This window comes from Solanum dulcamara, chromosome 7 (assembly GCF_947179165.1).
Source record: "Solanum dulcamara chromosome 7, daSolDulc1.2, whole genome shotgun sequence".
Lineage (NCBI taxonomy): Eukaryota > Viridiplantae > Streptophyta > Magnoliopsida > Solanales > Solanaceae > Solanum > Solanum dulcamara.
Window position 1 is genome coordinate 31388891 of NC_077243.1, and position 144179 is coordinate 31533069.

Here is a 144179-nt window from a genome sequence, read left to right on the forward strand (position 1 = left end):
TAACATCATCGGTGGCTCTTAGAGATCGACAAATACAAGTGTATAGACCCACTCTGGCCCCCGGCCTACGAGGTGGGACCTATGCGACTCCCTCATCCAGTTCAATGGTGCACTAGCCAGAGGGGCCCATAGGGGAGATTGGAAGTTCGTATATACTACATGGGCCTCTACCAGGTCTTACATAGACAAATAGAATCTTCATAGTGGTACCGGAGAGTGAACAGCCAAGTTGATATAGAAAGAGTGTCGCTAAGTTGATGTAGAAACCAGTAACTTCAACTGTGAGCACCCTGAAAAGGGATTGTTCACCCAACCAGTAAACTCCCAGGGGAATGGCCCATCTAGAAGAATAAAATCAGAGGCATCAATAGGCCAAGAAAGGGAATCGACTCGCCAAATAGACAAGTAAAACTGAGCGCATCCCAGAATGCTCTAATGCCTTAAGTAGAAAAAGGAGCATGTCCCCGATGCCTCATAAGTTTCCAAAACTAGTGACCAAGTATCTAGGTGGTACGACTCCCATTAAAACAAATTTAAAAGTGGAAAGAGTGTGAGAAATCTTTTTCAAAACAGTAGTTAAAAACCTATGAAATACTGAGATCATACCACAAAACAAGTGAATATGCTCAAACATTGCAACGATGCCATCACCAACATCCAAACAAGATACACACAGCCATAAGGAAATACCAGTTCCTAGCACACAACAAGTCGAGGGACTAACCTGGTATCCAATCACTCTTTGTAGACAGTCTCGGGCCCAACAATAGATAATAGATAAGATGGAATCATAAGACTACCGCTAAATAAAAGCAAAACAATCGAGGCATGGCTTCAAATCATAAAGGGGGAGAAATATCTATAGGTACAACACCTTACCCCAAAATAAGCCACCTTAGCTCCCAACCAGCACAGCTAAGCCAAATCTACAGCTATGATGAGCCCCAGAGGTCTCAGGTACTAGCATAAAAGGGGTATCCTATCCAAAATAAGCCTTACCGAAAGCTACTCCTAGCTAAGAGGGAAACAACCACATGACAAGGTGCCTAAGTCTCAACCTAGCCTAAGGCCATCAATATCGAACCTAAACAGGATAATAAATGATAATTCACCACCACAACCAAAGCTTATAACCCAATCTAAAGATTTTACGGGACTATTCTAGCCTATTCTAGCCTAAGGATCACCTAATCCACATGTAAAGTATACTACACAATACCTAATCCACCACAATGAAGCTCTCGTCCTACATATCACCTCCAATTGCAACCATGCTAAAAAATTGTTCATCACATCATCAATATGATCTTTATTGAACTAAAATTCCTAAATTTGGCGGTGGACCAATTTCGAGGTCTAAAATGAAAAAAGTGGGAGCCGTATACAAAATTCCGAAATTGACCCCAAAAATAGGTTCTAAATATCACCTCAAGCTCACAAATGAACATTATAACATAATTCGAGGTTGGGAAACTATGCAAAATGATCATGCAACAAAAATTCTTAAAAATCTGAACTAAAGAAGAAAATAGCAGTTTTTTGAACATCTAATTCCAAAAATATGAGACCCTTCCAACCTAAGCAAATGACACTACGATGATCCTTGCGAAAAGTCCCATAATCTAGCCTCAAAAATCACTCAAATCAAATTTAAATTGATCAAGTTAGAACCTTCATAATTTCAATAAAATACAACTCCAAAAATCACTAGAGTTGTAGCTAAAAATGAACTCTTACCTCACATAAAGCTTCTTCTCGCATTTCCTATATTACCACTAGATTCCCCACGGAATTCTCTTGAAATTAGACCTTGGAATCGCCTGATTTGACCTTAGGATGAAGAAGTTATCAAGGTTTAAACTTTGAGGAATAAGCTGAAATTCATCCTTAGTCATCACTAAAAGACCAAGTCAATGTCCATCGCGAATGCGGCTACAGTGCTCCGCGAACGCAGAGGCCAAGAAACTTGACCATCACAAATGCAGCCAGAGGGCCGAGATCATTAAGGCAAAGCTCTCACACCTCTGCGAACTAAGACCTCCACGAACGCGGTCAAGGGACGGCGATCGCGGAGAACAAAACTCCTTGCACCAGATATCAGCTAAAAAGCTGATATTTCTCTAGTTCAAATATTCTGATGGAGAGCTCAAAATTCGTTCAGAATCCCATGCGCGTAAATGAGATATGCTACCCCACCAAATTCAATATTCTGGACTCAATATCGTAGTAAAAATTTCCATACGAGATCGTTACAATTGAAAGTGGGTCCCACACCCAAGGGCTATTTTGAGCAAATTTCATAACGGGCTTCGGGATTTGACCGATAATATCGGGAAGTAAACAAAGGGTCATTCTAGACCAAACTTTACATTCCAAAACTAACTGTAATGTTAGAATTTTCATCCGAGTGCGTCTTCCAAGAATGTTGACCAAAGTCAACTATAGGCTAAATTTCAAAGGCAAAAGCACTAAATTGTACTACACTCATACCGATCACCTCGGTACTCATGCCAATTATGCTACTAGCCTAATATGGTCATTCTAGAGCTGATGGAGCTGTTAGAATTCTGTTCTGAGGTCATTTTCCTAAAGTTATGACCGAAGTCAGTTTTTCAAGTTATAAAAGCTCTAGAACAGGGAAATGGGCATAAAACCCAAATGAACGATCAGGTGACTGAACTGTCAGTGCCAGCAAGTCATAAATGACTTGGGGTCACTGCAGGAAAGCTCTAAATGCTGAAAAGATCAGAGAATGAAGAAAATGACCAAGAGGGTCATTACACTTATAGTGTTAGAAGCCCTAAATTGCTCTTGACTTGGGAACCTGACTTGATTTCTCTTGGGATTAGCCTGAGGAAGAAGAAAGCTCTTGAGAGAACACTTTAGAGAGAAGATTTTGGTTTTTTTGAGTGTTAGAGTGAGAATGAGAGGGTTAGGAGGGATTAGGGTAGTTAAGAGGATAGAATAAACCCCTCAAAATAATCAAAATTAATTAATGAGACCATAGGGAAAAGACCAAAACACCCCTAATTTAACTAAATTCGGACTCTTGCATAGAATGGTCTTCACAGACTGTGTAGCCCTTCAGGGTTAGTGAAGAATCTCGTGAACCTAAAGGGAAAAAGACTTTGAGGGGGTTCACCTGCCACTAGCCTCATCATGGCCCATGAAAATCCCCACAGGTCATCGAGAGCTCCGTGGAGATGACCTTGAAGTGCTATGAAGGTTGGGATTTCCACGGTCCGTGGTGCTGTCTATGATCCATGAACCCATCCGTAGCCCCTTCTTATTTCCTTTCCCTAAACCCTCTCCCCCACCACAAGGCCACTCCAAGTCCCCTGGTGCCCAATAAGGCCTGTGGTCGGCTCTGTGAAGAACCAACTGATGCTAAAAGCTGAGATTTTTTGAGAAACTTCTTTTGAACTTTATTTTTCAACTTTTCAACTCCTGTAGTCTTACTTAATCAACCTCTGAGCACGGATATATAGATAACCTTAATAGGGTAAGAATTTCTAGTACCCTTCCACTCAATCCTCAAAACACGCGGCATCGCTAAGGTAACAGTCTTAGCACAATAATCAAGAATCGCACAATAGGGAGAAAGCCAAACCATACCCAAGATAACATCAAAATCTACCATTCTTGGGATAATCATGTCTACCAAAGTGTCATACCCAGCCAAGGAAATAAGATAGGATCAATACACTCGATCCACCACTAAGGGCTTACCATTGGGTGTAGAAACATGTACAGGCACAAACATATGCTCGGATTTCAAATCAAATCCAAATACAAAATAGGTAGAAACATAGAATAATATAATGTAGACCCTGGATTAAAAAACAAAGACGTAGGTCGATGAAAGACTGGGATGATACCTGTAATAACTGTGTTAGAAGCCTCATTTCGAGTCTCCTTGAAAAAGTATAGCACTGAGCTCCTCTACTACCTCTGCCTGCACAATACCTTTACATCCCTATGGGGTTATAGCACCACTAGTCTGGGCTCTACCTCGACCTTTGATCGGCGACACTGGTCCTACTGGAGTTGATAAACTAGGTTGGGCTCGTTCTCAACCCTGATATATGCACTGTCATAAAAGATGATCTGGGTATCCACAAGTATAACAAACTCTCCCATGCAAAAACCTCTATGATGACCTTGAGGAACCTTTATAACTGTTATAACCCGTATTTTGCACATTAGGGCATTTCGGGATAACGGTAATAAGTCAAGGGCAAGGCTATGGTTGATCTTGTTGGATACAAAATTCTTATGACTAAATTTGAATTTCAACTTGGAAATATTAGAAAAAGTAAGGGGCAAAAATTGGAATTTCTCATAGAGAATGTTATATTCCATATTTTATACGGTTGGATGTTTTAAGGTAGCCGTGGTAAAGTTAAGGGAATGAACATCTTCCAAAATTTATTTAATATACAAGTTGGATATGAATATTATTTATGATCATTAATAGTGTGGAAATATTGGAAAAGGCAAAGGGCAAAAAGGAAAATTCGCAAAGCGGCCTATGGTAATATTGTGGAAGGCTAGGGGTAAAATGGGAATTTCACAAAGTCTTCAAGAAGACTCATGTGGTCCCCACATGCCACATGGCAGCCCATGATTGGAGAAAAGGGGTGTGTTGGACCAATGAAACCTTGACATGTGTCACCACTTAGATCTTGACATTTGTCACCACTTAGGGCTTGACACGTGTCACCACTTAGGGGATGACATGTGTCACCCCTAAAGTTGTATATATATATGAGTCTTATGACTCATTAATTTCCACACTCATCTAGAGAATTCAATACAAGAAAAACGAAATGACAAGAGAAAGAAAGAAGAGAAGAGAAGAGAAACTTAAGGTAGAAAGAAGGAAAGAGCTACGGTTTTGGGAGGAGAAAAAGGTAAGTTCTCCAATTCCGTTCCAAGAATTAATTATATGAGTTATACCATGATGTTATGAAGATATTAGTAATGAAATTTTGTGGTTTGAAGCAGCCCAAAACGTTACCAAACAGCCAATAAGTTTCAGCTGCGCTAAAGGAAATTCCGAGGCAAGTTTTGGCGCGTTTTGGTGAATTTCGGGAAAGGTAAAGTTTTCTGTTTTGAACCGGACTTTATGATGATGTTATGAAGTATATTACATGTCTTAAAATATGCTGGAAGTGGGAAAAAATGTATAAGGATGTTTGACGTTGGAAACAAACTAAATGGAAGTCGTAGTAGTTAAATCGAAGTCGCGTAGTTTGTTGTTGTTGTGGTGCTGCAGTTTGGTGGTGGTTTAATTGAGTGTTGCAGGGCTGTAAAGTACTCAAAAATGGATGTGGGTGCTGCTGGTTTCAGCCACACAACCCTCCGTTTGGTATGACTACATATTTTACGAAATAAAGATTAAAAACTCTATTTTGGTACCGTAGTTTGGAATGAGTTGTATAGAGCTTGTATTGTGTAAAGTTGAAGTGATTTACTTGTATACATGCTGCTGGTTGTTGTTGTTGGTATTTTTGTTGACATGGTGGCCGAGTGGAAAACTCGGGGATGTTCAAGTTACAGGGGAGATGCTGCCCGATTTTCGGTAGATTCGGAGCTAGTAATAAACTAGTCGAGAGACATAGATAAGGAAATGATTCCTATGGTTACTTGGGTGTAGAGTTGGAAATTGGAAAGTGAAAGTTTATTAACCTTAGTATTAATTTCATGTTAAATAGATTCAAGAGACGACGAGGCGAGCATAGTTAAGAGTAATCCGTAAGAGGTATGTAAAGCGAACCTTTCTTTCTTTTGGCATGTTTTTGACATAAGTATGTAAAGCATATTCTTTCGATTTTCATGTTTTGATATAAGTATGTAAAGCTAATCTTTGTTTTGGTATGGTATTTATGAAACAAAAATATGACCTTTATATAATTTCAAAGAGGTTCCTATTCCTAGAGCCATTAGGATGGCCAATTCCTTGATTTCCAAAAGGTATTTTATTATGCTTCGATACGTCTATATGATTCCAGAAGATTTATTCTGATATAATCCAAGGTAACTTTCGAAAGGTACTTGACATGAGTCTCGTCTCGATTTTTAAATGATAGCTCATTCTGATTATTCCATTGAGTCTTAAATATGATTTAAATTGCATATAGTTTCTCACTACTCCACTCGTGGATGCCTCACTGCTTCCTTCACTGAGCCTGGGCCAGGATATGTTTTCGTGCGTATTTCTCTGCATTGTTCGCCGTGTCCCGACGTGAGGGGGCAGGTATGACATGTACATGGGGTGGTAAATGTTATGCCACAGAGTTATGTTGTGCTATGTACATATATGTTTGTGATATTATATGATATGATATGATTTGATATGGCCATCTGATATGATATGATTTATTACGGAGATATTCTCTACTCTGGTGTTATGCTGTGCCGTGGCGTCGATGATGGGAGGGCGACCACACTTTGTTCACCGAGTCCCATAATGGGGCCGGATATGGCATATGTTTTTCTGCATACATTATCTGAGGTTTTGATCAGCATTTTATATCTCCGGACATTTTGCTCAGTTTTGTACATTCTATTACGATAATGACTTTACTTATTACAACCCATTATATGTGGTTTGATAAGCATATGATATTTCTGGATATTTTGCTCATTTTTGCACTTTTTTCTCTGGAAATAACTTTACTTATTACAGTTCATGCTCTACATACTCGGTACATTTTCCTTACTGACCCTCTTTCTTCGGGGGCTGCGTTACATGCCCGCAGGTACAGACGATTGGTTTGCTGATCCGCTCGCTTAGGAAATCCACCATGTTGGTCGACAGTGCTCCTTTGTCTGCAGCCCTATTTTGGTACTGACACTTTCTGTTGTATATATATATATATGTTGTTCAGGGTACGGCGGGGCCCTGTCCCGTCATATGACTAGGATATCATTTTGTAGAGGTCTGTAGACATGAGATGTGGGTTTTGTATATATGTTTTGGGTTTTTTTTTGTGTTTCGTAATGGCCTATCAGCCCTCGTGCATTATATCTGTTTAGATATCCCTTCTGATCATTACCTATATTTATTCGATTAATGTACTAAGTGGGGCTAAGGGTACGTATGGGTGCCCAACTCGGACACCAGTCATGGCCTACGGAGTTGGGTCGTGACAGAAGTAGTATCAGAGCGGTCCTTCCTCGGAATATCTACAGACCGTGTCTACTAGAGTCTTGTTTATCGGTGTGTTGCGCACCACATCTATAAACAGGAGGCTACAGGGCATTTAGGATGTTACCTTTCTTTCATATTTAAGATCGTGCGATAGAGCCCATCCATAGGACATGAAATTCCTTTTTCTAACATTTGATTTCAGCTAAGGAACGATATCGATAGAGGAATGCGATGGATGATATTGGGAGCTACATAGTATACGGGTAAGTAAAGGTATGAAAGCGATATGTTGAGTAAGGTGTTGAGCTTGAAATGTAAAGTTGAAAATTGAAAGGAAAGTAGATAGGAAAGTGCAATAAATGCAGTTTGAGGTAGACACATGAGGTAAGTACATTATTTTCATACGGTTATTGATATTAAAAGCTCTGTGTGACTGTGATATAAGGTAATATAAAAAAATGTATATGTTGGCCCTGTGAGGCATTGCTGCTATCTTCTGCGTGCAGGTTTTGAGATAGTACAAAATACAGAGGAAACTATTCCCAATTATTTTTTTTGAGAATGGAACAAAAGCAAGGAAGAGACTGAGACATACGTTTAGAAGATGTCTTGGAAGTTGATACCGATAGGGTAAAATTTATAACATTGGACTAAAACTGAAAGAGGTTCCCTCTATGTTGTCGGTAAAAGGAGTACCATTTTTACTTGGAGAGTCATAATTCGAAAGAGAATTTCGGTTGGAAGGAAAAGTGTCCAGCAATTGAGTTTCATTCTTACTGGAAAGTACAAAACCCTCAGCTGTTATTTGAGGAATAGAAAATAAATTGTTCACGACTCAAGACCATGTGATTCAAGTACTAGGAAGTACTCTGATGTTTAGTTGATATTAGTTCCTCTCTGGTGGAGGTTGGGAAAATGTTGTATGGGGACATCTTATCAGTTCCTAGTCGACTAATTGGAGGTGTAACCTGTGAATGGAAAAACATAAATTTGTAGGCGATTCAAGGTCACGTGTTTCATGTGGTGGAAAATGCTGGGGTGATTCATTAGGGCCTGTGATATGGAGGGATGATTTAGACAAAGGTTGAATACGTTTGCCTCACCAACTAGAATTAACCTGTAGCAAGAATTGTGAGGAAGGTGAAGAAGTGTTATACGAGTAGGGTATATTGTGAATATACGAGAATCGTTATGGAAATAAGTAAAGCTTAGTAAGGAAGAAACTACAAGATATGGTCATGAGTAAGATTAGGAGTTAGTATTGGGTACACGATAAGGATGAAAGCATGAGGCAGAAAAGGGTATTATGTATATGTACCTCTATATTGGAAAATAGTGGGATACCTAGAGAAGAAAGAACAGAAATTACAAAACAACCGAGGCATTATGAAATTATTAAAGGAACAAGTAGTATCCATTGGGAAAAACTGTGATAACAAAATGTGAAACATGTGTCATCAGAGTATAAGTGCCTCAAATGGAGAATCGGACATGGCCATAAGCACTAGTGACGTACTGATTGGGATGAATTGAATGTAGCTTCGACTAAACTACTACATTAGTTATATGACTCGAGTACCAGTACTTGGACTAGATTGTGTACTATTCATCGAGAATACTAAGCAACCCATGGTTGTACTAAGGTTTCTTATAGAGGCAACCTAAAGTATAGATGTTCTAATAGAAGGTGTAGACATGGTGCGGTATGTTAAATATGTTAAAACAGAATCATTTGTGCATGAATAGTTGAAAATGAACAGAGGATGACATTGGTACACCCTAAAGGGGGAAGTGGACAAGAGAAATACAAGTGTAAGAGAAAATCAACTGATGCTATCATATGTATATGGAAACGCTTACACTCCAAACGAGATCCTATAATAGATGGATGGATCTCGAGGCTAATAATAAATAGATATAAGTTGCGGTATCTGAGACCGTGTGAAGAATCATTGGTAGAGACCTTGATGGATGGTGCGATCACTACCCTCGGGAATCTGGTAGTCCAGGACAAAAGATAGTCACGCACGAGAGCAAAAAGTAAAGATTGAGGATCAAAAAGGGTAAAACAGTAATTGTAAAAGATGGATGTGTTACGAAAGTGTCTCAGAATCTGTAAGATCTCGACTCGCTCCTAATAATGTAATAAAAGTAAAACGAGGAAATGGACGCGATTATATCAACATTAACGTACCCAATTCCATCAAAGTTATGAGGTTAAGCGTGCTCAGGTGGGAGCAATTTTAGGATGGGTGACCCCCTGAGAAGTATGCAAGAATTCTATATATTCAGACGTAAGACACAAATGAGAGGCTAGAGTAACTTAAGGGAAAACTAGAGTTTATGGAATGGCTATAAATCGTAAGAGGCCGCGTAAGACGATGTAGACTAGGCTGGTGAAGAGACAGAAAGTACATCACAGCTCTAGAACAACGATATGCTTGAACAGCATTTAGAGCTATTTTGTAGTCTAGTTGATAGTGAATATATATATATATATATATATATATATATGAATGTGTAGGATGTCCCACGTACGATTATATCGGTGGACATGTGAGTTCCAACAACTGGTGTCACGGTAAGAAAGGTATTAATAACGCTAGGGTACCAAAGATCGAGCGGCAATAAGAATAAAAGGTACAATTATTGCAACGTACTCTACTATTATTTGACTGTAGGTTAAATTGGAGATTTTAGTAGAGCGATATTTGGGAAATAAAGAGGGTAAGTAGATAGAAAACAAAGAGATCAAACTATTAGAAGGAGGTGAAAAGTAAGGAAACCTCAGTAAGTGAAACTCCCGAGAGAAATCACCGGCAAGGCGTGAGACCATATTATATTAGGCCAAAGAGGGATCACAATATTCTCAAGTACCAAAAAAGGAAACCCATAACGGGGAATGAGGACTCGTGTAAGACCTAGTAGTTCGAGTATATTTTCAATTCGCAGGAGAACCAGTGATGGAATGGGCAGTTAATACAGCATCACCAAGAGGGAAGTTTATTTCCTACCTTAAGGAGAGAAAAATGATCAGAAAAGGTTGTGTTTATCACCTGGTTCGCATACAGTATTTGGAAGTGGAAGAGCCAACCCTTCAGTCAGTTCCCGTAGTTAATGAATTCTCATATATATACCCAGACGAGCTTCCAGGCCTTCCTCCCGAACGGGAGATAGACTTTACCGTAGATGTGCTGCTAGATACCCATATGATATATATTCCTCCATACAGAATGGCATCTGCAGAATTAAAAAAGCTGAAGGAGCAGTTAAAAGACTTACTGGAAAAAGGCTTCATCAGACCGAGTACTTCACCTTGGGGAGCCCTGGTATTATTTTTGTAAAAGAAAGATGGGTCGCTGCAGATGTGTATTGATTACAGGCAACTGAATAAGGTAACCATTAAGAATAAACACCCCTTCCCAGGATTGATGATTTATTTGATCAGTTGGAGGGTGCTAAGTGGTTTTCAGAAATAGACTTGCGATCGGGTTATCATCAGGTGCGGTTAAGAGAATCAGATAAACCAAAGACAACATTCTGGACCCAATATGGCCATTACGAGTTCAGAGTGATGTCTTTTGGCCTGACAAATGCTCCAGCGGTATTCATGGACCTGATAAATCGGGTATTTAGACCATTCTTGGATATGTTCATGATTATATTTATTGATGATATTCTGATTTATTCTCGGTCAGAAGCAGAGCATGCAAATCATATGAGAGCGGTACTTGTAGTACTCTGACACCAGAAACTGTATGCTAAATTTTCCAAATGTGAATTTTGGTTGACTTCTATGGCACTTCTGGATATATTGTTGGGGCTGATGGTATTCGGGTAGATACACTAAAGATCGAGGACGTAAAGAACTGGCCTAGGCCGACGACACCTACAGAGGTACGCAGCTTCTTGGGATTAACAAGTTATTATAGGATATCTGTAAAGAAATTTGCTTCAATTTCAGCACTACTGTTAAGATTAACTCAGAAGGGAGTCAAATTCCAGTGGACTCGTGCCTGTCAACGAACCTTTAAGTTATTGAAAGAGAATTTGACTACAACTCCAGTTCTAACTCTTCCAGAGGTACTATATGGGTATGTTATTTATTGTGATGCTTCGGGTGTGGGAATAGGTTGTGTCTTGATGCAGCACGGCCAAGTTATAGCGTATGCAAAAACCTCTATGATGACCTTGAGGAAGCTTTATAACTGTTATAACCCGTATTTTGCACATTAGGGCATTTCAGGATAACGGTAATAAGTCAAGGCCAAGGCTATGGTTGATCTTGTTGGATACAAAATTCTTATGACTAAATTGGAATTTCAACTTGGAAATATTAGAAAAAGTAAGGGGCAAAAATTGGAATTTCTCATAGAGAATGTTATATTCCATATTTTATACGGTTGGATGTTTTAAGGTAGCCGTGGTAAAGTTAAGGGAATGAACATCTTCCAAAATTTATTTAATATACAAGTTGGATATGAATATTATTTATGATCATTAATAGTGTGGAAATATTGGAAAAGGCAAAGGGCAAAAAGGAAAATTCGCAAAGCGGCCTATGGTAATATTGTGGAAGGCTAGGGGTAAAATGGGAATTTCACAAAGTCTTCAAGAAGACTCATGTGGTCCCCACATGCCACATGGCAGCCCATGATTGGAGAAAAGGGGTGTGTTGGACCAATGAAACCTTGACATGTGTCACCACTTAGATCTTGACATTTGTCACCACTTAGGGCTTGACACGTGTCACCACTTAGGGGATGACATGTGTCACCCCTAAAGTTGTATATATATATATGAGTCTTATGACTCATTAATTTCCACACTCATCTAGAGAATTCAATACAAGAAAAACGAAATGACGAGAAAGAAAGAAGAGAAGAGAAGAGAAACTTAAGGTAGAAAGAAGGAAAGAGCTACGGTTTTGGGAGGAGAAAAAGGTAAGTTCTCCAATTCCGTTCCAAGAATTAATTATATGAGTTATACCATGATGTTATGAAGATATTAGTAATGAAATTTTGTGGTTTGAAGCAGCCCAAAACGTTACCAAACAGCCAATAAGTTTCAGCTGCGCTAAAGGAAATTCCGAGGCAAGTTTTGGCGCGTTTTGGTGAATTTCGGGAAAGGTAAAGTTTTCTGTTTTGAACCGGACTTTATGATGATGTTATGAAGTATATTACATGTCTTAAAATATGCTGGAAGTGGAAAAAAATGTATAAGGATGTTTGACGTTGGAAACAAACTAAATGGAAGTCGTAGTAGTTAAATCGAAGTCGCGTAGTTTGTTGTTGTTGTGGTGCTGCAGTTTGGTGGTGGTTTAATTGCGTGTTGCAGGGCTGTAAAGTACTCAAAAATGGATGTGGGTGCTGCTGGTTGCAGCCACACAACCCTCCGTTTGGTATGACTACATATTTTACGAAATAAAGGTTAAAAACTCTATTTTGGTACCGTAGTTTGGAATGAGTTGTATAGAGCTTGTATTGTGTAAAGTTGAAGTGATTTACTTGTATACATGCTGCTGGCTGCTGTTGTTGGTATGGTTTTTGACATGGTGTCTGAGTGGAAAACTCGAGGATGTTCAAGTTACAGGGGAGATGCTGCCCGATTTTCGGTAGATTCGGAGCTAGTAATAAACTAGTCGAGAGACATAGATAAGGAAATGATTCCTATGGTTACTTGGGTGTAGAGTTGGAAATTGGAAAGTGAAAGTTTATTAACCTTAGTATTAATTTCATGTTAAATAGATTCAAGAGACGACGAGGCGAGCATAGTTAAGAGGAATCCGTAAGAGGTATGTAAAGCGAACCTTTCTTTCTTTTGGCATATTTTTGACATAAGTATGTAAAGCATATTCTTTCGATTTTCATGTTTTGATATAAGTATGTAAAGCTAATCTTTGTTTTGGTATGGTATTTATGAAACAAAAATATGACTTTTATATAATTTCAAAGAGGTTCCTATTCCTAGAGCCATTAGGATGGCCAATTCCTTGATTTCCAAAAGGTATTTTATTATGCTTCGATACGTCTATATGATTCCAGAAGATTTATTCTGATATAATCCAGGGTAACTTTCGAAAGGTACTTGACATGAGTCTCGTCTCGATTTTTAAATGATAGCTCATTCTGATTATTCCATTGAGTCTTAAATATGATTTAAATTGCATATAGTTTCTCACTACTCCACTCGTGGATGCCTCAATGCTTCCTTCACTGAGCCTGGGCCAGGATATGTTTTCGTGCGTATTTCTCTGCATTGTTCGCCGTGTCCCGACGTGAGGGGGCAGGTATGACATGTACATGGGGTGGTAAATGTTATGCCACGGAGTTATGCTGTGCCATGTACATATATATTTGTGATATGATATGATATGATATGATTTGATATGGCCATCTGATATGATATGATTTATTACGGCGATATTCCCTACTCTGGTGTTATGCTGTGCCGTGGCGCCGATGATGGGAGGGCGACCACACTTTGTTCACCGAGTCCCATAATGGGGCCGGATATGGCATATGTTTTTCTGCATACATTATCTGAGGTTTTGATCAGCATTTGATATCTCCGGACATTTTGCTCAGTTTTGTACATTCTATTACGGTAATGACTTTACTTATTACAACCCATTATATGTGGTTTGATAAGCATTTGATATTTCTGGATATTTTGCTCATTTTTGCACTTTCTGCTCTGGAAATAACTTTACTTATTACAGTTTATGCTCTACATATTTGGTACATTTTCCGTACTGACCCCCTTTCTTCGGGGGCTGCGTTACATGCCCGCAGGTACAGACGATTGGTTTGCTGATCCACTCGCTTAGGACATCCACCATATTGGTCGACAGTGCTCCTTTGTCCGGAGCCCTATTTTGGTACTGACACTTTCTGTTGTATATATATATATATGTTGTTCAGGGTACGGCGGGGCCCTGTCCCTTCATATGACTAGGATATCATTCTGTAGAGGTCTGTAGACATGAGATGTGGGTTTTGTATATATGTTTTGGGTTTTTGTTGTGTTTCGTGATGGCCTATCGGCCCTCGTGCATTATATCTGTTTAGAGATCCCTTCTGATCATTACCTATGTTTATTCGATTAATGTACTAAGTGGGGCTAAGGGTACGTATGGGTGCCCAATTCGAGCACCAGTCATGGCCTACGGAGTTGGGTCGTGACAATAACCACTTTGGCTCGCCAGCCTCTGTTGTGACCCATAGTAACTCTGACCCTCACTATAGAACCCAGAGGGTGTCTAACTACCCTCAAATGCTGGCATAAATGTGTGAACTTATCTTCTACACTACAATGAACCACCTCTTCTATAGAACCCTCTATCTCCATATAAGGTACTAGAATATTGGCCAGATGCATGGGTCTTATGGGGTCCCCCAAACTCTTCTCTATTAACTCCACCTCCTTGGCGGCACCCATAATGAACTAGAAGGAAGCCCCATCGCGGGCAGATTTGACACAGTCATATGGTTAGAACATATCAACACTCTCACAAATCTATGGACCCTCTCAATCTCTGTGAGAAGAACGGCTAAAGAATGCTTGGATAACTGATAGAAATGAGTCTCATACTCTACAACTGTAAGGCCCTCCTACCCTAAACTCTTTAACAACAACCGTCTCTCCTTTCTCACACTCTAGGGAACAAAACGATTATAGAAAGCACTAGAAAACTCATCCCATGTGACTTGCTGAGAACCAACCGATCAAGAACTCAAGTACAATCTCCACCATTCCCTAGACGGCCCACACGATTGGAGCATACATAACGAATTCTATGGTCTTTGCAAGTCCAATTATCTCTAGAAACTCACACCACTTAGTCAGGAACTCATGAGCATCCTCGGTCTTCCACTACTAAAACAAGGGCAAAAAAATGACGAACAGCGTTGCTACAAAAATAGGACGGATTATACGACGTTGTCCGTCATTTTTATATTTTTTTAATTTTTTTTAATTAAAAGTGACGGACAGAGACGCTTAGTCCGTTGCTTATTTTGGCAGATTGTTATACCAAAAATAAATTTTATTTATATACAATTATTTTATATATTTTTATAAAAAATAATTCTCAATACCCCACGTTGTGGGATTTCATTGGGTTGTTGTTGTTGTTGTTGTTGTTGTATTTTTATAAAAAATAATTATTTTTAAAATATATATTACGACTCCATCCATCATAAAATAATAATTTTAATTTATTAATTTTTTTAAAAAAAGAGCAACGGACTATGTCGCTTACTCCGTCGCTCCTAGTCAACAAATTTAAAATAGTGATGGACTGCGTGCTTAGTCCATCACTTTTTTTGTCCATGTTTGGTCAAATATTTTTAAATAAATGAAGGACTGAACGACACAGTCCTTCGCTAGTTTTAAAATATCTGAATATAGTAGCGGTATTTCTCTCATTTCCCCAATTCTTTTTCTCTCTCATCAATCTCCCACCCCCGACGCCTGCCAAGTTGCTCATGCCAATGCAACCTCGCCGTCAAGCTCCCCACCCCGGCGCCTTCTTTCCACTCCGGAAGACTCTTTCTTCCTCTCTCATTGTTAAGGTTAGTTAGGGTTTTAATTTTTTTTGTAATTTATGAATTTTTTTATTTGTTAGTTAGTTTATTTTATTTAGTTTATTTAACTTATGCTATTAAAATGGTTAATTTGTATATTTGATTGTGAATTGGTGAATGAAGTTATAGTTTGATTTTAGGGCTTTACTTTGAATTGAGTTTTTTTTAATTAGATTATTAATTGAGTATTTTAGTTTGTTGTAGTTTATTTATATATATTGGATTGTAAAATTAGTGAATGTAGTTATAGTTTTGATTTTAGGGCTTATATTAGATTTGGGGTTGTTGAATTAGATTATAAATTGGATAGTAATTTATGATTTGTTAGTTAGTTAATTAGTTAATTCCATTTAGTTTATTGCAGTTTATTTGTATATTGGATTGTAAAATTAGTGAATGTAGTTATAGTTTTGATTTTAGGCATTAAGTTAGATTTGGGATTTTTGAATTGGATTGTAAATTGGATAGTAATTATTGATTTGTTAGTTAGTTAATTAGTTTTTTCCATTTAGTTTGTTTGTATATTGGATTGTAACTTAGGAAGTTTTGAAGTTTGAAACTTAGAGAAACATATTGGAACTTAGAGGCTTGAATTTTAGTACTATAGAACTTATAATTAGAATAATTTAGATACTTGAATTTTAGGATACTTAATTTTAGAACTTGAATTTCGAAACTTGAACTTAGAACAAAACTTTGAAATTGAATTTTTTGTTAAAGAAATATTGTCGAATTGTATTCCTTTTGAACCAATTAAGATAATTAGAGTTGGATATTCAAAGTCATGAAGTTGAACTTTAGGACTTTTGAAGTTAAACTTAAATACTAATTTTGAACTTTAATTTAGGTTTGTATAATTTTTGAACTCTTTAGACTTTAGAACTAATTAGAATAACTTAGATATTTGAATATAGAAAGTTTTGAAGTTTAAAACTTAGAAAAATATTGGAACAGGAGTTTAGAAAAATGAAATATGCATTCAGAAAATAATAGTATTGAAAATGACCATCGACCTCCCATCACTGACAAGGCATCAAATTTGGGAGAGAGTTTCTCAATTGCCTAAAGTTATAGAAGCTTCACCTTCTGGGCTTCTCGGATATGGTGTTGAACATAATTGGATCAAACTGAGCATATTTTGGGAGTTGCCAGATTGGAAAGATAATCTCCTACGACATAATCTTATTGTGATGCACATTGAAAAAATTATTTTGAAATTTTTTTTAACACAGTGATGGATGTTAAGGGTAAAATAAAAGGCAATGCAAAAGCTAGAATGGAAATAAAGGAATATTGTAGAAAAAACGAGTTGCGGCAGCAAGAATTACAAAATGGTAAAATAGTTAAGCCCTAAGCCAGTCATTCACATTGGATGAGAAACATCAAATTTGTGAGTGGGTTAAAAATTTGAGGATACTGGAGGGCTATGCTTCGAATTTAGGAAAGCGGAAAGATATGAATGGAGGAAAGTTGATAGGTATGAAAAGTCATGATTGTCATGTATTCATGGAAACTTTAATTCTAAGGGACCCGTCTTTCTTTTGCACGAATAGGACAGGAGCGCCCCAAGGTGAGACACTTGTCCTAATAAATCCCTTATTTAAGAGGTCTTTCAGCTGCTCTTTCAACTCAGCGTGAGCCATCCTATAAGGAGGAATAGAGATAAGTTGTGTATCAGAAAGGACATCAATACAAAATTCTATCTCTCTATCATGTGGGATTTTGGGTAGATCCTCAGAAAAGACTTCAGGAAACTCACTCACAATGGGAACTGACTTAAGAGATGGAGCCTGATCATTAAAATTATTGACTCAGACTATATGATATATGCATCCATTAGAGATTAACTTTCTGGACTTAAGGTAGGAAATAAATTTACCCCTAGGCACTATAGAACTCCCCTTCCACTCTAAGATAGGCTTATTTGGAAATTGAAACTTGACAATTTGGCTCCTACAATCAACTGAGGCATAACAAGCATAAAGTCAGTCCATGCCAAGAATCACATCAAAATCAATCATGTCTAACTCAACTAAGTCATTCATGGTATCCTTGTGATAGATTGTCATAGTACAATCTCTATAGACCCTCTCAGCTAAGATAAACTCACTAACAGAAATAGACATGCTAAAAGGCTCAAGAAGACAATGAGGAAGGATCTCAAATTTACTAGCCAAGTAAGGAGTCACAAAAGATAATATAGCACCTAGATCAAGTAATGCATACACATCAAAATAAAGGACTCAGAGCATACCAGTAATAACATCGTGTGCATTCTCTAGGTCTTGGCGACTACCCATAGCATACAGACGGTTTGTTCCCATGCCTACACTTGAAGTTGCACCTCTCTGATTACCTCTATTCTGTGGAGCTGCAGAAGAAAACTGAGCTTTACTACTTCTATCTCCTTGTCTCTTTGAAGGACACTCATTCTGGAAGTGACCTGTCTTTCCACATCCATAACAAGCATTGGTGCCCATACAACACTCTCCCAAATGGAGCTTTCTATATCTAGAATATGGTGGCTTTCCTCTAGAACCTTGAGCCACACTTAATTGGGATTGAGAACCCTAAGCTCGAAAGTTCTAGTGACTCAGCAACCTCTGATTAGGTGTAAAAGCACTTGTTAAAGAAGGTGCATAATTAGAAGACCCCTTTTGAAATAAGGACTTGTTACCCTTCCTTTGCTTTTGCTCATTCTTATGCCCAACAGACTTAGCCTTCTTTCTTAAGTGTTCTTCTCAGTCCTTTTTCTTGTCATCCTCAACCTGCTGAGCATACACCATCAATCTAGAAAAATCCATGTCAGAAATCATTAGCATTTCCTTACATTCTCTCTTTACATGTTTGCTTAGGCCAGAGACAAACTTCCTTATCTTGGACCTCATATGAGGAATCATTTATGTGGCATATTTGGACAATTGAATAAACTTCAAACTATACTCCTTTATAATCATGCTCTCTTGCTTGAGGTTCACAAATTCCTCAACTTTTGCTTTTCGTAGCTATTGGGGAAAGAAGTGGTCAAGGAAAGCTCTTTCAAACTCATCCCAAATTGCAGGTCCAACATCCTCGCCATGACTCTGCTCCCACTACTCATACCACATGCTCTCTATATCCTTAAGCTGGTAGGAAACCAACTCAACACCCTCAACCTCGGTAGTATGCATCACTTTCAAGATCTTCCACATCTTATCAATAAAATTTTAAGGATCCTCCTCAACCTTAGACCCTGTGAAGATTGGCGGGTTCATCCTTAGAAAATCTATAATCCTTGTGGTGGAAGATGAATCTTGAGATCTAGATCTAGGAGTTGATGAACTATGGTTAACCATCTGTGCAGCTACTAGTTGAATGAGCATAGAAATAGCTCCTCTGAATTCTACCTCCGAAGTAGGAGTGGTATGAATAGTAGGTATTTGGGGTACCTTAGTAGACCTTACAAGTCGGCCCCTAATTCTCGGTAGAGTCATCTTTGACTATGGAGCCTCAGTTCTGGCAGCGTTTCTTTGACTGGTTGTACATTTAGGAGACATGGTCTGCAACGTATAAATGCACGAATTAGAAAGGAAGTTTTATAGAGAGAAACTCTATTGCACGAACTAAGATTATGAAAGAAGTGAAATAATTCCTAATTTCCAATAGCCTCCTGATTATAAGTGTGGTGCACAACACACTCATACACAAGACTTTATTAGACACGACTTCATAGACACCCTAGGACTCTTGAATTATGTGCTCTAATACCAAGTTTGTCATGCTCCGAGAGGGTACCCTAGGTGTGGCCGTCACTCAAAAATCATCTTTGGCCTCCAAGAGAACCACGTAGTCTCATCACTCATTCATTCATCAGCGGAAGAATTAAGTGAAAATAAGAATACTTATGTGGGCTCGCCATCATCAATATCAAATGAAAGAAATAATCCATATAAGAAGTAGTTTAAAGGGAGAACTACTCTAATTACATCATCAAACTCTATCTATGAAGCCTCTAACACTATCAGACGGTGCCAATGACATGTCCATGGCTACCTCAAAAGAAATATAATACTCAATAATAATAAAAGGATAAAGAGTTCCTTCGAATACAAGAAGGACTCACCAAATAGCTGAAAAGTAATGATATTCAATGATACGCCTATTGAGGATCTCTAACACCTATATATGCATCATAAAATGATGCAGGTCGAATGACGTCAGTATATGGAATGTACGAGTATGTAAAATAGCAAGAAAGTAAGGACAGATATCAACAAACTCCTTTCAAGAAGACTCGGCTCAGAACTCAACATTATCTCAACATTAATATGTAATGAAAGTTTAAAAATAATAATAATAATAAGCAATGCTTACTCAGTTGGGAGTTTTTAAAATCGACAACCATCACTTATGAGCTAGTGATAATATAATAAAGTGATGTTGTTGCCACATCTATCCAATACCTTGTCAGGGTAAAGGACATCACCATCTTGGATTCAATCATCAAAGTCCTCTTTTTGGAACTTAAGAAGTATAGACTCCATCCTACGTTGGCTACGTAGTTCTGGAGTTTGATTCAATTAAATTCCTACCCAACTCGGTGCTCAATACTACTCCCAAAATATGTGCTCATATTAACATCATCATCTAGTCTTATTGAAAAAATATCAAAGTCATCTTATTACCTCTTCATCAATCATTACACTTCAAAACATTATTTACATCCCATCAAAACATCTTGCTTAACACATCATTTACTCAAATTCATTTAAACTCAATTCTTTTATTTTTTTAAAACTCAATAAAATACATATATAGTATTAATTCAAATCACTCTTTTGTCAATAAATATTAAAAGTCAATATTTTTATTCAAAATACGTGTAAAAATATTCATGAACATCAAATCAATTAGGATTCATGGAAAAGTAGCCATGAAAAATAATTCCAATAATATGAGAGATAAAAATAATAATAATCTCAATGCATAAATATATCTAACTCAATAGAAGATGAATTAATTCATTTAGAATTCAAGATTTGGGTAAAATTCAACTATATCTCAAATATGATGAATTTAAATATTGGGTGCATGGACAAACTCAATCCAATGCTATGAATAGTCTTACATACCTAGAATTTAAAGCTTTACTATGAATTGAAGAATTCAATGACCACTCTTAAACCCCTAGCCTTTTCTCCTCGCCGGAGCATTTTGTGTACTACCCAGAGTATAAGAATCACCGAAACAGTAGTTCTACATTACTAAAAACTAAAACTATAGTTGAGAATAAGTAAAGAAGTGTATAGAGAGAAGAGTTGCTTGAGAAAGTTTGATGAATAAAATGAGGAAATAAGGTGGATATTTATAGATCTGGAGGAGGGACCTGACAATAAATAAAAATAATTATAAAGGATGATCTTAAAAATTCAATGGAGGATTGTGGTCTCATTGATAATGTCAAATGGAGGACTATTGATGTCATGGGTGATGTCAAATGGATCTAGATCTTTCCATGGTTGGTGAGATAAACCTTGTTTTAATGGAATATACTTTTTTGGAGTTGCGTTTGAACAAGATAACTTCCTAATTAGGATTTGATGTATTCATATGAATTGTAGATCTAGAAGTATAATTTCATATCATTAAAGAATCAACTGATTTAAAGCATCCTACCGTGAGATATGATTTTTCTTCTACAAATACTCCATTTTTTCACAACACTATATCTTGCAAAAAATAATTTATTTGACTTATGTATCCTATGAATCTTAAGATATGGTCTTATGAAAGTTGTAGGTAATGCCATTGGGGATATTTAAAAATTTAAATCACCTAATTTGGACTATCCTATGAAACGTTATGCTCAAAATAGAGAAGCACTATCATTTTCATCGAGAATTAAAACACCACATACAACGTTTTAGGGGATGTTACAATTGAAGTTAAGTACACTAGACAATACAGAAGTTATGATCCTTTTACCATTGTACAAAATACAAACTAAGTCTATTACGCTCCATATCTGTTATGAAGAGACAAGGTTGATTGGTGGATTATAATAAAGACAAAGCCTGTGGAAAGAATTGAAATTGAAAATATGTTAGATGTGGCATACCAAAATGATGTCGCACTTGCTCAACAACAAGTTGATGTTGAATTAAAAATCACACATATTAGAAGAAGTATCTTATGATGAGATAATGACAAATATCAAGGAAGAAATAAATGAGGATGAAGAATGCGATGAAATATTCGAGGAGGAAGAATGGGATGATGAAAATGAAATAACTGAGGAGGGAAAATGGGAGAATATTGATGAAAATAAAACAAGCGAGAAGGTAAAGTGGTAAAATAATAGCTTGTAGCTAGTATGTAAGTTAATTTATTTTGCTAATACTTATAATTTTATATAATAATTTTATACATTGTAATATAATTTGAATACAGATATCTAATGATGGTGATATACCTAGGGATCATCTTAGGATGACCCATCCTAGTTCGAGTAGGAAAAAGAAGTCTCAGAGACTTATAAAGGTTGATGATATATCAGGCTCTGTTTCATCTATGTCAAAGCATATAGAGCAACGCAGCATGGATACAAACATATATACTATTTCATTTGAGACAGCAAATCCCTTAGATTATCACCCTCATTATCAAAAACCAGTGGATGCTTCTTCTACGTCGCACTCCTTGACTCCATGCTGCTACACCGTCCTACCTACGAAGGCTTATCGTTGAGTACGGCTGTTATCAGTCAATAAGATATCCTCTGTGATGCTATCTCCTTATCCACCTCCCTCAGATTTGGCATCTCCTCACCTATCTCCCATGGGACTTAAGGACACGAGTACTGAGTCAGATGCTATGGCTGCTACTCCTCCATTGACTCAGCATTATTTGTCTCCTAGTGTATCACATTCACCTCTACCTCCTACGGATGCTACACTCGATGAGCCACTTCAGCTAGCACTTGGGCAGAAGGACAGGCTCCGGAAAGTCATGATTGAGACTAATGGATCATCGTAAGTTTCTTTATTTTATTTATTTTTTTACTGTTAATTTATAATATTTGAACTAACATGTTTGTCTTACGGGTGGCATCCTTCTAAACGAGCTACCAGGGATCTACAGGAGAGTGTTCGAGGCTCTATACAGAGACCTATCACTCTTGGAGCTTGATTCCAAATAGAATATGGCAGGCCATGTTTAATGAATTTAAGGTATATATATGTTTTCTTAGACATGTTTTAGTTAATTAGATTATCTATTTTTTACACTTTATTAATTATCTAACATTACTAATTCTTTTTTCAGACTTTGTGTACTTGGCATCCAAAGAATAATATGGTCATTACGACCACATTTGAAAGAAAAGCGAGCTCTAGACTGTCTAGCTGGCTTAAGGTGGCCCAGAATTCCATGACACCTCCTAGTTGGATGTTACCACATGTCTTTTAGGCTATGTCCGAGCAAGTAAAAAAAGCTAAAAGCAGTTTAAAGGGTGGCTAGTTGAATACTGGAGGTGCAAAGAGTGTTGGGACGATTACAAGAAAGATGGTAAATTTTCTAAATTTGAAATTTTAATTCATATAAATATAGTTCCTTAAATATTATTTGACTAATATTATCTAAAATTGTATTCTTATTTATAGGAAAAAGAATTAGGGCGTCCTTCCCTTCATTGTGAGGTATTCAAGAAGACTCATGTCAAGAAGAAGATCAATGAGTCAGATCCAAACGAGTGTTCGAAGGAAAGAGCCTTACAAAGTTATGTAAGTTATTTAAAATAAATAGTGCATATATATGAATTAAAATTTTATGATGATAACTTTTATTTTTATGATAGAAAAGTCCAAAATTCTGACTTCCTTTTTTTCTTTATTTATTGATTTTTCTCACTTCTTTTATATTTAAATGCAGGTTATGTACCAGTGGTGCATTACTGAGATGGGAGATTCCGGTGCAGCTCACACCAGAAGAGTCTACTAGAATTTGGACTAAATAAGTGGGAGGAAGGACGCATAAGGGCAGAATCTATGGGATGGGCTCTCAGAACTACGTTCGATGACTCAAATCAAGTCTACACGATATTGGATCATCACGCCAAGTTGAGTCACTTAACAGTATTCAGATAACTAAGATGTTGAGGAAAATTCCAGACCTTACACATGCATTGGAAGCGTTTGAGGAAAGAAGACTTGCTAAACAAAAAATAACGGATCAAACCATCAAGCAAATCAAAGAACAAGTGTTCAACCTCGCTCGTAGGCCATCTCGTTCTTTAAGAGCGTCCACTTTTGGCTTTGATTCATCAGAGGATGAAGATTACATAGCCCTGACTCCTCCTTAGCTACATTACTCCCATCAATTTTGGAATGGTTTTGTTAAGTTTGAATATTTGACTAACTTTGGAAGACTTTTACAAGTGTTTAGTCTAATAATTTTACATCTTTGAATGTTTTTTTAAGTTGTGAAAGATATATTGAATTGGTTGTGCTGTTTAAGGTTATTATTGATTGTGTTGTTTGGGCTGTTATTGATTTGAATTGATTGAGCAGGTTAGGCAGTAGAAATTGCAGGGTTTTGCTGTCAAACAAATGCAGAAAAAGCGACAGATAGGGCCCTATTGTCCATCATTTTTTCTATATTTTAAAAAAACAAAATTCTAGAAATTGTGACGGACAGGGTCGCCTAACCCATCGCTTTGTTCTTCATAATTAAGAACAATGAAGAACAAAGCGACAGACATAGCAACATTATCCGTCGCTTTTCTGAAAAATTTAATTTTCAAAATTGCGACAGATTGCATCGTTATGTTCATCATCCCGAAGAACAAGGCGACGCAGTCCATCAAAATTTTGAAAATTAAAATTTTAAAAAATATATACAAAAGCAACAGACTGAGTCTCTAAGAAGTGATGCAGTCCGTCGCTTCTTGAAAAGCGTCGAGGCGAAAAGCGACAAAAATGATTATGTCATTTTTCTATTGATTTTGACTAAAAAGCGACGCAGTCCGTTGGTTTTGTCTGTCGCTTTTTGACTATTTTTTAGTAGTATTACCACCCTAAAACTGAGGTGGATCAATCTTCTAAAACCTCTCATACCTATGCTGCTCATCATCAGTCAACATAATCATAAGATCACCCTGAGCTCGCTCCCTCTGTACTCCAACCTAATCAACTATAAGACTTGTTGGTGGCTATCCCACTAGACACTGAACAATTGGAACCTGATGTTACTCTGGGTTCTAAGCCTCTACTTTAGCCTAAGAACCCTCAGGTGTACCAATCGCACCCACACTCTATGTAAAACCCTCGAGTGCACCCAGTACTTTCATCAAAGTGGCCTGAAGCAATAATGCAGCAACAAGTTTTGGATGGACCTGGTTTTCTATAGCATCAACATGTGGCATAGGAGAAGCCTGTCAAGCATGGCCTCTAACTGGTGTTGCTTCTCTAGAACGGCCTCCACTTGATGTCTTTCCATGGCAACAACCTCTAGCTCGGACCCTACCTCAGTCCCAACATAGCCTTGATAACTGTCTCCCCTCCTCTACCAGTAATTGTAACTCTCATCCTAGCCATCTGTCAAAAAGGACACGCGACAACTCAGCACTAATGCAAGTAACCACGTATGATACAAATTGAAAGAACAAATTGGGAATTTGCTAATAGTCTTCATAGCCTCTCAAAAATAACTACAGGCATCTCTACACCAATCCTCGAGACTCTACTTAGACTTGGTTTTGATACTATTTTGTCATAACCCGAATATGGGTGTGATGGTACTCATCTTAACTCACCGAGATGAGTCAACTTAAAATACAACGAGAAGTAAATGTTAAAGTAATACAATATTACATGATATAATTAAAGCAAAATGGGTAAATATACTCATGATACCCAAGATTGGTTGTCATGTGTACAAACCACTAATGAAATACAGAATATAAAAAAGTAATACAGCCTCAAATGTCTTTGTCTCACAAACAGGACTAAAAGATAGAATGAGTAAGAGGTGTCTGCTGCATGGATGCAACAGCTACCTTAACACTCAAGATAGTAGCCTCGGATATGGTAGGACCACAACAAAATCACGCAAGTCCGGGCTCAAAACCTACACAAGTGTAGAAGCAAGGAGTGAGTACCTAATAACACAGTATTTAGCAAGCGGAATACTATGACTAAGAGAAGGTAAATAGAACACAAGTACTCTTTCATCCCAACCGAACCTCCTCAACTACAACCTGCATAGAAATCATCCCAACCTAACAATTCATATATCATGTAGCACAAAGCTCACGAATAACTCATCAATAATGTCACAAGTTGAATCATATTAATGTCAAGTATATCACTCACAAGAATAACAAGGGGTAAACACAAGTTCACAATCTATGAATAATATGCAATGCAATGAAATAAGATGATGCATATTTATCCTATCGATACATATCTGGTGAATCTCAGTCCGAAAATAATGAGGGATATTTTTTCATATAACCTCCGATAGAGCGTGTGGCCCATCCCCTCATATAGAATCTGCCATGAAACGTGTGATCCGACCCCTCTTTCTCATAAAGTCTGCCATGGAGTGTGTGGCCCATTTCCTATTTCTCATTATTTCCAATCGCATCACAGTGTATCAAAACAAATGAAAAATTGGCAATGTTCACACAATTACAAGAATATGATGATTTCAATAACAACACGCAGTCTATATCAAGATAATTATGTCGCATATCCGTAATGTACCAAAGTCATCATCACATCAATCACACTAATATAAATCATCAAATTGCCATTTTATTGTCCCTCTTCTTCGTTATTAAGATCAATCAAAGTGAAAAGGTGACCCGAACCAATCCCTATGTCACGCCCAGAGAGGGTACTCTAGACGTGATCGGCACTCAAAGACCATTGCTGGTCCCCAAGTGAACCACTTGGTCCAATCACACATCTGTTCATATCAATCAATCAGCGGAAAGTTTAAAATAAAGAAATAATTTAGTGGGCAATCCAAATCAATGATTCTAACTCAAGAAAGAAAGGTCATGGGACAACAAATCAACTCCAATCTTTGTCATTTAAATTAGTTTGACAAGAGTAATTCAAGGAAAGAAAATACTCAATCGATTCATCAATGTCTAGTCTATGAAGCCTCTATCACTACTATCTAATTGGTGCCAATGACATGTTCATAGCTATCTCAAATTAAAATAGAAAGGGCTAACTCGACTCAACAATACATAAGCGGTGTCCTCCGAATATAGAGAAGGACTCACCAATACGTTGAGTGTGTATAGATCCTCAATGGTGCTTCTCTTGACAATCTCTTAAACCTGTCTCTGCATCATGAAATGATACAGGTCTAAATGGACATCAGTATATGGAATGTACGAGTATGTAATATGGCAGAATGCTCAAGAAAGAATAACGTTGGTTCAAATATCTCAAAACCAGAAAGATAAGAGAGACTCAATCAAAGTGTCATAAGTCTAAAGTAAGAATACATTTTAGACAAAGACCAATCATATACCATATAATCCAATCCAATCATGTACAATACATTTCAATTAAATTATTTACAATTCGATCCCATCCAATCTTATCGCGTATCCAATCCAATCCAATCCAATCATATGCAATCAATTCAACAATCAATTCAAAGGACTCAACTAAATAAATATGCAATTAGAACTTAGTAATGTTATACAATCCAACTCAATCATCAAACAATCTCAATCAAACCAATCATATCATGCACAATCCACTCAATTTAAGAGTTTCTCTAACCGACAACTATCACCACATGAGCGAGTGATAGTACAACAAACCAACGTTGTTGCCGCATCTATTCATACTTTGTCAGGGTATGAACGAATCAACCAATCATGGATCCAATCCAACCAAGTCCTATCATGTCAGGAAAATAATTTGGGAAACATCCGACTTTAACAGTTCAATCCTCTCCTACGTTAGGTGACGTAGTTTATTAGTTTGAGTATAGACTATACTCTTACCCAATTCGGTACTCGATACTCCTCCCAAGACTCAATATGCTCATATTTATCAAGTGAGTAAAATACTCAAAATACTCATTTACTCTCATTGGACTCTTTCAAATCAACTCATTTAGTCTCATTGGACTCTTTTCAAAACTCAATCAAATATGGCCTCATTGGACCTTCTTTTAAATCAACTCATCTCAATCATCAAAATCTTATTTTAAAGATTTAACACCATCTCAACTCAATAAATGCAGAATATATTAGATGTCTTTAAAACGTAATTTCAACTCCTCAACTCAAACTCAAAATAGATATTTTTATGTAAAAATACTCAACTCGTTTATACTCAAAATACTAATGTTCAAAATAATTAGAAGACTTCTCAAACTCAACTCATGCTTAAACTCCTTTTAAATCGAAGATGAAAATAATCATTCTTTAAACCCAAAATAATGTATAAATAGTTTATACAAAGATACTCACAAATCGTTTGCTTAAACTCCTTCTCAAACCATAATTTATGTTCATATGACTCCAATCAAATCAAATTATGCAAGTTACATATCATGTAGTCACATTAGACTCTAATCAATTTCATCTCAAGCATCAGCATCAACATACCTCTTTATCAATTATTTTACATATGTTAAATAACCATCATTCACATCATCATCAAACATCATCATTCACATCACTATCAAACATCATCATTCACATCACTATCAAACATCATCATTCACATCATTATCGAACATCATCATTCACATCATCATCAAACATCATCATTCACATCATCATCAAACATCTACTTCACAATCCTTACTTTTTCTTATGTTCAATTTATAGAAACAAGAGAATATTCTCGCTCTACCAATGTTTCATTTCTTTTTATTCCATTCACATTCAAAACTATCCCAATTCTCATATAACTCAAAATCAATTTCATCAAACTCAGGTAAAAGAATACCTCATTTCACTATGAAAATAATATTATTTTTATTATACATAAAAACCATCAATCTCATCCTCAAGATAGATTATGACCAAAAAAGAAATCTCATCTTGGGTTCATGTGAATGAATACATGAATCCATACTCTCAACAAAGTTAACTCAAGAACCTCATTAACACATTTTAGAAATATTCTATAGTTTAGGAAATTTCAAGAAAAATCTTCATAAAAGGTTCAAATCTTTCACAACTTCTATCCAACACATCTATGGGCATATGGAAGAACTCAATCCATATTTTAGGTTAGCCTTACATACCTGGAAATGAAAAACATCCCACCAAAAACCAAAGACATGACTTGAAGATCTTGAATCCTTGAGCTTTTGGGAGAATTTCTTGTTGGAGATGTTTGGAAGAGAAGAGGGGATGAAGATTAGGGGTTTTTTTTGGGAGGTGAGGGAACTAAAAAATGATCCCAAAACGTTCCAAGTTGGGTATATATAATTAGGGGAAAAGTCCAAGTTGCCCCTCTTCAAAAATCTGGAAAACTGGGCAAAAATCTTATTGGCGCGTCGCACCACTGCAGCGACAAGTCAAAATAGGCTTAAAATCCTGCACATCTAATAATGGCGCATCGCGCCAAGGACCAAACTACTGAGGCTGTTTTCTGGCGCTATAGTGGCGTCGGGCGCCACTGGAGCGCCAAGCCTAAATTTCCTGCAGTGGTCACCCAGGCCTGAAATTCCTGCAATACTAGTCTGTAGTAAAATGGTCATAACTTTTGACTCTGAACTCTAGAAATTGAAATCTTGATGGCGTTAGAAAAAAGACTCAAAGACATTTAATTTGGTAGGTCGTGCGCCACCTAATTCATTATATTCTAGGAGATATGGTCATTTGAAGTTGACCCTTATACTAACTCCTCTGAAAACTTAATCGATTGGAATTCTTTGGACTCGACTTGGTGTTAGAGATCCCTTATAACCCCTAAATACATCTAAAATACTTCAAATACTTAGAAATTGATCCTAACTCATATATAAAATTACAAATTCTTCAGTTCGGGTCTACACACACGTGAAAAAAGTCTGAGTCTTTGCGAAATATTTTCTGGGGTGTTACACCCTATTACTCCTTAATACACATAACAAGAAGCACATGATTATACAAGCTTTAATGAAGGTTTAGAAGTTCACTTGCCTCAATTCAATTACAATCTACTCCAAAACTTGGGCCTCCCCTTTTCAAAACCCCAATTCCAAAAACGATAGGGTGATAGGGTGTATAAATCTCCTTTCACTCATCTCTTTAACCAGTTCTTTAGCTTCCTCCAATTTACTCCGAGTGATTAATCTGGTTGCCAGTATTCCAAAATTTTCCGCATCTAATTTCGCGTCTCTCCTTACATAGCTCCTAACAAACTCTACTGCCTGTTCATAATAGTTGTACTTCAGAAATGCTCCGATAATGTGAACGTGTGTGCAATACAATGGCCAAACTCTATCATCTACCATCCTCCTAACCACTGCCAACGCCGCATCTAATTTTCCTGCTCTACATGCACCTAACAGTGCCAAGGTAATTCAGGTAATATAGCCCATATAGGAACTAGAGAAGTTTCTTCTTCAGGCTTGAAGGTGGGGGTCCATAGCTGGAGTCTCATAAGTTGGCCATTTATGTACATTTTTCCTTTGGACCATACAGTAGAGTGATCATACTCATTGTCCAAGTCTATGTACAGATGCCTAGAGTTAAAATGGGTAAGTTTCACTCCTCCTTTAAGCTCTGTTTGCAAGATGAATTCCTTTCTAATGGTTTCCATCTTAGGCATAGTATTTGTGAATTTTCCTATTAGGGTATACTTACAATCACTGGCCAATTTCACAAGGAAATCTTCTTCTGTAAATACTATAGCTGGATAGCCTTGCTTTGTGGTAATTTTGGGGGGTGTAATATCAATAATGGCTGTTTTCATAGCTTCTTGGGCTTCACGGGTTCAAGCATTGGAAACAGCCTCTGACAAAAATGCAAGGTAAGGCTGTGTATAATAGACTCTTGTGGTCGGGCCCTTCTCCGGACCCTGCGCATAGTAGGAGCTTTAGTGTACCGGGCTGCCCTTTTTTTCATAGCTTCTTGGGCTCTCAACTTAGTAGCCAGAGTTTGGTGGATGACAGGATTAGGAGGGGTTGGAGTACTAGTATTGGAGTGCTTGGTTTGTTTGACAGGTAAATTAGTATTGGGAAGCACCATCTGATTAGTAGAAGTAGGAGTATTAAAACTAGGAGCTCTAGGTTGGTTTGGATATTTGGGACCTGAATTGTTTCCATTATTCAGAGAAGCAGGTTTGTTATTGGATTTGATGGTATCAAAATTGTTTGACACTTTCATAGGATTGCTATTAGGAACATAAGGTCTTTGGATAGGTTGTTTGTTTTTTTCAACATTTCCAATTATTATGTTCCCCTGCTCCTTGTGCTTATCAACAAGATCAACATCGACACTATGAGTAGAAGTCTGAGTTTTCTCTTTATTCTTAGACACAACAAGATGCATATCAGTAGGTTTAACAGTAGCTGCATTAGCTAAAATTTCCTTTTTGTAAATTATTATCAATTAAGCTAACTTTATGACGTTCAACAGTATCAATATGCATTTGAACAACATTGTGATTATGATCAGCACCTTCTACTATATATTGGTTGAAATGGTTAAAAGACTTACCTGGAGGAGCCACTGTAGTGGCACTGTTCCATTGATTATCACTGAAGTTCCCCTTCGAATTTCCTTTTGGGGCATGATCATACTCTTCAATGCCTTCCAATATTAGCATTCTATTTCTTTTTTGTGATTTTGATCATGATCCAATACAACAACCACATTTTCAGGTTGTTTAGTGAGTTGCAAGTCTTGACGACTTTTTGAATTTGAGCTTGTTGATGGTGATTCGAGGCACTCTATATAGCTTGGAGGCTTCATAACACCTTGATGAGTCTTTTGGGATTAGTCTCTTGCCAATTGGTTCGCCGGAACTCCGACACCACCAAAGTCGTCTTGACGACTTTTTGAATTTGAACTTGTTTGTGGAGATTCGAGACATGTTTTATAGTTAGATAGCTTCTCCACACTGCTACGTACCTTTTGGTATTGGTCTTGGATGAATTGGCTCGCCGGAGCTCCGGCGACTCCATTGTTGTCAGAGCTCAAGGAGAAATTCGAAGAGTGTGGCAGTGATTTGAGGTGGCGCACATGGCTGGGAAGATTGGCAACAACTTGAGGAACATTTTTGCATTCATCTTGTGTGATTTGGCTCGCCGGAGCTCCGGCGCCGACGACAATTTGTTCGCCGGCATTGATTTCGCCAGAGATTGTTGTTCCTAGAGGGGCGTCTTATCCTTGCAAACAAAGCCCAGGTGGTGCGAGGGCTCGAATATCGCCGGAAGTGGCTGGAAATTGAAGGCGCAGTGGTGGCGCACTAGCGGCGATGCTGGGCAATTGCGCCTCTTCGTTGCTGTCAATTTGTTGATTGTTTTTGTTCCAATTTTGAATTGTAGGTTGTATATGTGATGAAGAATCATCACCAGTATTGCCTATAACATTTAGCAAACCACGATTTCTCAAAGATATAATTTTTTCAGCTTGCAGCAGCTCTTCAGTCGAACAGTTAACAGTGATCACTTGAGTATTTTGCAAATTTGAATAGCTGTAGGTGGAATCTGAGGGTGAGGTAACTTTTTTTGTGTTCGTATCGATGAAATCTGCATTCCATCTTTCGAATGAAAATTTTCAAGGTCCAGAGGTGGGTCCCACCCCATTTCTATTTTTGTGACTAAATTGCCCTTGTGGGGAGCCTTTTGCTAGAGAGATATTGTAGAGAGAAGATGAAATCATAAAATGAGAAGTTTTGGAGTTTTGTAAAGGGAAGAGTCTCCCTTATTTATTGCCTTCCTAGAGCAATCATTAGTTAGGAGTTTTCTAAAGGTAAGAGTCTCTCTTATTTATACATAAATTCCCTATGTATAAATTCATAGTTAGAAGTTTTGTAAAGGGGAGAGTCTCCCTTGTTTATTGCCTTGCTAGAGCAATCAACTTACCCCGAGAGGTAAGGATTAGAGTAGATAGCTTCTTTTTTCTTTTCATTGTTGATTGTGTAGGTACCAGCAGATTTGGAAAATGGGACCCAACAACTGCAAGCCAGGTAAGGTTTGCTTCTTGGCACAGCAGCTGCAAAATGAACCAATGGATAACTTGGAGCTTGCCTTGGAGCTGCGAGAATGCTGTAGAGATGCAGCACAAGAATCAGCAATGGGATTTCTCCTTTTGTTTGTTTATCTGGTGCAGGTATCATGAAGCTTTGAGCTTAGTATTAGAGTTTCAACAGCTGAGATTGGAATTCTTGGACCAACAACCTACCATAGACCTGCAGCATCTCAGCAACATCACTTGCATATGCTACATTACAGCAGCAGCAGTGAATGTAACTGAGCCACAACAGCAACAAATCAACAAATGCATCATGACACATCAAAAGGACTCCAGACTGGGAAGGATTATAGAAAATACAATAGTTGCAAAGCTTAAGAAGTTTCAGCTCAAACGGATAATTGGAGACGTTAGTCGAGCGACCTTGAAAAAATTAGCCGACTTAAGTCTCCAAATGGAGCACTTCACAACTTGGAGCTTCCAGCTTGTCAAACAGGCCTCCAAATGCTGCAGGAATACAATAAATACATTATGTGCAAAGCCCAAGAAGTTTCACCTCAAATGGATAAATGGAGACGTTAGTCGAGCGACCTTGAAAAAGTTAGCCGACTTAAGCCTAATGAGGAAGCAATTTGCAATTTGGAGATTCCAACTTGTGGAAAAGGCCTCCAAATGTTGCAAAACTACAGCAAATACAGTAGTTGCAAAGCCCAAGAAGTTTCAGCTCAAACGGATAATTGAAGACGTTAGTCGAGTGACCTTGAAAAAATTGGCCGACTTAAGTCTCAGAAGTGCAGAAATTTCAGAAATTCAGGAGCCTTGTTTGGATGTTTGTTTTGTTGTTTCTTGTTGCTTTAATTGTGCAGGTGTCAGTCAGCTACAAAGACATATACAACATCTATGGAAAGCCATCAGGAATAACATCCCTCATCTGAACAATCCAACAAAATACTCATCTTGGCCAAGGTGCAGCTGCAGAGATACAACTTTGGAGTTTAATCATAATGTTTGTGGGGGTGTGGGAGTATTTATGCAGCAATCTGCAACATCAAACATCCTAACTACAACAACTATAGAAACAACAACAGGCCACAGCTGCAATAATTGAGCCTCTGGTGGAGATTCCAGCAGTACCCCAGGACTACAACACCTCCTAAAGCACTACTACTCCAACACACATGCATGGCAACAAACCTTGATGTTTCAATGAGTGTACTTTGTCATGCAGCTGTAGGTTTCCACTCTTGGGACAAACTCAATATACAGCTTTCAACAACAACATCCTCCAACAACAACTCCACCATCATGCAGCACACAAGGACCAACTACAAGTGTAGTATTACAGCAGCTTGCAGAATTATTTGTTTGTGTGTTTTTTGTTGCTTGTTTGTCTGTGCGGGTACTCTAAGGAGCTGATGAATGGCCCTTATAGGCGTGTAACTTGCAACAACAACTTAACCATCAGCTATGAAAGCAACAAGGGGCTGCCTTTCAGCAACCCAATTTTGTTTCTTTGGTTACTTGTTTATGCAGGTTCACGGAGCTTCAAACGAAGGGAGAAAGCAGCCAGAAATGCAGGGCACTTAGGAGCTCCCCTACTGGCTGTGTTGCTTACAACCACAGAAGCACTGGAACCCTCCAATGTGCAAGGATGCAACATCAACAAGAAGCCAAACCAGCCACACAATAGATACAGAGTTCCAAGAAAAGGGAAACAACAGCTAGACATGCAGGAGCCCGACCAACTCTCATCAACACATCATCAATGTGCAGGGACTACAAAGTGCATAGTTGCACTTGTATGTGCAGCCAACAACTACCATGTTACTACACCTGCAGCAGCCCTCCTGGTTTGTGCGCAGGCATATAAGAACCTTCCAATGTGCAAGGCACCATCTGTTGGATTTCCAAGCAGCAATTCAGCCACAGCTGCAACACATACAAACTGCAACATACAGCAACTCATCCCCACATCATCCTCAACAACAACTCCAAAGCTGTTGAATGTTACAGCTCCTTACACTCTTTCCATTTTTCATCCTCCTTAGCTGCTATAATCATGATCTTGATGTTGATGCATCTTTCCATTTGGACTTACTTGTTATGACAAGACTAAAAAGGGCAAAGATGAAAAGAACTTTCTCATCCCATGTGAGATAGAAGTTTCGTATACTTATTCTGCTTCAATTTAGCTATGTGATTAGTAGTGTAGTTGAATAGGACTAGTGTAGGTTACTTTCTTGTTTTCCCATGGAAGTGAAGAGTCTCCCTCATTTATGCTACTTAGTCGACTTGTACCGGGAGGAGTCCCCCCTTAAATTTATCGCTTTCCATCTAGTAATGGGGATGAGGTTGCCGACCTTAGTAGGTTAGCCGACTTATGAACCAACATAGGATCGGAGGTAAGGTTTATGTCCCCCCCCCCTTGTATTTTCTGCTTTTTATTATTTATGTTAAGGCTTGGGGGTGATGCTCAACCCCTAACTGTGCACGAGAGGTGGGAGCCTCGTGTAGGGTCGGTTCCCATAAAACAAAATAGGGTGATTCTGGAAATTTTTATATGAAAACGATCTTAAGGTATTTGGAATCTATTAGTGAAAACCACTTCAAAATGGGGTTAAAATCAACTCATAATCACCATTTTAAGAAAAATTGAAGTTCTTGAAAAAACACTAAAATTTAGAGTCCAAAATCATGAAGTGAAGGCCAAATCGAGATATAATTAATGGGTAATGAAGGTTTAAGGTTAAAATCACTTATCCAATCGAAGTCTCTCAAAAATTCACCTTCAAATTGTCCCTTCCGAGCTCCCAGTGTCCAAAATGATGGAAAGTGGGACATTTCCCAACTTAGGCAATTACTTACTGTTTTAGGTAACTTAATTGTGGACCTTGTTTGTGAACATGGAGGTCCTCCCTGACATACCCTTCGCAAACGCATCAAGCCTCACGTGAAGGCGAATGAAAACACACCTGACCCTCCGCGAATGCGATAGAACCTCCAAAAATGTGGGGTCTGTACAAATTACTCTTCATGAACGCAGTCACCATCTCCGCAAACGCAAAGGTTTGGACACCAGAAACAACAAAACACATCAACACAGAAGTTTTCGAATGGACCTTTGGGGATTCCGAAGGAATCCAATGCACCCAAACCAAACATGCTACACACTAAATTCGATGTTCTGGATTCAATAAAATCGTCGAAATTCAAATTCGAGATCTCCTTGACTCGAAATCTGTTTGGTCGCAACTAAATTAGTTTAAGACTCAAAAAAATCAAAATGCCCTCGAAACTCCTGAAAAATGCACTAAAATTATTTCTAGGCCTAAAATCACCTCCTAAAGCCAACAGAATCATCAAAAATCCAATTCGAAATCCGAACTCCGAATGTTGACCTAAGTCAAACCTTAGTCGAAAATAACTTAAACTTTCAATTTAAAACCTCAAATCCATGATACAACTCCAAATTCAGAAATTGATGAATCTCCTAAATCAAATTCTACATTCTAGAGCTGATGGAACTAATGGAATTCCATTCTGAGACTCGTACCTCTGGTTGGTATCAAAAACCACTTTTGAAAAACTTAAGCCTTTTGAAAATTCAAAAATTCCAAAACATCTTTAACTTTTCAAAGAATATCTAAAACTGACTCCAAACACTGATCAATTATAACTCGGGGCAATTATCAGGTACGGTAAAACAATCATTTTGCGAAAAATTTCAAAAATGACCTTAGAGTCATTACAATTTTTTATTTGTTACCCATAGAGCAAGTGGGGATCAAAATTTGAAGATCACGTCACCAATATAATTTTCTATTAAAAATTGTCAATATTTCTATTTCTGCCGAGGTGTACAGTAAATGGGCTTCGGCCCACGAACATGAAATGCGGCTTCCAGTCTTTCTTAAATGGTCCAAAATAACGCAGTCAAAATCGAACGGCATTGGGTTGTACGATCATCAATAATTCTCCATTGAACAAAAACCCTAGAAATGCTAGCACTTCGCAAGCTCTCGACCCTAAAATCATCAAGATTTCTCTCTTCTTTCGCTATCCAAAACCCTATTTCAAGCTCCTCAACGGTCCCAGACGTTCCCAGTTGCACTTACTACGACGAGCGCATCAACAAAGCTGGTCGTGAAGGAGATTTCGCCACTGTCCACCACCTTCTTAACAAGCGGGCGCGCGATGGCTTTTTCAACACTAACAATACGTTCAAGTTCATTTCCACCAATAATGTGTCCATACTCGATGATCTATTGGAAACTATAGCTCGGTTAGATTGTGGTTTCCCGAGAAAGAGCTCCTACGACTGTCTCATCGCACGTCTCTCGAAGATGCACTGCATTTCGGAGGCCATGTGCGTTGCCGAAGCCATGTTGAGCAAAGAACACGAAGCGAACAATGTCACGTTTCATCCCATAATTAATGCTCTCACGAAGAAGGAGGAATTCGAAGAAGCTTGGCGCGTGGTGGCGGTGATGAAATCCTGCCGAATTTCTCCCGATTTGACGACGTATAATTTTCTGCTGACAGGTTATTGTTTTGCCGGAAATGTGGCATCGGCTGCTGGTGTCTTAGCAAAGATAGAGGAGGAAGAGCTGGGGGTGGATACCAGGACTTACGACGCCCTGGTTTTAGGTGCATGTAGAGCAGGCAAATTGGATGCGGCGTTGGCAGTGGTTAGGAGGATGGTAGATGATGGAGTTTCGCCATTGTATTGCACACACGCCCACATTATCGGAGCGTTTCTGAAGTACAACTATTATGAACAGGCAGTAGAGTTTGTTAGGAGCTATGCAGGGAGAGACGCGAAATTGGATGCGGAAAATTTCGGAATACTGGCAACCAGATCGATCACTCGGAGTAAATTGGAGGAAGCTAAAGAACTGGTTAAAGAGATGAGTGAAAGGAGATTGGCAATGGGTCCGAGATTGAAAGATTTCTATGAATTGTATGTTAGATCTGACGGATTGAGATAATTATTAAGTATGAATGCAGCATTTTTGAAATGTAAGGACTTGGTGTTGTTGGATGTTAGTTAAAAAGAAAATTCATCGAGTATTCTTTAATCGTGAAAATTCATCGCCTTTCATCTAGAATTAATTACTGGATTGATTTGTCCAAGTTTAAGATCTTTCTGGAATGGACAATTATTAAAGAACAATGTGGCTACAAACACATTCAGAAAAAAAATGATCCAGGAAGAGCATAGGTATTATACCATTATTTTGTTTTTACTTGTCAATAGTTTATTCAAGTACTTCTTGCACTAGATCCTTCATGTTTTCTTCAAGGACCAACATTTTAAAAAATAAATGCTATCTCAAGGGAATGCCAAAAGCATACAATGGCAGAAAAGGTTTTGCTCTGACTAACTTTGAAGTGAGAAGATCTGAGAACTTGAGGCAGCAACAAATAATAGAGTTGGAAAAGGGAAATATCTACTCAAAGGATGTTGTCGAAGGTCTATCAGAGCTTGAAAGATCGAAACTTATGTCTGCAAGCCCTGGACTTGTAGGTAAGCCAACTTACTCGCTCAAGGTGTTTACACCTAACCTATGATGCATGACATGTATTTGACCATATACAGTTATAACTTAAACTACAGTTAATGAATGCATATGTTTACGTCATTAAATCACTCGCCCATGGTGGCTTTAATTGGTTAGGTGTAAACACCATGTAAGGGTAAAAATTTACCCATCTTTGAATTCATGTCCTCACAAGTTAGTTATATCCATTTTATGTTGCAGCAATGATATTGAACCAACTTGTCTTTTATCTTTCAATGAGAACATGATTAATTTATTATATGTGAAGATAAAGCAACACTGTCCTTCAACATCATCGGAAGTGTGACAAGGTTAAGAACAACAACAACATACAAGTGTGATCACACAATTGGGGTCTAGGGAGGGTGGAGTGTGCACTGGTCTTACCCAAGTGTGATCCCACAAGTGAGACAAGGTTTCCCTATAAAATTATCTCCGATTGGTGTTTCTTATTACTGTATAAGCCTTTTCAAGTTTGCAGTTGTTAAATGCTAGATATTGGTTTTTGGCCGCATATAGTTCCTTATGGCTTTGCTAAAAGTTTGTCATACATCCCAGTCTATTTTGCTCCACATTTTTCCATTTGGCGTTAGGGTTTGAATTGTGGAACCATTAGTTAACATTAGTAAATCCCCGTGATGTATGAGATTATCAACTACTGGGGCTTAAAGTTAGGGAAGCATAAATGGCTGCAATGCTATGGCTCTATCACTCTATAATTTCCATTTATTTGCCAAATTTTTGCACACTGACTTCTACTGGTTGTTTATATTTACTTTCAAATGGTCAGAAACAGTAAATCAGACAATTTGGCTGACTTAACTCTACGGTTTTTTATTCTTTGTTGATAATTCATTGTGATATCTGATTTCGACTGTGTTGAGTTGACCGAGCATTAGTTTGGGCTTTTTACCCCATGAGTGCGCTTACAGTGTGGGTAATGAAAGCTGAGCAAATTAACAATTAAGGCTGGAACCTCAACAGTCTTAATGTCTTCGTTATGTTAGTTGCTTCCACAGATGTTTACTTGGTCAACAAAATTGTTCATACTTGTAAGTCTTAGTTTTGGCGTGGTACTTGTTGCCCTCGGAAGCGAAACTGAAGATCTGCCATAAAAGCTGATTCTAGGAATACGTGATTTTGATCGATCAATTTTATCTTAACTAGCTTCTTGGTAAATACTGGATACACATGATCTAAGAGGTATTACTCTATAAGTTGCCTTTGGGCTTTCATGTGAACAGAAATGGTTACATTTGTCCTCAAAATTCTGCTTCTACCATTCAGTTCAAATTTGTTGAGAGTCGGAGTTCCTGTCTAACAACCTACTTTACTTCTGTCTTACCTCTGTTGGGAAGGGCACTTCTAGTTATTAGTATATGCTGGACCAGTAGTTCTTTGCTACGAGAAATGCTTTTACTGAATTTGGACTTTGTTAGAGCCACACTGGTATAAGCTAAGTGGAGGCTTGATTGGGTTGTGGCTTTATTATCCGTTCCCTTTATTGGGTATCCAATTGCGTATACCGGAAATTACTGTGGATTTCTTAACTTCCTGATATAAATTGGACTTGTACAAATCTTCCAAAGACATCTGGTATGGTGGGTTATAGAGTAAGAAAGAAATGCTTGTGTTTTTTAGGACAAGAAGGATAATGTCATTAATTTCAAGCCCAAGTGTATATTTTTGCTTAGATTTTGGTGCAACAAAGCTATGACAGTTGGTTAGAGCCGAATGTTATTGTTAACATTTTTTGCTCTTTACACACATTTGAAGTTTTTTTTTTGGATGTAATTCTGCTCCAGCATTCCCTTAACATTGGTAGCTTTCTCACATCAATAATATCTCTTTATTACTTATTAGGAAAATACCAATAAACGATTCCTTGTATGGTTTGGGAACAGTATTCAGAAAACTAGTATATCTGATTGGTTGTTGAGTATGACAACTGATACAAGGCATGCGTTTTTATCAGAACTTGTAGGGAGTGAGATCAGTGAGTGTGCAATGTCTAACTGCTTTATTTGTTACTAAAATAAATATAAATCATTTAAAAGGAAACAAAATATTGTTCATGTCCGTATGAGTGTCCCATTAATTCATTAGGGTCATCCTGGTAAAACATAGTTTATACTTTCATTCAAAGAAGCCACAGAATCAGAGCTTGTGGCTCCAACTTTGAGGTAGTGACTTTAGTCAGAATAACTAATTGCTGGAGTTAGTAATACAGAATTGTGTCACCTTTAGTACCTCATCATTTTGTGCCTATCAATACGTATGAGATTGTGTGTTCTACTTGTGCATGGATTTTCGTATGTAAAACATTGAGCAATTTTAACTTGAAAAAGCACAATGATAGTTTGTACCATTTTTTGGGCATAGGATTCTCCTTTCTTCCCTGTCTCTTGCTTGCACATGGGACATAGTATGAAGTATTTCTCTATGTGCCCTTTTTAAACTTCCACTTGTTTTTGGATTGATGGTAAGATCTTCAACTTTTCCTGTTTACGAAATGATTGGCAGTTGGATAAGTAAGCAATTCTCAATGGTGTTAATGTTGCTATATGCTTCAATTTTAAGTATTTTCTAAATAGCTGTAGTTATTGGCAGCAGTTGCATCCTGAAGGACAATCAATGAAGTTCACTTAGTTGCTTGTAAATTGTTGCGTGATAACTTGTCATTTTGTAAGGTACTAAAAAAGATATTTTGAGGGTGTAGGAAAATTCACCTTGAGGCTCATCTCTGATGGATGATTAATGCCTGTACTTGTACTTCTCCTCTTTGCTCCATCAAACAGGTCATTGCATGCTGGCAAGGAATTGACAACATGGTTTTCATCTTTTAGGCTAAAAACTGATGCTGTAATTAGCCTCTTTCCTGTTGTATTGTTGCTGCGGCTGAAGCACCGAAGCTTGGCAGGATTCTATCACATGGTGGGCACATTACTGGATAAAATAGCAACTAACAAGCTGGGACGGTGTCAGGCACCATAAAAGAACTCTGTTTCCTTTGTACCAGCAGCTAACTAGTACTCTACTTCTCAGTAGCTGCTGGATACTCGTGGATTTTGGAGCCTCAGTTAGCGAATATCTAAGAAAGACTTTATTAATTTTTCCATTATTGCAGTATGTTAAGTGCTCCTAGATTATCATCATAATGTAGTTTGTATACGGAATCTGTATATTTCAAGACTAGATATCAAATTTGTTGATTGTCAGTGATCGCACTGAATTAATTAGTTCCAGGTAGAGTGTTTCTGGATCCATAATATCAGTAGTACTCTAGCTCAAAATATATCCTTGTGATTTTGTCGGAGTTTAGTTTACTCTTCTTTCTTCTTTTTGGTAAATGAAAATGGGCTCAAAGAACCTGTGATTTTCCAAGTTTTTCGTTGGGCGTTTCAAACTTCGAGCTTATAAAAGATGATAGTGTGATTATAGAAGCAAACGACTCATAAATTAGTCTTTCATTTACTAGGCAAATCCTTCATTAACAATGTACAAAAAGGAAGAAATTTACCTTTAATGAGCCGCTCTTCCTCTTATATATATATATATATATATATATATATATATATATATATATATATATATATATATATACTAGGAAATGCGTAAACGTACATGAAAAAGAGAAGTGATCATGGAAATGGGAATTGGCCAAATTCATTGGTGGATCCACTTTGGTCCATGGCAAAGGAATTCTGGCTGAAGCTATCCAAGAATCCACCAGACACCACCGAAGTGTCCACAAAAACAGAAGGCGTATTGATATTATCATTGAGAGGATCATAATCCAAGAATGAACAATTAGAAGCTGTGCTGCTTGGCTTGGCTTCATAGTAAGCAAGATGTGCTCTAGTAACCATCAGATCATGTTGAAGCTCCACCATCTTCCGTTGCAAAGACGCTATGGCTCCAATGCAACCGTAAACCGGGTCCCTGAGCCTTACCTCAGCCTCGTAGACCAGCGAGTTGACAGTGTCTTCTCGCTGGTCCTGTGGCACTTCATTCAGGATCTTGATCACGTTGCTTGCTCCAAACACCTTGTGGACGTTGGCAAACTTCTTAGGCTCGTCCGATCGGAAATATGGTGCAAACTGGCAATTGGGAGTGCACCTTCTCTTCAAGAACTTACAAGCTGCACAAGAAGAGCTTGAACGAGGCTCATTACTTTTCATGGCTAGCTCTCTTCTTTTTTTTTTCGAAAACTTCAGTTTCACATGACTTTGGATCATCTTTTATAGGGTTCCTCACTTATGTAATATAGTAAAACTTTAAACAATTCACTAGTTAGCCACCAAGGCCCATTAGCTCAGTTGGTTAGAGCGTCGTGCTAATAACGCGAAGGTCGCAGGTTCGAGACCTGCATGGGCCAACGTTTTTTATTAACTGAGGAAAATTTATGAGCAAGGTAATTTCCATTATATTCTTTTCTTTTCTCTGTTAAAAGGAAAAAAAAAGTGATAGCAGCTGGAATACTGACCCCCTTTTACTGACAAATTAAAAGGGTAGTGGAAGAGAAATAGTGAAAGATGGGGTATATGTGTCTCGAAGAAATAACATGGGACATGATAGTTCAAGCAAAAAGCAACCAAAAAAAAAACAAATTCTACTGTATTCCTTTGATATGTTGATAGGAGTGTCTGGGTGAGAGATGGGACATGATGATTTATCTCCAAAGAAAGATGAGATTTACAACAATTGATTATGAAAGAAAATAGATTTCACAAAAATAGGAAACCCTATACATAGAGAAGATGGAAACCTAATATACATATAACTACACAATAACACAAAGATTCAAAAAACTGAATTGCATTATGTATCTTGATTGAGTTTGAAAGGAATGAAAAAGAACATGTCTCCCAATTCGCAGGATCTTTATTATTATCCTTACAAATCATAATCTTTAAATATCTTATCAAGTAATTCATTACTTTGGTTAAAACAAAACTTCTTGTATACTATACATAAGACGTACATTATAAAATTGTAGAAGAAGAAGCATATCACTTCTTTTTATCTTATCTCGATGACCTTATTTTAATTAAGATAACTAATACCGCACATGTCGTATTCAGACTTTAAGGGTCTGTTCGGAAGTAAGGAATTATTTTTTTTAAGGATAATGTGAATTTTCTACTGATTTTCTTCTGATCAATATGTAAATTAAAAAACATTATTTTAAAAGTATTTGTATATACTTTAAACATATACTATGAGAGGTGAGGATGAGGGGTGAGACTTGGGAGTGTGGGATGGGGGAAGGGTGGGGTGAAGATGTGGTGTGCATGCATGTGTTGGATGGTGGGGAATACAATCAATGTGGAATGTCATCACTTGTAGAATTTGTATTCTCTATTTCTATTAGAGAAGTCATTTTTCTCATTTTTAAGAACTCTATTTTCTTGGAGAAAATATTTTCCAAAATTTTAACGTCCAACCAAACATGAAAAAAGTTGAAAAACGGAACACAACCCTACATAGCATGAATATTTTTTGAGTTTTTTTAAAAATTATTTTCTTAAAAAAAAAATTAAAAATAAATAAATAAATAAATATATATATATATTGAAAATCTTACACCTTTTCTTGAGTTATACCAAACCACATCAAATATTATGAAAGATCTATTTTTTTATACAAAACCAAATCAAATTAACAATAAATTTATTTTTGATGTGCTTTGCTTTATTTGAGCCGACTTTCTATCGGAAACAGTCTCTTTATCTTTATAGGATAGCTGGAAAGAAATAAAACTACATACATATCACTCTCCTCAAATTCCATTCGTAGAATTACATAGAATATGTGTTGAGTTTTAAAGGTGTAAATGGAAAATGAAAGGTTGTGACCTTTTCGAAAGGTTGTGACTTTCTTAAAGAGTTGCGACTTTTGTAAAAGGTTGTGACTTTTTAGAAGGGTTGTGTCGGTTCTGATAAGCCACAATAAGTACATGTTCACACTACCCTTTTTTTGTCTATAAATAGAGGATTTTTCTCTCATTTTTAAACATCAAATTTCTCCTTCTTCTGCATATATATTTTCTTTCAAACAAAGTTGAGTCTTTGTGTGATTTTGTTGCTGACTTTTGAGTTCGTTGAAATTATTGAAGTTTGAGGTATGCTACTTCTTTAATAGTTTATCCGTTTTATCTTGGTAGGAAATAATCCTTAACCTCGGGTACAGTGAGGGGATTAAATTCCTTAAGGACACACAGTAAATTCTCTGGACTCGGATACTATTTTTTATTTTCATATTTAGTGTTTCTGGTTTGCTAACCTTAATATAAGAGGGATAACAATTTTAAGGAATTTAATATTTTTTTCCTGTATCTGAGATTTTTTGATTGGGGCACGACATGTCTTAGAAGTCATTGTCATGGTATTTATATGATTCTGCTATGTCTAAGTAAGTACATTATTAAGAAATCTTAGACTTGATACTACAAAGTGGTATTTTTTTTTTACCATAACCTTGGTCAAATTAAAGATGATTAAGTTAAATAATGTGTTATTGTCTTAATAGTTTTCACAAACTACTTTCAAAGGTTTATTATCTGTTGTGATAAAATTGGGTAGAAAAATACTTTTGTGTGTATTACATCTAATATTGGATGCATCTTTCAAGGATCTTAATCCAAGAATATAGATAGCAAGACATTTTTTTTTCAGAAAAGAAGAAGAAAAGAAAAGTTTAATATTCGATTTGAAGATTATAAAAAAAAACTTCATCGAATATTAATTTGTTCCATAAAAGAAAATATTATTTGGTCTGACTACGTGAAAGCTATTTACCATTTATAGATTTAAAGTCAGTCCAACAAACTTGGTAATGAGGGAAAGTTTTTTTGAAAAGAAAATCATATCCTTATGATTTTCTAATTCTGTTTTGGAGACTAAAACTTGTGTAGTTTTATACTATATGTGGAATTCGATTGTGTCTGATGTTTGGAAATTAATATCTTTTGATTTTCTACTCCTTTGGTTTGAAGAATATAAAAACTTCACCGAATAAATCAGACTGTACATTTGGTTTGAAGAATATAAAAACTTCACCAATTTATTAAACACTATGTTTGAATGAATATTCTGACTTGAAGAGTATAAAAACTTCATCAAGAATACAAAGGGTAAACGATTTGAAGAATGTAAAAACTTTATCGTTAACTAGAAACAATGTTGTATTTTTGGTTTTTGGAGATTAAAACCTCTTGATTTTCTGCTCTGTCTGAATTTGAAATTGATTTGAAGTCATAAAAACTTCATCAGCATTCAAAGTTCATTCAGTTGACGATTTGAAGAACATAAAAACTTCATTGTTAAGTAGAAAGTCGTACAAAGATGCAGTCTTTAGTGTTAATATTTTTAATACTAAGTGGTCTGTCTAATTGTGACAGAAGAAAAAAAACATACTAGTGACATAAAATTAATGATTCTGTGCCTGCAATGGATGTCTTTATGAATTAACTTTGACAATATGTAAAGATTGTCAGAGGAAATGGAAGCCCTACAATTTTTTTTGTAGAATATTATCTTTAAAAGATGTTTATGCTGTCAATATGTATTCTGATAGTATACATTTGAAAGCATGAGAAAACAAATATGTGAAAAATTATTTTCAAATACTTGGAAAAAAATTTTGAGATCATATTTAAAATATGGGGGTTCTTTGGTTGTGATAAAGACAAAATTAGCCTTGGTGACTAATTTAAATGTGAAAGCACAAGATATGAAATTGAATGACATTCTTGTATTATGTTAGACCCACAAAATTCTTGGAGTATATTTTGGTCGTTGAGTTTCTCTTTTACTAGTATATGATATGATATGAATAATATGAAACTATCAAATTAAATATATATGTATATACACACACATACATACTTGTTCAAAAGATTTGTGATCTCTTATGAAAAAGTGTCACTTAAAATGTTGTGATCTTTCATGAAAATACATGTCTATTAAAATACAATTATTTGTATAGACATGAATATTGTTTTTAAAAAAAATCGTGTGTCATGTTTTCTATTATAAAGAAGCACTCGGTTCATATGCTCTTATTGGACCCGATGAGACTATGTTCATGGGTAATTCTGCAACAATCAAAATTGAAGGTTATGGAAAGGTCCTCTTGAAAAGGACAACTATCAAGGTATTGACTTTAAACAATTGTTGTATTTGACAAAGTTGTAATAAATAAGAACAAAATATTTGTAGAAAAAGATTAATCTCACGGAGGATCTTTTCAAACTCAATATTTCTGGTAATTCTTACTTGCTTGAATCAAATTGTTTATGGCATGAACGTTTGAGAAATGTCAATTACAAAATCTTGTGAGAACTAATCAACTTAGAAGTTTTACCTAATTTTGAGTGCAATAAATCAAAATGTCAAGTTTGTGTTGAATCTAAGTATACTAAGCATCCTTGTAAATCTATTGAAAGAAATGGTCCCTTAGAATTGATTCACACAGACATTTGTGATATTAAGTCAACACCAACTCGTGATGGCAAAAAGTATTTTATTACTTTTATTGACGATTGCATTAGATATTGTTTTGTCTATTTGTTAAATAGTAAGGATGAAACAATAGAAGCATTTAGACAATACAAAATTGAAGTTGAAAATCATTTGAATAAAAAGATAAAAATGATAAGAAGTGATAGAGGTGGAGAGTATGAATCTCCTTTTGCAGAAAATGTTTGGAAAATGGAATCATCCACAAACTACTTCTCCTTATTCACCTCAATCAAATGGAATTACAGAAAGGAAGAATCGAACTTTAAAAAAAATGATGAATGCCTTACTTATAAGTTCAAGTTTACCACAAAACTTGTGGGAGGAGGCCATCCTTACAGCAATTCGAATACTCAATAGAGTTTTCCACAGCAAAACACAGTCTATTTCATATGAGAAATGAAAAGGAAGAAAATCAAACTTGAAATATTTCAAAGTGTGGGGGTATTTAGCCAAAGTCTAAGTTCCTAAACCTAAAAGGATTACAATAGGACCTAAGACTATGGGTTGTGTTTTCATTGGATATGCTACAAATAGTAAAGCATGTCGATTTTTTGTTCACAAGTCCGAACATCAGGATATTCATGAGAATACGGTAATAGAATCAGATAATGCTAATTTGTTTGAACATATCTATCCGTATAAAATTAGATTTGAAGTATCTAGTGAACGGTCTAAACGACCTCGAGAAGAACCAAAGGAGAATGTACCTAATAAAGAGAATCCAAGGCGAAGTAAACGTCAAAGGACATCTACTTCATTTGGATCTGATTTTGTAACATTTCTTTTTGAAAATGAGCCTCAAACATTAAAAGAAGTTATGTCCGCTACAGACTCATCTTTTTGGAAAGAGGCTGTCAATAGTGAGATTGATTCAATCTTGAGAAACCATACTTGGGAATTGGTTAATCTTCCTCCATGAAACAAACCTTTGGGTTCAAAATGAATTTTCAAAAGAAAAATGAAAGCTGATGGAACTATTGAAAAATATAAGGCAAGACTTGTCGTCAAAGGATTTAGACAGAAAGAAGGCCTTGATTATTTTGATACATACTCACCTGTAACTAGGATTATATCCATTCGGATGTTAATTGCACTAGCTGTAGTATATGGCCTTGAAATTCATCAATTGGATGTAAAAATAGTTTTTTTAAACGGAGAATTAAAGGAAGAACTTTACATGGAACAACTCAAGGGCTTTGTGGTTCCTGGTAAATAAAATATAGTTTTCAAACCTGTTAAGACACTTTATGGACTAAAACAAGCACCCAAACAATGTCACGCAAAATTTGACCAAACAATGTTGACAAATGAATTTAACATTAATGAGTGTGATAAATGTTTTTACATTAAAGACACTCCAAACAAAGTTGTCATTGTTTGTTTATATGTGGATGATATTTTGATAATGAGTAACGATATTGCAAACATAAATACTACTAAGCGTATGCTTTCTAGTAAATTTGATATGAAAGATCTAGGAGTTGTCGATTTGATACTGGGAATTAAAATTCACAAAACTCCTCAAGATTTAGCATTGTCTCAAACTCATTATATCCAAAAGATACTTGAAAAATACAAGTACTTAAACTTCAAAAGTGCAAAAACACCAATTGATGTGAACCTTGATCTTGCTAAAAATAAAGGTGAAAGTCAAGCTCAGTTGGATTATGCAAGAGTGTTGGGAAGTTTGATGTACATTATGAACTGTACACGATCAGGCATAGCTTGTTCTATAAGTAAATTGAGTCGATACACGAGTAATCCCAACCAAAATCATTGGATGGAAATGAAATGAGTTTTGGGGTATTTAGAACATACTCAAAACTTTGTTTTACATTACAATAAGTATCCAGCAGTTGTTGAAGGATATAGTGATGCAAATTGAATTACTGGGTCAACTGAAACTAAGTCTACAAGTGGATACGTTTTCACGATTGGTGGAGGAGCGGTATCTTGGAAAAATAAATATGTATAGCTCGCTCTACAATGGAGTCTGAGTTTATAGCCTTAGACAAGGCCGGTGAAGATGCAGAATGGCTCCGGAATTTCTTAGAAGATATTCTATTTTGATCCAAACCAATGGCTCCTATATGCATACATTGTGATGGTCAAGCTGCAATAGAAAGAGCTGGGAGCGTTATGTATAACGGTAAGTCTCGTCATATACGACGAAGATATAATATCATTAGGCAACTACTCTCTAGTGGAATTATCACAATTGACTATGTAAAGTCAAAAGATAATGTCTCGGATCCACTTATAAAAGGCCTAACTAGAAAGGGAGTTGAGCAATCATCAAAGAGAATGGGACTATGGCCGAGGACAAATCATCGTGGCGGTAACTCTACCTAGAAGACTGGAGATCCCAAGATCTAGGTTCAAGTACATCAAACAAAGTCATTGATGACGGTTCAACATTGTCAAAATAATTTTTATAATCCATTATCATGATGCGACAATGTTCAGTAACAAGGATAAGGCATTAGGACCTTTTAATGATATCTAAGTTTGATACAGGGCATATCAAATGGTATTTCTATGGGATAACACATTTAGATATCACCTATGTAAGAGTGAAGTGTAAGTCGCTTCAAGGAGAATCTAGTAAGGCCAGTTCTCTACGCACTTATGAACCAAGAAGTGTTCATGGCTGAAACGAACAAAACAATAAGAACCAAAAACAGTTAAAGGGTTGATTGTATGACTTATGTTGTCTAGGTATACACCAAAGCTCGATGGTTCAAAGATATCAGATCTACCGATTGACGAGTATATCCGATATATGTTCACTATGGAAAGTTCAAAGGGAAACCTACTTATCCAGATGCAATTAATTCTTACTTACAAATCACACAGTTTTTTATGCATATGTTTTAACAATAGTCATTTCCCCATTCATGTGGGAGATTATTGGGTTTTAAAGGTGTAAATGGAAAATGAAAGGTTGTGACCTTTTTGAAAGGTTGTGACTTTCCGAAAGGTTGTGACTTTCCGAAAGGTTGTGACTTTTCCAAAAAGTTAATGACTTTTTTAAAGAGTTGCGACTTTTGTAAAAGGTTGTGACTTTTTAGAAGGGTTATGTCGGTTCCGATAAGCCACAATAAGCACTTGTTCACACTAGCCTTTTTTATCTATAAATAGATGATTTTTCTCTCATTTTTAAACATCAAATTTCTCCTTCTTCTGCATAAATATTTTCTTTCAAACAAAGTTGAGTCTTTGTGTGATTTTGTTGTTGGCTTTTGAGTTCGTTGAAATTATTGAAGTTTGAGGTACCGTACTTCTTTAATAGTTTATCCATTTTATCTTGGGAGGAAATAATCCTTAACCTTGGGTACAGTGGGGGGATTAAATTTTTTAAGGACACACAGTGAATTCTGTGGACTCGGATACTATTTTTTATTTTCATATTTATTATTTCTGATTTGCTAACCTTAATACAGGAGAAGATAATAATATGTTATTGTTATCAATTCGATTTGACAATATTTGATCACGCCCCTACACTCACATGTATGTATTATATCATATCGATCGAGTTAAATCAAACATGGTCGGCGTGAAAATGCTTATACAATCATGATGATAAACTATTTAAGTCTGTCATTATCATATCATATCGATCACCAGTATTTACTAAGAAATGATTCTCATGATGTCAATCATATTTCTTTTCTACCACCTAAGTTGTTTTACAACATTTGAGCATGATATCATTTTAGTCAGTAAGTCAAACCACACATTTGAAGATTCTTGTATCATTACTTTGTTTGGCAGCTTTTAAGAATTGAATTAGTGAGAGTTTACTTTCCTAATCTAGTTACAAAAGAATGGATTCGTTTGCGGTTGAATTTTGATCAACTCTGGATGAGGCGGAGGCAATGGCTGATTTAGAATTTTATTTAAGATCGTGAGTACTTTCTTAATTATAGGTCACAAAAGATAACAACAGCAACATACTTAGTGAAATCTCATTAAGTAGGGTTTGAAGATGGTAGAATGTACACGGACCTTATCACTAGCTCGAGAAGGTAGAAAGATTGTTTCTAAAAGACTCTCGGCTCAAGTGCCTCAAATCCAAGTAAAATAGACGATAAAACAAGTAAAAAGAAAGACAGAGAGACTAGGTCACAAAATATAAGTGCACAAATTCAACACTTATCATAAAAAGACAAATTATATTTAAACATGATAATAAAAAATATTACAATAAAAATTATCTTGGATAAGGAAGAAAGGAAAAGTTTCTTTTTATAAAATTTTGTTTAGGAAAAGTTAGCGAAAGGGCAGCGAGTGAAGGAGAAAAAGTAAAAAAAGAGAGTTGATTTTAAAATAAAAATAGTGTTCTGAGAGGGAATGGAACTCTGGCATAGAAACAAAACCAACCAAACTACCCTTAAGCACCCACATACAGTCACCACACAAACTAAATCATTTATTAACTAGGTGCTCGCTTTTAACTTTATACAATTCTCCTTAATTTATATATAAAAACTGATAGGAGGTTAAATGAGTACTCGAGCATCCAGAAGTTTCTATACGGGTGTTTTTTTTTTCGTCCTTGCCTTTTCTTCGATTGATTCGCCTGGAAGGAGTTCAACCGCTCGAACTCTCCCCTGAATAGGAAGGAAATAATTCTTATTAAACTAAATTGTCTTTGGACAACTCAGGGCCGGCTCTATACAGGCTTGGAAAGAAGGGGGAAAAAACCATGTATCTTAGATCCCCAAATTCTTTAGCAATAATAGACTATAGGTATTTTTTTAAAAAAATTGAGTATTATTTTTGGAAAATATAAATTTTTCATATTAAAAGAAAAAAAATATTAAAATAAGTGTCACATCTAGAATAGTGCCAAATAAATTAAATGAATTGACTTCATAAAAAAAAAAAAAATTAGAGCCGATTGTGACTTTAAGCCATAAATATGCGTGCAGTAACTTTTGTGTATATATCCACATTTTATCAAATGGTTAGTACAATTTTTTTGGGGGAAAAGTTATATTATTAGTATTTCAATCATGGAATTATTTCCAAAAGAAATTAGGTAAGTGGAAAATTAACTTTAAGATAGCTTCTAGAGATTTGATCGACATTTATTCGCCATTAAAGCTAAGAGCTGGTTTCTTGTGTCTTCAAGTTATCTTTGGTATCATAAGATCCACCAATTCCTTTATTTCAATGTGTTGTATCTAGGGCTGTACAGGGCAATTTGATAAACCGCACCAAATCGACAAATCGAACCAAATCGAAAAAAAACCCGACTAGTGGTTTGGTTTGACTTGGTTTGGTGTTTGGAAAAAAACCCGACCATTATAGTGTTGGTTTGGTTTTAACTAAAAAAAATCAAACCTAACCCAAACCGACCCGATTATAGATATACTACTTTTAAATTATGTTATACATAAAAATATTTATTAAAATGTAATCTATAAATATTTTTAAAAAAAAATCATAATTTTTGTTTTCTTTCTTACATTTAGATTTGGACTTGAGAAGGTCATCTAAATAATATACAAAAAAAACCATCTTATAAAGTTACATTATAAAGTTAAAACTTCAAACAATGTTCTGCCTCCATCTTATATGTTGATATTTTGTACTAGAACTCTTTTTAAGAAGTACTGTTCTGTGCTTTTTATTAGATATTATGAAAAATCCGAAAAACCCGAAAAACCCGAGAAAAATTGATATCGAAAAACCCGACTTTTATTGGTTTGGTTTGGTTTATAGATTTAATAACCCGACACAAATGATTTGGTTTGGTTTGTAAAAAATCCGAACCAACCCGGTCTATGTACACACCTAGTTGTATCCTTTACAGGGGTGGAGTACCCTCTATTCAAAATATGATTTCCTGCCCAAAGGGATTGAAAACATTGAATTCGCCAATTTTTGAATTTTTCTTTGATTTTTGACACATGTCATGTTGGATTTGAAGAAAGAGAAATGAAAGTCTAATTCCGCTAAATTAAACCCCATGTCGTCACTCTATTATCTCCAACTATTGATTTTGATATTAGTTGTTGAGCTAAATCAATTCAAAAATATTGTAATATGTGAAATTCTCAATTACACACTTAAACTATATAGGGATTCTAGCTATAAATGGCCTTCCTGGACTTGTTTTTTTTTTTAATTTTATCCCTTTAATAATGATCTAATGAATGCATGTTATAAGAGCGACTATCAATAGACTTAAAACTCATATATTCCTTATATATTTGTCACGTAAGGGTCCAATCAAAAGCTAGTTAAGTTCATCTTGGTTAAAAATAATTTAGTCATTGAATAAAATTACAAGTGCAAATAATCCTCAGATCTCTTCAAACTTGAATGAAATTACAAGTGCAAATAAATATATGGTATTTTTGTACATAAATATGGTTAATATTGTTGATTCACAAAAAGAGAAAGGATATTTTTAGTTGAATAAATGTGAAAGAATGAAAGGGTTGAGTGATAGAAGAGTCCAGCAGATTTTGGGTTTGAGAGCATAAATGAAATAATGGACATAAGACTCCTCTTTTCTGATTTTATATAGGACCTTTGAACAATTTAAGGGTGTAACTCATAATTTATGTGTTTTTATGTCTTATTTCTAATATTAATTAATTGTTAAATATGTATTTACTTTTTTTTAATTAAAAAATCGTTATTTAAAAATTATTTTGGACACAAATGATAAATGTCAACATTTTATTTGACATTTTACACGTCATTTCGCGAGTGTAAAACACACAAACGTTATATTTTGCTGATTGTGAAAAAAGTGTCAAAAGAATACAGCGGAGCCTGACATAAGATGTCTAAAATGAACAAAGCTTAGCTAAGGTGTCTAACTTTAGGAGGTCACCGATGAATTCTGCGAAACTGAAAATCTTCCTCTAAACCTATTTGATCACCTTAGAAATTGTGGCGCTCATTAATTGTCGCAAATCATAAACAACATAGTAAAACTACAAAAAGGTTCAAACTGAAAAAATAGGTCTAAGAGAACAAAATGATCATGTGAATCGTTATAAATGCCAAAACATAAGGAAAAAAAAACTCACTTATTTTTGAGAAAAAAATTTCACACATCTTTTAGAGGGAAGTGGGGTTCCCTCCTAAACATCTTTAATATTTAGAGGTACAAAAAATTAATGGAGAAGCAAATTTTGATAGGGTCAACTACAGTCTATAGTTCTGTTTTACCAATGTAAATTAGGTAAGACAACTGAAGTCCATCTACCTAAACTAATTATATTGTTGGGAAATTATTGAAATAAATCACATAAATACACAGGAATTTTCTGCTTGATGCGTGTAAAAACAATATCCTTAAGGATATTTCATCGATAAAGGTGCATTTTCCAAATTCAACAAACTTTTTTTTTTGTCTAAACTAGTAGAAGAAATAAAAAATATTAATTAATTCAAAGTAGGAAACTCAACAAATCAGAATAGCGAAGAACATCACACAGTGAAAAAAAGGAGGTTCTCCTAAATAATGAGATACTCTTTCTTTTGAAATACTATTTATATACAACTTCTTTTTGAACATATTAAAGTAAATTTTTACCTCAATGTTAGATAATATGATTTAGTTCAAAGGGATTAGTTATTGAGGGAATCTATAAATTATTTTATACAAGTATTAGCTAAGCATGTATATTAATTATTCATGTATTAGTTATTCCATCTTCTATCATGCATAAAAGTATAAACAGATTCTCTCATAACATATACATGTATTAGTTATGCGGGTTATCAAACATGGTATTACTTCACGGAATTTAGATGCATGTAGGTTACCAAACATAATATTACTTATGCACGATTTAATACTATAACTCACCTCCTTAACTAGCTATACCAAACGACCCTAATAAGTATGAGTGCGTAAGTATTTTCCTGATTTCTTGCCCCACTCCTATCCTAATATTTCTGTTCATCTGCAAGTTTTCGTAAAAGGGAAATCAGTTCTATCCCACTTCAATAAGGCAACATACACGTCGTAATCGTCTATCAATTTGCACGCGTTGAACTAACTAAACTTTAAAAAGTGCCCTATTTTGATTGACTCGATAAAGACACATTTGGCATTCAAATTTCCTTTTTTGCATTTCTTTTCAAATAAGGCCACACGCACATTGTTATACATACATAAACGATGCAATTATATGAAACAATTGTATTCTTGGGGTTTTATTTGGGTTTTAGTCTTTAATTTAAAGAGTTTTTGTTATTGCTGGAGTGACCATACTTATTCATACTTAATTAGAAATTTTGAATTTGAGTATTAGAAATAAACTTACCACGGATAGAAATGTATTTTACCTCCAAAGAGGTATTCTTCAGCACGAATCCGAATCAGTCGATCTCAAAATAGATACCAAATATTCGGCTGGAAACAATTTTTTTCAAGGTCGGTGAGATGAAATTATGAAACTTCATTGTAAATCTTAAACATTTGAATGATGATTTCATAAAGAACCTAAATTAATTAGATATACTAGATTCTTAGTTGGTCCAATTATAAGTGCAATCACCCAAGCGTTATAAGCTGCAAGTGCATATGTCATGACATGAGAGACGAAGTCTCGTTTTACTTCATCTATTTTAATTTATTTTTTGTTCATTTAAAAAAGAATATCTTTTTTTATATTAAATTAAAATCAAAGAAAAAAATGAAATGGAGGGAGTACAATTTTTACATGATTAATAATCCAATAATAACAGAAAATGAAATGATTGATATGTAAACCTAAAAGAAAGAAATTTAAAAGAAATAGTCACTTCAACAAGAGTGAAAGGAGAAAAATGGGAAAATAGTCACTTCAAAGATAATGGTTACTCCAAAATAAAAAACCCACTTGGGAAGAAAGTGTCAAAATAATGATTGTCGTTTTCCCAACCAAACCATGAGGATAGGCCCACAATGTGTCATCTCAAACTCCTCACTAACTTTTCTCTTACCTTGTAAATTAATTCTGATTCACATATACAAAAAGATACTCAAACGTGTGTTCAAAACACGTTTGGATATCAAATCAAAGCTAAATATCAAAGTACTACTTTGAGTTGATATTTAGCATTGCCTTTTGAATGAAGGGTTGTGTCAAGCTCTGTAGCTCGATTAGTTTCTAGTTTACTATTTCTGCTTCTTTTTTCTTACAGTTCCTACATTATCTTTGTTGTACTTCATTTAGAAATAATCGTTAACACCAAAATTTACAAACCAGGCCCTGCCAAAAGAAAATATGGACCTGTACAAGTTGGGCTCACCTGCCTAGTTTGGACTGTGGCTTAATGACTTGCCATGCCACTAATAAAGTATGGACTGAGTTCGGTATACTTTAAGCACATTGAGCTACTTAGTGGCTAGACGAGCCCAACATAGTCCATAGAAAAGGCTGTCATGGTAAGACTAAGATGGAAGAAGAATTATGAGAAATTTTCATAAATAGATATAGTTTGGACCATAATTATGAGACGTACTTATAGTTTGTCAATTACAATTCATAACAATAGTTTTAGAGAGGAGAGAGGCGAGCGAGATCGAGAGAGACGAGGGGAGAGAGGCGAGCGAGAGTTTGGGGAGAGAGGAGAGATATTAAATACATGTTGTATCTCGGGTACAACCTGTATCTCAGATAAAATCTGATACCATCTCCATATTGAGAATTCAACTTGTATCTCATTTGCCTCTCTACTGTCTCTCCCAATCTCGCACACAAAAACACATACATATATTTATGTATCTCCACAAACCCACTCGACTGCCATTTCAATCCTCTTTCCAATCTCATTTTCACACACACACAGAGATATATATACACACATGTATCTCCTCAAAGCTGCTCGTCTGCATTTCAACCCGCTTTCCATTCCCATTTTCACAAGTACATAAATATACAAATATACATATGTATCTCCTTAAACTTGCCCACTCATTTGCCATTTCAATCCTCTTTCCAATCTCATTTTCACAAATACATAGATATACACATATGTATCTCTTCGAAATTGTTCACTTGTATGCAAATCACAATATTACTGTCCGAAAATTTGCCACCACAATTGTAACACCTCAAAAATTCCTAGCTCAGATCAGATCAGAAGAATTTTAGAAAAATTATAAGTCTGTAGATTTTTGAGATTTACTAGCACCATCTACAGGTCGTAAACGGAACCATGGACCGTAGATGGTATCCATAGATGAGACTTCAGAAACAGAAAAATTGGATTGAGATTTACGAGTCAAATTTACAGGGGGTGAACACTTTTACGAGTCGCAGACTTGAGTTGTAAATCAACTTCATAAACTTGGAATTTTTACTTGAACAGGACGAACAAGAACCACGGGTCATAGATGATTTTATGGATTGCAGAAAGGTTTCGTAGACCAAATTCCTAAAACCTTAGAAACTCAAACCTCGACCTAATTTTTACGACCCCATTTACGAGTCGTAGTTAGAACTATGGTCCATAAAAGGGTCTTGTAGATCGAAACTTCAGAAACCCGGATTTCACTCTATTTTCTACGGATAGGGACCTACCGTAGACGGAAACACAAACCGTAGATGATCCTCATAAATGACCTTCGACAGTTTTTTTTAAGGGTCATTTGGCTTTTTCCACTCTTTTAATCCATATACAATATCATTTTAGCCGTTTCTAAGTGGAATTAAGGAAAATTAAGTGACCCAAACCTCCCCATTTACGAATAACCCTCCCAAATCAATTTCTCCTCTCAAGAAGAACTAGGGTTCCAAAGCTTCTAGTCTCCATTCAAGAATTCAAGCTAGAATTTCCATTCCAGGTATATAGGATTTTATCAATGGGTATCTTTCCACCCATTGAGTTCCAAAGAAACCTCAGTCTTCAATTTATGATTTCTACAAAACCTAGGGTTTTATATAATTTTCATGAGTTTTCAATGTAATTCAGTTCTTCTTCATGATTAGACCTTAATTGCATGTTTTACTTATAATTTCATGTTTTAAATGGTATTTTTATGAACCCTCAGTATATAAGTATTTTCATGACTTAGAGTTATGTAATTTCATATGCATGTTTTAGATTATTAGGTTTCATGATTTTTGATACTTTCAGATAAAATGTCTTTCAGTTATTATCAGTGTTTAACAATATAATCATGATTCATAATCTACTCAGTTATTATCAGTTATCGGTATTTTAGTATTATCAGATTATTACTGTATCAGTTAATTACATATTTCCATTGGGAGTTTTACTAAGCACCGAGCGGAGTTTAGGATAAAAGCTCACGGTCAGGATCCGCTAGGTCATTTAGTAGTAATTCCTAAGTCCCAAAACTACATGCCACCATAGGATTTGAGGGATCTCCCGTCATTTGAGGTCGACTCCTTAGTCTTTACAGACATTATCTTAGTAGATCCACATTAGCTCAGATCAACCTTTATACCTTGGCAAAGTATATTGAACCCTTTTATGGGGAGTATACATCAAACTCCATGTAGTAGATCACATCGTTATATGTCAATTTCAGTATCTCCCACAATTTAGTTTCAGTTTTCAGTTATTGCATGACCAAGTGTTCAGTTATTTCAGTACAGCTTTATCAGATTTCATGTTATTTACTTGGTCATTGCAACAGTCATGTTTCACAGTTCAGCATGTTCAGTTATCATGTTATTTATGCATATCCTACATACCAGTACATCAAATTATTGGTCGCTTACATCAAATTATTGGTCGCATACTTTCCGCCTATATTGTTTGATAATATAGGCTTAGACATTCAACGTTTAGGCAATGATTAGTACGACTCCTGATCAACACAATAGTACTATGGTGAGTCCTCATCTTTCGAGGATGACCTCTATCTTTCATTCATATTGTTATTTCATTTTTCAAACAGTTGAAGTTAGTTAGGGGCTTGTCCTAGCAACTCATATTAGTAGAGGCTTTTAGACAATCATATGTTAGTTTTAACTCATATTAAAGATTCAAATTTTGTCTATCTTATATTCAGTATAATAGACTATTTTAGTTTAGCTTCCGCATTCAATTATCTTCAATCATTTTTTCATGTATATCTTAGTTTCATGTCAGACGATAAAGTTAGCTTGGGATCACTTGTAGTTTTATGCACCATGTTGCAGCTAGAGGATAACATCGGATTGTGACAAACTTGATATCAGAGCATCAGATTTAAGTATCTTAGGATGTTTGAAAGCCGATTTAAGTAGAGTCGTATTCATGAGTATGAAATGAAGCACACCACATCTATGAATATGAGGCTATGAAATGTTTTAGAAAATAGTTTACTTCTTTTATACTCTCAGTCATGTGATAGAGTGCAACCCTATATAATCTTCTTCTAACTCGTGTTGTACACGTTTACAACATCATGACTCCTAGAACATCCTTTGTCAGAAGGAACATGAATGAAGACGAGCCAACACCACCAACTCTAGTAGACTCGTTGAATGAGTAGATGTTTCATGTTGAGTTCAGGGTTACTTTCAAAGTGCTAGCCTATGTTATGACTGCTCAAAACAACCCAGAGGTTGTGGCCCCAGTTAACTTGAATGAAAATACAACAATGGCGAGAGTCCGAGACTTCACTCGGATGAATCCTCCAGAGTTTCATAGTTTGAAGGTGGATGAAGATCCATAAGAGTTCATTGAGGGCATCCAAAAGATTATTGAGATTATGGGTGTCACTCTAGTTGAGAGTGCAAATTTAGCCTATTATCAGTTGAAAGGAGTAGCTCAGGTTTGATATAAGCAGGAAAGATGATAGGGCTGAGGATGCAGGCCCAATTGATTGAGACAAGTTTAAGGCTGCTATTTTAGACAGGTTCTTTCCGCTAGAGTTGAAGGAAACTAAGGTCCAGGAGCTCATTAATTTGAAGCAAGGAAACATGACAGTGAAGGAGTATTCTTTACATTTCACCCAACTTTCTTAATAGCTCCGACTATGGTGGCCGACTCTAGAGCCCGCATGAGTAAACTTGTCTCCAGTGTTTCTAAGACAGTGGTGAAAGAGTGACAAACAACGATGTTGATTAAGGATATGGACATCTCTTGATGACTCATGCTCAGCAAATTGAGGAGAGTGCTAGAGAGAATAAGAGGGATCAGATAGATAATGTAGACTACTCTCAGGAGAAATTAGGATGTGGAAGTCGGTTTCTATTTCATCAAAAGTATTCAGGCCCATCCCATCTTCTTCTAGTGCTTTAGTGCACAAGTTCAGACAAGAAAACAAGAATACGACAACAACCTCTATGTCTTATGGTAGTGTCACTAGGAGTAGCACTTTTTTGATCTTTCAAAAGTGTGGCAAGAACCACCTGAGAGAGTGTATAGTCGGTAATGGTAAGTGTTTTAGATCTGGTAAGACAGGTCACAGATTGAGGGACTGCCCATCAGCCATAGGTAAGGACAAGGATGTTCGTTAGTAGAATCAGCCTAACACTTCAGCAACTCCAGCAGATCGTCCGACTCAATAGGATACCTCATCCAATACTAGTGGCGGACAACGCCAGAATAAGTTCTATGCTCTTCAGACTCGATAGGATCAGGAGAATTCTCCTAGTGTAGTCACTATTATGTTATGAATCTTTTAGTTTGATGTTTATGCATTGTTACATCCAGGAGCTACACTTTCCTTCGTGAGTCTTTAAGTTGCAGTGAATTTCGATAATGAAACCAAAAAACAAAGTAGTAATATTAGTCCACTTCAACAAAAGGTAATTGAGATAATGCAAGGAAATATAGAACCTAAACATTGTAACTAATATATTTGTAATTCAGACGTCGCTGAAATAACTTAAAACTTGAAACTATACAACGTACTAACAAATTAAAAAGATAGAATAGTTGACCACATATATGACCCACTGAACATTAAATTGCTTCAATTTTCCATAAGTAGCTTGTGACCAATCTTGAAGGAAGCATAAGCATCAATGCAAGCATATTCAACTTGTGCCTCACTAAGAACACTTGCCTCTCAATTACTCATGCCAACATGTTTTGGTTTAGGCATATGAAGACTACATATATCATAAGCAAGATCCTTCAATCCTCGACGAAAATATATCTACCAGGCCACTTATTCTCAGCAACATCATGAATATCAGCATGGCTGAAACAAACAAAACCATACTCATTTTTCAGTTTAAGGATGTTTTCACCAACCTCAACTCCCACAAATGTAATATTAGAATTAGCCAAGAATTCCTCTAGGGTTTGTGGGATTTGGTCCAAATAAAACGATTAGACTATCAGACACGTGTTGTCAATGCATAGTGGTAGGGTGGCTGATTTGTTATTAGTGTATGGACTAAAGTCAGGTTTCCATTCATTGAACTGGGCCATTCATTGGCAATAGCAGCTTTGCTGGTCACAGTTGTTTCAATTGTTTGTCCACCAAATTTAATGTGGTACTTTGAAGTTTGAAGTAGTGCCAGAACTAGTGCTTCCAAATGATGAATACATGTTTGTCATGATATTGTTTCTAAAATAAAATTAGAATTGATGCATTTTCGTAGATCGCTTGTATGACTATTTATAGCAGCGAAAATTAATCAGAAGACGTTTAATTGATCTCTTTGGGAGAACTCAATAGTTTTTCTTGTTTATTAAGAGAATTAATGAATTGTCTATTAATTACAAAATTGTCACAAGTAAGCCACGTTTTTAGAATGTAACTAAAATATGCTTAATGGAATTTTTTTTCTGTTTTATCAAAATTCTCAAACAGCAGACATTAAATCTATTAACGTCTAAATTTTGATATAAAACGAAAGTTTTTTTTCCAATTTATAAAACGGAAGAAATTCTTCCACTAGTGGAAGAAAAACTTCCACTTCATAAGAAAAATAATATTTTATCAAAACTTTTCACTTTCTTCACATTTCACACTTAACCAAATATTTTTATGTTTTTATTATTTATTAATACCTTAAGTTTATATTAAATTAACTTTTAATTTAATTTTTATATTCATTCTACGGGGCCTTTATTCACCGCGAACCCTAGCCCCACGATGACCATGGAGGATGCCGTTCCTACATTTACTGGGGATTCCAATGTGACACAAGTTTATTTCAATTTTTAATTTGTTTTGAAATATTTTTATGTTTTTATTAAAGGAACTCTCAGCGCTCTCTCTCTCTCTCTCTTCAATTTTTCTGCGCCTGCTGCCAAAACCAACGACACCACGAGGTGCGGAACACTCAGGCGAGCAAACCCCAGTTAGCTCCTCTGAGATCTACTCAGCCACGCGCCGCCAGAAGCCGCAGATCTGCGACGCCACGCGCTGCACGCGCCGGCGCGTGTGGCAGTTTTCGGCCATTTTTCCGCTCCATTTTTTCTCCCAGGGTGGTCGCCTCTGCATCCCGAGGCTGACCATATATTTGTATCCAGTTTTCCGGCGAGTGAACAGTGCTCCGGCGGTGAACAGTGCTTTTCCGGCAGTTTCAACAGTGAACAAGTTTTACTAACTTGGAGTTGGTACCTCCAATAGCCCATTTCCGATATTTTAGCCTATAAATATTTATTGCAGTGCCAAATTAAGTATCTGTCTCACTGTTATTAAACATTTGCTAACTTGTGCTATACTATTGATCGTCCGTTTATTTGAGAGTAATCTTTCAGTAGTGTATTTCTGATTTTCTGGCTTTAGTGAGCGATGGTAGACTAGGGTCATTGTAATGATCTTGAGGGTGATTTTCAAAAATTTGTACAAAACGTGTGAACAGTAACACGCGTGAACAGTAACTTTTTGGGCAGAAAATGCCCCTTTCTTCCCATTTCAATAGTTTTTATCATTTGTTTGAGTTCTTGAACTCCTTGAGGTGATTTGAGAAGAGATTTTCGAGGCAAAGTGTTGGGTAAGTGATTTTTGACCTAAAACCTTCCTTTTTCATTAAGTTTTTGACGATTTTAACTCTTAAATTTTAGTTTCAAACCCCAAAAATCCTTGTTTCTTCCCTAATCCGAATTTAAGGAAAATTGTGATTTTCAACTCGTTTTGAGCTCTATTTTTATGGGTTTTTCAACCATGAGTTCCTTATTACCAATAGAATGGGATTGTTCAATAAATTTCCAGATTTGACCCTTTTCGAAAATAGTTAATTTTTGGACTATTTTACCCCCAGTTCCGAAACCTATCAATATGGGTGTCATTGGACTCCTTGTGACGTGTATGTTTCATTGTTGATAGTGGGTTGTCATTCCGGGCGCTGAATTCGAGAGTTGCTTGTCCGGTGGAGGTATTCGAGTGCGGTTTCGGCAATTGAGGTAGGTTTGGCTATCTTTCTTTGAGATTGAGATGGGTAATTAGTCATTCATATGTTATAGACTTTGGGATGGGGTTGTAGTATGAGTTGAGAATGTTATATATATTGTGATGTCTGTGTGGAGGCTTATTTATTAATGTGTTGCCGTGACGGGGTTTATTTGTATTACATAGCCCGTGTGGGGGCCTTATTTGTTATCTTATTTGCTTTGAGAGCATGTGAATTATGATTTGCCTAAGAGAGAGGCTTGAGTATATTATTTGACTTGTGATGCCGCCTGAGAGATTGAGTTGGGGTTTTGAGCATACTTGAGTATTGAAATATTGTTGAGAAAGGGGTGAATATTTAAATGAAAGTGTGTTCTTCCCGTTACTATTTATTGAGGGTGAATATCATGTGTAGGTTAAGTTTTGAGAACTTTGAACCTTATACCACATGTGAGTTGATTATTACTTCCATGCATATGTGTTTTGATGCATTCATCCTCATTCATCATATCATGAAACATGGGAAGTTGAGAAATATGGAAATTCCTTTTGAGAAAGAAAATGAAACACCTTTAAACCTTTGTATCTTGAGTCCTTGACCGAGGCAGTTTTCCGGCAGGGTAGTGGATGCATTGTGATCCCAACCTTTGTATCTTGAGTCCCTGACCGAGGCAGTTTTCCGGCAGGGTAGTGGATGCATTGTGATCCCAACCTTTGTATCTTGAGTCCCTGATCGAGGCAGTTTTCCGGCAGGGTAGTGGATGCATTGTGATCCCAACCTTTGTATCTTGAGTCCCTGACCGAGGCAGTTTTCCGGCAGGGTAGTGGATGCATTGTGATCCTAACCTTTGTATCTTGAGTCCCTGACCGAGGCAGTTTTCCGGCAGGGTAGTGGATGCATTGTGAACCCTTGACCACGAGGAGGTGGCAAGGATAATGAGATATTGTGATTGAGTTATATGGTCTGCAAGACCCCCATGTGCCTTGCTTGGTAGCACAGCTCAGCAGGTGTATACGACAGTCTGTGCGACAGTCTTGATTCCACCGTACCACCACATCATTGCATCATCATATTGCATTGCATTGCATTGATATTTGTGCTGCTTGAATTATCTGGTTAATTGTGATTATGAGCTGTTATTATGGGTTTACTTTACTCGCGTCAATATATATATAAATTGGCAGCACCGATGCCGGAGTGGGACTTTTCTGTATGCAGGTGAATGCGTTCCTTAGTTTACTTCATAGGTTTGATTAATTCCTTATACTCAGTCAACTAAAACCTACTGAGTACATGTGAATTGTACTCACCCCTACTTCTGTGTCCCTTTTTGATGCAGATACTAGTCGGGGTACCCCACGTGGCAGTTAATATTCTAGCGGATTGTGTATTCTCAGATTAGTGGTGAGGTCTCAGAATTCGGATCGTCACTAGTCTATCTTTATTTTTCAGTCTTTTGTATCATTCAGAGACTTATGTTGTATCTTCAGATTCGAACCTTGTATTAGATGCTCTTTATACTTATGACACCAGGTTTTGGGATAATTTCTTCATTGTTTTTTTTTCTTCTTTTTATTTAAATCGTGGCATCACTTTCCCCTTTGGGAGTCTTGTATGAGTTTTATTTTTAGGGTTACACATCAGATTGGGTTTTGAGATGTGTGCCATCATGACCTCAGTTTTTGGGTCGTGACAGTCATGTTCTCGGTTGGGATCGAGGGTCAGGGTTGGGAGGACTAAGGGGGCTGAGGGAGCTTCTAGATTGAGAGTAGGGTCTTGAAATATTAGGACCTTATCGGGAAAGTCCATAGAGTTAGTTAAGATTCTTAAGAAGAGGAAGATTAATATAGCTTGCGTCCAAGAGACTAAATGGGTAGGACCTAAAGCTAAGGAGGTGGATGGGTACAAACTTTGGTTTTCGGGCAAGTCGAGGTTTAAGAATGGAGTAGGGATCTTAGTAGATAGCAAGCTTAGAGATCAGGTGGTAGAGGTTAAGAGGACCAATGATAGGATAATGACGATTAAGTTAGTCGTTGAAGGGCTCACCTTGAACATTATTAGTGCCTATGCGCCGCAAGTGGAGTTGGACAAGGAGACAAAAAGGCGCTTTTGGGAGGACTTGGACGAAGTGGTGGTCAGTATACCGCCTACTGAGAAGCTATTCATAGGAGGAGATTTCAATGGGCACATTGGGTCTGTTTCGACGGGCTATGACGAGGTGCATGGAGGATTTGGCTTCGGGTGCAGGAATAGTGGAGGAGCCTCACTCCTGGATTTCACAAAAGCTTTTGGTTTAAGGGTGGCCAACTCGAGTTTTCCAAAGAAGGAGGAGCACTTGGTAACCTTTCGTAGCTCGAGGGCGGCGAAGCAAATAGACTTCTGGCTCCTTAGAAAAGATGATAAAAGCCTCTGTAAGGACTGCAAGGTCATACCAAGTGAGAATCTTACGACCCAACATAAACTATTAGTCATGGACTTGGAGATAAGAAGGAAGAAGAAGAAGAGGGTCGTGGATGACCAACCGAGGATTAGGTGGGGTTGTTTGACTCCGTCTAGTGCCCTAGAGATGGGGGAGAAGCTGATGGCTATGGGGACGTGGGATAGTAGGGGAGAGGCGAGCAGTATTTGGGATAGGACGGCCAACTGCATTAGGGAAACAGCTAGAGAGGTGTTGGGGGTCTCACGAGGCCGCCATGGTGGGCACCGAGGGGATTGGTGGTGGAATGGAGAAGTCCAGGGAAAGGTAGAAGCAAAGAAGCAGGCATATGTAAAGTTGCTAGATAGCAAGGATGATGAAGAGAAGCGAACGAACAGGAAGAAGTATAAGATGGCGAATAAGGAGGCGAAGATGGCAGTTTCGGCGGCTAAAACGACAGCCTTTGAACGCCTTTATGCAGAACTAGAGGAAAAAGGCGGGGATAAGAAGCTATTTAAGCTTGCCAAGGCGAGAGAGAGGAAGGCACGCGACTTGGATCAAGTGAAATACATCAAGGACGAGGATGGTCAAGTACTGGTACAGGAATCCCGCATTAGACAGAGATGGCAGTCATACTTTCACGAACTCTTGAACGAAGGAGGGGACAGAGACTTTGTGTTGGGAGACTTGGAGCACTTGAAGCACTTGGATAGGCGTCGCGACTTTGGGTATTGTAGGAGAATAAAGGTTGAGGAGGTTAAGGGAGCTGTTTGTAGGATAAGCAGGGGAAAAGCGACCGGACCTGACGAGATCCCTGGGGAATTTTGGAAGAATGCAGGTAGGGTAGGATTGGAGTGGCTGACTGCGCTGTTTAATGTCATTTTCAGGACATCGAAGATGCCGGAAGAATGGAGGTGGAGTACAATCATTCCCGTGTACAAGAACAAGGGAGACATTCAAAGCTGCACCAACTATAGAGGTATCAAGCTGCTAAGTCACACTATGAAAGTGTGGGAAAGGGTGATAAAAATGAGGGTGAGTAGTGTGTCTATTTCAGAGAACCAGTTTGGATTCATGCCGGAGCGCTCGACTACAGAAGCCATTCATATTTTAAGGAGATTGGTGGAGCAGTATAGGGAGCGAAAAAGGGACTTACACATGATATTCATTGACCTAGAAAAGGCCTATAACAAAGTTCCAAGAGAGGTCCTATGGAGATGCTTGGAGGCGAAATGTATACCTGTGGCGTATATTAGAGCGATTAAAGACATGTATGATGGAGCTAAGACCAGGGTAAGGACGGTAGGAGGGGACTCGGAGCACTTTCCTGTTACGATGGGGTTGCACCAGGGATCGACTCTTAGCCCGTTTCTATTCGCCCTGGTGATGGATCAATTGACAAGACAAATACAAGGTGAGGTGCCTTGGTGTATGTTGTTCGCGGATGACATAGTCCTGATTGACGAGACTCACAACGGAGTTAACGACAAGCTGGAGGGCTGAAGACAGACGTTGGAGTCTAAAGGATTTAAATTGAGTAGGACCAAGACAGAATACTTGGAGTGCAGTTTCAGTGGCCTGCCGCGTGAGGCTGACGGGGAAGTGAGGCTTGGTACCCAAGCCATTCAAAAGAAAAGAAGCTTCAAGTACCTTGGGTCTATTATACAAGAAGATGGGGATATCGACGATGATGTTTCACACCGTATCGGTGCAGGGTGGATGAAATGGAGGCTCGCCTCCGAAGTGTTGTGTGACAAGAAAGTGCCACCAAAACTCAAAAGCAAGTTCTACAAAGTGGTGGTTAGACCGACTCTATTGTACGGGCTGGAGTGTTGGCCAATCAAGAAACTTGATGTTCAAAAGATGAAAGTCGCGGAAATGCGAATGTTACGGTGGATGTGTGGGCACACTAGGATGGATAGAATTAGGAATGAAGATATACGAGACAAGGTGAGAGTGGCATCGGTGGAGGACAAGATGCGAGAAGCAAGACTGAGATGGTTTGGGCATGTGAAGAGGAGAGACACAGATGCTCCAGTGCGGAGGTGCGAGTGGTTGGCTATGGACGGTTTCAGGAGAGGCAAAGGGAGGCCGAAGAAGTATTGGGAAGAGGTGATTAGACATGATATGGCACAGTTGCAGCTCACCGAGGACATGACCTTAGATAGGAGGCTATGGAGGACTCAGACTAAGATAGTGGGCTAGGTGGCCTATCTTTTCTCTATAGTAGTCGTAGTCGCGCTCATTTGTTTATTAACATATGATTTTTACATGGGATTACTGCTTATATTAGTTGGCCCAGTCTACTTTGGATATCCTATTTTATCTATATTAGTTAATGCTCCTTTACCCCCGATCTTTCCTACCCTGACTTTATCGCTCTCATTATTCATATTTTTATATTGTTTGCTATATGTCTGGCTCTACTGACCTATGTCTTGTTTTTCTTATTTCTCCTCCCTTGTTCTTCTCTCCTAAGTCGAGGGTCTTTCGGAAACAGCCGCCCTACCTTTTAAGGTGGGGATTAGGTCTGCGTACACTCTACCCTCCCCAGACCCCACATGGTGGGACTATACTGGGTTTGTTGTTGTTGTATTATTTGCCTTAAGTTTATATCAAATTAACTTTTAATTTTATTTTTAAATTCATACTATGGGGCCTTCATCCACCGCGGACCTGAGTCTCACGATAACCATGGAGGATGTCATTCTGACATTTGTTGTTAACGTCTAAAAATATTTTGTAAAGTATGAAATGAGAAGAAGAAAGTGAAAAGTTTTTGGTAAAGTAAAGTTCCACTTTATAAAGTGGAAGAAAAACTTGCACTTTATAAAGTGGAAGAATTTCTTCCGTTTTATAAAAGTGGAAGAGAAACTTCCGTTTTATATCAAAATTTAGACATTAAATGACATTAACAGATTTAAGGTCTGCTGTTTGAAAATTTTGATAAAACGGAAAAATAAAGTTCCGCTAAGCCTATTTTAGTTACATTCTAAAAACGTAACTTGTGTCAATTTTATCTCTTTGTGGCTCAAATAGGTTCCGGACTCCTACAAATCCCACACCCACGTCGTGTCGACAAGGATGCGACATCGAAAGCAACTTATACCATAATTATATGCAACAAATAGTTAGTTACCTTGTCAATAGTCTGAGTAATGAGAACATTGCTGGATGAGCAACAAGTTTAATTTTAACAGGGCAATCATCATTACCAGCAGCTTCAGCTTTATGCACAGCTTCCTGCACCAGACATGAAAAAGATCATAAGAAAGGCTAACATTATAAATAATATGTAACCTCTAGGGAAAAAAAATCCCCGTTTTGATAGGTAATGGTATCATTGTAGTGAACTACACCAGCATTAAGAAAATGCATCTATAAAGAATATGTTATCCAAGTCCAAACAAGATGCAATTTTTACTCTCTAATTCAAGTTCCTGAGTTCTCCACGTCAATTTCTCCCATCCCTGTATCTTCCTCCTCTTCACTATCTTCATCACCAGTGATCTCCTCATTTTCACAACCGAGCTTAGCCATCTTTTCGTCAAGCAATTTGTCCTCCCGCTCACTCACCTGAATAGATGCGCCACATTAGAATCACCACAGAAGATATAAGATAACAGAGATAAAAAACAGAAAGCAAGAAAAGAAAAGAAAGCTAGCCAGAGATGCATACATTTCTTTTAATCTTGTTCCTTATTGAAGTGTTCAATTCCAGTCAATCCAATTTTCCAAAACTCTTTTAGGAACATGTACAGGGTCTAACTCGCACAAGTTTCCGTTCTAATTGATAAGCTGAATAAATGTTGTTCTCCCAAATTATTTAATACTCCCTCCAGCCTCCGTCTCAATTTGTTTGACCTACTTTGATTTTTAGTTCGTTTAAAAAAGAATGATTCTTTCATTTTTTTAGCAACTTTTTATCAACTTTCCACATGTCATGTTAGAGATCACAAAATTAAAAAGCATTTTGGTACATTTGACGGATCTTTAATTTTAGACCACAAGATTCAAAAGTCCTATTTACATTCTTAAACTCCGTGTCAAGCCAAAACAGATCACTCAATTTGAAATGGAGGGAGTCGTATTTTATTTGAAAACCTAAAACAAGTCCATTACAATTCAAAACTATCAAGATTGGAAGTCCCTTTTATTAATGGTTAAACTCTTGACCATGCACATCCATACCATTGCAATCAAAACCAAATTAGAGATTTTAGAACTAACTTATATGACAGTGGTCTCAATTAGTAAGCAGCAGACTCCAGATACTAGCATCTAGCAGCACCTTGCAAAGAGAGACAAATCGAAGAAGCACTTTATTCAGTTGAACATACATATTTTCAACCACATATATGTATCAAGGACCATGCTATTCTAGCAGTTCGGAAGTGCTCTAAAAGTAAAAAACGCTAATCAAGTATGACATTTGTGAAATAGAACCCCCCGACTTTTGCCTCAACCATTACATAATTATTAAGAGATTTACCAACATGTATTATGGTTAATCTGGTCTCAAATTTCACAATTCTTAATCTCATATCCCCATTGAACTATGGCATCGATCAAATTAAGGTCTCTCAATAAAACAAGAAGCACATTCCACAATTATGATGAAAATAAAAAAGCTCATAATAAAAATAAAAAAAGGTCGCTTACTGCTCTTGGAGCCTCTTTGACAGTAAGTTTTTCTTTGTGACGCTCTATTTCCTTATTGCAAGCTGCAATTGCTTTAGTAAGGTTTGTTATGTCTTGCTCCAGTCAAAAGAAATAAAATAGAATCTGTAATCTAACAAGTTGGATTTTCTTTGAAATTAGAAAACTTAGAGACCAGCAATAATAATAAGAATGGCATAATGTGATAGGTGATAACAGCTGGGAGTGATCTAGCATGTAAAATTTAGTTGCTTACACTTGTGATCAATTAAGAAACTAGCGTAGATTGTTTGCATTATTCTTTACTCTTACGATTTTAAAGAAGATTCATTCTCCTCAAACTAGAGTTTTTCTAAGGAACTATGCTCAACGATTGTCAACTAAAGTATTTTTCCATTTTCTTTTTTACTTTCCAGCAGTGAAGCAATATATAAGATTGATCCTAGAAGTATCTTTAACATTGACTACAGTTAATGCATGAGAGAAGCAAAACATATTGAAGACGTGACAGCACACTTGAGAGAGAAAAGAAAATGGCAATCAAAAGAATGATCCTATCAAGTTGATATTCATTTACCACATAACTTGAAAATAAGCACAGTAAAACCAAAGAGAGTCGACAGAAATTTGGGAAGCATCATGTGGTGGATGGGAGAAACAAATGACAGAGCAGAGGTGGTCTTAGGAGGATCGTAGTAAGAAAAAGGGATCCAGCTAGAGCATCCCAGAAAACAACAGTAATGAGTCCAAACAGAGATAAGACTTTATAGGTAAGTGGAAGCATTACTCATGAAATAAGAACTCAATCTGAAAGGATCTATTCACGTTGGTCGATCGATCCCTCCTTTCTTGCCCAGTCTCCGGACTCCTTGGAATAGATTTCACGGGAAGGAGGGCAAGGAACGAACACAGTGGTTTAACTGTTGGGATCCCAATCGGCCTGCATCAACGGAAAATGGAACTATCGAATCACGGGTTACTTGCTTTATTGAGATGGGAGGAATTGCAACATCGGCATTTCCCTAAAACAATCCACTAGTAGGGTAGCGGTAGAAGAGATCCAGTATGGTGGGATGGACAGTTCTCGAATTCCGGCCAGCATTTCTGTCAATCAGAGGAAGACTCACGCATGCTGGGAGGGTACGGCTTCAAGGGATGGACTGAAATGAAGTAGAGAGCTAAGAGTAAAAAGAGTCTCCTAAGCAAAATCAAAGTGAAAGAAGATAATAACACATAACAAGCAGTCTATATGAACAAATAATGTACTTTTAAGTCAGCACTAACATATACTACATGTGCTTAACAAAAATGTCCCCGGAATAATAAATAAGCTCAAGCACAAATCAAACTGATATTTTTAAAAGGTGAAACTAAAACATTTTACTCAAGTAAAACAGGATACCATAACTATATGCAATAAACAGTTACTTACCCTGTCAGGAGTCTGAATATTGAGAACATGTGCTGGAGGAGGAACAAGTTTAATTTTAACAGAGCAATCATCATTACCAGCAGCTTTAGCTTTATGCATAGCTTTCTTCACCAGATGTAAATATAATCATCAATAAAAGGTTAACACTACAAACAATATGTAACCTCTTGAAAAAAATTCCCCTTTTTGATAGGTAATGGTATCAGTTTATTGAACTACACCAGTGTTAAGAAAATGCAACCTCTACAAGTGATAACAACTGGTTAAAGAAATAGATAATAACATGAAAACATTTCATCTCTATATCTACTCGAATCTTCAGCGGCTGTGGAGTCGATCTTCTCCTAATATTTTTGACTAATGCATCTTTAACTTGGTTTAACTATGAAAATTGAAATTTGATTACTATTACTTTATGTAGTTATTTAAAGATAAGTATAGCATTGGATGAAAATAATAAACCTCTCTGAATAGAGTGGTAGTGCTTGCATTTCGTATTGTCAAAACAAAGAGTGTTACCTCTTTGTCCGATTATGTGTTTTTCTTCAACCTCTTGTGTATGGTCCCCACGAAATCACATGTACCCATTATTTAGTATCACATGCATCGTTTTTATATGTATACAACCCAACGTCTTTGTATTATTCCCCTTTCAAAATTGGAGCATAAATTGTCATTGATGGAGAAATTGGTGGAAGTATCAGATCAAGAAATAGGAATAGAGTTTGCACTAGGCTGCAAATGCCGAGCCACAGTGAACCTCAGATCACTTACTGCAGCCTATCCAATAGCATTCAAAGTCCAAACTTCGTCTCCTCACAAGTTCCTTGTCAATCCACCCAGTGGCCTAATATCACCATTATCTTCAACCTCTTTCCAAGTGATTCTCAAGCCCCAAGCCCAAATCCCTTCCACATTCCCTCGCTCCCCTTCTGATCGCTTCCTCGTCAGAACCGCAATAGCATCCGAGCTCAAACTCAACTCGTCGATCCAATCCGAAATCATTAACTCCTGGTTCAAGTCAATTGGGCATCGTTCAACTCATGACATAAAACTCAAGGTGGTTTTCGTGGGTCACTTTCTTCTTCGTCATGCCGTTAGTAACGGAGATTGTGATTCCGTTAGGAATATTATCAAACGGCAGCGATCCATTTTCACTGAGTTTTCAACCCGGGAAGCAGAATCACTCTTCCGAGTAGCAAAGCAGCTGCCTAGTAACAGCAACGACATGGTGAATATTTTGATTGAGGGTGGACTGAAGGTGGACGCATGTACTGAACCAAACGACGTTAAATGGGTGTCAAAGGGGTGGACTGCGTTACATATCGCCGTCGCTAATGATCGGAGGGAAGAGATTGAGAGATTGGTGAGAGTGAAGGGAGGTTGCAGGTGGTTGGATAGCAGAGACAAGGAAGGAAGAACGCCGTTACATTTAGCGGCGAGTAAGGGGTTATTGGAAAGTTGTAAGGCGTTGATAGGTGCAGGTGCGCAAGTGGATGCAAGAAGCAAAGATGGTCGAACGGCTTTGTTCAGAGCTGCTGCTAATGGCGACTGTCAAATGGTGAAGATGCTTGTTCAAATGGGTGCTGACCCTACTGTCATTGAATTGCATCTTGGGCGTTCGGCTCTTGATATCGCCCGAGCTAAGGCCCATGTAAGTCCCTCCTCCCCATTTTTTTTTGTTTCATCTAGACATTTGACAAGATAGAGAAATTTAAAAAGAAAAAACAAGAGCATTAGGGGTCGTTATTTGGCGTGAAGAATAACATCAAATAATTTTAAAATTATATTATATTAGTATTTGTTATTTGATTGGTAAATTCGAAATAATTTATCTTGGAATTAATAATTAATATCGAAATAAGTTATTCCATTTCTTGAGTGACATAGTAATTCCGAGATAAAATAGAGAACATCACAAAAATATCCCTTTAAATCCTTTTTATACATCATTTTTCACATTTATGTATATTCAGATTATTTTTAATATCATGTATAATAACATTTATAATTTTCACTACTCCTTATTTTTATGATAATTCTTTATATTTTTTAATTAAAAAAATTAGACTATACAAATAAAAATTTTATTTATTAATTTATTTGAGTAATTCTTATGTTTATTTATGTTTTGATTTCTCTACTACTAAATTACATATTTTTTTAGTAACTTGAAAGCTTGTATTTTTATATATCAACTAAAATGAAAACTTTAATATTTTACAATTTAAGAGTGATATGTGTTTAAATGAAGTGATATAAATAATAAATTCTCTTTTACTTTAACAAATTTGAGATGAAAGTTTAAGCTAAATATGATGAATGTTTTATTTTTAAATACATATGGTACCATCATGGAAATGCACACACAAAAATATTTAAGCTAAATAAGATGAAATTTTTATTTTTAAGAATGAATAACTAAAGGTTGCAAATAAAATATAAAAAACTAAACAAAGTGAAGGATATTTTTGTAAACAAATAACTTGTTCTTAAAATTTATGCAATGCATATTATTTTGAATCAGTGTTTTAAAAGGCGGGGGCGTGAAGCGAGACGTTTTACTTCGTATAAGGTGAGGCATAAGTCTCAAGACGTGGAGCGTAAGTCCTATGGATATTTAAAATTTTAATTTACAATATGATATAATAATAGTGAAAAGACATAAATTTCCCCTTGAAGTTGTATCGAAAAATCAGTTACACACTTAAACTATCATGGCGACCTATTACACACCTAAACTATCTAAAAGTGAAATTATTACACACCCGAACGCATAACACCACTCTCATAGTGTGTGGTGTATCACACTCACTGTCACGTGGCGCCACATCAGTGCCACGTCATCACCACATTATCGCCACTCAGAAATTATAATTTTTTATATTTTTGTTTCTTTTCTTTATTAATTAACTTTTCTTTTATTAACTATATTTTATACTAATTAACTTCTAATTAATTATTAACCTCCCATATGAACCCTCCCCCCCAAACCCCAATCGTTTTCTCCACCAAAATGGGGAGAAGAATTCTTCTTCTTCTTAATGGGTTTTGAAATAAAAAGAAAATCAAGATTCAAAATGGGAAGTAAATAGGTGTGGATGTAAAGAAGAAGAGGGTATGCGAGTGTGAAGAAGAAAGGACGTGGGGTGGGTGATTTTGATTTTTAAATTTTTTTACTTTAATGAGTTTTGAAAGAAAAAAATCAATATTCAAAATGGGGAGTAAATAGAGGTGATTGTAAAGAAGAAAGGGGTAGATGGGTGTGAAGAAGAAATGACGTGGGGGTGGGGTGATTTTGTTTTTTAATTTTTTTTACTTTAATGGATTTTAAAAAAAAAATCAAGATTCAAAATGAGAGTAAATGGAGGTGGGGTGATTTTGTTTTTTAAATTATTTTTACTTTAATGGATTTTGAAAGAAAAAAATCAAGATTCAAAATGGGAGTAAATGGAGGTGGGTGTGAAGAAGAAGAGGGTAGGTGGATGTGAAGAAGAAAGGATGTGGGGTGGGTGATTTTTTTTTTACTTTATAGAATCTGACGCACTACTCCTTTTTTTTGTTACGTCAGTTGTAGGGGGATAATAGTTTCACTTTTAGATAGTTTAGGTGTGTAATAGGTCACGTCAGTGTGTAACTGACTTTTTGGTATAACTTTAGGGGGGGTTATGCCTTTTTCCTATAATAATATAATAACACAAAATTATAAAAATATATCAATAGTTTGTAATAATTACAAATATGATTAAGGAAACTTATAAAAAATAAAACTTCCAACATGACTATAAAAATATAAATAATCTAATATCTTAACTTTCTAATAATAAAAGAATCACTATTTCTCAAAAAAAATTATTAGTATACAATTTACCCTCCTAAAAGAAAATAATCATTAAATTTTACTAGTATTATAATAAAAACATCACTCCGTCGTGAATAAAAATAAAATTACTTTCAAATAGCTAAATAAAATATGATAATTTTGAGACATATGACAAAATCACGAAAACCAATGATAAATGAAAAGATAAAATTTTGCTACGCATTTTTAAAAGAAATGTTACGTAATATATAATCACATCCATAGTATTAACAAATAGTAAAGTGTGATACTACAACTCTTTATTTGAGTATACAGTCGGGGCGCTTAGGGCGTGAGTCTTACAGAACTAAGTCTCACACTCGAGTTTTGGGGTGTTTTGCTAGAGCCCCGTTCCAAGGTGAGCCTCGAGGCAAGTCCCAACAGAATCCTTTAAAGCATTATTTTGAATACAACAAACCAAACAATCAATAAGAAATAATCGCAGCATAACTTATCTCATCGTAACTAATCCCAACATAACTTGTAATCAAATCAAACGACCCCTATGTATTAGTACTACAAGTGCGTCTTGATGTTTCAATGACTACAACACATGTTATTACGTATAAAATGAAAAGTTTAAAAATTTTAAAAGTCCAAATATAAAAAATGTCATTATTAGATTGATCATATAAAATGAAACAAATGAAGTAAGTATCTAGTAATTATGTAGGTCTCCAACTTAATTTCTTGAAAATGAAGTTATTAAAGAATGTTTGGGCCTCATGCTACCTTTTGTATCCAACTTCACAAATTCATACAATTGTCAATAGATGCATTTTTCTTTTGCTGAATGCTCAGATAATGAATATTCGAACTGGGGTGTAAAGTTGCCTGGTGATTATAAACAGAAGATTCACTACATTGACAACTTCTGGAGATACTATTATAAAATTTGCAGAAAAAAAATTGAAGGCGTGTTTATTGAATTCCTTAAACTTATACCAAAGAAATACTCATTCTACTAGTGCTAGACTTGTGTTAGAATTCCCACTTATTTACGAATTTGCTCTTGTCGATAAGTGTTTCAACTTGTTTCTCCTTAATTTTGAATGTTGAGAATTGAGAGTGACTTAATTCCTTATTTTATGTTCAGACATATTAATTTTGCTCTTCTAATTAATCGGGTGATCGTAACCTTCAATTGCAAAACGACATATAGGTCATTGTTGATCGAATTTTAAGCAACAATGAAGAAAATACAATAACAATGAAGACAGATTTGGGAAATTTTCTGCTTGCTTTCTTCATTCATCTATATCTGTATATATACAAGTATGTAGAGTATGCCCCAACAATGTAAGAATATGAAAATCAATCATGAACCTACACTTGTCCACTATCTATTTGTTGTCCACTATCTATTTTGTTCCCTACTGTAACAAATTATACAACTATACATTTATTTCTTATTACTGCTATATCATGAAATTTGGAGGAAATTTTATCTCTCCAGTTGACAGATCTAAAAATAATTTCTGAAACTTGTTTATTTTCATTTGGGCTTTGCAATTGGATATCTGAATATTCATTTATCGAGCTTGTATGATGAGGCCTAAGACTGATAGAACAGTTAGGCCCAAAACTAGTGCAAGGCCCAAAACTAATGCAGGACAACTTTGTTTGTTCCGTCTCTTTCCCTTTGTTTATTTAGATTAATCGAGCAACTTGTTCTTCATCTTCCCTAAATAACAATGGTGTATCTATATTTGTAAATCCAACAAACAACTCGTAAAAGTAGTCTGCAGATGTTTAAAATGAGAATTGTGACCATCATTATGAGCTGAAAATGTTTTAATGAATACTTTGTTCTCATTTCAGATAAATATTGTTCGTTTAGACACAGAATAAGCCTACTAATTGAATCATCTATTTGGCCTGTCCCAAAATCTACCCTGTCTACCATATGTCTAAACAGTCTAGTTTCATTGCAATTATAGTGTCCTTTTTGGGAATATCCTAAGGACAATATCAATGAGATTTAGAACTTCCCTTAATAGTTAATCCATGTGTAATATTATCAGGGGGTAGTCGTTAAAATCCTCGAAAGAGGAGAAGCTGTCCTGCATGCATCAAGGCGTGGAGACCTTCAGCTACTCGAGACACTTCTCGAAAAGGGAGCAACCACCAACTTCCAAGATCAATACGGTCTAACAGCTCTTCACATGGCAGCGATTAAAGGAAACAAAGATTCAGTAATGATAGTGGCTGAATTCGGAGCCGACTTGGAATGCCAGGACGGAGAAGGCCACACTCCATTGCACATGGCAGTAGAAGGTGGATGTGCGCAGACGGTAGAAGTGTTGCTCAACAGAGGAGCCAATGTGAATGCCAAGAACAAGAAAGGTGTCACTCCCCTTTCTATTTCCAAATTTTTGGGTTATGAAGAAATAACGCAATTACTTGTTGAAGAGGGTGCGGTGCTTTCCCTAATTCCTTCAAATTCGTCATCTTCCGTATCTTGATTTATGTCTAATATAAATCTACAAGTTTAATGAATATATATAGTAGATAATATCAGCTGATTCAAGTATTGAACAAAGTATAAATTTCATTGGTAAGCCCGTATAAAATTTAAGTCCTAAGTTCAAGATTTTTTATTTTTTTTAATCAAATCAAGGTTATGGATCAACATAATCATAAGTTCCACACTTAATGTCTATATGGACATTATTTCATTGATTCATTCTAAGGTGTCAGTTCATGCCATGTACCAAGTGGTACTCTGTGCATTGTCAAATTTTATAAAATCAATAAAATTGTTATGTGATGAAATTATGAGGTTGTCAAGTCAAGACAAAAATTAGTCAAAATCTCTGGAGTGACATCTTCCGATCAATTAATCAAATAATCCAAGTATAATTTTGTCAAATATTCAGTTTTGATTGATCCAGTTGAGTTATTCAAATCAAGCGGAAGACTCTGTCTAGGATGGAATTTTTTTGTTTATGACTCGCACAGTATTCAAGTGAAGGTTTATCATACAATTTGTCACTACTGTATAATCATTCAAACAAAGATTTGTTGCACAAAATTCACTATTCTAATTTTTGTCATTTAAAAATCACCTGACTTAAATCCTTTTGATTGTTGGTTAGGTTTATGCAAGTATTAGCAAGGTAGATATTAATTATGAAAAAATTATTTTATTCTGTGTTTGATTGAAGATATTAAATTGTTATGTCATCATTTATACTTTATTAATAAAATAAGTTATCATATATACAGATGAGATAACTTATATCATAAAAAATAATCCTGAAATAATTTGTTTGGTGAACCCCAAATCAGCTCCTCCGCTTTCTCTCCTGCATTTGTTCATTTCCTATCAAAATGAGCACCTCCATTAATACTGCTTTTCTCCTCTTCTTCTTCTTCATTGCCCCATTTTCTTCTTCACTACCACAACATCATTCCCATTTCATCAAACACAGTACTCTTTCCCGCAACATTAATCCACATCCATACATCGAAGTCACTCGCCCATTACCCTTTACTAACCTCACTCCATCTTGCTTTCGTCCCTCATTCACCCACAATTTCGGCAACACATATGGCCTTCCACCAGTATCCGTCTCTTACTCCTCTCCAATCAATTGTTCTTGGACCCATGTGGTTCTCCAGTTCAATGTATCTTGCAAAGGCGAACAGTACGACCGTATTGCCGCCGTTTGGCTAGACGGCGCTGAGATCCTCCGTACCAGCACTGCTGAGCCTACAGATGATGGAATTTTCTGGACTGTAACAAAAGATGTCACCAAGTACACTTCTATTCTTGTTAAGGAGAATATTACTCTTTCTGTTATGCTGGAAAATCTTGTTAACGACATTTTCACTGGAATATATCATGTGAATGTTACTTTTCTATACTATGATGCTAAGAACGTCGCTGGGCTTCGATTGAATAATTATGTTGATAATCCTATTTCAATGGGAGTGAGAAAACTGGGTAGTTTGATGGGTTCAGATGACAGACCAGCGGATTTGATTTTGCCCATATCGGCAAATGGAGATAATAGACTTTGGTTCCTAATTGAGAGTGAATCGGAATTGTATGGGCAAAACGTTGTGATTCCAAGGAATACTTATAAAGCTGTGATGGAGATTTATGTATCATTTCACGGGAATGATGAGTTTTGGTACTCGAATCCACCAGATTCATATATAGAGACGAACAATTTGACCACAAAGAGAGGACATGGAGCGTATAGGGAGGTTTTGTTGAAGATAGATGAGAATTTGGTGGGATCTTTTGTACCCTTTCCGGTGGTATTCACAGGAGGAATCAATCCTTTATTCTGGGAACCAGTGGTTTCAATTGGTGCCTTTGATCTTCCTTCTTATGATATTGATTTAACGCCATTTTTGGGGCTTCTGCTTGATGATAAATCCCACTTTTTGAGTCTTGGAGTGGCAGATAGTATCCCATTTTGGTTAGTGGATGGGAATTTGCATCTATGGGTAGATAATTGTGCATTGCCATGTGATGTTCAGGCTAAAGTTATTGATTATGGTACTCCAAAGTTTAACATTGAGCGGTCTTCGAGCTTTCAAGGACTTGACGGGTCATGTGAGATTGAGATGAAGAGGAAGAGCAAGGTTTCAGGGTGGGTGAATTCAGCTTCAGGAAATTTGACTACAATAGTCTCCAGAGAAGTGAAATTTAAGAATAAGATAAAGTTCTATCTTAATGGTACTGAGAAAAGGGTAAGACAGAATGTGAGAGAAGAGACTATAGTACGTGTACTGTCTGATACAGGTATCACGATTTCTCGGACTACTATGAAGAAGATGTATCCACTTAGCATGACCACTAAGAGTTCGCCTTCGTCAGAGAATGATACAAGCTTGATGCTTACTGATCTAGACCATGAATGGAGGGAGAGGAAGTCCATTGGGGGTTCATCAATCTCCTTGATAAATCGGCAGAAATGCAATGGATGGATGGTCGTTCAAGATCATGATGTTCTATCTGGTGGTGCCACCACTCAACAAACTTATTCTTATAGGGATGAAGTTGGTTGCTATTCTCGGATAGTTTCAGCTGCCAATGGCACGCTTATGAACGATACTGCAAGCAGTCTTTGTTCATTTTCAGCTTTGTGAATTATGACTCAGTTTGAGGAGTCCTTTTATAAGTTAAATGCTCCATTCCCACGATCATTCCTTTCCCTGTGAGCATATTGTAGTGTAAGCAATTTGTGTTCTTGTATGCAAGTTTAGGGTTCAATAAGAATGTGAACTGCCAGGAAATGAACTTACATTGATTGTTTGCTGGTATCTCTTGTTTGGCATGTGATTGAACTCTGGATACAGTCTTTCCTGTCATCTGGATAACAATAAACCTTCAAGATGTGCTTCCTCAAATCCTCACTGATGGAGGAAGGGCTGCAGCCTCCAGTTCCATCTCGTCTCATTTGGGAAGTAGCTGGTGGTGCCTTTTATTATTATTGGGATATATTGCACAGAAACTTGATGGCATTGAAATGCTGACACCATTCTTGCTAACGCTACCAGAAGTGATTGCCTCACATTTCAGTTAGACTGACAATCAGTAGCCACGAAGGGAAGAAAAGAGTATCATAGATGTCACCAAAGACGAATGTACGAAAGAACAGAGTAACTGATAGAATGACAAAATTTGAGCATAGGTTACTGTCTTCATTCCAGTGAATCCTATATACCATGTATTAGAAAGAAACTGATGGAAAGATTAGGAATTTAAAGATAAGTGTTTACTGTGAATACTGCATCTTGTAAAATGGATCCTATCACGTTCATTATCTGGAAATATCAGCTTTTGAGTTCCAGCGACTGAAAGAGTAAGAAGGATAATGTACTCTATTGCAAGGACCTGATCCCCTGTCCCTAGATCCTGAAAGAGACACCGATCATATATGAAAGTTACATTGGAGCCTCTTTGAAGTTAGTGTCTTTACTTCTGTCATCAGCTAAGTGTGGTAACTTCTGCTTGTGCTTTTCTTTAGAATGTTGCCGCTTTTTTCTGCTGCAGTTGGTGAGCTAGCCGCTACTATAGTGGTGAAACTTTAGCCAGCAACAAACCCCTGAAGAAAAGCAATGTTACAATCAACACGTAAAATACCTTGTATGTTTCATCGTTGCATTGTTGACTTTGAATGAGTAGCAAGAAATACCTCAGCTCAAATAGATCATGAGAACAGCGGTCTGTAGACACAAGTCAAAATTTTGCAGCAGAATGAACTGTTCAACCAATAAATGGACAACAAATAAGCACGCTCTCTCTCCCCTTGAACAAAGAAACACCAAAGGGAAGGAGAAGGATGAAAACAAATAGGAAAAGTAGAAACGAAAATTAAAAGGAACTGCTAACTATATACTGGCCAAAAACATCGCCAAGAGGATTCAAACAATAAATGAGGAACGAAAAATGAGCCTGTAGAAATTTAATTTACATAGTAACCAAATCACAAACAATTCCAAATGATAAGATATTAAATAGGCCTATGCTTCGAGCAACCAGCTTACCACAATATCAAGATGAGAGAGAGCCCGAGCCAAACCAAACTCAATAAGCTTGCTACGGTACAACACATCTGGAACAAAGCTCGAAAAGACTTTTTAACTTTTGCTTTCGTATGGTGTTACGCCTTTAGAAAAGTTGATGCAAGTAACTGGGAAAAAATATAAGAACTACTTGGTAATAGCTTAGATCCAAATGTGATTGATGTATAATTTTTTTCTACTAGTTAAGATTATCACCCAAGTAGTCAAATCCAAATAGAGTTTACTAAACATTGAACATTAAATTTAACTTTCACAGTCACGCAACAATAACCCAACCTAGAGGCCGTTTGGATTCAATTATAAGTTGCTTATAAGTTGTTTTCAGCTTTTTTTGAGTGTTTGGCTGGCCAACTTAAAGTCATTTTGTGCTTAAAATAAACCCCAATAAATAGTTGAGTTTATTTGAATGAACTTATTTTAAACAATTTATACGTTGAAAATAGCTTATAAGTCAAAAAAAATTGTTTGAATCCTCACTAATCATGTCATTCCATTTGATCTCATCTCAAACCAAGCTCAGTCAAACTTTGACCTAATTTTATTCAAGCCAAACTGAGTCTAACCAAGCTTCAACCAAAACCTTGTCAAACCAAGCTTCAACCAAAACCGATGAGGCAAGCTGAACTGAGCTAAAATATAAATGAACCTTCTCTAGCCAACCAAGTTCGGTGCCCAAGTCAATGTCAGTATACCGTACCAATGTACACCTGCTTCAGCGTAATTTGCTACACTAATAGCAGAGCATATGCAGGAGAAAGCAGCAGAGGCAAAATTTTCTACTACAAATGATATCTCAAGATCCAACAGTAAGATTGAAGCTTCCCATTCATCAGCTAGATTATAACGCATTGCACGACTTTCTAAGCTTCTCAAAAATACGACTTTCACCATCTCTATCATAACCATGGTTCAACACTAATCCCGCCCATATGAAATAACTATTCCAAAAATATACTTATGACAGAAAAAGAATTGAAATAACAAGGTGTAGAGTTGTTCATTCTCATTGCAAAATGTATTAATTAGATTGGAATTACCAAACAGCCGCACAAATTTAAATAGCAAGATTGATTTATGTAAAAACTAAAATGCTCGCCAAGGAAAATTGCCAAAGTAAACAAGGGGCTAATAGAGGACAAGAATAAAAGGTGAGGTGCATCTGTGAAGAATGTGCTATCCAAGCAATTGTTACTCTCTAATTCCAGTTCCTGAGTTCTCCACGTCAATTTCTCCCATCCCCGTATCTTCCTCCTCTTCACTATCTTCATCACCACTGATCTCCTCATTTTCACGACCGAGCTTAGCCATCTGTTCAGCAAGCAATTTGTCTTCCCGTTCACTCACCTGAATAGATAAGTCATATCAGAATCACCACAGAAGAAATAAGAATAACAGAGCAAAATACAGAAAGCAAGAAAAGAAATAAAAAAGATAGCCAGAGAATGCATACATTTCTTTTTTTTTGAAATTAAAAAAAAAAATTACATTTCTTTTAATCTTGTTCCTAACTGAATTGTTCCATTACAGTCAATTCAATGTTCCGAAACTCTCCTAGGATCGTGTATGGGGTCTAACACACACAATATTCAGTTATAATTGATATGTTGAAAATGTCGACAGTGCTTTGGTAGTGAGTGGAAACTGACTTTCTGTCTGGTTAGTAGGAATTTATATTCTCCCCAATTATTTAATAGTTTTTTATTCAGAAACCTAAAACAAGTCTGTTGTAATTTAAAAATATCAGGATTGGAAGTCCATTTTATTAACGGTGAAACTTTTGCCCATGTACATCCATACTATTGCAATCAAAACCAAATTAGAGATTTTAGAATCAACTTGTATGACAACAGTCAATAGTAAACATCCAAAGTACTAGCAGTGCCTTGCAAAGAGAAACAAATCGAAGGAGCACTTTATTCAGTTGAATATACATATTTCCATCCACATATATGCATCAAGGACAATGCTATACTAGTTCGGAAGTAATAGCAAAGTAAACATAATAATCAAGTATGGCATCTGTGATACAGAACCCCCCGACTCTTGGCCCAACAATCACATGATTATTAAGAGATTTTCCAACAATATGAGCTATGCTTAATCTGGTCTCAAGTTTCACATCTCAATCTCATACCCCCATTGAGCTATGGTGTTTCTCAAATCAAGGTCTCTCAAAGGTATGAAGAAGCACATTCCACAATTATGATGAAAGTAAAAAAGCACTCAAAATTATTTTTTTTAAAAAAGTAGCTCACCGCTCTTGGAGCCTCCTTGACAGCAAGTTTTCCTTTGTGACGCTCTATTTCCTCAGTGCAAGCTGCAATTGCTTTAGTAAGGATTGCTATGCCTTGCTCCTGCCAAAAGAAATAAATAGAATCTGTAATTTAACAAACTGAATTTCCTTTGAAATTATAAAATTTAGAGACTAGGAATAATAATAAGAATAGCATAATGTGGTAGTCTGGTAGGTGATAACAGCTGGAAGTGGTCTAGCATTGGGGTGTGCATGGTACAGTAGATACCGAAACCGAAATTTTTGACACCGCATTTTTGGTATTATGGTTTTGGTTTCAAATTTTTTTGGTATTCGGTACAACAACATACATAGTATAGTCCCACGAATGGGGTCTAGGGAGGGTGGGTGTACGCAAACCTTTACCCCTATCTTTGTGGGGTAGAGCTTGTTTCTGATAAACCTTCGGCTCAAATTTAGGTAACGGTATTTATAAAAAAAAATACTTAATACCATACCGAAGTATATAGTTACATATACAATTCATATACTCCCTCCGTCCCATTTTATATGATGTAGTTTGACTTGACACATAATTTAAGAAAGAAATAAAGACTTTTGAAACTAATGGTCGAAATTAAGTAATAGATTTTTGTGTGGCTATAAATTATTTCATTAAGGGTAAAATGGACATTTTAAAGTTAAATTGTTACTAAATATAGAAATTATTTAGATGTTGGAACTTTGACTACTCTATCCCAATTGAAATGTCATTTGTTGTAATTGATTAACAAAGGGAATTGCTTGTACTGTTATTTTGAATATTTCTACCTATGTAAGGTGTTAGTATAATATCATTGAGAAGTTTCTTGAAAAGTCGAAGTCATAATTCTCTATTATATGAGTATATGCAAGTCGAAGTCGAACAAACTATCATTACCGATTTACCATACCACGAAATACTGAAACCGAACTTTAAAAATACCAAATTAATTTGGCATGGTAATGGTATAATAATAATCAAAAACCAAAATTACCTGAACCGAAGTTTTCATTACCATACCATGCGCACCCCTAGTCTAGCATATAACATTTAGCTGCTTAATACTTAAAGAGTTGTGACCAGTTAAGAAACTAGTGGAAATTGTTGGGATATTACTCTTGCAATTTTTAAGAAGGTTCATTCTCCTCAAATTGGAATTTTTTGAAGGAACTATGCTCAAGGATTGCCCACTGAAGTTTTTTCCATTCTTTTTTTCACTTTCCAATAGCGAAGAATCATAAAAGATTAATCCAAGAAGTATCTTCAAGACTTTAGCATTGACTATAGTTGATGCATGAGGGAAGAAAAACACATTGAAAAGGCGACAGCACACTTGAGAGAGAAATGGCAATGGCAGTCAAAGGTATGATCCTATCAAGTTGATATTCATTCACCACCTAACTTGAAAATAAGCACATGAAAACCAAAAGATTTTTGGGAAGCATCCTGTGGTGGAGGGGACTGGGGAGAAAAAACCAAATAGAAGAGATGGTCTTTAAAGGATCATAGTAAGCAAAAAGGATCCAGTTACAGTGTCCTAGAAAACAACAGTAATGAGTATTATCTAAACAGACATCCTTCTAGTTTGACCATAAAACTGTAATAGTTAAGTGGGAGCCTTACTCATAAAACAAGAATTTGATATGCAACAGCTGAGATAACATAGAGGGCCAAGAGAAAAAAAGAGTCTCCAAAGCAAAATCAAGGTGAAGAAGGTAACTGCTCATAACAATCAGTCTATATAAATAATGTACATTTAAACTGGAACTAACATATACTGCATGTGCTTGACCATAATGTCCTCAGAACAATAAAAAAGCTCAAGCACAAATCAAACTGATATTTTTAAAAGGTGAAGACAAATCATTTTACTCAAGTAAAACAGGCTACCATAATTATATGCAAAAACGGTAAGTTACCTTGTCAAGAGTCTGAGTATTGAGCACATATGCTGGAGGAGCAACAAGTTTAATTTTAACAGGGCAATCATCATTACCAGCAGCTTCAGCTTTACGCATAGCTTCCTGCACCAGACGTGAAAAAAATCATCAAAAAAAAGGCTAGCATTACAAACAATATGTAACCTCTAGAATGTATTTCTCCTTTTTGATAGGTAATGGTGTCACATTATTGAACAACACCACCATTAAGAAAATGAAACCTCCAGACCAACATGTGGAAGATACTGGGTTTGTTGTTGCATAAGTGATAACAACTAGTTAAAGAAATAGATAATAACATGAAAATGATGATGCCAAATGGACAAACCTTAATGTGAAGAACGCCGTCAAACTGAAAACATTTCATCTCAATATCTGCTCGAATCTTCAATGGCTGTGGAGTCATTCTCCTCCTAATATTTTTTACTAATGCATCTTTAACTTCTTCAGATAAAGCAGGAGCAACCTTAGTTACCTAGAGAAGAAAAGATAATAAATATTATTTGACATCATTGGAAGAAATTAACCTAGAAAATGATATGACAAAAGACATACCTCCTTCCCATCAGGGCCAATTTCTTTAACATCACGGGTGAGGGAATTAAGAATTGAATCTGGATCACTGACAACCAATTTGAATGCCTGGAAACCAAAACCAAGAAATCCATAATGAATCTTGCAAATCAGAAGAGGGAAAAGGAATATTTCGAAATCGATAAAAATTCTCACCTCAAAAGCATGACCATATTTTCTGTATAAAGGCCAACCTACATGAATGTACAAGTCCTGCAATTAACATGCCCAATAATTAAGAGAAATTGAAGAGTAAAAATTCAAAGTTCTATCGGACAGGGATTCTAGAAGAGGAAAAACTTAGTAGAGTTACATGGATTCACATTGTGCTCAATAAACAATAGCGAATACTACTCTGTACCCCAACCCCACTAAGGTAGGGGACCAGGGGTAAGGTCTGCATACGCCACACCCTCCCCAGATCCCACTTGTGGGACTACACTGGGTATGTTGTTGATGAAAAAATAACGAATATCCTCTTATTCCTCAAACAGCAGGTAATTGCAGTTCCCGCAGTACATGACCAAGTTTAGGAAAAGCAGTTACTTGCAACTCATTCTTCAGAAAGAAAAGAAAAGAGGGGGGCGGGGGGGAGGGGTAAATGGACATTCCCTTAAAAGCAGAAGTTCTAATTAACATGCAAAACAGTTTTCATGGTCGAGGGCACATAGAAAAAAAAAGCAGTGACACCCGTTTAGAGAAATTTTAGGCAGACAGTCATATAATAAGACAAAAATCATCCAGATGCCAGGACAGAATAATCACACTTTAGCCAACATATAACAAGGGCAACGAAAGAGAGAAAGAGCAAATGAAAGAAACAAACTCCTTCATGCTAAGGCATTACATACAGTATAGTTTATTAACGCACTCCCAGTTACAAAGCAGTAAGGCAGAGAAAAGCAACTGGTAAAATACCCATGTGCAAAGAGTTAAGAAAGTGATAGTGAATAAATATTAACACTTGACTAACTCAAACCAGATAAATTTCATAAAACTGTTGTCAGAATTTCATCAGCCTTCTTTACTACCACCAATGCAGCAGGCCCAAACTATTACACCAGTAGAACAGGCCTCTTCCACCTTCAATGCAATTCAAAAATAATATATGTTGAAACTCTACACTGACCATGGAACATATCCAATTGCAGTAACATCAACCGTTTTTCTGCATTTCCTAAAAAGCAAAGATTAAACTTCCAGTTCTTGCTCGTCCTTGAAGCACAGCATCAAACCAAAGAACTAAATCCAATAGGAGAGTTGAACATTGCCCAAACTTCACTATAATGTGACAGAATAAATTGTGAAAGATATTTTTTGCAAATCCACGTATTCTACATCTCTATATCAAACTGGAGTTCTTAAGAAGAGAAATCAATTGGATGGTACTGACAAACAAACTGATAACGGAAAACATAAACTTCAACTCTTTTTCTTTTATAATATACAACTGTTATCTTAGAAGAGCTTTCATGTATACCTAAGAAGAGATATAAGTCAGATGGTATCCGCTAACAAATTGATGATGGAAAACATAAACTTAAACTCATTTTTTCTTTTATAATAGACAACTGTTATATTAGAGGAGCTTTCATGTACGCCTATCCTTAATCTTTAAGATATGGCACAAAGGACCACACTCATAGCTAACAGTTTTCTTTCTTTGAGTTCTTCTAATAGAAATCTGTTTCATCATACTGCTTAAAAATAAGCAGAGCAATTCAACCGTGTCCAATAAAACCTAAATTTAAGAATCATTTTGCATGAACTCTTCTTTTGATTTATTGTTTCATCTTCAGGACAGTAAACCGTTCAAAGCTCGGAATCGGAGTGCAAGAAAATTCCAAATCAACAATACTAACTCAGCCCATTTGCTTCGCACTTCAATAATTTCTAATATCAATTAGACCTCATATTCAATTGAATTCCAAATTGAATCGAATGTTTTGCTCCTTTTGTTTCAATATACATGACACTTACATTAATATTTTCACATCCATTATCACTGAGTATACAAAAAGTCAAAACAACAGGGTAAACTCAACATCCAGATTAATTCCTTCATATATATGAAATAAAAGACGTAGTAGTAGCTTTTCTGTATGACCGAAGTAGAACAAAATGGAATTTGAGAAATTAGCTAACCTCCAGATCAATTCCCATGGTTTCAGCAACATGACGCATGATTGAATGGACAAGCTTACTCTTATTATACCTCTCCTCACAAGCCGAAATATCTTCCTCGGAAACCCTACGTTTACTGAGATCGATATATCCTTTCTCCTTATCAACCCTAAGAACCATAACCGGTTCGATGCGGCCAACTTTGATAAGACTGCTAATACTCCGAATACGACGACGAGACAGCTCAGAGAAAAGGATCATTCCTTCAATGTTATTGTACTCAAGAAGGGCAACGTAGGCGCCACTGTCAGCCATGCTTTTCACCTGTATCATTACTGCTTGGTCTACTTCTGGGTACTTGGCCTCGTACATTCGGCATTCGAGGTTCGGGGAGTTGGTTGCCATGATGGGCAGGAGTGGCAGTTACTAGGGTTTCGCAGAAACTTTAAGGGTTTCTGGAGAAAGAGATGATAGGAATGGGTTTTGACTGTAGAGGGGCTGAAAGAAGAGAGACCACTGACAATATATTGCGCACACAATTACATTCATTAGGACCCTTGAGGTTTCATGCGTTAAAATGAGACCGATTTCTAAGGTTGAATACAGCAACAACAATCACCAATGAAATTCTATATCATGGGATCTGAAGAGGATAAAGTATACGCAAATTTTATTTCAAGATAGGACGACTGTTTTTGAGAGACCCTCAGCTCAATAGAAGCATAAAAGAGGTCAGATAAGTTCAAAAAGTTTAAAGTGTTATGAGAAAACAAGTATCGAAAATGACACAGATAAAATAGAATAATAAAAGTACAGAGAGTAGTAAATAATAACGAACATTATAGCATAAGAAATTATATTGCGCTAATGCGCCTACTAATAAGGGAGAATAACAAGACTTTGTACTAGTCTTCTACCCTAATATGAGTCATCTACACCCTCTCATCTAAGGTCATGTTCCAAGATTGAATACAAATGCTTAAATTTGTTTAGGTCTGTTTGGAAAACTATGTATTAATTGAAATTGTTGTAATTATTAGGATAGTAATTATCAGTCTAATAATTATATATTTTATTAAATATAATGACCTGTTTATTTGTCAGAATGTAATTATAAGTGTACGGTTGCACAAGTGCAATTATAAGATTATATTAAATTTTTAAAATAAAAATTAATCATTTAAAATTTTAAAAATTATATTAGACAAATAAGAACCATTATAAATAATATTAAATTAAATATTTAAGATATATATTAATTAATAAACATATGTTCTTAACCAATATTATTAAAAATAATTTATTTATATTTTTTAAATTAGTATATTTTAATTAATTTAATCATAAAAACTAAAAGTATAAGATTTTTATGAACATCATGACATGTATACAACAACAACAACAACAATCCATTGAAATCCCACAACGTGGGGTCTGGAGAGGGTAAAGTGTATGCAGATCTTACTCCTACCAAGGTAGGACAACTGTTTCCGAGAGACCCTTGGCTCAATAGAAGCATAAAAAGAGGCCAGATAAGTCTAAGAATTTCAAAGCGATATGGAAAAACAAATAACGAAAGCGACACAGATAAAATAGAGTAATCAAAGTACAGAAAGTAATAGATAATAATAGAAATCAGAGCACAAGAAATTATAGTGCGATAATGCGCCTATTAATACGGAAGAATAACGACACTATGTACTAGCCTTCTTTCCTAATATGGGTCATCCACACCCTCCTATCTAAGGTCATGTCCTCGGTAAGCTGTAACTGCATCATGTCCTGTCTAATCACCTCTCCCCAATATTTCTTCGGCCTACCCCTACCTCTTCTGAAACCATCCATGGCCAACCTCTCATACCTCCGCACTGGGGCATCTGTGTCTCTCCTCTTCGCATGCCCAAACCATCTCAGTTGCATTTCCCGCATCTTGTCTTCCATCAAGGCCACTCCTACCTTGTACCAAATAGCCTCATTTCTAATCCTGTCGCTCCTGGTATGCCCACACATCCATCTCAACTTTCTCATCTCGGCAACTTTCATCTTTTGAATGTGAGAGACCTTAACTGGCCAACACTCCGCCCCATATAATATAGCCGGTCTAACCACCACTTTGTAGAACTTGCCCTTAAGTTGTGGTGGCACCTTCTTGTCACATAGCACACTGGAAGTGAGCTTCCATTTCATCCACCCTCCCCCAATATGATGTGTGACATCATCATCAATCTCCCCGCTGCCTTGCATGATAGACCCAAGGTATTTGAAACTACTTGTCTTTTGGATGGCCTGGTCACCAAGCCTAACTTCCGCGCCAACCCCTAAGGTGTCTCACTGAACTTGCACTCTAAGTACTCTGTCTTGGTCCTTCTCAACTTAAACCCTTTAGACTACAAGGTATGTCTCCAATCCTCCATCTTAGCGTTAACTCCGCTACGAGTCTCATCGATCAGGATTATGTCATCCGCGAAAAGCATATACCATGGCACCTCACCTTGAATTCGTCGCGTTAATCCATCCATCCCCAAGGCAAATAAAAACGGACTAAGAGTTGATCCTTGATGCAACCCCATCACAACTGGAAAATGCTCTGAGTCCCCCCCTACTGTCCTTACCCTGGTTTTGAAACCCTCATACATGTCCTTGATCACCCTAATGTATGCCACAGGTATACCTTTAGCCTCCCAACATCTCCATAGTATCTTTCGTGAAACTTTATCGTAAGCCTTTTTTAGGTCAATGAATACCATATGCAAGTCCCTCTTCCTCTCCATATACTGCTCCACCAGTCTCCTCATAAGATGGATAGCTTCTGTAGTTGAGCATTCCGGCATAAATCCAAACTGATTTTTTGAAATAGATACGCCTCTCCTCACCCTTATCTCCACCACTCTTTCCCAAACTTTCATAGTATGGCTTAGAAGCTTGATACCTCTATAGTTGTTGCAGCTCTGGATATCCCCCTTGTTTTTGTATAGAGGAATCATTACACTCGACCTTCATTCTTCGAACATCGTTGCCATCTTAAAGATCACATTAAATAACCTAGTCAGCCACTCTAAACCTACCGAGCTCGCACTCTTTCAAAATTCCCCAGAAATCTTGTCAGGTCCGATCGCTCTTCCCCAGCGCATCCTACGCACAATACCCTTAATCTCTTCGACTGTAATACTCCTGCAACACCCAAAATTATGACATCTCCCTGTATATTCCAAATCTCCCAACACAATGTATGTTTGACAAATGTTAATATTATGAATATAATGTCATAAAATTACTAAAACATTTGACAAAAAAATAACCTCTTAAGTTTAACTAAAAAATAAATGATTTGCAATGTGAAATATCAAGTTGATACTATTAAAACAAATGAAATTGAAAATATGACAAAACTTTTAAACTCAAAACAAATATTTAACATAATTTCAACACAATGTACATAAATATGATTTAAAAGAAAAGGAAAACGTAAGTCTATAACCTTATTTAATAATGAATTCTACTTTAATTTAAAAATTAGAGACTAACAAATTTATGCAAATAAAAAATAGAATAATAAATAAATAAATAATATGAAAAATTGCATGGAATCACATGAAAAAGTAAAGGTTGAGAATGAGATACAAATGAAATATAAATAATTAAAAAAATAAAAAATACACTTTTAGAAAATATCAGAATGATAAAAATATTTTAAAGAAAATAATAGAAATAAAAAATAAATTAAAATAATATATATATATATATATATATATATATATATATAAAGAATTTAAAAAAATTTCATGTAAATTACATGGTGTAATTACACCAATTTCTTACCCTCCCTTGGGAATTGAAGAGTGTAGTTACTTCTCTTTTATTACACCTAATTACTCTCTTACCAAGTAGTAATTACTTGATCTACCAGACATGCCAAAGAGTGTAATTACACTTAATTATACAAAATCTCAATTACATTGTGATTTTCCAAACATGCCCTTAATAAGATCTCTGAATTATCATATATTTTAATTAAATAATAAATACATGATAAAATATTCAAATTAGATATTTTTAATTCATATTTTTAGAAATGTTTTATGCGTATTTTCAAGCATTCATTATGTAGATAAGCCACACATTAAATATGTTTATTGCCTTTAATTATATACATTAGCCTCAATTGAAATTAACACGAGGTTTAACCACTTGTTGAGATTTATGTGCATCCTTGAATGAGGAGACATATTTTAAGTGATTAATTTACCTATGTGATGAGCACTTGAAAATATTTTTAGAAGTTTTTCCCAAATAATTGAGTGAAAGTGTCTAGTAGGAACACTTTATCGTGTATTCAAATATTCAATTGAAATAAGTTCTTGTATGATTTGAGACTACCCCTTAGTCGCAACAGGGTGCTTAGAGACACAAGTGCCCCAAGCTAGTCTCATGGCATGGCATAACGTTAAGATTCATCACAAAATATGATATAACTGGAAAACGAAAGAAAATCATGAATAGTGTAATTATAATGTCACGACCTAACCCCGTAGGCCGTGACGGGTGCCCGAACTGGACACACGCGTGTACCCCTGCCAATTATAAATAAATCCATTTCTTGTTCGACTCTTAGTGTACCAACAGATAAGAAAACATACAAGCCAACAAGGCTATCGTAGTGTAATAATGTTACAACACACCGTATAGGCACAACTGGAACAACTTACAAATGACCCACATACATATGTCTACAGAGCTCTAAGAATAGCAACCATATCTTATGGTAAGACAGGGCCCCTGCCGTACCCCTGAATAAGCAAATATATACATCCAATACTAAGTACCAAAAACTCGGCTCCGATATAATAGAGCTTCTTCCAAACTGGCTGAACGAAATCCTAAGCTGGCGGACTCCCAAAACCTGTGTCTGTACCAGCGAGCATGAACGCAGCCCCCCGAAGAAAGGGGGGTCAGTACGACATATGTACTGAGTATGTAAAGTACAAAACATCATAAGGAAATTGTAGTTACCATAGGGGTGCAGGGGACAAGTATAAAATTTAACAGAGTATTGTACCTGCACCTTACCAAATAAGGTCATGTATACCAGTATCACATACCATATCCGTCCCGCTCAGGGACTCGGTATAACAAATGCATTATTTTATCATCATAGGCATATGCATACTATTAACGCTGTGGAACATACAGCCCGATCCATATATATAACAGGTTAGTGCCGAGGAGCATTCGGCCCGATCCATATATATAACAGGTTAGTGCCGAGGAACGTACGGCCCGATACCTATACATATAATATGTTAGTGCCGAGAAACGTATGACCCGATTCCTATACATATAATACGTTAGTGCCGAGGAAAGTTCGGCCCGATCCCTATATAATATAATAATGCATATACGTGCATGTAAACCTTGGTGATATATCAGACATCTCCCGAATATCATCTCAAGATATGTCAAAGAGCCTCTAGGTATAGGAGCTTGCACATTCAATCATCGTTTAGTATGTAGGAGGCTCGAGGGTCATAGTTCAACTACTTCTACGCCCTTATCACTCAAAAGTGAGTACAAGTCATGAGTCATATTCGGAACCTATAAATGGAATCACCTCTAACTCATATCATATATCGCTTTACTTACCTTAAATTGTTTCAAGAGAGGGAAATGATAGGCTTTACGTGTACTACTTTTCATCATGTAGAAGACTTACAGGTCCATAACTCAACTATCGCAGGAGTTCTAGTGTCGAGAAGTGAATAATATTGACGAACCATACTTGGGGTTCTATGAATGAAATTATACCCACACTACATACACAATCCACTTAAGACTAGACATGCCAAAAGAAAAGAAAGATAGACTTTACATACTCCTCACTTCCTAACGTATGGAAGGCTTGAGAAACCCTAGTTCAATTACTGTAAGAGTGCTTTCATTAAGAAGTAAATAAGGGTCGTGAATTACTCTTGGCATTTATGAGTAGATTTACCCTCAAGCTCATATCATTCACTACTTAATTTGAAGACATGCCAAAAGAAAGGAAAGATAAGCTTTACAAACCTCTTATGGATTCTTCTTAAACGTGCTTGTCTCATCGTCCTATGAACCTATTTAATACAAAAGTAGTACTGATATTAATAACTTTCAACTCTCCAGACCCTTAATCCAAAATCAATCATCTATAGGAATCATTTCCTTATTTACTCTTCTTGACTAGTCTATTCGTTAGTTACGGAGTTAACGGAAATCGAACAACACCTCTCCTATAACTTGCCCTATCCGAACTTCCAATTACACTCTCTGTTACTACAGACAACCAACAACAACAACTAGCAGCTCATATACAATTAAAACATGGCAACATTACACAATACAACCTCCAAACAACTCACTTAAAACTACGATACCAAAATAGGGTTTTTAATCTTTATTTCGTAAAACCTTTAATTATACGAAGCTGGAGGGGGGGGGAGGGGTCATGTGGATGCAACCAGAAGCACCCATGCCCCATTTAGACCATGTTTTAGCCCTGCAACACACAACCACACACTTGCAGCCGCACACCACAAGCACAACACCTTGCTTCAACGACAATTTAACTATAGTGACTCCAATTTAGTTTGCTTCGAACGTTAAGCATTTCTATGGAAATTTTTTACACTTCCAGCCACCTACAAGGCACATAATACACTCCATAACCACCCCATAAAGTCCAAGTTGAAAGGACAAAGAGATGTTTGAATAAATTTTTTTTGTTTAAAGTTCTATTTTTTCAGACTCGTTAGATGAGTTAGCTTTATGCATTCTTTGTGATTTCTCAGAGTCATTGGTTGTGGGTTCATCTCTCTCTCTAAAGGTTTTTTCAAGTGCAATCCTATAAGTCTTCTTCATCGCCTTTAGGCCGCTCGCATAATACCCATGCATGATATTTAATCGTATATAACAAAAGTTCTTGTTCATTTCATATATTTTATTTTACTTTTCTAAAAAATGGGAATTCCACGAATCGTCTGCTAAAAGTAATGATTAATGAGGGAAAAACGTCACTCGATCCTTGAGTGTTTCCTTACCAATAGCCGCAGCAAAACATCTCACATCTCTATGACTCTTTGTTCTCATGACCTCAATTACCTTACCCGAAATTGGCCAAAACTTGCCAAATTGCGCCTCAAAACTTCTCTAAACGCATTGAAACTGAGCGGGCTGCTTGCTATCTGTTTGGTGCTACTCCAAGACATGATTTTATACTATTAATACTCCATATCATCGTGATATACTCTAGATAATTAATTTGTGGAATGAAATTGGAAATCTTAACTTTTTCTCTCTTGGCCATCGTCCCTTTCTCTCTAGGTTTAGGGTTTCTTTTTCTTTGTTTTTGCTGATGTTTTTTGGATAAAGAAAATCCCCATAGTAACATAATACATATATATAGGTGCCCTTAGGAGGTGACACATGTTAGCTCCAAAGGGTGACACATGTCTAGCCCCTATTGGGCCACCACATCCATGTGCCCAATGAAGGGCTGCCATATGGCAGTAGGGTCCACCCCTCCAAGACGGCAGATGAGTCAGCTGCTTGCTTTAGCTTCTGCCACGTGTCACTCCTTCCTTGCTGCCACGTGTCATATTTTCCTCCTCCTCGTGGGTTCGTAATCTCGTCTTATCTCAAGAACCTATGTAATCCGTGCTACGTAAGCTTGGTATGTACTTAAGTAGCTTAATTATGTAAGACTTCTAAATTAATAGCTTACATAGGTAAGTTGAGTCCTACGACTCATTACTTGGCCTCCAACTCCTTTCGACTTCTCTTGACCCTATTTCCAACCTTCCCTTACTATGGGGTATCACATTCTCCCTTCCTTAGAGTTGTTTGATAGTGTCGTAGTTTATGTGGCTCACATGATAACTTCTAAGAAACTTAAGGGACATTATGAGCTCAAGAGTGTGGGGGTGTAACATCCTTCCCATCTTTAGAACATTCGTCCCCGAATGTTAAATAACACTTCCCTTAAGACTTTATACAGATTGTAGGGAGATTCTTTTCTATTGCGATAACACATATTTTCATCCAAGTAATTAATATACGAGTTTCAGGAGTTGGGCTTACCTGTAGACATCAGGAACAGGTACGAATACTTGTGTTTCATGTCCTCTTCAGTTTCCCAGGTCATTTCTTCATGATTCCTATTTCTCCATAACACCTTGACAGAAGCTACGCCCTTAGTCCGTAATTTTCTAATCTATCGATCCAAGATGGCGATCGGTTGCTCTTTATAGGATAAATCCTATGTGACCTGGTCATCATTTGTAGGGTATACTCCGGATAGATTACTAGTACCCTTACGAAGCCTTAATACATGCAAGACCGGGTGTACTGCTTTCAATATGCTGGTAGATCCAACTCGTAGGCAACCTTGCTTATTCGGCAGAGGACCTGATAAGGACCAATGTACCTTAGAATCAGCCACTTGAAACTCTAGAAGTTGACGTCGATCACCTACATATGGCCTCTGTCCACTCTGGGCGGCTGATAACCTCGCCTGAATAAGCTTTACCTTTTATACCACTTATTGAACCCTGTCTAGGCCCATTAGTCGTGTTTTAGCAACCTCAAACCCGCTAATTAGCAACCTACACTTTCTGTTATACGAGGTCTCGTATGGAGCCATCTAGATACGAGGATGATAACTAGCATCAGAGATAATCTTGACAGGTAGTAGGCAATTGCCTTAGCTGCCTTTGAAGTCAACCGTATAGGCCCACAGTACACCTCTAGCCCTCAGCCAGTAAGCTTAGTTTGTCCATTATCTTGAGTGTAAAATGTTGTACGAAGACCTATATGTCTTCCTAATCTCTCTGTGGGCTACTTTTCAATAGTTGACTATAACTTGGGCTTCTTCGTTTGAGACAATAGCTATGGGAACTCCATAGAGTCTTATTACCTTCTTAACTTATGACTTTATACAGTTTCAATTGAACAGGTAGGCCTGAGTAATGTATATGGGCTGATGTTGTTAACCTATTAACAACAACCCCACATAGAATCATACGTCCATGGAGTATAAAGTGAGTCTTCTAACCAAGGTCGTATTGTGGAATCTTCGACCGGGTGTATTACTTCTTTCCTTCCTTAGATGACACCAACTGGTACCCTTACTTTTTAATTTTGCTCCCTTCAGAGTTGGCTGCTGAGTGGTGCTGAATTTCCTTCACACAATGATCTTCATCGCCACTCCGTACTTTGTCCATCATTAACTGGTATAACTCTGAAGAACTTTGGCATCTACGTGCACCCTCTATTAGTAACCAACTAACCCTGTCCGTTTTGCTTAAGCCCTCTTTCAACTCCCTTGACCCAATTTATAACATTCTAGGTACATGATCTTATGTCGTTGCTTCATCGTTAGCTCAGACTCTTCCATGGTCCTTTTACTCTGACTTGGCTCCAATTTCCTTGTCACACATTGCATTGCAATCTTTGCAATAATATGCGAAGGCACTCAACTTAGCCCAAAATTTACCTTAGCGTCGTCTCGCTAGGCTTCAGGTTTAGCTTTGCCCTTTCTTTTTTTGTTATCTTAAAACCGGTATCGGGGTAGATCTTTAGTTCAACCATGGCCATATCCCTTTGGTCCCTTGGCTTACCTACTCTTTGTATTTCTCTGTAACATCTCCAAAATCTCATAACCCCTTTTTATCACACACTCCTCTGCTTGGTCTCATGCCGTATATGTATGTTCACAAGTTGCACAACTATTCTTGTATAACTGGTATGAGGTCGACCATACTCGTGGTTTAGTCAAATCTTATCATTATGGTGGACACGACCTTTCAAGACACACTACAACCCTATTTCTCATTCCCTTTTCACTTTTAGGAAAATTTTGGCAGAGTTTCCTTTATATTTCTTACCATCCCAAAAACCTGCACACAGGAAATACCAATAGTGCCTCACAGGGCCGACATGTATATATATATGTACCATATCATATTACATCCACACAGGGCTCCCAATATTAATGCATATATATTTTGAAAGAAAATTGATAATATATCTGTAACCATATTTGGTAACGCCTCCTGATCCTGTCTGCTAGCTAAGGCGTAGATGCGAATTCGAAGGACAGCTAGAACTAAAAGTTCCACCACAGCCTCTACCACGGCCTGCTGGTGTCTGAATTTCCTATCCCACAGGGCGTACAACCACCGAAAAAGCAAAACCAGCAACTAACCCAGTAGGCTGAGCTACACCCCTTGGGTTACCCCTGAGTGGACACTCTCTCATGATATGGCCTTGACGACCTCAAGTGAAACAAAAACCTATCACAAAATGGCATTCCCAAATATGAGACCCTCCACAATGAGGACACTGAGGTAAAAGTGTCCTCGACTGACGCAAACCCCTGTTCATTTGTGAGCTTGAAACCCTAGAGCTCTGACCGGCTCCTGAATACACTATGCTATCGAACCCCCTACCCGTGAACTGTGAGGGTATACTTCGGGCTTGCTAGGAAGGATACCTACTATACTGCTGAGGCTTCTCACCGTGAAACTCCCCTGAATAGCAACCCGACCTAGCTCTTTTATGTTATCCCTTATCATAATCTCTATCGGGCTGTCGCCCTCTGTGCCGATCCTCTACCCCTTGTGCATACGCCTGTACCCAAGCAATATCCATGTCTGGCTGAGAAGCCATATCCATACAGCTATCAATCAAGTGACGATCTAGCCCATCACATAGAGATACACCCTCTCAGCCATATCAGCTACAATAGTGGGTGCATGTCTCGCCGACGAGTCAAACTCAAGGCTATAATCTCTAATGCTCCTGCTATTTTGCCTCAACTATAAGAATTTATCAACTCTGGCTTGCTTTATTTTTGGAGGTAGAAAGTGTCTAAGGAAAGCTTCCACAAACTCATCCTAGACTACTAAAGGAGCATCCTCACCCCTTGATAAATCCCAGGACTCATACCAATTAACGGCTATGTCACGCAGTCGATATGAAGCCAATTCAACAGACTCAGTCTTAGAAGCCCTAAGTATTCTCAACGTATGCTGCATTTGTCGAATGAACTCTTGTGGGTCCTTCACAAGTCTCAACCCATAAAACTCTAGAAGGTTACAAGTTAGGAAGTTACGAACCCTCAAGCTGTCACATCTATCTACATTATCGGCTCCTAGCCCATACCTTCGAGCCTGCCCTGCCATTATCCTAGTCTGCAAATGAACTGCATCTCTCATGGCCCTATCTTTCGTCCCTAACTGTGGGGCTGGAGACTCAGGTACTGGGGTCTCGGGGCCTGCAGTTGCTGCTGCTCTAAACTCCTTTGGAGGTGGTGGCATAGTAGAGCTTGCCGACCGGAGCACAATCCCCAGCATAGACTGGACACGAGCCCTAGTAACTCTCGGGGTCTGACTAGTTTCCCTTGCTACTGACTTGTCCTTCTGGGTAGTTGTTGCTTTCCTCAGAGGTATCACTGTAAGCATGAGGATATGTTAGCAAGAGATCATCCTAATAACATAGCTTTATCGCACGATGTAAGGCAAGAAAGAAAGACAACATCCTAAATGTCTCATAGCCTCCTGTTTATAGATATGGTGTACAATACACCGATAAACAAGACTCTACTAGACACGGTCTGTATACACTCCAAGGACGAACTGCTCTAATACCACTTTTGTCACGACCTAACCCCATAGGCCATGACGGGTGCCCGAACTGGACACACGCGTGTACCCCTGCCAATTATAAATGAACTCGCTTCCTGTTCGACTCTTAGTGTACCAACAGATAAGAAAACATAAAAGCCGACAAGGCTGCCATAGTGTAATAATATTACAATACGCCGTATAGGCACAACTGGAACAACTTACAAACGACCCACATATATATGTCTACAGACCTCTAAGAATAGCAACCATATCTTATGGCGGGACAGGGTCCCTACCGTACCCCTAAATAAGCAAATATATACATCCAATACTAAGTACCAAAAACTCAGCTCCGGTACAATGAAGCTTTTTCCAAACTGGTTGAGCGGAATCTTAAGATAGCAGACTCCCAAAACCTGTGTCTGTACCTGGGGGCATGAATGCAGCCTCTCAAAGAAAGGGGGGTCAGTACGACATATGTACTGAGTATGTAAAGTATAAAACATCATAAGGAAATTGCAGTTACCATAGGGGTGCAGGGGACAAGTATAAAATTTAACAGAGTATTATACCTGCACCTTACCAAATAAGGTCATGTATACCAGTATCACATACCGTATCTGGCCCGCTCGGGGACTCGGTGTAACAAATGCATCATTTTATCATCATAGGCATATGCATACTATTAGCACTGTGGAATGTATAATCCGATCCATATATATAACAGGTTAGTGCTGAGGAATGTACGTCCTGATCCATATATATAACAGGTTAGTGCTAAGGAATATACGGCCCGATCCCTATACATATAGTACATTAGTGCCGAGGAACGTACGACCCGATTCCTATACATATAAAATGTTAGTGCTGAGGAATGTTCGACCCAATCCCTATATAATATAATAATGCATATATATGCACATAAACCTTGGTGATATATCAGAAATCTCCCAAATATCATCTCAAGATATGTCAAAGAGCCTCTAGGTATAGGAGCTTTCATATCCAATCATCGTTTAGTATGCAGGAGGCTCGAGGGTCATAGTTCAACTACTTCTAGGCCCTTATCACTCAAAAGTGAGTGCAAGTCATGAGTCATATTCGAAACCTATAAATGGAATCACCTCTAACTCATATAATATATCGCTTTACTTACCTTAAATTGTTTCAAAAGAAGGAAAGGATAGGCTTCATGTGTACTACATTTCGTCATGTAGAAGACTTACAGGTCCATAACTCAACTATCGCAGGAGTTCTAGTGTCGAGAAGTGAATAAGATTGACGAACCATACTTAGGGTTCTATGAATGAAATTATACCCACACTACATACACAATCCACTTAAGACTAGACATGCCAAAAGAAAAGAAAGATAGACTTTACATACTTCTCACTTCCTAACGTATGGAAGGCTTGAGAAACCCTAGATCAATTACTGTAAGAGTGCTTTCATTAAGAAGTAAATAAGGGTCATGAATTACGCTTGGCATTTATGAGTAGATTTACCCTCAAGCTCATATCATTCACTACTTATTTGAAGACATGCCAAAAGAAAGAAAAGATAAGCTTTACATACCTCTTATGGATTCTTCTTAAACGTGCTTGTCTCATCGTCCTCTGAACCTATTTAACACAAAAGTAGTAATGATATTAATAACTTTCAACTCTCTAGACCCTTAATCCAAAATCAATCATCCATAGGAATCATTTCCTTATTTACTCTTCTTGACTAGTCTATTCGTTAGTTACGGAGTTAACGGAAATCGAACAACACCTCTCCTATAACTTGCCCTATCCGAACTTCCAATTACACTCTCTGTTACTACAGACAACCAACAACAACAACTAGTAGCTCATATACAATTAAAACATGGCAACATTACACAATACAACCTCCAAACACCTCACTTAAAACTACGATACCAAAATAGGGTTTTTAATCTTTATTTCGTAAAACCTTTAATTATACGAAGCGGGGGGGGGGGGGGGGTCGTGTGGCTGCAACCAGAAACCCACTCCCCATTTAGACCATGTTTCAGCCCTACAACACACAACCACACACTTGCAGCAGCACACCACAAGCACAACACCTTGCTTCGACTACAATTTAACTATAGCGACTCTAATTTAGTTTGCTTCGAATGTTAAGCATTTCTATGGAAATTTTTACACTTCAAGCCACCTAAAAGGCACATAATACACTCCATAACCACCCCATAAAGTCCAAGTTGAAAGGAGAAACCTTACCTTACCCGAATTTGGCCAAAACTTGCCGAATTGTACCTCAGAACTTCTCTAAACGCGTTGAAACTGAGCGGGCTGCTTGCTATCCGTTTGGTGTTTCTACAAGCCATGATTTTATACTATTAATAAATCCATATCATCATGGTATACTCTACATAATTAATTTATGGAATGAAACCAGAAATCTTACCTTTTTCTCTCTTAGCCGTCGTCCCTTTGTTTCTAGGTTTAGGGTTTTTTTTTCTTTGTTTTTGCTGAAGTTTTTTGGATAAAGAACAGCCCCATAGTCACATAATATATATATATAGGTTCCCTTAGGAGCTGACACTGTCAGCCCTTAAGGGTGACATGTGTCCAGCCCCCTATTGGGCCACCGTATCCATGCGCCCTATGAGGGGCTGTCACGTGGCAGTGGGGTCCACCCCCTAAGCAGGCAAGTGAGTCAGATGCTTGCTTCAGCTGTTGCCACGTGTCACTCTTTCTTTGCTGCCACATGCCATTTTCTCCTTCTCCTTATGGATTCGTAATCTTGTCTTATCTCAAGAACCTATATAATCCGTGCTACATAAGCTTGGTATGTACTTAAGTTGCTTAAGCATGTAAGACTTCTAAGTTAATAGCTTACATAGGTAAGTTGAGTCCTACGACTCATTACTTGGCTTCCAACTCCTTCCGACTTCTCTTGACCCTATTTCTAACCTTTCATTACTATGGGGTATCATATTCTCTATTCCTTAGAGTTGTTTGATAGTTTCGTAGCTTATGCGGCTCACATGATAACTTCTAAGAAACTTAAGGGACATTCCGAGCTCAAGAGTGTGGGGTATAACATATAAGAGTCATATAGCAAAAGATAACACTTGAAGACACATATACAAAATCTAATTGCTTTATCTGAAAGCCTCAACTACGTAGGTGAGGTTCTAGTATATGTTCCTAACTAATTATAAAATCTAATACTACAATAGAAGTACTCAAATAGAAAGATAACATCATTCTCGAAATATAAGAACTCACCAACTGTTGTACTAAGCAAACCAGATCTATACTAACTGCGGGCGTGAGATGGAGAACCTAAATTATAAAACAATATAGGTAGAAGAGTATGCAGTCAATACTTGAAATATATTCAGTATGAAAAATATGCATAATAAAACATGATGACTGAACATAATAATCTGTAAGACATGCTTATGCAAGAATCAAGTACATAACTGAAAACTGAATATCTGAACATAAACATAACTGAAATACTTGATCAATGCACTAATTAAAATTTGACTGATTATGGGAGATACCGTTAAATGACATAAACCATGTGAGCTACAACGTGAAGTTCAGTGTACTTCTCTCCAACCAAAAAGAGAGTGTCCTTACTTGCCAAGGTAAGGACTATGATATCTAGGCTAAGATGCATTCAGGGTTATTTTGGTCCTTTTCAAAGCTTTTAATTTGATCTTAAGTCGTTTGTGGTGTTTAAGGGAGTATATTCAACTAGGTCTCAAGAAATTCTCTCAAAACTCACCTAGGGTTCATCTTCACCATCAAGAACCTTAAAGCTTTCAAGTCGAAAAATTCAAAAATCAAGAGAAGCCTTCCAACCAAGGTTTTCCCAAGTTCTTCCACTCTAAGATCTCTATAAAAGAGTTTCTTTGTCAAGATCAAGCACTAAGATTCCAGCATCAAGAGTTTCCTCCAAGAAAAACTAGTGTTCTTCCTTGGCCTCAAGAGAAATCAAATCTCTATCAAAATTTCCAGTCTAAAACTATAATAAGGTATGTAAGGCTAATCATATTGTTGGACTAAGTTCGTACTCACACCCTACATCTAAATTCAGTCAATAAAGTGATAAGTCTAGAGTCTTACCCATAAACTCCATGAATTTCTAGTTTGGTTTGTGTTTCGCATCTTGAATTTTAATTCTCTTATTTATCGAAATTATGATACTACATGTTGTTTGGTGTTTTGAGTTATTGTTCATACTTTTGATCACATGAACCCTAGTTATTAGTAATTTGATTGAAAGTCTTCGTTCAAATATTTTCATGCATTAATTTGCAAAATTAAACTGACTTCATGGATACTTTTATAGTTTCATTGAAAAAGAGTTTTAAGGAACATAGATGGTTCCAACTATATTATTTTGCATCAAAAAAAGATATACGATTTTGAAAAGAGTACAAATGATTTCAGAAAGCATTTCAGTAAAGTAAAGTTAAATAAAGTAATGATCAGTTTTTCCTAAAGAGGGCTTTTGAGTATTATCTCAACACAGATGATATATGAGCATTATTGATTTTTTTTTTGGAGAGTAGTATTGAGCATCAATTTGGATAAAAATTTCGTATAACTCGAAGCCCCATAAACTACGTAGTTAGCGTAGGATAGGATCGTATCACAATAAATGGCGACTCTTCATTGCCTCTAAAAAGGCCTATTAGATGGATTTGTAAGTTAAAGTTGTTGTTCTATGCCCCGATAAGGTATAGGATGACTTTGACAATGTGGGTAGGATGTTGTATCATCACTGGTCTCATCAGTTAGGGTTGTCAGTTAGAGAAACTCCCCAATAAATAAAAGTTTGTTATTTTAATATTTTGCTTCCTTTGCATATTTTATTGTGAAGTGTAAAAGATTTTACCTCATGTTCATGCTTTCCTTCAGTTGAGTTATATGCAATCTTTCAGCTCAGTTATTTTTTCCATTCAGTTTATTACATACAGTACGTTTCATGTATTGATGTCATTCGATGCTGCATCATTTTATGATTCAGATTCAAGTATTCATGATGCAAATACTTTAGTAAGATCTTTTTCCATCAGCAGTTGGTGAGACCTCCTTGCTTTCAGAGTGCTCCAATATAGTTAGTTTGATTTTATTTGACTTATAGTCAGGTAGCCGTGGGCTTTTTCTCTGCACCTATTTTAGTTTAGTAAAGGCTTCATAGATAGGCAAAGTTAGTGAATCAGATCAGTCTTTTATATTTCAAAAGTTTTAAATATTATTAATACTATTATTTTTATTCACATTTATTTAGAGTTTTGCATGAGATTGACTTAAATGTTTTTTTAAAGGTTCACTTTATAAAGCTTCTGAATGTATGTATAGTGTTCCATTCAGTAGTCAGCCAAGTCAAAGATTCATTTGGGACCAACGATGATTTTCGAGTGCCGTTCACATTTAGGATGTAGGCTCAGAGCGTGACACTTTATTAGTGTTAACATGATGAGAGAGAAGATAACGTTTATATTAAGTGGTAGAATCTTACTCATTTAATGAGAAATTTTAGAAACTAATGTTTAAATTTTTCATTCTAGTCATCCAAATATGTATGTGCTCATTCTTTTAATTTATCTATCAAGTATTGAACTTAGTTTTATACATTTTCTGATATCTAGCTAATGATAATGACATGGAACAATACAAAGTTTAGAAGAAGAATAAAAATTATCAAATCAAGGAGTTGTTCTGGTTCTTTAGTTATTAGAATTTGTAATATTGTTATTTTTTTGAAGAAATTCAAAAGAGTGATTGATGGATTAAGCAACATATAGGGATGATTCAATCTAGATTTACTCCTTTTGTTTCAATATACATGACTCTTACATTAATATTTTCCCATCCATTATCACTAAGTATAGAAAAAGTCAAAACAACAGGGTAGACTCAACATCCAGATTAATTCCTTTATGTTTATGAAATAAAAGACATGGTAGTAGCTTTTCTGTACGACCGATGTAGATCAAAATGAAATTTAAGAAATTAGCTAACCTCCAGATCAATTCCCATGGTTTCAACAACATGACGCATGATTGAATGGATAAGCTTACTCTTATTATACCTCTCCTTATAAGCCAAAATATCTTCCTTGGAAATTCTACGTTTATTGAGATCGATATATCCTTTCTCCTTATCAACCCTAAGAACCATAACCGGTTCGATGCGGCCAACTTTGATAAGACTGCTAATACTCCAAATACGACGACGAGACAGCTCAGAGAAAAGGATCATTCCTTCAATGTTATTGTACTCAAGAAGGGCAACGTAGGCGCCACTGTCAGCCATGCTTTTCACCTGTATCATTACTGCTTGGTCTACTTCTGGGTACTTGGACTCGTACATTCGGCATTCGAGGTTCGGGAAGTTGGTTTACATGATGGGAAGGAGTTTAAGTTACTAGTGTTTCGCTGAAACTTTAAGGGTTTCTGGAGAAAAGAGATGATAGGAATGGATTTTGACTATAAAGGGGCTGAAACAAGAGAGACCACTAACAATATATTCCTCACACAATTATATTCACTAGGACCTTTGAGGTTTGATGAGTTAAAATGAGACCGATTTCTAAGACTGAATACAAATGCTTAAATTTGTTTAGGTCTGTTTAGAAAACTGCATATTAATTAAAATTGATATAATTATTAGGGTAGTAATTATCACTTTAATAATTACACATCCTAATAATTATAATGACCTATTTGTTTGTTAGAATATAATTACAAGTTTACGGTTGCACAAGTGCAATTACAAGATTATATTAAATTTTAAAAATAAAAATTAATAATTTAAAATTTTAAAAATTATATTAGACAAATAAGAACCCTTATAAATGATATTAATTAAATATTTAAGATATATATTAATTAATAAACATATGTTAACCAATATTATTAAAAATAATTTATTTATATTTTTTAAATTAGTATATTTTAATTAATTTAATCATAAAAACTAAAAGTATAAGATTTTATGAATATCATGAAATGTATGTTCGACAAAAATGTTAATATTATGAATATAATGTCATAAAATTATTAAAACATTTGACAAAAAAATAATATCTCAAGTTTAACTAAAAAATAAATAATTTGCAACGTGAAATATCAAGTCGATACTATTAAAACAAATGAAATTGAAAATACGACAAAAATTTTAAACTCAAAACAAAATATTTAACGTATTTTCAACACAATGTACATAAATATGATTTAAAAGAAAAATAAAACGTAATTCTATAATCTAATTTAATAATGAATTCTACGTTAATTCAAAAATTAGAGACTAACAAAATTATGCAAATAAAAAATAGAATAATAAATAAATAAATAATATGAAAAATTGCATGAAATCACATGAAAATTTAAAGGTTGAGAATGAGAAGGAATTGAAATATAAATAATTTAAAAAATAAAAAATACACTTTTAGAAAATAGCAGAATAATAAAAATATATTTTTTAAAATAGTAAAAATAAAAATAAATTAAAATGAAAATATATATAAATAAAAAATAATTTAAAATAGTTTTAATGTAAATTATATGGCGTAATTACACCAATATCTTACCCTCCTTTGGGAATTGAGGAGTGTAATTATTTTTCTTCTATTACACCTAATTCCTTTGTCACACCCCGAGAGGGTACCCTAGGCGTGTATGGCACTCAGAAACCTCCAAGAGAACCGCTTGATCTCATCACTCATTCGTTCATCAGTGGATGACTTAAGTGAAAATAATAATATTTTTGTGGGCTCGTCATCTTCAACATTAAAGGAAAGAAATAATCCTTAGAAGAAGTAGTTTCAAAGGAGAACTGCTCCAATTACATCATCAAACTCTGTCTATGAAGCCTCTAACACTATCAGATGGTGCCAATGACATGTCCATGGCTACCTAAAAAGAAACATAATACTCAACAATAATAAAAGAATAAAAAGTTCCTCCGAATAAAAGAAGGACTCACCAAATAGCTGAAAAGTAATGATCTTCAATGATGCGCCTGTTGAGGATCTCTAACACCTGTATCTGCATCATAAAATGATGCAGGTCAAATAACGTCAATACATGGAATTTACGAGTATGTAAAATGATAGTAAAATAAGGACAGATATCAAGAAACGTCTCTCAGAAAGACTCAACTCAGAACTCAACATCATCTCAACATCAATATGTAATGCAAGTTTAAAAATAATAATAAGCAATGCTCTCTAACCGAAAACCATCACTTATGAGCTAGTGATGCTATAGCGAAGCGATGTCGTTGCCACATCCATCCAATACCTTCCTAGGGTAATGAATATCACCATCTTGAATCCAATCATCAAAGTCCTATTTTTGGGACTTAAGTGGCATAGCCTCCATCCTACGTTGGTTATGTAGTTTTGGGGTTTGAATCAATTAAACTTTTACCCAACTCGGTGCTCAATACTACTTTCAAAATATGTGCTCATATTAACCTCATCATCTTGTCTTATTGGACTTTTACTTAAAACATCAAACTCATTTCATTACCTCTTCATCAATTATTACCCTTCAAAACATCAATTACATCCCATCAACATATCTTGCTCAAAACATCATTTAATCCAAAGAATCAAATTCATTTAAACTCCATTCTTTTGCTCTTTCAAAACTCAATAAAATAGTATTAATTCAAATAACTTTTTTTGTCAATGAATATTAAAAGCCAACATCTTTTACTCAAAATATGCGTAAAAATATTTATGAATATCAAATCAATTAGGTTTAATGAAAAAGTAGCCACGAACAACAATTTTAATAATATGAGAGATAAAAATAATAATAATCTCAATGCATAAATATATCTAACTCAATAGAAGAAGAATTAACTCATTTAAAATTCAAGAATTAGGGTAAAACTCAATAATAACTCAATTATGATGAATTTAAATATTGAGCGCATGGATGAACTCAATCCAATGCTATGAATAACCTTAAATACCTGAAACTCGAAGCTTTACTCCAAATTGAAGAACTCAATGAACACTCTTGAACCATATCACCGGAGCATTTTGTTGTACTATCCAGAGTATAAGAATTATCAGAATAGTATTTCTACACTATTAAAAACTAAAACTATATTTGGGAATGAGTAAAGAAGTGTATAGAAAGAAGGATTACTTGAGAAAACTTGATGAATAAAATGAGAAAATAAGATGGGTATTTATAGGTGTGGAGGAGAGACCTAACAATAAATAAAAATAATTATAAAGGATGATCTTGAAAATTCAATGGAGGATTGTGATGTCATTAGTGATAATAAATGGAGGACTATTGATGTCATGAGTGATGTCAAATGGATCTAGATCTTTTCATGGTTAGTGAGATGAACCTTCTTTTAACAGAATACCTTTTTTCAGAGTTGCGTTTGAATAAGATAAATTCTTAATTAGAATTTATCGTCTCATATGAATTGTAGCTCTAGAAGTGTACTTTAATGTCATTCAAGAATCAACTAATTTGGAGTACCTTACTGCGAGATATGATATTTCTTCTACAAATACTCTATTTCATCACACCACCATATCGCGCAAAACTTAATTTATTTGACCTATTTATCCTCCGAATCTTAAGATATGGTCTCACGAAAGTTGTAGGTAATGACGTTGGGGTTACTTTGAAATTTCAATCACCTAATTTGGACTATCCTATGAAAAGGTATGCCCAAAATATAAAAATAGTATCATTTTCATCGAGAATTAAAATACCACATACAACATTTTAAGGAGTGTTACAATATCTCAGCATTGGGATCATTCATCCTCGAATGAAGATGAAACTAGGGGACATGAATAACAAATATCATCAAGACATTAATTTTTCAAAAACTCCGATACTCAAATGCTCAAATAACACATACTCAAATAGTCAATGACTCAAACTAAAGAATACACATCGACTCAAAGGTAGAAGTAAGGAATATTACCTTAAACATCATCCTCAAAAGGTATGAATAGATGAGGATATTTAGCCTTCATATCTTCTTCAGCTTTCCATGTAGCCTTTTTAACAAATTGATTTTGCCATAGGATTTTGACAGATGTCATTTCCTTAGTTCTTAATTTGCGAGCTTGACGATCAAGATTCTGGATTGGAATCTCTTCTTAACTCAAACTCTCTTTTACCCCAATGCTCTCAATTGGGACAACGAGTGAAGGATCTCCCAAACACTTCTTAAGCATAGAGATGTGAAATACTAGATGAATAGCTGCTAATTCTGGGGGCAACTCTAATTTATAGGCTATGTTACCAACCCTCTTCAAAATCTAATAAGGACCAATGTAGCGGGGATTAAGCTTTCCTTTCTTTCCAAATTTTATGACACCCTTCATGGGTAAAACTTTTAAGTGTACCCAATCATATACTTCGAACTCTAAATCTCTCCTCTTAACATCAGTGTAGGATTTCTAGCGACTCTGTGCAGTCCTCAACCTCTCTTAGATGATTTTCACCTTCTCCATAGCTTGGTGAACCAAGTCTGGTCCAATCAACTCAACTTCACCAACTTCGAACCAATCAATTGGTGATCTACATCTTCTCCCATACAAAGCTTCATAAGGAGCTATTTGAATACTCGAATGGAAGCTATTATTGTATGCAAACTCAATAAGAGGTAAATGATCATCCCAATTACATTTAAAGTCGATGAAATATGCTCTCAACATATCCTTCAAAGTCTGTATCTTACGCTCTGCCTGACCGTCTGTCTGTAGATGAAAAGTAGTACTAAGGTTCACTCTTGAACCCAAACCCATCTGAAATGACTTCCAAAACTGAGTAGTGAATTAAGCTCCTCTATCTACGATGACAGAAAAAGGAACTCCATGAAGTATAAAAATCTCTCTAAGATACAGTTTGGCATAATCCTCTACGGTGTTCGTAGTCTTAACTGGCAAGAAATGGGCCAATTTGGTCATCCTATCCACAATCACCCAAATAGAGTTATATTATTTGCGGGTTCGCGGTAAATAATGAAGTCCATGTTGATCATCTCCCATTTCCATTCTGGGATCTCTATATTCTAAGCCACTCCACAAGGCCTTTGGTGCTCAACTTTAACTTATTAGCAGTTTGGGCACTTGGACACAAACTCTGCTACATCTTTCTTCATTCCACTCCACCAGTATACTTCTCTCAAGTCGTGGTACATCTTTATCGAACCTGGATAGATGGAATACATAGAATTATGGGCTTCTTCCATGATTCTCTCTCGAATGCCATCAACATTTGGAACACATAATCTCCCTTGATATCTCAATACTCCATCTCCCCCTTTGGAAAAAACCATTACCTTCTTCTTGTGAACCTCGTCTTTTAGTTGAAGAAGAATGGGTCCTGATCTTGTTTTCCTTTCACCTCTACAACTAGAGATGATTCAGATCCATTCTAGACTATTGTACCACCTTCACTAGAGTTAATAAGTTGAACTCCCAAACACGGAGGTCTATGCACTTCCTTTGCCAACTCCTTCTTTTCCTTTACCACATGGTTCGTACTCCCCATGGATAACCTGCTAAGAGCATCAGCAACTACGTTTGTTTTACTTGGGTGGTAGAGAATTCTTATGTCATGATCCTTGAGCAACTTTAGCCATCTCCTTTGCCTCAAGTTCAGCTCCTTTTGACTGAATACATACTGCAAGCTCTTGTGATCCGTAAATATATCCACATGTACACCATAAAGATAGTGACGCCAGATCTTAAGAGCAAATACCACAGTTGCCAACTCAAGGTCATAAGTAGGGTAGTTCCTCTCATGGGTTTTAAGCTGTCTGGAGGCATAGGCAATGATCTTACCTTTCTGCATCAACGCACATCCCAACCCAACTTTGGAAACATCATAATAGATTACAAAACCATATGTTCCCTCGGGTAGGGACAATACTGGAGCAGTAGTCAATCTAGCTTTCAACTCTTGAAAGCTTTTCTCGCAAGCATAAGACCATTGAAACCTAGCCTTTTTTTGAGTCAGTTTAGTCAATGGTGAGGATATGGAAGAAAATCCCTCAACAAACCTCCTGTAGTAACCAGCCAAACCCAAGAAACTCCTTATGTCGATTGGAGATGTGGGTCTGTTCAGTTCTTAACCGCCTCAATCTTTTGAGTATTAACTCGAATTCTATCACCAGATATAATGTAGCCTAGGAACGCTACAAACACAAGCCAAAACTCACACTTTGAAAACTTAGCATACAACTCCCTCTCCTTGAGAGTTTGAAGGACAATCCTAAGGTGGTTAGCATGCTGACGCTTACTTCTAGAGTAGACCAAAATATTATCAATGAAGACAATCACAAACGTATTCAGGTATGGATTGAATACCCGATTCATGAGGTCCATAAAATTTGTCAATCCAAAGAACATAACAAGAAACTCAAAATGACCATAGCAGGTTTGGAAAGTCGTCTTCAGGATGTCACATTCTCTCACTTTCAACTGATGATAACTTGATGTAAGGTCTATCTTAGAGAAACATGTGGCACCCTGAAGTTGGTCAAATAAATCATCTATCCTGGAGAGAGGTGTCATGACCCAAGCTTAGGGCCTAGACATGACAAGGCGAATAAGGAACCCGAAAGTACTTCAAACAAGCCTCTAAGCATTTTTTTAGCCTTTCATAGGTAATGAAAAAAATAAACAAGCATAAATTATAATAGTAATTTTTAACTTACATATGTCCAACAATACCTCAAACTTTTAGATTTAACGGGAATAATATAAGTTCCTAGCTCACCCTCAATCATAATAGAAAGAAATGTCATAGTAAGTGTCTAAATATCTTAACATATCATAAGCTAGAAAAATAAAGGAGTATTGTTCTTGGAACATGGGAACTCACCAAAAGTAGTCTTAAAATGAAATCACAATTAGCCACGTGGAGAAGAATGAGGAGGAGCACCGGTTCCTACATGGTGATATCATGTAGGCAAAAGAGTTTGCATTAGTACTTTGAATATACAAAGTATGTAAGCATGCATGGACATTGAGGAAATATTAAAACATTTATGTAATATGAAACATAATGCAATGCATGCATAATCAATCATATAGATATCATTTAAAATATTTATTTTATGGAAAAATGACCATAACCGACATTTAAGACCATGTGAGCTATTACATGGAATCCAACATAACCCCCACATTGGCCGGAGAGACTACTTTTCAGGTAGAACTCCATCAACTTCATTCATTTATTTAACTTTAACTTTAAGGACTTTTATGGATCCATTAGCCTAAGCCAACAAGGGCTCCTATGTTGGCACATAGTTAATGAGACAAAGGGTTGCTAATAGGATTCTCTTATCGAATCCCACCTTAATGACCCATTCATTGCTAAGTCAATCCCACAGAATAGTTTAATACTTCAAAATAGTCATAGCATATAGCTTGAGAATTCAAAACATCATATTTGGTAGAATAACTCATTAATTCCTTTGGTAATTTAAATATGCAAGAATATTTCTTATTGCATAAAGAATCCATCTTTCATATCATTTCATTATTCTTTTATTTCATAAGACTCTCTTTTGATCAAAAATATTTCTTTCATAAACATTTATTTGAAGTCAAAGTTTTTAAGTCAAACTTCATTGAAAATATAGCAAAACTAGGTGGGTTAAGTCACATCAACTTTCAAACATGTATGTAAATGAAATTATGTATACATACTTTGTAATCCATTAATTAAAAATAATGCGTTAAACAATTCATCATGAATTTCAAGAACCTTTAAAGTGCTAAATAGAGAAAATACTTGAAACCATCAATTCATACATATGAAATTATTTTGCATCAAAATAGAACAATAATCATTAATTTAACCATGATTCATGCTATTAAGTAGAAATAAGAATTACCCATAAGAAAATATTACTTGAAATCAGGAGATTTAGTTGAAAGAGTTTTGGACTACATGGGTGGAAGAACCAATGGATAAATACCCACATAACTTAGAGTAAAACTTAAAGAAAATAAACATAATTTATCATATAATAAAAATACTTTAGGCATGAGAGTGGAGATAATACTCTCATTGAAGCCTTACATACCTGGAATTCGAAGCATTATTCAGAATTGAAGGACTTAATAAATACTTTTGATTCCTAGCATTATCTCCTCGCCGGAGCGTTTTGTGTACTATCCGAAGTATATGAATCACCAAAATAGTATTTATACACTACTAAGAACTAAAATTATATTTTGAGAATACGTAAATGAGTGTATAGAGAGAAGAGTTGCTTGAGAAAGCTTGATGAATAAAATGATGAAATAAGGTGGGTATTTATAGGTATGAAGAAGGGACCTAACAATAATTAAAATAATTATAAAAAATAATCTAAAAATTTAATGAAAGATTGTGATGTCATGGGTGATGTCAAATGGAGGACTATTGATGTCATAGGTGATGTCAATAGATCTAGATCTTTCCATGATTCGTGAGATGAACCTTCTTTTAATGGAATATCCTTTTTCAGAGCTATGTTTGAAAAAGATAACCTCATTAGGATTTGGTGTCTTCATATGAATTGTAGCTATAAAACTCTACTTTCATGTCGTTTAACAATAAATTGATTTGGAGCATTCTACGGTGAGATATGATTTTTCTTCTTCAAATAATCCATTTCATCACAACACCATATCTTGCAAAAATTAATTTATTTGACCTACTTAACCTTCGAAACTTGAAATATGATCTTCATAAAAGTTGTATATAATACTGTTTAGGTTATTTAAAAATTTGAATCATCCAATTTAGACTGTACTATTAAAAGTTATGCCCAAAATATAAAAGTGATATTATTTTAATCGAGAATTGGAACATCATATATAACGTTTTTAAGGGGTGTTACAAGAGAATACTTGTTCTTTATGGTGATCTTGTTCAGTTGACGGTAATCAATGCACATTCTAAGGGACCCGTCTTTTATGAATAGGATAGGAGTGTCCCAAGGTGAGACACTTGGCCTAATAAGTCCCTTATCTAGGAGGTCTTTCAGCGGTTCTTTCAACTCTTTCAACTCAGTGAGAGTCATCCTATAAGGAGGAATGGAGATAGGTTGTGTATCAGGAAGGACATCAATACCAAAGTCTATCTCTGTATCAGGAGGGATTTTAGGTAGATCCTCAAAAAAGACTTCAGGAAACTCACTCACAATGAGAACTGATTCAAGAGATGGAGCCAGATTATTAATATTTTTAACTCGGACTATATGATATATGCATCCCTTAGAGATTAACTTTCTGGCCTCAAGGTAGGAAATAAATTTACCCCTAGGCACTATAGAACTCCCCTTCCACTCTAAGATAGGCTCATTTGGAAATTAAAACTTGAGAATTCGGGTTCTACAATTAACTGAGGCATAACAAGCATAAAGCCAATCCATGCCAAGAATCACATCAAAATCAATCATGTCCAACTCAACTAAGTCAGCCATGGTATCCCTATGATAGATTTATATAGTACAATCTCTGTAGACCCTCTCAACTAAGATAGACTCACCAACAGAAGTAGACACGCCGAAAGGCTCAAGAAGACGCTCAGGAAGGATCTCAAATTTACTAGCCAAGTAAGGAGTCACAAAATATAATGTAGTACCGGATCAAGTAATGGATACACATCAAAAGAAAAGACTCGAAGCATACCAGTAACAACATCGAGTGCATTCTTTTAGTCTTGGCGACTACCCATAGCGTACAGAGAGTTTGTTCCCCTGCATGCACCTGAAGATGCATCTCTTTGATTACCTCTATTCTGTGGTGTTGTAGAAGAAAACAGAGCTCTACTACCTCTATCTCCCTGTCTCTTTGAAGGACACTCATTCTGGAAGTGACCTGTCTTTCCACATCTGTAGCAAGCATTGATTTCCACTTTTGAATGAAAGACTTGTTACCATACCCTTACTTCTGCTCATTCTCATGCCCACCAGACTTAGCCTTCTTGCTTAAGTGTTTCTCTCAATCCTTTTTCTTATCATTCTTAACTTGCTGAGCATACACCATCAATCTAGAAAAATCCATGTAAAAAATCATTAGCATTGCCTTACATTCTTTCTTTACATATTTGCCTAGGCCCGAGACAAACTTTCTCATCTTAGACATCATATGAGGAATTATTTCTAGGGCATATTTGGACAACTGAATAAACTTCAAACTATACTCCTTTACAGTCATGCTCTCCTTCTTGAGGTTCAAAAACTCCTCAACTTTTGTTTTCCATAGCTCTTGGGGAAAGAAGTGGTCAAGAAAAGCACTTTCAAACTTATCCCAAACTGTAGGTCCAGCATCCTCCCTGTGACTCTGCTCCCACTGGTCATACCACACATTCGCCACATCCTTGAGTTGGTAGGAAACCAACTCAACACCCTCAATCTCGGTAATATGCATCTCTTTCAGGATCTTCCATATCTCATCAATGAAATTGTGAGGATTCTCCTCAACCTTAGACCCTGTGAAGACTGGCGGGTTCATCCTAAGAAAATCTCTAATCCTTGTGATGGTAGACGACTCTTGAGAGCTAGAGAGAGGAGTTGGTGAACTATGGTTACCCATCTAGGTAGCTACCAGTTGAGTGAGCATGGCAATAACTCCTCTGAATTCCACCTCCGAAGTAGGAGTGGTCTAAACAAAAAGGTATTTGGGGTACTTCAGTAGATATTGCAAGTCGGCCCCTAGTTCTCAGTGGAGGCATCTCTGACTGTGGAACCTCAATATTGGTAGCATTCCTATGACTGGTTGTACGTTTAGGAGGCATGGTCTGCAACTTGTAAACGCACAAATTAGAAAGAAAGTTTTATAGAGTTAAACTCTATCAGACGAACTCAGATTATGAAAAAAGTGAAACAATTCCTAATGTCCTATAGCCTCTTGATTATAAGTGTGGTGCACGACACACTCATAAGCAAGACTCTACTAGACAACTAGGACCCTTGATTCTATGCTCTAATACCAAGTTTGTCACACTCTGAGAGGGTACCCTAGGCGTGGACGGCACTCAGAAACCATCTTTGGTCTCTAAGAGAACTACTTGGTCTCATCACTCATTCGTTCATCAGCGGAAGACTTAAGTGAAAATAAGAATACTTTTGTGGGCTCGCCATCTTGAACATTAAAGGAAAGAAATAATCCTTAGAAAAAGTAGTTTCAAAGGAGAACTACTCCAATTACATTATCAAACTCTGTCTATGAAGCCTCTAACACTATCAGACAGTGCCAATGACATGTCCATGGCTACCTAAAAAGAAACATAATACTCAACAATAATAAAAGGATAAAAAGTTCCTCCGAATACAAGAAGGACTCACCAAATAGCTGAAAAGTAATGATCTTCAATGATGCACCTGTTGAGGATCTCTAACACCTGTATCTGCATCATAAAATGATGCAGGTCGAATGATGTCAATACATGGAATGTATGAGTATGTAAAATGATAGGAAAGTAAGGAAAGAAACGTCTCTCAGGAAGACTCAACTCAGTACTCAACATCATCTCAATATCAATATATAATGCAAGTTTAAAAATAATAATAAACAATGCTCTCTAACCGACAACCATCACTTATGAGCTAGTGATGATATAGCAAAGCAATGTCATTGCCACATCCATCCAATACCTTCCTAGGGTAATGAATATCACCATCTTGAATCCAATCATCAAAGACCTCTATCCTACGTTGGTTACATAGTTTTGGGGTTTGAGTCAATTAAACTTTTACCCAACTCGGTGCTTAATACTACTTACAAAATATGTGCTCATATTAACCTCATCATCTTGTCTTATTGGACTTTTACTTAAAATATCATACTCATTTCATTACCTCTTCATCAATCATTACCCTTCAAAACATCAATTATATCCCATCAACACATCTTGCTCAAAATATCATTTAATGCAAAGAATCAAATTCATTTAAACTCAATTCTTTTGCTTTTTCAAACTCAATAAAATAGTATTAATTCAAATAACATTTTTTGTCAATGAATATTAAAAGCCAACATCTTTTACTCAAAATATACGTAAAAATATTTATGAATATCAAATCAATTAGGTTTAATGAAAAAGTAGCCACGAACAACAATTTTAATAATATGAGAGATAAAAATAATAATAATCTCAATGCATAAATATATTTAACTCAATAGAAGAAGAATTAACTCATTTAGAATTCAAGAATTAGAAACTCAACTATAACGGAATACCCTTTTTTGTAGCTGCATTTGGACAAGATAACTTCCTAATTAGGATTTGGTGTCTCATATGAATTGTAGCTATGGAAGTATACGTTTATTTAATTTAAGAATCAACAAATTTGGAGCATCGAACCGCGAGATATAATTTTTCTTCTACAAATACTCCATTTCGTCACAGCACCATGTTTTGTAAAAATTAATTTATTTTACCTATTTAACATTTGAATCTTAAGATATGATCTTCATGAAAGTTGTAGGTAGTGACATTGAAGTTATTCAAAAATTTAAATCACCAAATTTGGACTATAGTATAAAAATGTATGCCCAAAATACAATAGCAATATCATTTTCGTCGAGATTTGAAAATACCACATACAATATTTTAGGGGGTGTTACATCTTCTCTTACCAAGTAGTAATTAATTGATCTACTAGATATGTTAAAGAGTGTAATTACACCCAATTACATAAAATTTCAATTATTTTATGGCTTTCCAAACATGCCCTTAATAAGATCTCTGAATTATCATATATTTTAATTAAATAATAAATACATGATAAAATATTAAAATTAGATACTTTTAATTCATTTTTTAGAAATGTTTTATGCGTGTTTCAAGCAATCATTATGTAGATAAGCTACACATTAAATATGTTTATTTACTTTAATTATATACATTAGCCTCAATTGAAACTAACACGAGGTTTAATGACTTGTTGAGATTTATGTGCATCCTTGAATGAGGAGACATATTTTAAGTGATTAATTTACTTATGTGATGAGTACTTGAAAACATTTGCAGAAGTTTTTCCAAAAAAATTGAGTGAAAGTGTCAAGTAGGAACACTTTATCGTGTATTCAAATATTTACTTGAAATAAGTTCTTGTACGACTCGAGACTACCCCCTAGTCGCAACACGATGCTTAGAGACACAAGTGCCCCAAGATAGTCTCATGGCATGGCATAATGTTAAGATTCATCAAAAATATGATATAACTGGAAAGCGAAAGAAAATCATGAATAGTGTAATTATAAGAGTCGAATGGCAAAAGATAACACTTGAAGACACATATACGAAATCTAACTATCGTATCTGAAAGCGTCAACTACGTAGGTGAGTTGCTAGGACATGTTTCTAACTAACTCTAAAATCTAATACTACAATAGAAGTACTCAAATAGAAAGATAAATAAAAGTTTGTTATTTTAATATTTTGCTTCCTTTGCATATTTTATTGTGAAGTGTAAAAGATTTTACCTCATGTTCATGCTTTCCTTCAGTTGAGTTATATGCAATCTTTCAACTCAGTTATTTTTTCCATTCAGTTTTATTTCATACAGTATATTTTATGTATTGACATTATTTGATGTTGCATCGTTTTATGATTCAGATTCAAGTACTCACGATCGCAAACACTTCAGTAAGATCTTTTTCAATCAGTAGTTGGTGAGACCTCCTTGCTTTCCGAGTGCTCCAATGTAGTTAGTTTGGTTTTATTTGACTTATAGTCAGGTAGCCATGGGCTTTCTCTCAGCACCTATCTCAGTTTAGTAGAGGCTTCATAGATAGGTAGAGTTAGTGAGTCAGATATGTCTTTTGTATTTCAAAAGTTTTAAATATTATTAATACTATTATTTTTATTCACATTTATTTAGACTTTTGCATGAGATTGACTTAAATATTTTTTTAAAGGTTCATTTTATAAAGTTTCTAAATGTATGTTTAGTGTTCCATTCAGTGGTCAGCCAAGTCAAAGATTCATTTGGAACCAGCGATGATTTTCAAGTGCCGTTCACGTTCAGGATGTAGGCTCGGAGTGTGACACTTTATTAGGGTTAACATGATGAGGGAGAAGAGAATGTTTATATTAAGTGGTAGAATTTTACTCATTTAATGAGAAATTTTACAAACTAATGTTTAAATTTTCATTCTAGTTATCCAATTATGTATGTGCTCATTCTTTTGGTTTATCTATCAAATATTGAACTTACTTTCATACATTTTCTGATATCTAGCTAATGATAATGACATGGAACAATACAAAATTTAGAAGAAGACTAAAAATTATTAAACCAAGGAGTTGTTCTGGTTCTTTAGTTATTAGAATTTGTAATATTGTTATTTTCTAAAGAAATTCAAAAAAGTGATTGAAGGATTAAGCAACATATAGGGATGATTCAATCCAAATTGAACGAACCACGAATAAAATTGAATACAGTAAAGGTCATTTGGGATTGAAAAATACAATTTGATTTGAATTAAAATATACTATATTCGTTAGGGTGGGAGAATATGGATGTGACATACTGGATTACCTTTTGAAAAAATATTATTTGTGTCATTTTTTGATGTCGATAATTCAACTTTCTATTGAATTGTGTTTTCTGAGCAATTAACACACAATTCGATAACTTTGGAACAAAAGATAATTTTAAGACGTTATTGATATACATATAAAGTCAAACAAAAATTAATTGTATAACTTTATTGACACATAAATAAAGTTTGGAGATCAAAAATGAAATAATTTTGTGATTTATTTTTTATTTAAAATTTTTGAAATTAAATTGCACCCAACTATTATTTTTTCTTAATATTTGAAATAATATGTTTCCCCATCTGTATTATGAGATAAAAATTGTTTCTTTTTCTTATCTTATAAAATAATATTTGTAATTGAGTCGGAAGTTCAATTTTCTTAATATTTGATGATGTACTTGTAAACAATAAATTTTTGAGCCGAGAACAATAAATAATCAAGATCGGAAAATTGGAGTAACAAAGTATAATATTTGATTGCAAAATGTAGTGCGGGTTACAATCTCTATGATAATCCTCTGATTCTTCAAATAATATGGAATACGTTGAACTTGAATTTGATTTAGAGTCTAGGGCTTGAATAGCTTGATCTTGAATCTTCGTTTTTAAATTTGGATTTGAATTATACATCACGAACACTTGTATGGTTATGACGAATGGTAAATATGAACAAGTAATTTGATCTTGATCTTCTTGATATTTTTCTTCGTTCTTGATCTTGAACTTGATCTTGAACTTGAACTTGAATTTGATTACTTGAACTTTGTAGCTTTGTAGAAAATTTACGGTCTTTGATCCACGAGCTCTCTTCTTGCTTCTTGTTCTTGAAAACCCCCTCTCTCAGAATAATGAGGATCCCTATTTATAGTTGTAGGGAGTGGTATGAGGGTGTGATTTGATTGGTTGGTTTGAACTGGCCAATTAGATTTTTTTGGTGAAGAGTTTTAATTTGATTGGTCAGAACATGTCACATATACACGTGGTATTATTCTAGTGGCGCTTATTTAATTTGACTTAGATTGCCACATAACTTTGACACGTGGCATGATTTTAGCGGCTTATTTAATTTGACTTAGATTGCCACATAACTTCGACACATGGCATGATTTTAGTAGCTTATTTAATTTGACTTGAATTACTACATAATTTTGGCACATGACATTATTCTAATGACTCATTTAATTTGACTTGGATTGCCATATAAATTTGACATGTGGTGTGATTTTAGTGGCTCATTAAATTTGACTTGGATTGCCACATAACTTTGACACATGGTGTGCTGTTAGTGGATCATTTATTTTACTTGAATTGCCACATCATTTGGACTATTTTCTTGAATTTAATATCGTTTAAATTAATTTACGTATTTAAATCCAATATAATTCTAATGTTTACAAATGCCCCCTACTTCAAATCTTGTTGAAATATTTTATACAAAGACTAGGCTTGAAGTATTAACTAAACGATAATAGTATGTCGTGCAATTTAATATGCACTATGAACATATTAATTTAATACGTTCCTTCGATTGGAGTGACATAGTTGGAGTAAATAATGAGACTCCAATTGGAGTATATATTATTATTATTATTATTATTATTATTATTATTATTATTATTATTATTATTATTTAAGCTGTTGTTTTTTTGTTTTTCATTTTTTTTTACAAATGCCTACCCTTTATTCTGTCTTCTAAATTCAATTAGAATTCCGAAAGGACACACTCCTTTTAGAATATGGATAGCCCAAATTTTCATAATTTCACAACCAATTAGAATTTAGAGAGAATAAATTTGTATCATTCTACTAGAGTGCTAACCCAAAAAAGTTATTATAATTACTTTGGAAGAAGGACTCCCTCACCATCACTATTTGTCTATAAATAGACTCTCTTCTTTTATTTATTTTCATCATTGGCATTGAACTTTTGATGCTCCTTTTTGCACATCCTCTTGAGTTCATCAATATATGAGGTACATTTTTTTTAGAAACCATCGCATCATTATACATATGTACTCCCAGTGATGTTGTAAACGACTTTTGGAAGGGTAAAATACAGATTTTTTATTATTATTATTTTTTTATTTTTTTTAACAAATGCCTACCTTTTATTTTGTCTTCTAAATTCAATTAGAATTCAGAAAGGACACACTCCTTTTAGAATATGGATAGCCCAAATTTTCATAATTTTACATCCAATTAGGATTTGGAGAGAATAAATTTGTATCATTCTACTAAAGTTCTTCCCAAAAAGTAATTATAATTACTTTGAAAGAATGACTCCCTCACCATCACTACTTGTCTATAAATAGACTCTCTCCTTTTATTTATTTTCATCATAGGCATTGACAATTTTGATGCTCCATTTTGCATATCCTCTTGAGTTCATCAATATACGAGGTACGTTTTTTTTTAAAAAAACCATCGCATCATTATACATATGTACTCCCAGTGATGTTGTAAACGACTTTTGGAAGGGTAAAACACAGATTATTATTATTTTTATTTATTTATTTTCATTTTTTTATTATTATTTTTTTAGCAAAAGAAAATATTACTTCATATACAATAAACTTTTATTCTATTGGAGTCAAAGGCATCACATAGTCCAAGTCAAAGACTTTACACCATCTGAGACAAATACTTTACATGATTTGTGGCAAAGACTTTACACCGTCTGAGTCAGAGGAATCACATAGTCCAAATCAAAGACTTTACACCGTCTGAGACAAAGACTTTATATGATTTGTGGCAAAGACTTTACACTGTCAAAGGCATTCCATAGTCCAAGCTAAAGACTTTACACCGTCTAAGACAAAGACTTTACATGATTTGTGGCAAAGACTTTACACCGTCTGAGTCAAAGGCATTCCATAGTCTGAGCTAAAGACTTTACATCATCTAAGGCAAAGAATTTACATGATTTGTGGCAAAGACTTTACACCGTCTGAGTCAAAGGCATTCCATAGTCAGAGCTAAAGATTTTACACCGTCTAAGGCAAAGACTTTATATGATTTGTGGCAAAGACTTTATATAATTTGTAGAAAAAACTTTACACCGTTTGAGTCAAAGGCATTCCATAGTCCAAGCTTTGACTTTACACCATCTAAGGCAAAGAATTTACATGATTTGTGGAAAAGACTTTACACCGTCTGAGTCAAAGGCATTCCAAAGTCTGAGCTAAAGACTTTACACCATCTAAGGCAAAGTCATTACATAATTTGTGGCAAAGACTTTACATAGTTTGAGTCGAAGGCATTCCGTAGTCCAAGCTAAAGACTTTACACCGTCTAAGGCAAAGACTTTACATGATTTGTGGCAAAGACTTTACACCATCTGAGTCAAAGGCATTCCTTAGTCCAAGCTAAAGACTTTACACCGTCTAAGGCAAAGACTTTACATGATTTGTGGCAAAGACTTCACAGCATCTGAGTCAAAGGCATTTCATAGTCCGAGCTAAAGACTTTATATCATCTAAGGCAAAACATTTACATAATTTGTGGCAAAGACTTTATACCATCCGAGTCAAAGGCATTCCATAGTTCGAGCTAAAGACTTTATATCGTCTAAGGCAAAGACTTTACATAATTTATGACAAAGACTTCACACCGTCTGAGTCAAAGGCATTACATAATTTATTGCAAAGATTTTACACTGTTTGAGTCAAAGACATCCCATAGTCCAAGCCAAAGACTTTACACCATTTAAGGCAAAGACTTTACCTGATTTATAAAGAATTTCCACCATCTAGATCAGACATAGGTCTTGCTCAAAGAATATAATCGTTCATTATTGAGATTCATGACCATAATTATTGAATTACTAATTTAAGCGCTAATAAAATACTTTTTTTACTGATTGAATCATGGTTTACTTTAGAGATTTGACTTCCTCTTCTTTAGAGTTGTGATACCTTTTGTATTTCGATAGTACAAGAGATATATCATTTTATGAGAGAACCAAATCCAGGAGAGACTTAATTTATCAGAAACCAACCTTCTTAATCTAAAACATATCCAAAATGTATAGCTCAAGTCCTCAGGATCGTTCTAAACAAACTTTAAAAAATGAACTTCACATGCAGAAAAGATGACAGATTCATAATCGCATGATCTTATTAAAAAGCACTCATATCTCAGCGTAGAGAAGCCAAAAAGAAGGTTCATATAACTACACTGTGTATAATAATCACGGCTAATAGCTTTATGAATTTGTATAAATACTTCTTTGAAGTCAATTCAAATTCTGTCTTGATTGGCCTTCTCTAATTCACACGTTATATATGATAATCTATAAGAATATTGTGATGCTCAAATAATAGCGTGCCCCATCTCTTTTGAACTTATGAAACTAAACCTAGGATGTAACTCACGGATTACGATGAAGAGGGTCAACAGAGACTATGAGTTCTTTGGATACTCATGCGACTGAACTCAGAATGTAATTCCAAGCGCCTACCTCAGTGAAGAGGATCAAGTCATAACGTAGTTCTGAAAGAGTGATTTATTATTATTATTATTATTATTATTATTATTTTTTTTTATATATTTTTTTGGTGTCCTAACTTTTGCCTAGGCCGCCTTTTTGAGATTTTCAACCTAGCAGACATTTTTTTTGGGTGCCATGCACAGTTTATACTCTTGCGGGCCAGGAGTATCATGCAGTTTATACTCGTACCTTAAGGAATGGGTTTCTTTTTTTCAAGGATAGTATCTCTTTATGAACTTTCCATTAATAGGGATAATGCGCAATCTTTTTGAGGCAACCAGTTTGTAAGCGCCACTTGAGTATACTTCTTGTACCACATATGGTCCATCCCATTTAGTGGAGAACTTGCTTTCAGACCTACGAGAAGTAATAATGGGCCTTCTTACAATAAGAACTTAATCACCCACTTGGAAGCATCTAAGATGAACCTTCTTATTAAAAGATCGAGCTAGACGAGCTTGATAACATTCCAGACTTTGTTGGGCCTCTAGTCTTTTTTCATTAAGAGCCTCCAATTCTTCAAGGAGTAACCGACCATTTTCTTCATCAGTGAGCCCTTCTTGAATGGCAAGGCGCAATGACGGGATTTGACGTTTAAGTAGAAGAACTGCTTCAACTCCATAAATAAGAGAATAGGGAGTTGCTTGTGTTGGCGTGCGATACGTAGTCCTATATGCCCAAAGAGACTCTTTCATTCTTTCATGCCAATCTCTCATAGACTTGGAAATAACATTTTTTAACAAGTTGCAGAGTGTCTTGTTAAATGCTTCAGCGAGACCATTAGCAGCCGTATAATACATAGAGGAATTGCATTACTTGAAGCCAAAAAGATCACATATCTTAGTCATTAACTTGTTATCAAATGGCTTGCCATTATCTGTCAATATGTATTGAGGAATACCAAAACGGTAGATTATATTGACTCGAATGAAGTTGGCGACATTCTCTTTCTTTACTTCTTTAAGAGAAATAACTTCTGCCCATTTTGAGAAGTAGTCAGTTGCAGCCAGGATGTACAAATGTCCACCAGAGGACTTAGGCAATGGTCCAACAACATCCAAAACCCAAGCTTCAAATGGCCACGAGGCAATAGTTGGGTGTAATACTTCTGGGGGTTGATATATAAAATTCGCATGGAATTGGCAAGCTTTACATCTTCGAACGTAATCCAGATAATCTTTCACCATGCTTTGCCAGTAATATCCCATCCTTCTTATGTGAAAATGAAGTTTTGGCCCAGATTGATGCACTCTACATGCTCTAGAATGTGCTTCTTCCATAGCTTGAGTAGATTCATCTGCCCCTAAATATCGTAAGAGAACTCCATAGAACCACTGCCTATAAAGTGTATTTTTATAATAAAGAAAATGAGGGGCTTGTCATCAAATTTTTGTTCTTTTTCGAAGGTTTTCTGGCAATATTCCGTAACACAAATAATCTATTATTGGTTGTCGCCAATCGCCAATTTCAGCTTCCGAAGTGGCAATAACTTGTCGAAATTCTTCTTCATGCTCATCTGGAGGCAGAGTTATCTATCTTTGGCAAACCACAACTTGCATTTCATCAGGAGATACTAATGCAGAAGCTAAAGCTGCCAATGCATCAGCCTTTTTATTTTTCTTTCTGGGGATATGTTGAATAGTCACCTCTCCAAGCCACCCTATCATCTTTTGAGCGTAATTACAGTATATGATTAACTCAGGCTTCTTTACTTCATAATTATCCAAGACTTGATTGATCACCAACTTGGAATCCCTAAAAACTTGTAGTTGCAATTGTTTTATATCAATGGCCATCTCAAGCCCAAGTAAGAGTGCTTGATATTCAGCAACATTATTGGAGTAGTGTTGTGTTAGAGTGAAGAAGTATGGCAAAACTTCTCCATGGGAAGTGACAAATACCACTCCAGCATCGGCTCCTTCACAATGTGCAGCACTATCAAAATACATCTTCCAAGGTGGCTGAATTTCCACTAGCATTGCGTCTTCATCAGGTAATTCATCAGATAACTCTCAATCATTTGGAATTGGATGATTGGCCAAGAAATTTGCTAGCACTTGTCCTTTTACTGCCTTCTGAGATATATACATAATTTCAAATTTTGAAACTGGAGGTACCACCTTGCTAGTCTATCACTTAAGACAGGCTTGGACATGACAAACTTGATAGGATTCGCTTTAAAGACAAGTTGCACAATATGAGCTTGAAAGTAATGCTTCATCTTCTAAATCGAGAATAGGAGTGCCAGACATAACTTCTCAATAGGTGAATACTTGATCTCATTTTGTGTCATCATTCTACTCAAGTAATATAGGGCATTTTCTTTCCCTTCATTATTTTCTTGTGCGAGAAGTGCTCCTACTGACCTTTTTTGTGCTACAATGTATAAAATCAATGGTTTTCCAAGTATAGGAGCTACAAGTACTGGAGGTTTCATCAGATAAGACTTTATGTTCTCAAAAGCATTGGTACAAGCTTGGTCCCATTCAAAAGGAATATCTTTCTTCATAAGGCGATTGAATGGTTGACATCTCCCAGCCAGATTTGAGATAAACATCCTAAAATATGCTAATTTTCCTTGTAAGCTTTTCAACTCATGAATATTTTTTGGCTTAGGCATCTTCAAAATAGCATCTATCTTATCTTGGTCAATCTTGATTCCTCGATGTCGACCAATAAAACTGAAAAACTTTCCCAAAGTAACTCCAAAGGCACATTTTAAAGGGTTCATTTTGAGTTGGTATCTTCGAAGTCGTTCAAACACCATTCTCAAATCTTATAAGTGGTCATCACTTTTCTTTGATTTCACCACTAAGTAACCGACATAACACTCAACATTTTTATGAAGCATGTCATCAAAAATATTCTGCATGGCTTATTGACAAGTGGCTCCAGTATTTTTTTAAACTGAAAGGCATTACTTTGTAGCAATATATACCTTTAGGAGAGAGAAATACAGTAAGTTCTTCATCCCTTGGTGCCATGCGAATTTGATTGTATATAGATGAACCATACATGAAAGACATTACCTCATATCCAGTTGTAGCATCAATCATAAGCTCAGGGATTGGAAGAGGAAATTCATCCTTAGGGCATGTATTATTAAGATCTCTAAAGTCAACACAAACTCGTATTTGGATATTCTTCTTTCTTACAAGTACAATGCTTGAAATCCATGTAGGATATTTGACTTTACAAATGAAACCTACTTCAATGAGCTAGTTAACTTCAGTTTCGATCAAAGGAACCAGTTCAGGTCTAAAGTGACGTTGCACTTGTTTAACAGGACGAGTGCCTCATTTCATAGCAAGACGATGAACTACAACTTTAGGGTCTAATCCTGGCATCTCTTTGTAACTCTAAGCAAATACATTGCTAAATTCCATAAGCAGCTTAATATATTTCTTCTCTTCATCATCATCCAGTGAAGCACTTACATATGTAGGCCTTATATCATCATCAACCCCAAGATTTACTTCCTTCAATGCATAAACAGTATTCTTTATCCCTTCCTCGAGTTCAGGTGGTGCATCTTCAGCATTCTCATCTACTTGAGGATCACCATCATTAAAAGATATGTGATGGCATGCATGAATATCAACAAACCCATCATCAATTTTTGTATATAGTGGAGTACTTTCTTCATCACAAATTATGATGTGATTTGATGATCCCACACTTTATTCATCTTCATCTCGCTCCCTAGTGTGAACTATGGTATGAGTTCTTGCTCTCAGGACATCTTCACATGAAACTACAAGTTTTGTTTCTCTCCTCATTCTAGAAGGGATCAAACTGGGCCAATCCTTGGGTAAATTATGCTCCCGAGCATGTACCCATTCTTCCATTGTTCTATAATTTCCTTGGCACTTGTATTTATTCTTCATTGGTCCCAATCGATCAAACATTGAAGTTTTTGGAGTTATTCTATTAGCCGATTAGATGCAGAAACATTAGGAGTCATGCCACTAAGTCGAGCAAACACAGAAGGCTTCTTGTTAAACATCATCATTTTTTTCACAAGGGTAATGTAGTTGATGCTCATTTTTTTTATAGAGATTTGGACTGGTGACGGTTGTTTGTAACCTAAGCCTTCGCGCGATTGCTTGACATCATACCCTCTCTCTATCATTATCCTTTGAGTTGGATTTAAGCCATGATTTGCCCTTTCAATAACTTCATTTGGAAGCTTCCCTACTTTAGAAGCTTCATTGGGATTATATCCCGCTTTCACCAACAAATTATATGCATTCGGGTCAAAACCCTCATTTGTACGCTTTTTAGGAAGTGATTTATGTGAATCATGATTCGATGATCTGACAAATCCTTATATCATTTTTGAAGGTGATTTGATTGCATCAATTTGCTTGATAGGGAATGTCAACTTGCTACTCTGCAACTCAAAAGGTGTGATTTTGACTTTGTTTGTCTTTGGGACATAGTGAGAAATAGGAATCATTCTCTTACTTGAAGATGCCTCACTTATCTTAAGTACTTTACTCATGTCTGAAAACATTTTACTCTTTTCAATTATGACCCTCGCATTATCAGGTGCTACATCAACCTTTTTTGTAATGTCAGCAGGTATCATATTATCAACTTTGACTTCTTTTGAAACATGATTCTTTAAGTAGAATTTTGCATCAACAAAGTGCGCTTCTGTCTCGGTGAAAGGTTCATCATCAGCAACTACCTTCTTTTAAACCCCATCTTCAAAGTATTTGAAATATTGATGGTAGGTGGATGGCACCACTTTGTTCTCATGTATCCATGGCCTTCCTAACAAGATATTATATGAGGTATTTGAGTCAATAATATGCATCCATGCAATCGAACGCATGTCTCCCATCGTTATATCTAATTTGACAGCACCAATGGCTTTCTGCCCCCTTGGTTAAATTCTTGAATCATTAGATGACTTTCAGACAGTTTATTTATCAGGATTCCAAGTTCTTTTATAGTAAGAATATGGAGAATATTGACCCTAGATGCATCATCCACCATGATCCTATTTATTTTATGTCCACGCACAAAACCTACCATATAGAAAGGACGATTATGCAACACTTCATCCAGTAAAAGATGATCATTAGTGAATGTAAACTTCGCATCACAAGTGTCCACTTCTTCAGAGTGATGCTTTATAGAGCCTTCATGTGATGGAGGTAATGATGGCGATGAGCTTTCTCCCATTATCTCTTCTTTATCAATGTTACAACATGAGGCCTTGGTGTCACAATGAGAAATCTTTTCACGAAACCAACTTGGCAAGAATTCCTCTAATGTCACCAGAGGATGTTGCTTTTGATAGTAATTTCCCCCAACTCTTGACTTCTTCACATTCTTCTTTACCCTTTGAGTTTTAGGTAGTTTTTTCATCTTTTCTCTTATCACTTGCTTACTTGGTTCTTTTTGTAAGCTCGTTTTATAATGTCTTCATCGTGTCACTAAAATCCATCCTTCATCATCAGTATAAGCACTGCAAAATTGGTTTTCCTCTAGAGGTTTATCTTCCCTTATTACTTCATTCATCAAAGAAACAAGCGATGATGCGTTAATATCTATTGGTTTGAAGTCACCAAATTTAATCATTTTTGGTGGTGATGTGGCTAGGTCATCACCACTATCATGTATTTCAACAAAGTTGCAAAAAACTATGGGGTCGAGTGAACCAAAAGTGACAGAGACTTGATTTGAACTATCCTTCTTGTCATCAAGCAATATCTTTCCTTCACGGGCTAAGTCCATGATCTTTTCCTTAAAGATAAAACACTTTTCGATAGGATGGCCCATCAAATGGTGATATTTGCAGTAATTTGGATCATTAGTCCTTCCAGCCCCATCTGGATGCTTCATTTCAGGTAGCTCAAAGAGTTTTAATGCCAGAAGCTCTTCAAAAATTGCTGGAACATCTGAGTCCAAGAAAGGATACTCTTTTGCCTGCATTTCCTTCAAAGTCAGCTTTCTACTAGTGTTATTCTGAAAAGTCGTGGTCTTCACCCTTTTATTCTTGCTTAGATTTGTAGCCACTTTCAAAGGTACGGCATTAACATTCATCGACTCCTTATTTACAAATTTAGGTGCCGATTTTCCTCCTTTCTTTACCTCTATTTTATCTTTTCCCTTACGAGGCCCATAAATAAGTGGTCCTTCAATCCCACTTGCAGACATGCTCAACTCCATATCATGAGAATGTGTGGCTAGTTCCTCAAATGATTTAGGTTTAATACCCTGTAGGATATAACGAAGTCCCCAACACATTCCTTGAATGCATATTTCTATTCCGGAAGTTTCACTAAGCCTATCCTTATAATTGAGGCTTGTATTTCTCCATCGGTTGATGAACTCAATGGCAGGTTCATCTTCCCATTGACGTATATTTGTGAGTTCAACCATGCTCACAGTACGCTTTGTGCTATAGAAACGATTGAGAAATTCATGCTCAAGTTTTTCCTAACTATCAATAGAGCCTGCCTCAAGATCCATATACCAGTCAAAGGCATTTCTTTGTAAGGAGCGCACAAATTGCTTGACCAGATGATCTCCATATGTTCCAGCATTATTGCAAGTTTTAATAAAATAGGCAATGTGTTGCTTTGGATTTTCCATTCCGTCAAATTGTTGAAATTTTGGAGGTTGATAACCTGTAGGCATCTTCAAAACATCGATTCTTGAAGTGTATGGCTTTGCATACGTAAATGATGACTTTGAAGACATGTCATACTTATCTTTCATGGTTCCCATAATGAAGTCCTTCAGTTGATGAATGGGAATTCCTCCTTTAGCAGATAGTTGCAGCTCATCACCCACATTTACTTGCTTTGTAACTGAATCTCCCTTTTCTTGTATCATCGGACATTTTCCAGGTGCATGACTTAAGTCCCCCTCCATAACATTCTCAACTCTGTCCGTCAACTTGACAATTCGATTATCCTGGTCTTGCATATATTTTGTTAGACCTTCAATTGCCTTTGTCAAACTTGCCAGATGTTCTTCAATAATTAAGGCATTAGTCATCATCGCTTGGATGGTCGTTATGGATGATAGAGCAAAGCATGGTGTCACGCCCCGAGAGGGTACCCTAGGCGTGGCCGGCACTCAGAAACCATTTCTGACTTCTGAGAGAACCACTTGGTCTCATTTCTTATTTATTCATGAGCGGAAGACTTAAGAATACTAATGTGGGCTTGTCATAATAAAAGGAAAAATAGATAATTATTAGAAGAAGTAGTTTCTAAGGAGAACTACTCCGATTACATCATTAGACTCTGTCTATGAAGCCTCTAATACTCTTAGATGGTGCCAATGACATGTCCATGGCTACCTCAAAAGAAACATCACACTCAACAATAATAAAAGGATAAGGAGTTCCTTCGAATACAAGAAGGACTCACCAAATAGCTGAAAAGAAATGATCTTCAACGATGCGCCTGTTGAGGATCTCTAACACCTGTATCTGCATCATAAAACGATGCAGGTCGAATGACGTCAGTACGTGGAATGTACGAGTATGTAAAATGGCAGGAAGGTAAGGATAGATATCAAGATACTCCTCTCAATAAAACTCAGCTCAGAACTCAACATCATCTCAACATGAATATGTAATGCAAGTTTAAAATATAATAATAAAAATAATAGTAATAAGCAATGCTTACTCAGTTGGGAGTTTCTCTAACCGACAACCATCACTTATGAGCTAGCGATGATACAACGAAGCGATGTCGTTGCCACATCCATCCAATACCTTGCCAGGGTAAAGGACATCACTATCTTGGATCCATTCATCAAAGTCCTCTTTTTGGGACTTAAGAGGCATAGCCTCCATCCTACGCTGGCTACGTAGTTCTGGGGTTTGAGTCAATTAAACTCTTACCCAACTCGGTGCTCAATACTACTCCCAAAATATGTGCTTATATTAAACTCATCATCTAGTCTCATTGGACTTTAATTTAAATCATCAAACTCATCTCATTTCATGTTCATCAATCATTATACTTCCAAAAACATCATTTACATCTCATCAAAACATCTTGATCAAAATATCATTTTCTCAAATTCATTCAAATTCAACTCTTTTACTCTTTCAAAACTCAATAAAATACATATATAGTATTAATTCATATAACTCTCTTTTTATCAATAAAAATAATAAAAAGCCAACATCTTTACTCAAAACATATGTAAAAATATTCATGAACATCAAATCAATTAGAATTCATGGGAAAGTAGCCATGAACAATAATTCCAATAATATGATAGATAACAATAATAATAATATTAATGCATAAATATATCAAACTCAATAGAAGAAGAATTAATTCATCTAGAATTCAAGATTTGAATAAAACTCAACTATAACTCAATTATAATAAATTTAAATATTGGGCGCATGGACGAACTCAATCCAATGCTATGAAAGCCTTACATACCTTAAATCCGAAGGTTTACTCTGAATTGGAATACTCTTGGATCCCTAGCCTTTTCTTCTCGCCGGAGCGTTTTGTGTACTACCCGGAGTATAAGAATAACCGGAGTAGTATTTTTATACTACTAAAACTAAAACTATATTTGAGAAGAAGTATATAGAGAGAAGAAATGCTTAGGAAAGCTTGATGAATAAAATGAGGAAATAAGGTGGGTATTTATAGGTGAGAAAGAGGGACCTAACAATAAATAAAATAATTATAAAGAAAAATCTAAAAATTTAATGGAATATATTGATGTCATGGATGATGTTAAATGGAGGACAATTTATGTCATGCATGATGTCAAATGCATCTAGATGTTTCCATGGTAGGTAAGATGAGTTCTTTTTAACAGAATACTCATTTTTGAAGCTACGTTTGAATAAGATAAATTCCTTATTAGGATTTGGTTTCTTCATAAGAATTGTAGATATGGAAGTCTAGTTTTATATAGTTCAAGAATCAACCAATTTGGAGCAACCTATAGTGAGATATGAATTTTCTTCTATCAACACTCAATTTCGTCACAGCACTATATCTTGCAAAGATTAATTTATTTGACCTACTTATACTCTGAATTTGAAGTTATGTTCTTCATGAAAGTTGTAGGTAAGGATGTTGTGATTACCCAAAAATTTGAATCACCTAATTTGGACCAACCTATGAAAAGTTATGCCCAAAATACAGAGGCTGTATTATTTTTGTCGAGAATTGAAATACCGACATACAACATTTTAGGGGTTGTTACAATATCTCCCCCTTGGGATCATTCGTCCTCGAATGAAGATGAAAATAGGAGACATAAAGAATGAATATCATCAATACATCAACTCCGATACTCAAATGGTTAATGACTCAAACTCAAGAATAAACATCGACTCAAAGGTAGAAGTAAGGAATATTACCTTGAATATCGTCATCAGAAGGCATAAATAGATGAGGATAGTTAGCCTTCATATCTTCTTCAGCTTCCCATGTAGCCTCTTCAATAAATTGATTTCGCCATAGGACTTTGACAGATGCCACTTCCTTAGTTCTTAATTTGCGAACCTGACGATCAAGAATTTGAACTGGAATCTCTTTATAACTCAAACTCTCTTTCACCCCAATGCTCTCAGCTGGGACAACAAGTGAAGGATCTCCCAAACACTTCTTAAGCATAGAGATGTGAAACACGGGATGAATAGCAGCTAATTCTGGAGGCAACTCCAATTCATAGGCTACGTTACCTACCCTCCTCATAATCTGATAAGGACCAATGTAGCGGGGACTAAGCTTCCCTTTCTTTCCAAATCTCATCACACCCTTCATGGGTGAAACTTTCAAGTATACCCAATCGTACACTTCGAACTCTAAATCTCTTCTTCTAACATCAGTGTAGGATTTTTAGCGACTTTGAGCAGTCCTCAACCTCTCTTGTATGGTTTTCACCTTCTCCATAGCTTGGTGAACCAAGTCTGGTCCAATCAACTCAGCTTCACCAACTTCAAACCAACCAATTGGTGATCTACATCTCCTCCCATTCAGAGCTTCATAAGGAGCCATTTGAATACTCGAATGGAAACTATTATTGTATGCAAACTCAATAAGAGGTAAATGATCATCCCAATTACCTTTGAAGTCAATGACACAGGCTCTTAACATATCCTCCAAAGTCTGTATCGTACGCTCTGCCTGGCCATCTGTTTACGGATGAAAAGCAGTACTAAGGTTCACTCTTGAACCCAAGCCCTTCTGAAATGACTTCCAAAACTGAGCAGTAAATTGAGCTCCCCTATCAGAGATGATAGACAAAGGAACTCCATGCAGTCTAATAATCTCTCTAAGATATAGTTTGGCATAATCCTCTGCAGTGTTCGTAGTCTTAACCGGCAAGAAATGGGCCGATTTGGTCATCCTATCCACAATCACCCAAATAGAGTCATGTTGTTTGCGGGTTCGTGGTAAACCGGTAATGAAGTCCATATTGATCATTTCCCACTTCCATTCCGGTATCTCTATATTCTGAGCCACTTCACAAGGCCTTTGGTGCTCAACTTTAACTTGTTGGCAATTTGGGCACTTGGACACAAACTCTGCTATATCTCTCTTCATTCCACTCCACCAGTATACTTCTCTTAAGTCATGATACATCTTTGTTGAACCTGGATGGATGGAATACTTAGAATTATGGGCTTCTTTTATGATTCTCTCCCTAATACCATCAACACTTGGAACACATAATCTTTCTTGATATCTCAACACTCCATCTCCCCCTTTGGTAAAAGCCATTACCTTCTGCTTGTGAACCTCATCCTTCAGTTGAAGAAAAATAGGGTCCTGATCTTGCTTTTCTTTCACCTCTGCAACTAGAGATGATTCGGCTCCATTTCGTACTATTGTACCACCCTCACTAGAGTCAATAAGTTAAACTCCCAAACGCGCAAGTCTATGCATTTCCTTTGCCAACTCCTTCTTTTCCTCTTCCACATGAGTTGTACTTCCCATAGATAACCTACTAAGAGCATCAGCAACTACATTTGCTTTACCTGGGTGGTAGAGAATGCTCATGTCATAATCCTTGAGCAACTCTAGCCATCTCCTTTGCCTCAAATTCAGCTCCTTCTGGCTGAATACATACTGCAAGCTCTTATGGTCTGTGAACACATCCACATGTACACCATAAAGATAGTGACGCCAAATCTTAAGAACAAATACCACAGCTGCCAACTCAAGGTCATGAGTGGGGTAGTTTCTCTCATGAGTCTTAAGCTGCCTGGAGGCATAGGCAATGACCTTACCTTTCTGCATCAATACACATCCCAACCCAACTCTTGAAGCATCACAATAGATTACAAAACCATCCATTCCTTCGGGTAGGGATAGTACTGGAGCAGTAGTCAATCTAGCTTTCAACTCTTGAAAACTTTTCTCACAAGCATCAGACCATTGAAACTTAGCCTTCTTCTGAGTCAGCTTAGTCAATGGTGAGGATATGGATGAAAATCCCTCAACAAACCTCTTGTAGTAACCAGCCAAACCTAAAAAACTCCTTATGTCGGTTGGAGAGGTGGGTCGGGGCCAGTTCTTAACTACCTCAATCTTTTGAGTATCAACTTGGATTCCATCCCCAGATATAATATGACCTAGGAATGCTACAGACTCAAGCCAAAACTCACACTTTGAAAACTTAGCATACAACTCCTTCTCCTTAAGAGTTTGAAGGACAATCCTAAGGTGATTAGCATGCTCACTCTTACTTCTAGAGTAGACCAAAATATCATCGATGAAGACAATTACAAATGTATCTAGGTATGGCTTGAATACTCGGTTCATGAGGTCCATAAAAGCTGCTGGAGCATTTGTCAATCCAAAGGACATAACAAGAAACTCAAAATGACCATAGCGGGTTCGAAAAGCCGTCTTCGGGATGTCACATTCTCTCACTTTCAACTGGTGATAGCCTGATCTAAGGTCTATCTTAGAGAAGCATGTGGCACCCTGAAGTTGGTCAAATAAATCATCTATTCTGGGAAGAGGGTACTTGTTTTTAATGGTGACCTTGTTTAGTTGTCGGTAATCAATGCACATTCTAAGGGACCCATCTTTCTTTCGCATGAATAGGACAGGAGCGCCCCAGGGTGAGACACTTGGCCTAATAAACCCCTTATCTAGGAGGTCTTTCAGTTGTTCTTTCAACTCAGCAGGAGCCATCCTATAAGGAGGAATGGAGATAGGTTGTGTATCAGGAAGGATATCAATACCAAAGTTTATCTCTCTATCAGGAGGAATTCCGGGTAGATCCTCAGGAAAGACTTCAGGAAACTCATTCACAATGGGAACTGACTCAAGAGATGGAGTCTGATCATTAATATTTTTGACTCGAACTATATGATATATACATCCCTTAGAGATTAATTTTCTGGCCTTAAGGTAGGAAATAAATTTACCCCTAGGCACTACAGAATTCCCCTTCCACTCTAAGATAGGCTCATTTGGAAATTGAAACTTGACAATTCGGGTCCTACAATCAACCGAAGCATAACAAGAATAAAGCCAGTCCATACCAAGAATCACATCAAAATCAATCATGTCCAACTCAACTAAGTCAGCCATGGTATCCCTATGATAGATTGACACAGTACAATTTCTATAGACCCTCTCAGCTAAGATAGAATCACCAACAGGAGTAGACACACTGAAAGGCTCAAGAAGACACTCAGGAAGGATCTCAAATTTACTAGCCAAGTAAGGAGTCACAAAAGATAATGTAGCACCCGGATCAAGTAATGCATACACATCAAAAGAAAGGACTCGAAGCATACCAGTAACAACATCGGGTGCGTTTTCTTGGTCTTGGTGACTACCCATAGCATACAGACGGTTGGTTCCCCCACCTGCACTTGAAGCTTCACCTCTATGATTACCTCTATTCTGTGGAGCTGCAGAAGAAAACTGAGCTCTACTACTTCCATCTCCCTGCCTTTTTGAAGGACACTCATTCTGGAAGTGACCTATCTTTCCACATCCGTAGCAAGCATTGGTGCCCACACGACACTCTCCCAAATGGAGCCTCCCACATCTAGCACATGGTGGTTTTCCTCTAGAACCTTGAGCCATACTTAATTGGGACTGAGAACCTTGAGATCGAAAGTTTTGGTGACTTAGCGATCTCTGATCATACCTGGTATTAGGTGTAAAAGCATTTGTTGGGGAAGGTGCATAATTGGAAGACCTTTTCTGAAAGAAAGACTTGTTACCCTTCCCTTGCTTCTGCTCATTCTCATGCCCAGCAGACTTAGCCTTCTTGCTTAGGTGTTCTTCTCAGTCCTTTTTCTTGTCATCCTCAACCTGCTGAGCATACACCATCAATCTAGAAAAATCCATGTCAGAAATCATTAGCATTGCCTTACATTCTTTCTTTACATGTTTGCCTAGGCCAGAGACAAACTTCCTCATCTTAGACCTCATATGGGGAATCATTTCTGGGGCATATTTGGACAATTGAATAAACTTTAAACTATATTCTTTCATAGTCATACTCTCTTGCTTGAGGTTCACAAACTCCTCAATTTTTGCTTCACGTAGCTCTTGGGGAAAAAAGTTATCAAGAAATGCTCTTTCAAACTCATCCCAAAGAGCAGGCTCTGCATCTTCACCTCTACTTTCTTCCCACTGGTTATACCAGACATTTGCGACATCCTTGAGTTGATAAGACACCAACTCAACACCCTCAATCTCTGTAGCATGCATCGCTTTTAGTATCTTCTACATCTCATCAATGAAATTTTGGGGGTCTTCATCAACGTTAGAACCCGTGAAGACCGGTGGATTCATTCTCAGAAAATCTCTGATCCTTGTGGCAGCAAACGACTCTTGATAACTAGAGCTAGGAGTTGGTGAACTCTGGCTACTATTTCGAGCAGCCACCAACTGGGTGAGCATAGCAATCGCTCCTCGAAAATCATCCTCAGAAGTAGGAGTGGTCTGAACAGTAGGTACTTGGGGTACCTCAGTAGACCTTGCAGGTCGGCCCCTAGTTCTCCGTGGAGGCATCACTAACTGTGGAACCTCAGTGCTGGGAGCGTTCCTCTGACTGGCTGAACGTTTAGGAGGCATGTCTGAAATGTGTAAACGCACGAATTAGAAAGAAAGCTTTTATAGAGTTAAACTCTATCGCACGAACTCAGATTATGAAAGAAGTGAAATAATTCCTAATGTCCTATAGCTTCCTGATTATAAGTGTGGTGCACGACACACCTATAAACAAGACTCTACTAGACACGGCTTCATAGACACCCTAGGACTCTTGAACTCTGGGCTCTGATACCAAGTTTGTCACGCCCCGAGAGGGTACCCTAGGCGTGGCCGGCACTTAGAAACCATTTCTGACTTCTGAGAGAACCACTTGGTCTTATTTCTTATTTATTCATGAGCGGAAGACTTAAGAATACTAATGTGGGCTTGTCATAATCAAAGGAAAAATAGATAATTATTAGAAGAAGTAGTTTCTAAGGAGAACTACTCCGATTACATCATCAGACTCTGTCTATGAAGCCTCTAATACTCTTAGATGGTGCCAATGACATGTCCATGGCTACCTCTAAAGAAACATCACACTCAACAATAATAAAAGGATAAGGAGTTCCTTCGAATACAAGAAGGACTCACCAAATAGCTGAAAAGAAATGATCTTCAACGATGCGCCTGTTGAGGATCTCTAACACCTGTATCTGCATCATAAAACGATGCAGGTCGAATGACGTCAGTACGTGGAATGTACGAGTATGTAAAATGGCAGGAAGGTAAGGATAGATATCAAGATACTCCTCTCAATAAAACTCAGCTCAGAACTCAACATCATCTCAACATGAATATGTAATGCAAGTTTAAAATATAATAATAAAAATAATAGTAATAAGCAATGCTTACTCAGTTGGGAGTTTCTCTAACCGACAACCATCACTTATGAGCTAGCGATGATACAACGAAGCGATATCGTTGCCACATCCATCCAATACCTTGCCAGGGTAAAGGACATCACTATCTTGGATCCATTCATCAAAGTACTCTTTTTGGGACTTAAGAGGCATAGCCTCCATCCTACGCTGGCTACGTAGTTCTGGGGTTTGAGTCAATTAAACTCTTACCCAACTCGGTGCTCAATACTACTCACAAAATATGTGCTTATATTAAACTCATCATCTAGTCTCATTGGACTTTAATTTAAATCATCAAACTCATCTCATTTCATGTTCATCAATCATTATACTTCCAAAAACATCATTTACATCTCATCAAAACATCTTGATCAAAATATCATTTTCTCAAATTCATTCAAATTCAACTCTTTTACTCTTTTAAAACTCAATAAAATACATATATAGTATTAATTCATATAACTCTCTTTTTATCAATAAAAATAATAAAAAGCCAACATCTTTACTCAAAACATATGTAAAAATATTCATGAACATCAAATCAATTAGAATTCATGGGAAAGTAGCCATGAACAATAATTCCAATAATATGAGAGATAACAATAATAATAATATTAATGCATAAATATATCAAACTCAATAGAAGAAGAATTAATTCATCTAGAATTCAAGATTTGAATAAAACTCAACTATAACTCAATTATAATAAATTTAAATATTGGGCGCATGGACGAACTCAATCCAATGCTATGAAAGCCTTACATACCTTAAATCCGAAGGTTTACTCCGAATTGGAATACTCTTGGATCCCTAGCCTTTTCTTCTCGCCGGAGCGTTTTGTGTACTACCCGGAGTATAAGAATAACCGGAGTAGTATTTTTATACTACTAAAACTAAAACTATATTTGAGAAGAAGTATATAGAGAGAAGAAATGCTTAGGAAAGCTTGATGAATAAAATGAGGAAATAAGGTGGGTATTTATAGGTGGGAAAGAGGGACCTAACAATAAATAAAATAATTATAAAGAAAAATTTAAAAATTTAATGGAATATATTGATGTCATGGATGATGTTAAATGGAGGACAATTTATGTCATGCATGATGTCAAATGCATCTAGATGTTTCCATGGTAGGTAAGATGAGTTCTTTTTAACAGAATACTCATTTTCGAAGCTACGTTTGAATAAGATAAATTCCTTATTAGGATTTGGTTTCTCATAAGAATTGTAGATATGGAAGTCTAGTTTCATATCGTTCAAGAATCAACCAATTTGGAGCAACCTACAGTGAGATATGAATTTTCTTCTATCAACACTCAATTTCGTCACAACACTATATCTTGCAAAGATTAATTTATTTGACCTACGTATACTCCGAATTTGAAGTTATGTTCTTCATGAAAGTTGTAGGTAAGGATGTTGTGATTACCCAGAAATTTGAATCACCTAATTTGGACCAACCTATGAAAAGTTATGCCCAAAATACAGAGGCTGTATTATTTTTGTCGAGAATTGAAATACCGACATACAACATTTTAGGGGTTGTTAAACATGGATTTTCCCTCAAACTAAAATTTATCTAAAACAAGTTACGTGGAGTGCCTGGGGGAGATCTAGTGATCAAGACATCATCTTCAACTTGAATAGTGTAATTCCTTGTGTTAAAAGGAATAAGTCAAGCCAATATCTTTTCAACAATATCAGCTATATTCTCTCCTTCTTTTAATTCATTTGGAAAGAATCTTGTCCCCTTTGAAGATGAAGGATCAAAAATAGAAACCGATGCGGACGACACTTGGTGTGCTTGTTGTCCTAGCAAGTTTGCTCTGTTCCTAGTGATGGATCCCAAACTTCCCATAGTTGTATCGAGTATGTTTTCCACCTCAGAGGAGAACTTAGAATCAGTAGCCTTAGCAATAATAGCCTTGGAGTCAAACTTCTTAGATGCCATTTTAATTATTCTTGAAGTTTGATGATCGATGTAAAGAGATGAGAGGTAGAGATTGTCCCACTGGGCGTGCCAAAATTTGTAAACAACAAACTTTTGACCCAAGAAAAATAAATAATCAAGACCGGAAAATTAGAGTAACAAAGTGTAATATTTGATTTCAAAATGTAGTGCATGTTACAATCTCTATGATAATCCTTTGATCCTTCAAATAATATGGAACACGTTGAACTTGAATTTGATTTAGAGTCAAGGGCTTGAATAACTTGATCTTGAATCTTCGTCTTCAAATTTGGATTTGAATTATACGTCACGAACACTTGTATGATTATGACGAATGGTAAATAGGAACAAGTAACTTGATCTTGATCTTCTTGATATTTTTCTTCGTTCTTAATTTTGAACTTGATCTTGAACTTGAACTTGAATTTGATTACTTGAACTTTGTAGCTTTGTAGAAAATTTGTGGTCTTTGATCCACGAGCTCTCTTCTTGCTTCTTGTTCTTGAAAACCCCTTCTCTCAGAATAATGAGGACCTCTATTTATAGTTGTAGGGAGTGGTATGAGGGTGTGATTTGATTGGTTGGTTTGAATTGGCCAATTAGATCTTTTTGGTGAAGAGTTTTAATTTGATTGGTTAGAACATGTCACATGTACATGTGGCATTATTCTAGTGGCGCTCATTTAATTTGACTTAGATTACCACATAACTTTGACACGTGACATGATTTTAGTGACTTATTTAATTTGACTTAGATTGCCACATAACTTCGACACATGGCATGATTTTAGTGGCTTATTTAATTTTACTTGGATTACCACATAATTTTGGCACATGACATGATTCTAATGTCTCACGACCCAAGCCTATGGCCTAGACGTGACATGGTGAATGAGGAACCCGAAAGTACCTCAAACAAGCCACTTAGCATTATTTTAGCCTTTCATAGGTAATAATGATAAATAAACCAGCAAAAATCATAATAGTAAATCTTCAACTTACATATGTCCAATAATACCTCTAACTATTAGATTTAACGGGGCTAAGACAAGTCCCTAGTTCACACTCAATCATAATAGAAGAAATGCCATAGTAAAATATCTCAACATATCATAAGCTAGAAAGATAAAAGAGTATTGTTCCCGGAACATGAGAACTCACCAAAAGTAGTCTTTAATGAAATCTCAACTCGCCACGTGGAGGAAAACGATGAGGAGCACTGGTCCCTACATGGTGATATCATGTAGACAAAAGAGTATGTATTAGTACTTTGAATGTACTAAGTATGTAAGAATGCATGAACATTGAGGAAACATTATAACATTTATGTAATATGGAACATAATATAATGCATGCATAATAAATTATATATATATCCTTTAAAAGATTCATTTTGTGGGAAAATGACCATAACCGACATTTAAGACCATGCAAGCTATTACATGGAATCCAACATAACCTCCTACGTTGGCCGGGGAGACTACTTGCCAGGTAGAACTCCGTCAACTTCATTCATTTCTTTAACTTTAACTTTAAGGGCTTTCATGGATCCATTAGCCTAAGCCTATAAGGGC

At 36.2% G+C, this 144179-nt stretch overlaps 6 protein-coding genes, 1 non-coding gene and 1 pseudogene across 9 annotated transcripts; 4 read left to right on the plus strand and 4 right to left on the minus strand.

Annotated features, from left to right (window-relative positions):
• Positions 1 to 36852: 36852 nt before the first annotated feature.
• Positions 36853 to 41693, plus strand: LOC129895069 (pentatricopeptide repeat-containing protein At3g56030, mitochondrial). Of its 3 annotated transcripts, XM_055970706.1 has the most exons (4): positions 36853 to 38114; positions 38231 to 38420; positions 41068 to 41144; positions 41253 to 41693. In XM_055970706.1, exon 1 carries the CDS (start codon positions 36892 to 36894, stop codon positions 37879 to 37881), a length of 990 nt encoding a protein of 329 aa, XP_055826681.1. In that variant the 5' UTR covers positions 36853 to 36891; the 3' UTR covers positions 37882 to 38114; positions 38231 to 38420; positions 41068 to 41144; positions 41253 to 41693. The 3 variants fall into 3 exon arrangements, with proteins under 3 accessions (XP_055826681.1, XP_055826678.1, XP_055826679.1); XM_055970703.1 differs by lacking the exon at positions 41068 to 41144; XM_055970704.1 differs by lacking the exon at positions 41068 to 41144 and having other exon boundaries at positions 41301 to 41693.
• Positions 41694 to 41906: 213 nt separating this feature from the next.
• LOC129895070 (LOB domain-containing protein 21-like) lies at positions 41907 to 42677 on the minus strand. Its single transcript, XM_055970707.1, has one exon. The coding sequence runs from the start codon at positions 42633 to 42635 to the stop codon at positions 42096 to 42098; it is 540 nt and encodes a 179-aa protein (XP_055826682.1). The 5' UTR covers positions 42636 to 42677; the 3' UTR covers positions 41907 to 42095.
• Positions 42678 to 42758: 81 nt separating this feature from the next.
• TRNAI-AAU (transfer RNA isoleucine (anticodon AAU)) lies at positions 42759 to 42832 on the plus strand. The gene has a single exon. It is a non-coding gene; the product is annotated as a tRNA-Ile (tRNA).
• Positions 42833 to 60732: 17900 nt separating this feature from the next.
• On the minus strand, positions 60733 to 61615 carry LOC129893909 (uncharacterized; annotated as a pseudogene).
• Positions 61616 to 72282: 10667 nt separating this feature from the next.
• On the plus strand, positions 72283 to 78389 carry LOC129893908 (protein VAPYRIN-like). The gene is made up of 2 exons (XM_055969340.1): positions 72283 to 73414; positions 77647 to 78389. Exons 1-2 carry the CDS (start codon positions 72362 to 72364, stop codon positions 78085 to 78087), a joined length of 1494 nt encoding a protein of 497 aa, XP_055825315.1. The 5' UTR covers positions 72283 to 72361; the 3' UTR covers positions 78088 to 78389.
• Positions 78390 to 78943: 554 nt separating this feature from the next.
• Positions 78944 to 80875, plus strand: LOC129893910 (peptide-N4-(N-acetyl-beta-glucosaminyl)asparagine amidase A-like). The gene has a single exon (XM_055969341.1). The coding sequence runs from the start codon at positions 78956 to 78958 to the stop codon at positions 80726 to 80728; it is 1773 nt and encodes a 590-aa protein (XP_055825316.1). The 5' UTR covers positions 78944 to 78955; the 3' UTR covers positions 80729 to 80875.
• A 2271-nt stretch (positions 80876 to 83146) lies between these two features.
• LOC129893911 (eukaryotic translation initiation factor 2 subunit alpha homolog) lies at positions 83147 to 89643 on the minus strand. The gene is made up of 7 exons (XM_055969342.1): positions 89103 to 89643; positions 87114 to 87170; positions 86940 to 87026; positions 86713 to 86859; positions 86364 to 86468; positions 84424 to 84522; positions 83147 to 83512 (listed from the first exon to the last, which is right to left on the minus strand). The coding sequence occupies exons 1-7, from the start codon at positions 89484 to 89486 to the stop codon at positions 83357 to 83359; spliced, it is 1035 nt and encodes a 344-aa protein (XP_055825317.1). The 5' UTR covers positions 89487 to 89643; the 3' UTR covers positions 83147 to 83356.
• A 26801-nt stretch (positions 89644 to 116444) lies between these two features.
• On the minus strand, positions 116445 to 117325 carry LOC129894676 (uncharacterized). Its single transcript, XM_055970341.1, has 2 exons — positions 116834 to 117325; positions 116445 to 116597 (listed from the first exon to the last, which is right to left on the minus strand). The coding sequence occupies exons 1-2, from the start codon at positions 117323 to 117325 to the stop codon at positions 116445 to 116447; spliced, it is 645 nt and encodes a 214-aa protein (XP_055826316.1).
• Positions 117326 to 144179: the final 26854 nt, after the last annotated feature.

Excerpts from the sequence above, each read along its gene's own strand:
- LOC129894676 (XM_055970341.1), bottom strand. The coding sequence starts at position 117,325 with ATGGGTAACCATAGTTCACCAACTCCTCTCTCTAGCTCTCAAGAGTCG. Across the intron at positions 116,598-116,833 it reads TCTCGGGCCTAGGCAAATAT|AATGAGTGTCCTTCAAAGAG; the intron begins GTAAAGAAAGAA and ends GGTCACTTCCAG.
- LOC129895070 (XM_055970707.1), bottom strand. The coding sequence starts at position 42,635 with ATGAAAAGTAATGAGCCTCGTTCAAGCTCTTCTTGTGCAGCTTGTAAG.
- LOC129895069 (XM_055970706.1), top strand. The coding sequence starts at position 36,892 with ATGCTAGCACTTCGCAAGCTCTCGACCCTAAAATCATCAAGATTTCTC.
- LOC129893911 (XM_055969342.1), bottom strand. The coding sequence starts at position 89,486 with ATGGCAACCAACTCCCCGAACCTCGAATGCCGAATGTACGAGGCCAAG. Across the intron at positions 87,027-87,113 it reads AATATGGTCATGCTTTTGAG|GCATTCAAATTGGTTGTCAG; the intron begins GTGAGAATTTTT and ends TTTGGTTTCCAG. Across the intron at positions 86,469-86,712 it reads ACGGCGTTCTTCACATTAAG|GAAGCTATGCGTAAAGCTGA; the intron begins GTTTGTCCATTT and ends CGTCTGGTGCAG.
- LOC129893910 (XM_055969341.1), top strand. The coding sequence starts at position 78,956 with ATGAGCACCTCCATTAATACTGCTTTTCTCCTCTTCTTCTTCTTCATT.
- LOC129893908 (XM_055969340.1), top strand. The coding sequence starts at position 72,362 with ATGCATCGTTTTTATATGTATACAACCCAACGTCTTTGTATTATTCCC. Across the intron at positions 73,415-77,646 it reads TCGCCCGAGCTAAGGCCCAT|GGGGTAGTCGTTAAAATCCT; the intron begins GTAAGTCCCTCC and ends TAATATTATCAG.